The sequence below is a fragment of the Eumetopias jubatus genome, unplaced genomic scaffold (genome assembly GCF_037043125.1).
Source record: "Eumetopias jubatus isolate StellerSeaLion01/CBP00866 unplaced genomic scaffold, mEumJub1_p1.0 scaffold_12, whole genome shotgun sequence".
In the NCBI taxonomy this organism is placed as follows: Eukaryota; Metazoa; Chordata; class Mammalia; order Carnivora; family Otariidae; genus Eumetopias; species Eumetopias jubatus.
The window spans coordinates 90,428,248-90,551,553 of record NW_028274818.1 but is presented as its reverse complement, the minus strand read 5'-3'; the positions used below and the strand labels follow the sequence as shown (position 1 = coordinate 90,551,553).

The window sequence follows — 123,306 nt, the reverse complement described above, 5'->3', positions numbered from 1 at the left end:
CTCCTTCTTTTTAAAGACTGTATAATACTCCATTGTATGGATAGACCACATTTTGTTTATCCTAATTCATCCGTGGGTGGGTGTTTGGGTTGTTTCCACCTTATGGTTATTGTGAATAATGCTACTATGAATATGGATATATTAATGCTTTCTTGATTGCTAACCAAAAAAAAAAAAAAAAGAAGAACATTTTTCCTTAAAATTACAGAAGTTGCCTTTTTCCTCTGTATCAGTATTTGGCTTCCCTAACATCTCCCTCTCTCTCTCTCACTTGCTCTTTCACCTGTTCTGCCCCTATAATGGATATCTGGCATTAGCATCTGCTTAAGAGCTAATTCCTCTTTCTTTAGGTGACAGCCTCTTGATTTTCCTGGGAGAAACCACAGGTCTTCCATTGGCTCTCAGTTTACATGATTTTGGCAGAGCTGGTAGCCTCCCTCCACCATTCTGCTCCCCAACCTGTCCTCCCCACCCCTCCAAGGGCTGGACATCCACCTGGGTCCAGCCAAGCAGACACTCCAAGCCCCAGGTCATCCTGACTGGCTCAGGGATGACTTTATGGTCCACATGACCATGAATGTGCAATTCTGGGCATTTTTTTCTGGGGCTTTTTGGGAATGAGACGTGCTCTTTCTCCGGAGTTGCTGGGGGCAGGGATGGGGGCAAGACACCAGGAGCCACCAGCATCCATCTTTGCCACTGTGAGGGATGAACCTGAAGAGAACGGAAAGCACACAGAGGCAGAGAACGAACTGGGAGAACAAGGTGGGTGACATCTTTTTATGCCCACCCACATCCCCACCCAATCCCCGAATCAGCCATGCTGGACTTTCCCTGGCCTTTTCAGGTCTTTTTCCTTCCTCAGCCAGTTGGAGCTGGGTTTCTTTCCCTTACACAAAAGAAAGAAAGAAACAAAGAATCCACTAAACACACTCTCTTTTCTTCCACAGCTTTCATTTCAGAATCCTGAAATCTGAGCAAGCAAAACTGTCCTTGGTGTTTCAGGACCACAGACAATTGCTGGTAGGTGAGGGGCAGCGCAACTCCTTAGTTCTGGGTGGTCACCTTTCCACCCAGAATATAGGTGATTAAGAGATAATCTCTCATGGACTTTACAGCTAAATCAGGGATCTGTGTCAGACACATAAATAACTGTTACATAAGGCAAAATGTGAAAGCAAAAGTCACCTTCAGATGAACTACCATGGCAAATGTTTATGGCTGCCACCATGATGACCGGCCCCCAGACCGTCAGACACCTTGTGCCCTCTGTCACAATGCCAGAAATTCTGACAGTAAGAGCAAACATTTGCGTTCCCAATCATCCTCTCTGGGAGTGCAAATACCTCGGTGAGAGTTAAGTATTCTCAAGGGGAAGGGAAGAGTGGTGGGACCAAGTGGGACCCTAGCTAGCAGCCCAATGGAGAGGGCTCAAAAGACATGGCAACCTCTGGTTGGAGCTACAGGGTCGCGCCCATGGCTGGGCCAGGACTTTCTGGGCTGGGACAGGAATGGAAGTCAAGTGGTGCTGGACCGTAACGGGCACAGGACCCCGGGAGCAGTGGGCTAGGGGTGGACAGGAACAAAGCCAAGGTCAAGGACTCAGCTAAGTGTACTCTGCAGTCAGGCACTGGCTTGTTCAATAAAAAACCAGAAACTGGAGGTGTCAGCGTGAGATGGGGAAGGAGTTTAAGTTAAGACCACAGGTGTGAAGGCCCTTGGATAGCAATGGCTAACCCCAGGCACAGTGGATTCCTGCCTTCTTCTTCAAGTCACACCAACAACAGTGTGAGTCAGGTGTTCTAATTATTAGCCCATTTTACAGAAGAGAGAGCTGAGGCCCATGGAGGGGAAGGGCCGTGCTCGGGCCTGCACACCTGTGAACTCTGGAGCTAGAATTCAGCCAAGACTGCATCCAAATTGGTGCCTTTTTTTTTTTTTATTCTTTAAACTTGGTAAAATGTCATCCTATGATTTTTTCTTTTTTTTTACTCTTTAGGTTTGACTACTCATTGTGCAAATTATTTTATGTCTGTAATGGTGGTCACACATATATGCAGATAAAGTACAAAGGCACAGCACTGGTATAGTTATATTTCTCAGTTCTATTAACTGTCCTTCTGCTCAGGGGAACACAAACAGTCCTGTCAACCCGAATAATAACAATTTTATCTTTGATATACAGATTGTTATCAGGTAAAAAATTTCCAGTTAAAGATAAAGCATACCTTGTTTTTCAAGGAATTCTTCACTTAAGGCCAGGAGTGAATAAATTGCTAGAATCAAAATACTCAGTTCCTTGATACCTTGTGAGTTGTTTATTTTTTTTAATGAGTCCCTTTAGGCTCAATTTATGCATGGAAATTTATATTGGGGTTCAAAATCATGGATTAAAATGTCTAAATAGGGGCATTTATCTATCCTACCCTATCCCAGGGTCCTGGGATCAAGCCCCGCATTGGGCTCCCTGCTCCATGGGGATCCTGCTTCTCCCTCTGCCTCTGCCTGCCACTCCCCCTGCTTGTGCTCTCTCTGTCAAATAAATAAATAAAATCTTAAAAAAAAAAAAGATGTCTGGGGCACTTGGGTGGCTCAATCATTAAGTGTCTGCCTTCGGCTCAGGTCATGATCCCAGGGTCCTGGGATCGAGCCCCACATCGGGCTCCCTGCTCTGTGGGAAGCTTGCTTCTCCCTCTCCCACTCCCCCTGCTTGTGTTCCCTCTCTCGCTGTGTGTCTCTCTGTCAAATAAATAAATAAAATCTTAAAAAAAAAAGATGTCTAAATAGTGTTAGGAAAACTGGCTATCCTTATTCAAAAAATAAATAAATAAAGGTGAATCTCTGCTTCATTTTGAACCTGAAAATAAATTCTAAATAAACTTAAGGTTAAAATGTAAAAGAAAGACCATAAAAAGGCACTAAAATAAAACACAGGCAAATGCTTTCATAATCATAAAAGGGGAGAGTCATGGCATGCATACTAGACACATTTTACTATATAGTAAAATGGTTTATCAACCTAACTAGATAAAATGTAGGACTTCTAAAACAGAAAGGAAAAATGATTACCAGAAACAAGAAAAATGAAAAACTGGGGGGAAAAATATTGCACATAATTATAAAGTGTTCCTCTCCCTACATGTAAAGAGTTCCTACAAATCAATGTGAAAAAAAGCACAGAGAAAAATGGGCAAAAAGCACAAACAGGGAATTTGTAAATAATAAATTCACAATAATATGTGAAAAGACAGTCATAGTAAGTGTAAGAACATCAGTGAGATACCATTTTTTTCCACTTACTGGACTGACAAATTAGAAGTTTGATAATATCCAGTGTTGATGAGTACATGGTAAAACAGGCTTTCTTGTACATAATTGATGAGAATGTAAATATAAATGAGAATATTTTGACACTACGTATCACAGAGTAAAATATCATATGCTCCAACCTATCAATTCTATTTCTAGGAATTTACTCTTTGGGGTAAATAGATAAATATGAAAGGATTTACACACATTGTTGACTGCCACAGTATTTATCATAGCAAATTAATATGGAAGCCATATAAATGTGCATTAACAGAAGACTACTTAAGTGAGTAGTTATTTTAAATGATGATGTGTCCTTGAGGCCAGCAACCTATGGCCTATGGCCCAGCTCTGGCTGGTTGCCTGTTATTTTACTGACTAAAAGCTAAGAAGGTTTTTACATTTTAAATGGTTATTAAGGACCTCCGTAATATCCTCTTGACCCACAAAGTTAAAAATATTAATTATCTGGCCCTTTAAAAAAAATTGTCAGCTTCTAAGCTGGTGCAGCCACTCTGGAAAACAGTATGGAGGTTCCTCAAAAAGATGAAAGTAGAGCTACCATATGATCCAGCAATTGCACTACTGGGTATTTACCCCAAAGATACAAATGTAGGGATCCGAAGGGGTACATGCACCCCAATGTTTATAGCAGCAATGTCCACAATAGCCAAACTGTGGAAACAGCCCAGATGTCTATCCACAGATGAATGGATAAAGAAGATGTGGTGTATATATACAATGGAATATTACTCAGTCATCAAAAAAATGAAATCTTGCCATTTCCAATGACCTGGATGGAACTAGAGGGTATCATGCTAAACAAAATAAGTCAATCAGAGAAAGACAATTATCATATGATCTCACTGATACGAGGAATTTGAGAAACAAGACAAAGGATCATAGGGGAAGGGACGGAAAAATGAAACAAAATGAAACCAAAGAGGAAGACAAACCCTAAGAGACTCAATCTCCGGAAACAAACTGAGGGTTGCTGGAGTGGAGGGGGGTGGGAGGGATGGGGTGGCTGAGTGATGGACACTGGGGAGGGTATGTGCTATGGTGAGCACTGAATTGTGTAAGACTGATGAATCACAGACCTGTACCCCTGAAACAATATATGTTAATTTAAAAAATTGTCAGCTTCTGTATGTAGATCTCTATGTAGTGTTATAGAAATTTTGGAATAAAAATGTAGTTTCTAGAGGCACCTGGGTGGCTCAGTCGGTTGGGTGGTCGATTTTTGAGTCTCATGTCATGAGATTGAGCCCCACTTCCAGCTCTGTGCTCAGTGCAGGGTCTGCTTGGGACTCTCCCTCTGGCCCTCCCCCTGCCCACGCACACACACTCTCTCTCTCAAATAAATAAAATCTTTTCAAAAATGTAGTTTCTGGGGCACCTGGGTGGCTCAGTCGTTAAGCATCTGCCTTCAGCTCAGGTCATGGTCCCAGGGTCCTGGGATCGAGCCCCACATCGGGCTCCCTACTCAGCGGGAAGCCTGCTTCTCCCTCTCCCACTGCCCCCTGCTTGCATTCCCTCTCTCGCTGTGTCTCTCTCTGTCAAATAAATAAATAAAATCTTTTAAAAAATGTAGTTTCTAAAACAGCATGTGTCATATGATTCCATTCAGGTAAAATTAAATACATATACCATGTGTGAGTGCACGCTCAGATTCCTGATATAAGGTCACCTGTGCATTAATTGTCACTATCTTTGGATGGTATAAAAGATCTGTTTTAAATTCTACTGGTGGTCATAAAAGAGGGCCTAATGATATAGGAAGATGTCGTGTTCCATATTGTAATGATATTAGTTCTCTTTGAGTTATGAATTTAATGCCACCCTAAGAAAGACAACAGGAGTTTGGGACAACTCGTACGGTGATAATAAATGTGTTCCAATAACACACAAACCTTTCATTTCGGTGGCTAAACGCATTACATGTGTGGTGGGTTTTGTTGCTGTTGTTTTTTATCACCCCTGAGTGTTCAGCAGGGGGCTGTCTCTGCAGTGATTCACAGACCAGCTGCTTCCATCCTGTGTCCCCACGATTATAAATTTTTGGCTTCCAAGGTGGTCAGAAAAGGAGAACTGGAAAGATAGACAAGGAGACCCACTTCTTACCCACATCAAGGGCAACGTGACCCGTATCATTTCCCTCACATCCCATTGGTGAGAACTAGTCACATGGCCACATCTCAGAGGGAAGGGGGGCTGGGAAGTGTAGTCTGAGGCTGGCCAGCAGCTTCCCCACCCCCATCTTCCTAACACTGTAGGAGGAGGAAATGAATATTTGGGGGATAGCTAACGAAACTTGCCAGTGAATTTCCTAAAGAAAAGTCCTATGAGAATATCCAGGAGAGAAATAGGAGAAGTAGAGGGAACTGACTCTACCAAATAACAATATTTAAATAACAATAATTAAAATAGATTCAACAGTTTCGAAGTAGAGAAGAAACAGAGAAGCCACTGGAACTGAATGAAGAGCCTAGGAATAGCCACAAATATTTTTAGGAATTTCGTTTATGATAAAAGTGAAGTTTCAAAATTGGTGGGAGTACAAGGAGAGTGGGGACAACGTGTAACCTTTGGGGAAATAAAAGAAAACTAGATCATTATCTCTTTCCTACCAAAAAAAAATAATAACTTTCAGAAAGAGCAAAAATTTAGATGTAAAAAATATAAGAGAATGTGGATTAATTAATTTTTACTATTGAGAAGGGGATGACCTTTCTGAGCAGGACACAAAACACATACCATTTACTGAAACTGACTGACAGTTGGACAAAGTTGCACAAGCAATCCAAAGGAAAAAGCTTTTCCAACAAATTATGGTGAAGTAATTGGACATCCACAGGCAAAATAAATAAATAAGTAATAAATAAATACATACATAAATAAATAAATTTTTTTAAAAAAAGAACCTCAACCAAAGTCTTGCATCTCATAAACAAGGAATTCAAAATGGATCACAGAATTACATGTAAATTTTTTTTAAAGATTTTATTTATTTATCTGACAGAGAGAGAGACACAGTGAGAGAGGGAACACAAGCAAAGGGAGTGGGAGAGGGAGAAGCAGGCTTCCCGCGGAGCAGGGAGCCCGATGCGGGGCTCGATCCCAGGACCCTGGGGTCATGACCTGAGCTGACGGCAGACGCTTAATGACTGAGCCACCCAGGCGCCCCACATGTAAATTCTAAAACTATAAAACTTTTAGGAAAAAAAATAGGAGAATATCTTCTGGACCTAGGGCTAGGCAGGACAAAGAGTTCTTAGATTTGATAGCAATAGTATAATCCATAAAACTAAAAATTAATAAACTGGACTTGATCCAAAAAAAATTTTTTTCCTCTTCAAAGGATTCTGTTAAGAGGATGACATGACCAGCTTTAGCCTGAGAGAAAATATTTTCAAACCACAAATCTGACAAAAGACCAATGTCTATACTACATAAAAAAACTCTCAAAACTGAATAGTAAAAAAAAAGAAAACCCCTCCAAACCAAAAGCCAAAACAACAACACAAAATCCAGTTAGAAAATGGGCAAGAGACACGAAAGAAACAATTCACCCAAGAGGATACCCAAATGGCAAATAAGCCCATGAAATGATGTTGAACAGCATTAGGCATGAGGGAAATGCAAATCTAAACCACGACAAGATCTCCCTGCAGAGCTACCAGGATGGGGTAAAGTTTCGGAAAAAAAAAATGTGACAACCCCAAATGCTGACAGGAGTATGGAGAACCTGGATCACTCATACAATTGCTGGTCAGAATGTGCAGCACATTGTCACATGGGGAAACAGCTTGACAGTTTTAAAAACCTACACATGACAAAATGAATTAAGTAGTATTGGATTATAAAGCAAAGCATGGAATAAATATCCATGAATTCATACTGATGTAAATAAATGAATAAATAAATAAATGAGGGAGAAGAAAGAAATCTCTCGAGTGGAAGAATTCCAAGTAATTTCTGTAGAAACTCTATCCTCAAGGAGGTGAAGCATTACTGTGCATGGTGACTTCCTTCCAAAGAGGACAGTATGGGAAGGCAGTAAGAAAGAGTAATTTACAGTGGAAAAATCTTTCTCTGTATTATTTTAATCAAGCTGACAGTGCTATTGAATCCCCTTCAATTTTGTTGGAAGCGAAGAATCCTTCTCATACCTACAAAAGGATTTGCTACATGATCATTGTCATTGTTGACTTTTTCAATGCCCACACCAGTTCTTCTAAGTGTTCCCTCACCCCAGGTTTGACTTCCCAGGGCAGACACCAGGCAGGATTTGGGGTGAGAAGGAAGCTCTTCTGTGAGCTAGGAGGAGAACAATGGGGAAAGGGAGCCAATCACACGAGGTGAGGATCTGGAAATGGAGTCCCTCAAACAGTTTCTCAACCTTTCTTCGTTGTCCCCCCTCTATGGAGATTTTTGATACTTGTTTTCTTTCTAATTACCCCTCCATTAAGGTTTTTTTTTTAAGATTTTATTTATTTATTTGAGAGAGAGAGTGAGCGAGCACAAGCAGGGGGAGGGGAAGAGGGAGAGGGAGAAGCAGGCTCCCCACTGAGCAAGAAGCCCACTGTGGGACTCGATCCCAGGACCCTGGGATCATGACCTGAGCCAAAGGCAGATGCTTAACCGACTGAGGCACCCAGGCATCCCTCCATTAAGTTTTAATACCACTGATACACTACCTTTATTTACGTACTTTAGCTCTTTGGAAATGGATGCCTGGGGTCCCCCTGGGAGTGTTCCATGACTCCGGAGGAAATGTGTGCCCCTTTGAAGCACACTGCTCCTGCCAAGTGGCAATGTTCTCTCTTCAACCATCCAGACTCTCTTATGGCCCGAAAGTCTCTACCCGCTCTCTCTCTCACCACCTCTACCCCATGTCCCACTCACTTTCATCCCCAGCACCTCCAACATCACCTCCTGGACTTGCCATGAGATACCGAAATAGCTAAGTTCCTTGTCAGGGGCCACTGCTGGCTGGTGCTCTGCCCCATCAGAGCCCATGTCCACTGTGTCCATCGTGAAACCTTTAGAGCTAGCACACAGCCTGGCACCGAATCACCATTAATGGAAGAACCGATCAACTGAGACTTGCCTTCTTCCCTACAACACTCATCCCCTCCACACACCTGTATTGGTTAGCTACTGAAGGATAACAAACTGTCCCCAAACATACTGACTTAAAACAATAACCCTTCATTTAGCTCACAATTCTGCAAGCTGGCGGGGCAGTTCTTCTAGTCTGGGCTGACTTGGTGGATCTCATCTGGACTCTCCTGAACATCTGTGATCAGCTGGCGTGTTGGCTGGGGCCTGCATCTAGGGGGGGCCCCATCTGGGCCAGCTCATCTCTGCTCCATGTGGTCTTCCCATCCCACAGGCAAGCTGGCTTATTCACACCTTGGTCACCACAGGGTTCCTCTGCAGCAAGAGAACCCCAGTGCACGAGCATCTTCAGGTTGCTGCTTGCGTCCTGTTTCTTATCCCATGGGCCAAAGCGAATTGCCTGGCCACTCCCGATTCAAGTCGTAGAGATTCAGGAAGGCTTTACGACCCTCCTCTGTAACAGGCCACACCGCACCACCCACACCAAAGCAAGAGCTGCTGCCCTTCGTGACTTTGTCCTAGACTTGGTTTCCTGTGATGCTCCTTCTAGCATGCTTTTGCCAGGATGTTCCAAGAGCCCCATTCCCTGACTCTCAATCCCCAAGGACCAGTCCCACCTCTCACTCCCTCAATGGCTCCCATCTCCTTGCAATCTCTAAATTCTCTCCCCTCTGCACTCTGGAAGCCGTGATCCACCCTTCAGGGTTCAGACCTCCAGCACTCAAACTCATCCACAATTGGGAAACAACGGGTGGGTAAAACCAGAACAATGAGCCTTACCCAGTTCTCAGAGCTCTCCCAGGTCACTTTATTACTAAATCACTAAGTTTATAACAAGTTCTCTGTTTGCAGACAGGGCAAGGCGATCTCTCCCCCATTGAGCTTAGCCAGGTTTTGGATCTTTTTTTTAATAAAGATTTTATTTATTTATTTTGACATAGAGAGAGAGAACACAAGCAGGGAGAGTGGGAGAGGGAGAAGCAGGCTTCCCGCTGAGCAGAAAGCCTGATGCAGGGCTCAATCCCAGGACCCCAGGATCATGACCTGAGCCGACGGCAGATGCCCAACGACTGAGCCACCCAGGTGCCCCCAGGTTTTGGATCTTGTTCTCTTTCTCTCCAGGGGTTCAATGGCCATTTGAGGTCTAGCCTGGAGAGGTGCCTCACTTAAGCCATACTGCATTATTGCAGGAGCTGTTGGTCCTGGAGCCATCTCCTCCCCCAACCCCCCCCCCCCGCCAGCCCACCCACGCATTTGGATCTTTAAGCTGACAAACGTTAAGTAACAGCCTACCAAGTGTCACCATATTCATAACCTACTGGGGTGACCATCATTCAGGATAGTGCCTGAGTTCCCCCCTCAACTGAATTCCAAGCATGTTTACCTAGAGTAGCTATAAATCAAAAGCCTTGATAAGGTAGGATTACATCATCCTTCACACCATGACTATTGAGTCATCAGAGCACTCAATTAGCACGGTAATTATATTGGTTTATTTATCTGTTCATCGGCTTCACTCTCAGTGCCTGATACATAGAAGGTGCTTGATAAATACTTGTGGAATGCCTAAGAGTGATGACAAGCTCAGGGAAGGACCATGAAAGACAAAGAAGGTGCTGAGTTCCAGCAACAGGGGATGTTTACACAGGGTAATGGGGGAGAGCTTTTCTGGGGAGGTGATGTTCCCTCTAAGCTTCAAGGGGGGAGGCTGAGTCAGGAAAGGGAACAGCAGAGGCAGAGTCTGGGCAGGTTAAGGGAAAGAAGGCAAGGCTAGGAGTGTCATAGGCAGGAGGAAGATGGCGTGGGAGACGGGAGGAGGGGTCAGACCACATAGGGTCTTGGGTCTTGTGGGCCAGGGGAAGGAATTGGATTTCATACCAAGGGGAAGAAGGGTCCTTGGGGGCTTTAAGGGGGGGTGTGTGGTCGTGAAATGGTCCATTTTATATTTGAGGCAACTACCTCGGAATGAAGCTCTGCCCCTTGTACAGGCTCTTATACTTTCTTATGAAGACCTTAGCCCCTCCACCTGGCTGGCTCTTCAAAGCATTTGCATCTGGACCACTCGGTCAGTTTGACCTCCAGGTCTTCGCTGAGGGTTCTGACCTCAAACTCACTGCTGCGGAATCTTGTATAAAATGTCCGGCTTTCAAGAACAATGCTTAGGCACATCAGTTCTGCAGGCCTCTCTCACTGTCCCGATTGTCTAACTTCTACTCTTGAATTGATCTAGTGTCCCAGAGATGTAGAATTGGACTGCACTATTTTGGCCCCATGGAACTTCAGTATTAAGGCACAGGCTCATGCCAAAGGGTCCTGGGGCAGCAGCTGCACACCCAGGCCCCCAGCATTCACAGAGATCTCACTGAAGATGCTCTGGAGAAGCTTCTCGGGTCTCCATGGAGGAGGAGTTGTCCCTCTCTTGAGTATGGAGGCTGACTGTGATTTTATTGAAACTGGAGCATGTTTCCATCCCTGTGAGGACTCAGGAAAGTCAGATTTGCAGCCTGCTTCCAGTACGTGTGTGAACAATAAAATACGCACAACTCAGGGCCTTTTGTAATTTGTTGAGCTCATGTTCCACTCTCATATTTATTTTTGCCTTTTGTGGTGATGTAATTCTATTAACCCTCTCAATTCCTTTTGTGGAACAAGGAGGGACATAAAAAAGAAAACAAAAAAATACAAAAATACAAAATTCTTTGCCCATGGCAGGCATTTTATTCATAACCATCTATACCTCCCCCCACCCAAAGAAAGCAAAAAAACTCTAAAGTGAAAATACAGTTTGATTCTGCTTTGAACTTCGTAAATTTTGTGATATTGTGTAAAGATATTCTCTGTGCAGCACAGCAAACACAATCAGAATGACTCCACATTGGGTGTCTGATGACCTAAAAGCTTTCCAATCTCTTTCTCTCTTGCCCATCTTGGATTACAAAAGCTGGAAATCCAGATATTCTGTTTGCCAGCCCCTATTGCAACTAGACCAAGTTCTAGGGTGGCCAGATTTAGCAAATAAAAATAAGGGACACCCAGGTAAACCCGAATTTCAGATAAGCAACACACAATTTTTTTATGTAAGTATGTTCCATGTAATGTTACTTATACTTTAAAAATTCTGTGGTGTTTTCCTGAAATTCAAATTTAACTAGGCACCCTGTATCTTATTTGGCAATCCTACCCAGTTCCTACCATGAGATATAGGGGAAAGAATATTGGAGCACATTTGGAATAATTTTATTCTGGATAAAAAGACAGAGACCACTGAAGAAAAGACCCATCTTTTACTACCAGGAATGCAGCTGTGATGCCTGGCAGTCTAGCAGCTACTTTATGATCATAAGGTAACAAAGAAAAGATTAAAAGTCAACATCTTGATGAAGACAGAGCACAGAGAGCTAACTGAGGTCTTTAATGATATTCTTCAATATTTTATTACTGAAACTGAAAGCATTCTAGATACCCACCGGTGTTTTGGTGGGTTTGGGTTGTTTGTTTTTTGTTTGTTTGTTGCTTGTTGTTAGTAGCCATTTCTGCTACTAAATACTCAAAAGTCTGACTAAGAACTCTAATTTTGGAGAAAAAGGGCTACTCTTCCTCAATGACATCTAGGAACAGATCCAATCTCATAAATGTGGAAATTTATCAGGAATACATGAGTAAATGAGGCTGCAGGGTAACCACACCCTTAACAATAGTGATGGCAGGGGATTTTCCTGTGTTGTTATGGGCAGGGGTAGAGGGGATACATATAATGCAACAGTCAAAAGCACAAGTTCTAGGGGTGCCTGGGTGGCTCAGTTGGTTAAGCGTCTGCCTTCAGCTCAGGTCATGATCCTGGGGTCCTGGGACCAAGCCCCACATGGGGCTCTCCACTCAGTGGGGAGCCTGTTTCTCCCTGTCCCTCTCCTCCTGCTCTTACTCTCTCTCAAATGAATAAATAAAATCTTAAAAAAAAAAAAGAAAAGAAAACAAAGAAACAAAAAACCAAAAGTACAAGCTCTACAGCCAATCTGCCTGGCTTCAAATCTACTTCTATCATTTATTGGCTATATGACTTTGGACAACTTACCAAATCTCCATGTGCCCTTATTTCTCCATCTAAGATGAGGATGAAAACAGAACATGACATAGACACGTTATAAGGACAGGATGAGTTAATACAAGTAAAGCAATTAGAAACACAAATATATAATCTATTAGTAATCCCGGATAGCATGCAGGCATGCTCCCTCACGCGTGGCTGATCATCTAGCCAATGGCGCTGTTCCCTCACCTCTGTGTGACATTTCCTCAGGAAAGCTTTCTTGACCAGCCTACAATGGCTAAGCTGCTTCAGTTACGTGAATCTGTGGCTGTCCCACATGTTTGCCACGCTGGATGGCAAGTCATGTTTAACTGTGTCTTCTCAAGAAGAATGGAAGCTCCTGAAGGGCATGTGTCATGTGTGTCCTGCTGGTCTTTTGTTGAATATAGTAATAAAAGGTTGATGGAAGGAAGAAAGGGACAAGGAAGTCTGCATTGGGTATGGACCGTGAGGGTGTGCTGTGGAAATGAAACCCAGAAAAAGCACAATCCAAAGATAGAGACAAGAGCATTACCTAAGGCCTGGTGACGGTCAGCTGGAGAGTAAGACTATAAATGCAGGATGAGGCTCCATCCCAGCATGCTCGCCTTGCCGGCCTTCGACTGTGGGGGCGAGGTGCTCAGGACCGGGGTGGACCAGCTCAGGGTAGCATACAGGAGCACAGGAGGTTGAGAACAAAGGCCCAGAAGCCCAGGTGTCAGACAGTGGAAGACCAAATCAGGGGGCAGTAGGGCCAGGGAGATGGACATGAGAACTCATACTGCTTGAAAGAGAGCAACAGAATGCGGCTACCCAGTCGATGAACAGAACAAGAAAAAGCAGAGAATCAATGACTCTGAGGATGCTGAGTGGAGTGGGGAGTTTACTGGCAGAGAAGGCAGAGCTTCTAAAGAAGAGCTATGTAGGAGGTGGAAGGGATGTCGCTGCTTTTAGGAATGCTGAGTTTGCGGAGCCAGTGACTCAGTCACTTAAGAGGAGATGTAAGATGCTCACCTGGAAAAGCAGTCCAGGAGGCACAAAGCAGGAGACAAGCTCTGGGAATCAAAAGCTTATGGTGAAAACAACCAGATAGAAGATCAAGATGGAAATCGAGGACTTGAACAAGCACTGTAAACAAATGGGACCTGACAGACATCTACAGAACATTCAACCCAGCAACAGAACACTGCACGTTTTTCTCAGGTGCACATGGAACGTTCTCCAGGATAGACTATATGTTAGGCTACAAACGTTAATCTTCATACATTTTTAAGAGACTGGGATCATAGAAAATATCTTTTCCTGGGCGCCTGGGTGGCTCAGATGGTTAAGCGTCTGCCTTCGGCTCAGGTCATGGTCCCGGGGTCCTGGGATCGAGTCCCACATCGGGCTCCCTGCTCCTTGGGAGCCTGCTTCTCCCTCTGCTTCTCTCTCTCTCTCTCTCTCTCCCCCCCCCCGCTCTGTCTCTCATGAATAAATAAAATCTTTAAAAAAAAAAAAAAAAAGAAAGAAAATATCTTTTCCTATCACAAATGGAATGACACTAGAAGTTACCAGCAGAAGGAAAACTGGTAAATTCACAAATATATGGAAATGTTTAACCAATGCACCACAAAAGAAATCAAAAAGGAAATTAGAAAATACCCTTAAATAAGTGAAAATGAAAACACAGCACCCCAAAATGTATAGAATGTTGCAAAATAAGTGCTAAAAGGGACATATACAACTTTATACAAATACATCAACAAGATGTGGGGCGTCTGGGTGGCTCAGTCAGTTAAGCGTCTAACTCTTCTTTTTTCTTTAAGATTTATTTATTTCAGAGAGGGAGACAGAGAGCACAGGAGGAGGGGCAGAGGGAGAGAATCTCAAGCAGAATCCATGCAGAGCACAGAGTCAGATGTGGGGCTCAACCTCACAACCCTGATATCATGACCTGAGCCGAATCCAAGAGTCAGATGCTTAACTGACTGCGCCACCCAGGCACCCCTAAGTGTCTGACTCTTGATCTCAGCTCAGGTCTTGATCTCAGGGTCATGAGTGCAAGCCCCCAAAAAAGAGAGAGAGAGAAAATATATTTTTAAAAAAAGAAGACCTCAAATCAAAAATGTACATCTTAAATTTACATCTTGAGGAACTAGAAAAAGAACAAACTAAACCCAAAGCTAACAGAAGGAAGGAAATAAGATTACAGCAGAGACAAATGAAATGGAGAACAGAAAAAGAACAAAGAAAATACACAGAACCAAAAACATATTCTTGAAAAAGATCAACCAAACTGACAAACCTTTACTATACTGATAAAAAAAAGAGAGGCTCCAAATGACTAAAATTGGAAATGAGAGTGGGGACATTACTAATGATTTTACTAATTGTTACTAGTGATTTCTGTAATGATTTTACAAAAATAAAAAGGATTATGAGAGTACTATAAACAACCGTATGCCAACAAGTTGAATAACCTAGAAGAAATAGAGAAATTCCTAGAAACCCACTAGTTACCAAGACCAAATTTGAAGAAATAGAAAAGCTGAATAGACATATAAATGGTAAGGATATTGAGTTAGTAATTTAAAACCTCCAAACAAAGAAAAGTCCGACCAGATGGCATCACTGGTGAATTCTACCAAGCATTTAAATAAGAATTAACACCAATCCTCAAATTCTTCCAGAAAATTGAAGAGGAGGGAGCACTTCCTAACTCAGTCTACGAGGCTAACATTACTCTGGTACCAAAGCCAGACAAAGACACCATAAGAAACCTACAGACCAATATCCCTTATGATTATTGATGCAGAAGTCCTCAACGAAATACTAGCAAACCAAATGCAGCAGTGCATTAAAAAAACCTCATGACCAAGTGACGTTATTCCTGGAATGCAAGAATGGTTCAACATATTAAAATCAATAAGTGTAATACACCACAGTAATAAAATGAAGGGGAAAACCACATATTCATCTCAATTGATGCAGGAAAAGTATTGGACAAAAAATCACATCCTTTCATGATAAAAATGCTTAACAAAATAGGAATTTAAAAAACTACCTCAACATAATAAAAGCTGTATATGAAAAAACCCACAGTTAACATCACACTTAATGGGGAAAAACAAAGCTCTTCCTCTAAGATCAGGAAAAGACAAAGATGCCCATTTTTGCCACTTGTATTCCACAGTTTTGGAAGGTCTGGTTGGGGCAATTAAGTGAGGAAAAGAAAGAAAAGGCATCCAGATTGCAAAGGATAAAAGAAAATTGTCTCTATTTCAAATGACATGATCTTATAAATAGGAAATATGCCACCAAAAAACCTATTAGAATAAACAAATTCAGCAAAGATGAAGGATACAAAATCCACACACACAAATCAGTTTCATTTCTATACACTAAAGATAATCCAAAAAGCAATTTAAAAAATTCCATTTGCAATGGAATAGCATCAAAAAGAACAAAATACTTGGGAATAAACTTAACCAGAGACTAAAGACTTGTGCACTGAAAACTATAAAATATGACTGAAAGAAATTAAAGGTGACGACATGAAGCGGGGGGGAAATCAGAGGGGGAGATGAACCATGAGAGACTATGGATTCTGAGAAATAAACTGAGGGTTTTAGAGGGGAGGGGCGTGGGGGGATGGGCTAGCCCTATGATGGGTATTAAGGAGGGCATGTATTGCATGGAGGATTGGGTGTTACACGCAGACAATGAATCATGGAACAGTACATCAAAAATGAATGATGTACTGTATGGTGACTAACATAAAAAAATAAAAAAAAAGAAATTAAAGACGACTTCAATAAGTAAATGGGAAGACATCCCATATTCATGGATAGGAAGGCTTAATGTTGTCAGGTTATTACTACCCAAACAATCCACAGATTCAATGCAGTACCTATCAAAATCCCAACAATGTTTTTTGCAGAAATAGAAAAACCCATCCAAAAATTCATATGGAATCTCAAGGAACCCAGATAGTCAAAACAATCTTGAAAAAGAATAGAGGTGGAATTCTCATGCTTCCTCACTTAAAAACTTGCTACACAGGTACAACAGAACAGTGGCATAAAGACAAATAGACCAAGGGGATAGAGAGCCCAGAAATAAACCCTCCTGTATATGGTCAAATGATTTTTGACAAAGATGCCAAGACCATTCAGTAGGCAAAGAAAGGACAGTCTCTTCCACAGAGTGCTGGGAAAACTGGATAGATACATGCAAAAGAATGAACATGGAGCCTTACCTACCATGTACAAAAATTAACTCAAAATGTATGAAAGACCTCAATATAAGACCTAAAACTATAAATATACAAATGGCTAACAAGTATTTGAAAAGATGCCCAAGGTCACCAACCATTAGGGAACCACAAAACAAAATTACCTTGAGATTCTATTCACACCCATTAGAATGCCTATTTGCAAAACAAACAAACCCAGAAAATAGCAGGTGTTGCAAGGTTGTGGAGAAATTGGAACCTTTACATTAACTGACAAGAATGCAAAATGGAAAACAGTATGGAGGCTCCTCAAAAAATTAAAAACAATTATCATATAATCCAAAATTCCACTTTGGGGATATACACTAAAAAGAATTGAAAGCAGGAACTCAAACAGGTATTTGTACACCAATGTTCACAGCAGCATTATTCATGGTACCCAAGAGTTAGAAACACCTAAATGTCCTTTGATGGATGAATGAATAACCAAAGTGTGGGAGGAGGGAGGCTGAGGGAAGAAGAAGCCTATGATGACCCATGAACACCAAGTCCTGGGCTTCCAGGAAGAGGAGGAAGCACTGGGCACAGAGAGGAGGAAAAAGTCCTGGGATCGAGCCCCACATTGGGCTCCTTGCTCAGCGGGGAGTCTGCTTCTCCCTCTGCCTGCTCTGCCTGCCGCTCCCCCTGCTTGTGTTGACAAATAAATAAATAAAATCTTTAAAAAAAAATAAGTATCGAAAAGCAATACTCACCTTTCATACTAGTTATGTGCTAAAATTTTCTATTCTATAGTTTTCTAAAATAGTGAACATGATCCACTAAATGGATTCACCATCCAACCACTAATGGCTTGTTGGTCCCAAGGTTTCAAAACCACTGGATTAGTGAATGTTACAGGAGTGTTAAAGACATACCAGTACCAGCCTGAGAGCTTCTCCTTGAACTTCTTAAGACTTGAAAGACCCCTGAAAAGGAAGTCACTTTTTCAGGGGGTGATTAGATGTTATTTCACACTGTATCAGCCAATCCCACCAACAGGCATGCTGTCCCACTCTCTAGAACACTGACTGGGGATTCTACCTGGTGGGAAGATGGGGCCGTCCTCTCTCTAGGAGAGTGGAGGGCCAGGGGGCTTCCTCAGTGCCATCCTGCACACACAGGATCAGGTTCACGGCCCATCAATAACCAGAAGGTTCGTCAGGGGTGGACAGGCCTTACATTTCTGAATCACAGGATAAGCGCCCTGGGCCCTACACATCTGTCTAACTCTGTTAGTATTCTGTAGCTGCCATAACAGATCAGCACAGACCTTGTGGCTTAAAACGCTAATATTCTCTTACAGTTCAAGAGGCCAGAAATCTGGAATCCATTTCACTGGGCTCAAGTTGTCAGTAATGCTGGTTCCCTCTGGAGGCTCCAAGAGTCTGTTCTCCTGCTCTTCCCAGCATCTGGTGGCCACCTACATGGTTGGTTTGGCCCTTTCCCCATCTCCAACGTGCACTGCTCCTCTCTGGGCCCACCAGCACACCTCCTTCTCCTCCCACCCTCCTGCCTTTCCTTGTAAGGACCCTGTGATTGCACCGGGCCCCCCCAGATACTCCTGGGTAATCTCCCCATCTCAAGGTCCTTAGCTTAATCACACCTGCAGACCCCCTTCGCCGTATGAGGTAACACATTCAGAGGTTCGAAGGACAGGAGGGGACATTTTAGGGGCCATCATCCAGCCGGTTGCAATAAACCAAGAAGGATTTAAGCAGGCAGGTCCCGGCCAGGGCAGAGCCAGGAGCCGAGAAGAGCTCTGGCCTCGGGTGGAGGTGAAGGCCCAGGTCAAGGTAAACCCCCACGTGGATGCTGGGGCCCAAGATGAGGCTGACTCAGAGGGAGCAAGCCAAGGCTGGAGGAGGATTCGGGATCTTTGGTTTCAGCTGACGTGGAGGTAAATGAGAGCCCACCCAGGGGAGCAAGGAGTGGAGGAGGACCAATGCAAGGGCGAGTGGCAACAACAGGTTTATTTCAAAGAGAAGTCAACGGGCACAGAAGGTGATGTGACAGCCCTAGGAGCTGAGGCTTCTCAGGGTGTGGGATGAGGTTGGTGGGCCAGGTCTGGCCACCACCCAGGAAACGTGGCCCAGCAACTCTGGGAAGGTCAGTGGCTTCAGCTCCTGGCTCGGCACGGGCCTCCAACTGATTAGTAAGTAATTTCCTTCAAACCTGAGGGAAGGAAACACACAGACGCTGTTAAGAGACTCACTGTAGAGCAGAGCAAGCAGACTAAGGTGGGAGAACAAGGCCCTACCGAACTCCAGGCCCACGGCCATCGGCTTGGGGACACAGGCCACACACCTCCTCACGCAGCTCTGCTCTCCTGCGTGGTAAGAGGTGATCATCCACAAGGAAGCAAGGGGTTGGACGAGGCTGTGTTTACGGGGGTTTTGAAGGGATTCAGAAAGCACTGTCACAGCTTATGGGCTCTGCGGTTAACTCCAGAAGTCTACCCGCTCGGCAATGAACCCCGAGCAAATGCAGAGACGGGACAATTTTTACCTCACATATATAGTACTGACGTCACAAAGCAGCCCCTTACAGAAAAATGTTCCGGGTGTTGTTACTTTATGAAAACCAGAACCAGCTTAATAGGATTACAAAAGAGCTACATTTCCAAAAGTGTGGCAAAGTTGAGTCAATCTGGACATAGTGTCATGACAGAAGTTTTATAATGCCATGAAAATTATGCTCACTGAGCATTTCTCACAGTGAGGGGAAATGGCTGTTAGGATACTTAAGTGTAAAAGATCAGGACTCCAAGTACGTAAGCGCAGAAATTCAATTCTGCTAAAAACAAAACATAGCTAGAAAAAGAGTGGAAGGAAAAAGCTACCATAGCTTATCTCTGAGTGATGGGCACGCAGCTGATTTTTCTCTTCTTCACTGGACTTTTTAGAAGCTTCCAAAGTCTCTATTAAGAATCACATTTTTAAAATTGGGGGTTGTGTGTGGACAAGAGTATAAAATCCCACTAATAAATTCTTTTAAATAAAAAGACAAATTTAAAAGGATTTTGTGGGCTGAACTGTTGGGTAAATTTATAAACTACCAGATGGCTAAGCCCCAGGGGGATGATTAACAGCCTCATGTCAGCATGGAATGTTCGAGCGGGAGGCTGCCCTTGCTGTGTCATGTTCTGTGTTTTGTCTGGGCTCCCTGCCTAAGGCTGTATGTCATTGGACGAGTTTGCAGGACGCCGTCCGCGGGACACCTGAAGGGCGGCTACTCCATTTAAGGTCACACTGGGATCTCAGTCTCCACGGGGCTGGAGAGATGCCCAAGGGAGGACCTCAGAGGAAGCAAGACCCACGTGGGGCAGCTGTAAAGGAGGAAGTGGGTCAAGACCGAGGAAGCAAGTAACACTGAACAAGGGCCATGCTCCCGCCATGGCCCTCCTCTGCCAGGCGAGGCGACTTCACCTTAATCACAGAAGGTAAGGGGAGGAATTTGACCCATAGGTGCATGGGTTTGCTGGAGACACACAGAATGATTTGTGTGCCTGACCTCTAGTAAACCTGGTTATAAGGTGATTCAAAAGACAAAGATTGGTTACTTTTATTAAGATTACTGCTCTAAACTCTCAAGGTCTCTTTCCTTCTAACAGAGGAAATGTCAGAGGAGACCTCTAAAGGGCGGTCAGTTTGTTAGTGCTGGTACACATGATTTATCTGAATGATTCACCTGGTTTCTGTGCTATAAAACCAGAGGATATAACAACTCATTTTCTGCCTATGGCTCTTGGACACATGTGTCCAATACTCTAGTTCTTTCCAGGCATGTCTTATGGAGTTTGGAGACAAAAAGATCCCCATTTCTAGGGCAAATCAACAAAAGTAAAATCACGTACCTAGTGCATGTCCTCCTTTGGTTGCCCAACAAAGGCAGTAATGCTGCATGAGCTGTTCGAGAAGTTCCATTTCATCCAGGAATTCAAGTGACTCTATTCTGTGGAGAGAACAAAAGTAGGACAATATCAAGCTCTACAATTAAAAATGAACATGATGACCCAAAGTTTATGAATATGGAAAGATGTTCATATTATACTAAGAAGAAAGAAGAAGAGAGTGCAATATAGTATGTATGGTGGGGTTCCATTTTATCTTTATTATAAAAATAATACCATAAATAAAGTCAAAAGACAAATGACAAACTAGAAAAAAATTTACAACACAAATGACAAAGGGTAGATTCCCTGCTCTGTAAAGAGTTGTTATATTTCATGAGAAAAACTTTTAAAACTCATTTAAAAGACAGGTAAAAGACATATTCACCGAAAAAGAAAAATAAGATGCTCTCAATCTCATTAAAATACAATACTTTTTCAACTATCAGATTGACAAAGATCAAAAAAAGGCTGATATGCATTTTAGCAAGGACATGGGGGAAAGGTGCTCTCCTGCATTACTAGTCAGATTACAAAATGGTACAACCTCTCTGCATGCAACTTGATCTCTTCTATCAATGTTGAAAATGCACATCCTTTTACTCAGCAATTCTGCCTTTAAGATTTTACCCTATGAGGGGTGCCTGGGTGGCTCAGTCGGTTAAGCGTCTGCCTTCAGCTCAGGTCATGATCTCAGGGTCCTGGGATTGAGTCCCATGTCGGGCTCTCTGCTCAGTGGGGAGTCTGCTTCTCCCTCTTCCTTTGCCCCTCCCCTAGCTCGTGGTCTCTTTCTTGCTCTTTTTCTCTCTCAAATAAATATATAAAAATATTTTTTTAAAAAAGATTTTACCCTATGAGTACAAAGAGGTATGTTCCAGAATATTCACTGCAGCATCATAGCATAAAACCTTAAACCAGAAGAGCTGGGTTAAATAAATTAAAGCACATTCATACAATAGGATAATATGCACCCATCTGAAAGAATGGAATAGGTCTATATGCCTTGACACAGAACAGCCTCTTATGCTTACCACAGAGTTCAAAAACTAAGTTGTGTAGTAAATAATGTGCAGGGCATACTATTATCTATGAAAGAAAAAGTGGGGGGTATATGCGTTTGTACATGTATAGCTCTCCTCTGGAAAATACAGAAGAAACTGGTAATGGCGCTTGTCTCTTGAAGAAGTGTAGTAGACTGGTAGTGAGGGAAACAGGATTGAAGAGTTGGTTTTTGTTTTTACTCTACATTACTTTATTCTGTCCATTTTCTTTTATCATGTGCTGGTATGATTTTTTTCAAAAAAGCATTTAAAATGTAAACTTTAAAACATATACACACACAAAGAAATATGCAAAACATATAAAATAGCTTAAAAATTTTTTCTATTAAAATATGGGCACACTGGGGGAAATTTCAGACATTTCCAAAAAGTATTAAGAAGAGAATTTAAAATGATCCATATGCCCACTATTCACAATAGTCATTGCTAACATTCAGGTATTGCCATTAGTCCAGGCTGCGGGTGGAGGGAGGGGCATACATACGTGCATTTGCTACACACGTTTCTGTATTTGTGCTTTTGTTCCTGTCTTGGTAGGCAGGCCTAAGGGTCACATCTGAACTGAGAGTGATTATGCATAAGGTACTTGACTTGTCTCTCCCAACTCATCTTACCAGAAGACACACGAGGCAGATTTGCTTCTACAAAACACCAGCACCATAATGAAGGCTCCAGGATGTTTAGCACCAAGTTCAGCTCTTAGGAGACACTAGTTTGTGAAGCCGTTCCCTAGAACGTGAAGCTCCAAGGCAGGCGTATCTTTTGGACCATTTTGATCTCTGTTGTACGCCTGTGCTTAGGAAAGTACATGGTGCACAGTTGGCACTCGTATTTGTTAAATAAACAGGCTTGCCTTAGACTTCTTTTTTATACATAGTATCCAGCAAAAGCCCCGTGGCAAATGCAGACACAAACTACCAGGCATTCCCACACCTGGGAGGTCTGTTCGCGCAGCCCTGGGCAGACAGACAAAAGCCCATCCCACCTCATTCCCCTCCTCTGTCAGGGATACACAGCGCTGACTACACAAGGCCATGGCAACACAAGACAAATGACGGCCTAAGAAAAAGTTGCTCCCGTGACAGCTGCCACCAGTTACGGGCTCCCCCCTGGGCATCCAGAAGAGCTGCTAGAGCATTTCTACTTTAGATGCCTGACCAGGGCTATTCAAAACAGCACCTTGACATGTAGCAAATGAAAACCAGCCTGTGGGAAAGGAAAATTCTAGAAGATTCCAGAAAACATGGACCTGATCACATGGAGACATCTCTTTCACAAACAGTCAAGGCCTTGATGTAAACATTTGGAAAAAACAGTCATACTTCTAAAAAATTAATAGCAACTTCTGTGGAGAAGAAAGGCCTAAAATTCTTCTGATTATCTTGTAAGAGACCTATACCGGTAGGTCCCCAGAGACAAGAGGAAACACAAACCAGGGAGTATAAAGTAACGATAAAACAAGAACTGAATTAAAGCTGGCACGAACACTGCCCAGAGATAAATGTGATGTTGTTTATAAAAGGGAAATTAAAGTACAACAAAATAAATAATACGGCACAACTAAATGCCCAGCACTATATGCTACTTTTTAATTACTATAAAATTATTATCACTGATTAATCCATCCACATAACAATATAAATACTATACATCATTGAAGAGGACACGGGAACCTTCTATATTTGGGTATATTTTGGTACGTGAAGAGAAATACAATCAATTGTTAAGTTTCTAAAAGAGGATGGTGATTTATAGACCAATGCACGTAATATGAATCTACTGATTCAAAAACCAGAAACCTATATATCAATAAATATTCACCTTTATATACACGCAGAAAAACACACCTCAATTTATTAACAACAGCAATTTCTGAAGGTGCAGCTACAGAGTGCGAAACTACTTTGTATTTCAGGCACATCATACATAGCTTGAAAATTGTTTCCAAACAATCTATTTTATAATGAGGGGAGAAGTCCGTTTAAAGATCTGCGAGCAGACTTTTCCCTGAAGCCCTTGGACAACATCATTCTCCTCTTCCTCCAAAACACAGGGATTGTGCAAAATTTCCACTTGCAGAGGGTGTTCTGGGAGTGTTACAGGTGCGATTGCTTATTTTGACTAAAATAATCTGTGTTGGCATAAACCCTATCTCAGTGGGTGGCTAATGAGTTACTCTCAAGGTGCTATCAATGGTTAGTCTGTATTAGCAGATTAACCTGTTTCAAAATAAGTCTAGTTAGGGTCTGAGGGTTTGTTGTTGTTGTTGTAGTTGTCTTTAACTCATAATTGTTCGCCACGAGGCTAACTATTGGCAATCCCGCACCTGCTCACTTCAGCTTGAGGCAATTTGCTGTACAGTTCCATCATGTCGACTGCTGACGCCGTTTCCCACCCATTCAACAGGAGCCGTTCTTTCTAGAATGTGTGGTGGAGAGAAATGGAGAAGGTACAAGGCACTGGCATAAAAATCCAAAACAGTCTTTAAGCACATGAAAATTTAACTTAGAAATCTTTCGGAAGCCTATCCTGGCCCCTATCTTCCTTCTTTTTATTTTTCAATTTTCTACACCAAACATGGGAGAGAAGTCACTAAAGTATATATTAAAGAGAAATAAAGAAACTTCTCTAGGAGCAACAGTTTTTGAAAGCATTCGAGTGGTAATGTGATGAAGACATGTAAAATCTAACCTATTTAATGGAGGCAGAAAAAAAAGAAGATATTTAGAAAAATCTATTAGATTTCAGTGGGGAGCCTGGGTGGTGCAGTCGGTTAAGCGTCTGACCCTTGGTTTCAGCTCAGGTCGTGATCTCAGGGTTCTGGGATCAAGCCCTGAGTTGGGCTCCATACTCAATGTGGAGTCTGTTTGAGATTCTCTCTCTCCACCTCCCGCCCCCTGCTCCTCCCGCTTATGCTGTCTTTGTCTCTCTCTCAAATAAATAAATAAAGTCTTTAAAACAAGGTCTATAAGATTCTAAGAAACTTCACTTGATCTTAAAACTTAAGGGGCATGTCAAGTACAAAGATTGGACCATGTTTGGATCCTATTTCAAACACACCAACTATAGAATTTTTTTTTTTTCTAAACAACTCGGGAGTCTGAACACACACTGCGTAGTGTGTGCTATGAAGGAGTTCTGATTGATTTGTGAGGTGTGGCCATGGTATTACCATGATCCCAGGGGGAAGAAAGTCCTTACTGGTAGGAAATTCATACTGAAGCATTTATGGGCAGAACAATATACTGTCTGGGATTTGCCTTAAAATACTCCAGTGATAATACCAACAAAAACTGGGGATAAATAAAACAATATGGACAAAATGTGAATTACTGAAATGGGCTGATGGGCACACGCTGTTCCTTTTACTATTCCCTCTGCTTTCATATTGTTTGAAAATCCGCATGATGGAAGTTTTAAATCCTAGGGTATAGGAAATGTCCATGTGTATTTTCCATACCAAGGGCTTGGACTTCCCTAGCCTGATGAATTAGCAGCCCCCGTGGAGCCCCAGCTTCTCAGATGTGTGAAGGGAAGGTGCCCTTCCCTTGGGGGCTCAGGGCACCAGAGTCCTCACTCTCTGACCTGTGACTCTAACGACTTGCAGGTCTCCACTCCCGCCAGGTCACATTGTCGCCTCCGCAGGTTCTCGATCATGATCTGTCCAAACCGGTCATCCATGTTCACCTGGGAAGGGAAAGAGGAGGCTGGGCACAGCCACAAGGGTTTCTCTGTTTCTCGAATATGCAAAATAAGACGATACCACTCTATTTCTAACCAGTCAAGGCTGATACCCAGGGCAGGTCATGGAGTCGGGTGCAGGCACAGTACACAAGGCTGACAAGGGCGTACACTGAGACAGCCCCTAGAAGGGCAGCTGGATGGGCTGTGCTTGGCCTGCTAGCATGCTGTTCTGCGGGTCTACTCCTGTGTGCACACAAGGGTGCAAGAATGTTTACGACAACATTACATATAACAGGAAGGATCTGGGAAGAAGTTAAACACCCATCATCTGGGGTTAAAGAAATTCTGGCATGGTCATTTAATGGAATATTGCACTGCCATGAAAACAGGAAAAGAAGAGGATATACATGTAGATACAGACACAGACACAGATATGGAATGATTTCTTAGGTAATAAACTTTTGAAAGGTGAGGTACAGAGGAATGTGTAGAATATGCTTCTATCTGCCTTTAAGAAAAAAAAACACAACTCTGTCTACATTTATATATGCACAGAATAATTCTGGAATCTGGCCATGTTGCTTCCCATGTTAGAGGGCTAAATTCCAGGGTAGGAGAGAGACATGCCTTTCCCTACCTACCCTTTTATACTATTTGGTTTTTAAAAAACTGTGCATGTGCTGTTACTTTTTGAATAAAGAACCATTTTAAAACCAGTTTAAAAAACCATTAATGTGTATATACACACAGATGACACAGTGTACATTACCATAGCATATATGCTATTATCCTGTCACACAAAAGGTATCAAAACTTCATCGCTTTTATAAAATGATGCCCAGAGTTCCTGTGACGACATCGCCAGACAACACCCAGTATAGTATTACTCTTTTTTGGTGGATGTGTGAGGCTTATGGGGCACTAAGGTCACACTGCCTGCTATTCCTTCAGAATTGAAGGGTGTCTGTGAATACATGCTCTGTTGTTTCATTGCCTGGGTTGATATCCTGGCCTGACACTCTCTAGCTGTGAGGCTGGGTGGCTGTGGGCAAGATGCCTAATCCCTCTGTGCTTCAGTCCCCTTCTCACAAAACCTGGAGGGCTATTGTGATAATCAAATAAGGTAAGACATGTAAAACTTATGGGATGTGCCTGCTAGTCAACAAATTCTACAAAGTTGCTATCCTTCTTACATCAGTATTGACATGTTCATCATTTATATTTATACAGTTTTTGTCATTTTAAACTACTGATCAGGGGCGCCTGGGTGGCTCAGTTGGTTAAGCGAATGCCTTCGGCTCAGGTCATGATCCTGGAGTCCCCGGATCGAGTCCCATATCGGGCTCCCTGCTCAGCAGGGAGACTGCTTCTCCCTCTGACCCTCTTCCCTCTTGTGCTCTCTGTCTCTCATTCTCTCTCTCTCAAATAAATAAATAAAATCTTAAAAAAAATAAAATAAAATAAACTATTGATCAGAAAACCATGGAAGGCATGGGAGTAATTAATACACGTGAGGATGCTGATGATTTTGTCTTTGTTAGAAAATTAAGTTAAATGTTTATCATTCACAAAGTGAGGATGGGAGGTGGGTATTGAGCCAGTTTAGGGACTGCTATGGACAACGGAGTGAAACCTGGCTACTGTTACACCCATTCACCAGGACTGCAGACTGAGTCTGAGGAGTGCCCCCAATTAAAGAGAGGGAAGGAAGAAAACTCAACCAAGAACCACCTATATAAGAATCTGGCCTGGGGCATGGGGTGGCAAAAAGGTCAACCAGGTCTAGCCTTAGATCTGTCTGTAAGTATGTTGCAGTGGGTAAGGTCTTTACTGCTCTTGTCTGTAATAAAATTTAAAAATAAAATGAGATAAAAAAATAAAGTAAAATCAATAAAAGCAAAATGAAAGAAGCAATAAAAATAGCTACCGTACTTGTCACATGCACACTGCTACACATCATCTCACGAGTTCCCATAATAATCCAGAGAAGTTATCCCTTTAAAAACAAGGACCTGGGGCTCAGAGAGATCCAAAGAATAGCTCATGCCTGCCTAACAGCCAGGCAATGCCATAAATGCTCTTGTACAAATTAATTCACTTACTTCTCACTACAACTCTATGAAGTCGGGACTGTTATTATTCTCATTTTTTGGATAAGGAGACCGGCACAGAGAGGTTATGAAACTTGTCCAGGTCACACAGCTAAGCAGTCTACCTCCAGAGCACGGACTCCCAACCACCATGCAATTTTTCCTAAGGTCACACAGCCATGGATAAAAGCCAGGACGAGGATTCAGACCCAAGCTGAATAATTCCAAACCTCTAAAGCGTAACCCTTTCCACTAGATCAGAAGAGAAAAACAGGCAGCCAGTGGTCCAAACTCAGTGATCTTAGAAATCAGGAAATTTTATCTTAAAATCCTGCATTGTAACTTCTCCTGAAAAATTGGGAGTTCTCAACTCTAGGCTCAGACACCCACCAACTGGCTGGCACTGAGCAGGGGCCCCTCCCATGAGATGGGACCTGGATGCTCTGGTTAACCATAGTCCCCACCACTCCCGCCTGCCCCACACTAGCCAACTTCATCCATTTGTATCACTGGCCTGCCTCTGAAGGATTCTGAGTTTGCTACCCCCTACACCTACAGGACAGCCCAAATTCCCTCTACCAAGGTCTATGACTCTACCATAAATACAATGATAAAAGAAGAACTCAAAAAACTTTTACAGAGGCCAAATAGAAGTTCCAAAAGCTCTGGCTGTAAGTTCATAGGAAATCAAGAAATGAAGGATGTTGGGAATTGCTAGAATCAATGAAAAAGGAGGTATGTGAGTGGCCAGAGGCAGAAGGAAAAGAATAAGTGGGAATATGTATTGAGGTTGCTTGGAGAGTGTTAAGCCACCATGGGCATATATGCAGAATGCAAATGTCTTGTGCTCCCATTTACCTGTTCGTAGTTTATGAACATGGCAGTGTCAAAACTGCTGGCTGCCCACTTGAGAAGGTTGGCCGACTGCTCCGGAGTCATGTAAACCAGCACACATTCAGTTACCAGGAGTGTTGGCAATCTTAAGAGAAGAAAAAAAGGCACATACATATGTATTCATCAAACTGGGACTCTCTAGGGATGCCTGGGTGGCTCAGTTGGGTAAGAACCTGGCTTAGGTCATGATCTCGGGGTAGTGAGATCAAGCCCTGCATCAGGCTCCCCATGCAGTAGGGAGTGCGCAGGGATTTCCCCCTCCTTCTCCCTATGCTCCCCCCCCGCACATGCGCGCGCTCTCTCTCTCAAATAAATAAATAAATAATGTCAAGTATACAGAAAAAAAACTTGGAGCTCTCTAATGGCACACATGTGGCAGTACTGGCAGGGCAGGAAAACCCTATTTTTCACAGCCCAGGAAAACAAGATGCGCTGAACAAGCACATCAACAATCAATGTAGTAATAGATGTAGAATACCATGATAACCCAAAGTTTTAGACTGTAAAAAGGTGAGCAATGAGCAAGGATTTGCTGGCTTGTGAAACAGTGTTAAAGGCATGTGGTGGTGTGTAAACACAGCTACAAATTTTCCCCTTCCCCCACCCCCTGCCTCCGCCCCCCCCAACCCCCAGATAGTCCAAGATGACGGAGGAGTAGGAGACCTTAGTTTCATCTGGTCCTAGGAATTCAGCTGGATATCTATCAAATCATTCTGAACACCTGCAAACTCAAACGGAGATCTAAGAAAAGAATAGATGAAACTCTACAAATAGAAAAGCGACCACTTTCTGCAAGGTAGGAGGTGTGCAGAAGTGAATCCAAGGCGGTATATGGGAAGACAAACCATGGGGGGGAGGGAGCCTCATCAGCCGGCACTGGAAAGTGATAGAGTGGTGGAGCACAAAATCAGAACTTCTAGAAGTCTGCCCCTGTGAGTGACACCCCTGCTTGAAAGGTGCTCAGGTGGTGAAGCGGGGCAGAATCCTAGGTGGGACAATGTGGTCTCAGGAGGTGCCTGAGTGTGGCAGAGCTCCCAGGCATCGGAGTGGGGAAGACGGCTGTAATCAGCAAGCCCAGGAGTGGGCTCTCAGCTCAGGGTTGCCATAAACTGTGAACCAAGGCACGGTCAGGTGACTGCTCTAGGACCAGGGGCCCAGCAAGTGGCAGAACCGCCACAAACCGCCTCCCTCGCCTCCCTCCCCTGGGAGGAATGGCGCAGGTGCACACTGCAGGAGCTTGCAAGGTTTGGAGACTTGAAATGGGGTCACGTGCCTGAGATAGAAATGCTTGGTCACAGGCTGGATGAGCACAGAGTGTGGTCAGAGACCAGGGAGACAGGAGTGATTGACTGCTTTTCCCTGATGGCTCACTGAGGAGTGGGGCCCCGAGCTTTGGGCTCCAGGGCCAGAGATTGGGAGGCCGCCATTTTCATTCTCATCCTCTAAAGCTGTGCAGAAAGCCTTCAGGGAACAAAAGCCACAGAGAGCAAATCCAAGCAGATTACTTAGCCTGGCTCCTGGCAAGGATGGTACAATTCTGCCCAGGGCAAAGACACCTGAGAATAATTGCAACAGGTTGCTCCCCTAGAATATCAGCAAGAACATCAGCTAAAACCAAATTTACAGATCATACAGCACTGCAAAACTCCAGCACTAGGGGAAATTAATATATAGAATTCATGGTTTTTTTCCCCACAATTCTTTAGTCTTTGAATTTTAATTTTTATTCTCTTTTCTTTCTCAACCAATTTTATCAACTCTTTTTTAAAATCTTTTTTAATTTCCATTTTTACACTTACATTCTATCCTTTCATTGCATTTAACTTTATTTTTGTGTGTATATATATGTGTGTGTGTGTGTGTGTGTGTGTGTATGTGTGTGTGTGTGTATTTCTATATATTTGTGTGTGTGTGTGTGTGTGTGTGTGTGTGTGTGTGTGTGTTTATCTTTCTTTACAATTTTGGGATGCAGTTTCTTCTAACAAACAGACCAAAATATACCCAGAATCTAGTGTATTGATCTGCTCCCTTCACCTCTCTGATAATATTCTCTCTCCTTTTCTTCTTCTTTCTTTTCTTGTTAAAGTCTTTTTTAATTTTCATCTTTACAGTTACATTCTATCCTTTCAATGTATTTTATTTTATTTATTTATTTTATATATATACATATATACACATTTTTCTTTCTTTACAATTTTGGGATGTAGTTTCTTTTTTTTTTAAGATTTTATTTATTTATTTGACACAGAGAGAGACAGTGAGAGAGGGAACACAAGCAGGGGGAGCAGGAAAGGGAGAAGCAGGCTCCCCATGGGGCAGGGAGCCTGATGCAGGGCTCGATCCCAGGACCCTGAGATCATGACCTGAGCCGAAGGCAGACGCTTAACGTCTGAGCCACCCAGGCGCCCCTGGGATGTAGTTTCTTTAACAAATAGACCAAAGTACACTCAGAATATATGTATTGCTCTGTTCTGTTCACCTGTCTGATTATATTCTTTTTTTATTTTTTTTTATTTATTTTTTTTTTTGGTTTAAGGACTCTCCTAATTTGTATAGTGTATATTTCTCTGGGGTCATTGTTGCCATTTTAATATTTGGTTCTCTTGTTCATCTATTCTTCTCTGGACAGAATGACAAGAGAGAAAAACTCATCTCAAAAAAGAGAACAAGAATACTGACTGCCAGGGACCTAAGCAGTATGGATAGTATGGTAAGATGTCAGAACTAGAGTTCAGAATAATGATTATAAAGATACTATCTGGGCTTGAAAAAAGCACAGAAGACACTAGAAAATCCCTTTCTGGAGAAATAAAAGAACTAAAATCTAATCAGGTCAAAATAAAAAAGGCTATTAATGAGATGCAATAAAAAATGGAGGCTCTAACTGCTAGGATAAATGAAGCAGAAGAGAGAATTAGTGATATAGAAGACAAAATGATGGAAAATAAAGAAGCTGAGAAAAAGAGAGATAAACTACTGGATCACAAGGGCAGAATTTGAGAGATAAGTGATACCATAAAGTAAAACAATATTAGAATAATTGGGATCTCAGAAGAAGAGGAAAGAGAGGGGGCAGAAGGTATATTGGAGCAAATTATAGCAGAGAACTTCCCTAATCTGGGGAAGGAAACAGGCATCCAAGTCCAGAAGGCACAGAGAACCCCCACTCAAAATCAATAAAAATAGGTCAACAGCCTAACATATAATAGTGAAGCTTGCAAATCTCAGAGACAAAGAGAAAATCCTGAAAGCAGCTCAGGACAAGAGGTCCATAACCTACAAGGGTAAAAACATTAGACTGGCAGCAGACCTACCCACAGAGACCTGGCAGGCCAGAAAGGACTGACATGATATATTCAGGGTGCTCAATGAGAAAAATATATAGCCAAGAATACTTTACCCAGCAAGGATGTCATTCAAAATAGAAGGAGAGATAAAAAGCTTCCAGGACAAAAAGAAATTTAAAGAATTTGTGATCACTAAACCAGCCCTGCAAGAAATATTAAAAGGGATCCTTTAAGTGAAGAGAGAGCCCAAAAGTAACATAGACCAGAAAGGAACATTTTACAGAAACAGTGACTTTACAGGTAATACAATGGCACTAAATTCATATGTTTCAATAGTTACTCTGAATGAAAATGGGCTAAATGCCCCAATCAAAAGACACAGGGTATCAGATTGGATAAAAAAGCAAGACCCATCAATATGCTGACTGCAAGAGACTAATTTGAGACCCAGAGACACCTCTGGATTGAAAGTGAGGGGGTGGAAAACCATTTATCATGCTAATGGACATCAAGAGAAAGCTGGGATAGCAATCCCTGTATCAGACCAATTAGATTTCAAACCAAAGACTGTAACAATAGATGAGGAAGGACACTATATCATAATTAAGGGTCTATCCAATAAAAAGATCTAACAATTATAAATATTTATGCCCCTAACATGGGAGCAGCCAATTATATAAACCAATTAATAACAAAATTAAAGAAACACATTGATAACAACACAATAATTGTAGGGGACTTTAACACCCCACTCACTGCAATGGACCCAGATCATCTAAGCAGAAGATCAACAAGGAAACAAGGGCTTTGAATGACACACTGGACCAGATAGACCACATAGATACATTCAGAGCAACAGAATACACATTCTCCTCGAGTGCATATGGAACATTCTCCAGAAGAGATCACATTCTGGGTCACAAATCAGGTCTCAACTGGTACCAAAAGACTGGGATCATTCCCTGCATATTTTCAGACCACAATGCTTTGAAACTGGAACTCGAGGAAATCTGGAAAGAACTCAAATACATGGAGGCTAAAGAGCATCCTACTAAAGAATGAATGGGTCAACCAGAAAATTAAAGAATTAAAATAATTCTTGGAAGGAAATGAAAATTAAAACACAACTGTTCAGAATCTTTGGGATGCAGCAAAGAGAGGGAAGTATATAGCAATACAAGCCTTTCTCAAGAAATAAGAAAGGTCTCAAGTACACAATCTAACCTTACACCTAAAGGAGCTGGAGAAAGAACAGCAAATAAAGCCCATAAGGAAGATTAGAGCAGAAATCAACGAAATAGAAACCAAAAGAACAGTAGAACAGATCAACAAAATTAGGAATTGGTTCTTTGAAAGAATTAGTAAGATTGATAACCCCCTGGCCAGACTTAACAAAAAGAAAAGAGAAAGGGTCCAAATAAGTAAAATCATGAATGAAAGAGGACAGATCACAACCAATACCAAAGAAATACAAACAATTACAAGAACATATTATGAGCAACTATATGCCAACAAATTAGGCAATCTGGAAGAAATGGATGCATTCCTAGAGATGTATACACTACCAAAACTGAAACAGGAAGAAATAGAAAACCTGAACAGACCCATTACCAGCAAGGAAATTGAAGCAGTAATCAAAAATCTCCCAACAAACAAGAACCCAGGGCCAGATGGCTTCCCAGGGGAATTCTACCAAACATTTAAAGAATTAATACCTATTCTTCTGAAACTGTTTAAAAAACTAGAAATGGAAGGAAAACTTCCAAACTCTTTCTATGAGGCCAGCATTACCTTGATCCCAAAACTAGACAAAGACCCCACCAAAAAGAATTACAGACCAATATCCCTATGAACGTGGATGGAAAAATTCTCACCAAAATACTAGCCAATAAGATCCAACAATACATTAAAAGGATTATTCACAACCAAGTGGAATTTATTCCTGGGCTGCAAGGTTGGTTCAACATCCACAAATCAGTCGATGTGTTCCTACATAAATGAAGGAAAGTCAAGAACCATATGATCCTCTCAACAGATGCAGAAAAAGCATTTGATAAAATACAGCATCTTTCTTAATTAAAACTCTTCACAGTGCAGGAATAGAGGGAACATACCTCAATATCATAAAAACCATATAGGAAAAGCCCACAGTTAGTATCATTCTCAATGGGGAAAAATAGAGCTTTTCCCCTAAGGTCAGGAACACAGCAGGGATGTCCACTCTCACCACTGCTGTTCAACATAGTACTAGAAGTCCTAACCACAGCAATCAGACAACCAAAAGAAATAAAAGGTAGGGGTGCCTGGGTGGCTCAGTCGGTTAAACATCTGTCTTCAGCTCAGGAGATGATCCCAGCGTCCTGGGATCAAGTCCCACATGAGACTCTCTGCTCAGTGGGCAGCCTGCTTCTCCCTCTGCCTGCCACTCTGCCTACTTGTGATCTCTCTGTCAAATAAATAAATAAAATCTTTAAAAATAAATAAATAAATAAAAGGCATCCAAATCGGCAAAGAAGAAGTCACACTCTCACTCTTTGCAGATGACAAATTGTGGAAAGCCCAAAAGACTCCACCCCAAAATTGCTAGAACTCATACAGGAATTCAGCAAAGTGGCAGGATATAAAGTCAATGCACAGAAATCAGTTGCATTTCTATACACTAACCATGAGACAGAAAAAAGAGAAATGAAGGAGTCAATCCCATTTACAATTGCACCCAAAACTATGGTTTTGGGGATAAGATACCTAGGAATAAACCTAACCAAAGAGATAAAGGATCTACTCCAAAAACTACAGAACACTTATGAAAGTTGAGGAAGACACAAAGAAATGGAAAAACGTTCCATGCTAATGTATTGGATGAGCAAATATTGTGAAAATGTCTATGCTACCTAGAGCAATCTACACATTTGGTGCAACCCCTATCAAAATACCATCAACTTTTTTCATAGAGCTGGAACAAATATTCCTAAAATTTGTATGGAACCAGAAAAGACTGCAAATAGCCAGAGGAATGTTGAAAAAGAAAACCAAAGCTGGTGGCATCGCAATGCCAGACTTCAAGCTCTATTACAAAGCTGTAGTCATCAAGACAGTATGGTACTGGGTGCCTGGGTGGCTCAGTCGTTAAGCGTCTGCCTTCAGCTCAGGTCATGATACCAGGGTCCTGGGACCGAGCCCCGCATCAGGCTCCCTGCCCAGCGGGAAGCCTGCTTCTCCCTCTCCCACTCCCCCTGCTTGTGCTCTCTCTCTCTCTCTCTCTCTCGCTGTGTCTCTCTCTGTCAAATAAAAAAAAAAAAATCTAAAAAAAAAAAAAAAGACAGTATGGTACTGGCACAAAACAGACACACAGATCAATGGAACAGAAGAGAGAACCCAAAAAGGGACCCTCAACTCGATAGTCAACTAATCTTCGACAAAGCAGGAAAGAATATCCAATGGAAAAAAGACAGTCTCTTCAACAAATGGTGTTGGGAAAATTGGACAGCCACATGCAGAAGAATGAAACTGGACCATTTCCTTACACCATACACAAAAAATACACTCAAAATGGACAAAAGACCTAAATGTGAGACAGGAATCCATCGAAATCCTAGAGGAGAACACAGGCAGCAAGCTCTGTGACCTCAGCCACAGCAACTTCTTGCTTAGACATGTCTCCAAAGCCAAGGGAAATAAAGACAAAACTGAACTATTGGGACTTCAAGATAAAAGCTTTTGCACAGCAAAGGAAACAGTCCACAAAACCAAAAGACAACTGACAGAATGGGAGAAGATATTTGCAAATGTCTTATCAGATAAAGGGCTAGTATCCAAAATCTGTACAGAACTTATCAAACTCAACACCCAAAGAATAATCCAATTAAGATATGGACAGAAGACATGAACAGACATTTCTCCAAAGAAGACATACAAACGGCCAACAGATACGTGAAAAACTGCTCCACATCACTCGGCATCAGGGAATTACAAATCAAAACCACACGGGTCTGAATGGCTAAAATTAACCACTCAGGAAATGAGAGATGTTGGCAAGGATGTGGAGAAAGGGGAACCCTCCTACACTGTTGGTGGGAATGCAAGCTGGTGCAGCCACTCTGGAAAACAGTATGGAGGTTCCTCAAAAAGATGAAAGTAGAGCTACCCTACAACCCAGCAACTGCACTACTAGGGATTTACCCCAAAGATACAAATATAATGATCCAACAAAGGGGCACCTGCACCCCAATGTTTATAGCAGCAATGTCCACAATGGCCAAACTGGAAAGAGCCCAGATGCGCATCGACAGATGAATGGATAAAGAAGGTTTGGTACACACACACACACACACACACACACACACACACACACACACACACACACACATACTGAGTTTGGAGAGATTTTGTTACACATCAAAAACTGACAGATACAATGCAGAAATAGTGATACTCATTTAACCAAATCTAATTCTTATATAAATCTTTATCATCAAGAATTGACAACAACAAGAACAATTTTCAGGAAATTACATTTGTTAGTAAGCACTCTGATTGATAAGACCCGAAGTAATGAACAAATTATGAAATAAGAAAAGCAATAAACTCCTAGAGAAATCTCCAAAAGCCTTAATTCTTCAAAGGGAACACAGACAGCCCCAAATTATATGAGCTCTGCTGGTTTATTCCTGGTTCTTTTACTGCTCCTTCTCTGACTCCTTCACTGTATCCTCTTTCTTTCTCTGCCCCTAAATATCGCTGTTCCTCATGGCTGGTTGCTATTTTTCTCACAAAGCAAGTGGGTTACTTTAAAAAAAAAAATTTTTTTTAAGATTTACTTATTTTAGAGAAAGCATGTGTGCACGTGGGATGGGGGAGGGGCAGAGGGAGAGAGAGCATCTCAAGTAGGCTCCCCGCTGAGTGCAGAGCCCACCACGGGACTCAATCCCATGTCCCTGAGATCATGACCTGAGCTGAAATCAAAAGTCAGATGCTCAACTGACTGAGCCACGCAGGGGCACTGCAAGTAGGTTGTTTCTGTCCATGTTTATTGGCGAGGGATCTCAAAACAAACAAATTGTCTGAACTCGAATACCCAGGAAAGTAGTTGAAAAGAACATGGTATATGTTACCATCAGAATGGAAGCTGTACAGCTGGGCTCAGAGTGTGAATTCACAATCACTAGACAGAAAGGCTCCCCACCAGTAAGTGCCAGCTCTGACCCGATCGTAGTACCAACTATCCACCATTACTGTTCATCTGGATTTCCTTTTTTTTTGGACAATGAAATGGTATATAACTCAAGTTATTTAAGAAGAGATATCCAAATGCTCTCTGGACCCAACTGGAACATGGTATAAAGAAACTGAGGGCACTAAATCCAGAGGAAAGACAATGAAGTCTGAGTTGCAAACAAAGTTGAAAATCAGAAAGAATAATTGTTTAAAAAATAATTGTTTTAAAATTAGCAATAACCTAAGTTTTAAAACCCCAGATTATATCAACATAAATTATTAGAAAAAGTAAATGAGTGGGGAAAAAGTTCCAAAACCTCAATTAATAGGTTGATAATTAGAGAACTACAGCTCCCAAAACCTTTTCAATGCAAAAGGTACCCAATTTTACTTAAGACAGTGGGGAAGCCCCGTGAAGAAGGCTATGTGGGAATTTTTTGTACAATTTTTGCAACTTTGTTGTAGATTCGAATTATTTGAAAATGTAAAGTTAAACATTTTTCAGTGTAGTTTTAAGAGGTAGCCATTGGGAATATTAAAAATCGGATTAATACTTTTCAAAATATAAGTGAAAGCAAAGCAAAGCAAAGATAGTAGTAAAGGAAAATGCAGAGCACAAATGAAGCCCCATAGAATTATATGTGGAATTCTAATACTTGTTCTAGCCATTGCTCTTCATCCATTTTGTAGATGTCCAAAGCAAGGCAAACTTCCCTATCAAGATTTATAACTGATTATTTCCCTGATCTTTCAGCAGATTTGCTCCAACAGCAGGTTACTATGCTGGCAATAGGTGGCAGCTGGTTACCATGGTGACCATAGTAATCTAAAGGAGACTGTAGTCTATGTGCCAATTTCTGTTCAACTGCTTTCACAGCATACTTAACTTAATCTTCAGGACCATTTTGTGAAGTAGTTTTTACCCCAGTTCATAAATGAAGAAATTGAGGCTCAAAGAGGCTTCTGGGGGGGGGGGGGTTGTTTGTTTAAGAAAAAAACTGCCCCTATTAAATAACTTGGAAGCAGGAGAGGTCACTTGGAATCCAGGATAAGATTCCAACACTCGGGCTCTCCTCACTCTGAGAGGGCTCCAGGCTTACCAGCGTCACCTTGAAGCAATCTACTGACCACTCACTAACATGCCCCCAAGAAAACCAGTGGTGTCCTTGAACGTCGAGACTTCCCTTCTGCTGAAAGAAGAACACCCTACATGCTACGATCTGGGAACCATCTAAAGCATTCCCCAAAGGAAGAAAGAGGCATATTCCATACAGTGCATTGACCTTGCTCTCTGAACACTCAGTGAGACACACAAAGAATCAGACAGTAAGTACTGGGTCAGTAAGCACCATCCCTGACATCTGCAAAGGTGGACATACAAATCCCAACGATGATAACCTGGTTTATGATTCTAGGCTAAACACGTAAACAAGAACTTCAAAGTGCAGAGATGACAGCCATCACCACTTTAACAAAAGATGTATCCGGAAGGTCAAGCTTCAACTCCCTACACTTCCTCCCCTGCATCGCCCAAAGCTCACCTGTATTTGCACCTGTCCTCACCCTCTTCCTCTCCTCTCAGAAGAACAACAGCTTTCCCTTCCCTCCAAGGCTCTTAGCCTCTGTGGGCTCTAAGGCCTCTTCTCTACCAGTGATTTCCCTACTAGCTACTCTCTTTAATCACTGGCCACTGATTCTTTGCCTTCAATTTATTTTTAAAGTAACTTTCTGTTTTCCCTACCTTCCCCTCAAGCCTCTCTCTTGAGTTACTCACCCAAAATATTGTTGAAAGTGTCATCTTCACTGACAGTAAGCTGTGTAGACATGTCTTTATCCCCCTCTACTGTTAAATTCCAATCTAATTTTGACCAGAATCAGTGTGCTAAAACCACACATCTCACTCCCTTCCACTGCTCCCAAAGGTACCTGCTCCCAAGAATTTGGTGTGAACCCTTCTGGTCCATTTTTAAAATGCTTCTGTGATACATAGATATGAACATGGAAGTACTGTATTTTGAGGGTTTGATTTTACACATTTGGTATCACACTATGTGTATTATTCTGCAACTTGATTTTTTTTTTTATGCAACATTACGTTTTTGAGCTCTCTCCATGCTGATCTAGGTCATGCATTTTACATGTTGCTCACTCATTCTTCTCCTGATGGACATTTAGAACGTTTCCAATTTTCTGCTACTAAAAACAGTGCCTATAATGAACACCCTCCTTGTACAGGCACACAGACTTTCTCGGAGTACACACATCCAAAAGTGGAACGAACTACTAAATCACATGGTACACATGCTTGCAATTTTAGTAGATACTTACAGATTGTTCCTCATAATTCACTTGCACCAATGGCGCACGACCATTCTCATTCTCACATAACCTTGCCGACACTTGATAATGTCAGACTTTTACATTTTTGCCAACTTGGTTCGATTAAAATAGAGTTCCATCTCATCACCAATGAGGTTCAATACCTTTTTCATATGATATTCAATTTCTTTGAGCTACTTTGTCATCTCCCTTTTGCCTGTTTTCATATGGGACTTACTTTTTTTTTTAATAGTAGCTTATCTTTATCTATTCTGCATACTAATCCTTTATATATCGCAATTATACGTTTCTATGCATATAATTATCTTTTCTCAAACTTTATGATGTTAGGCATCAGTATGTCACAAAAGCAATACATGTGATTCTGATGTGAAAACAAGCTTGAGAAACTTCGCTTCTAAAAATACTTCAGAACACCACTCTCAGTAGCAATGAAATGATAAACAGTTCAGAATAAAAAATGGGACACAGGTATACTGCTGCAATTTTAACTGGCCTTATTTCATATTAGCAAGAAGTCACAAATGCAGAAGAGGTTAAAAAAAAAATCTCACTGTGGATTCATGTTACATTTCTTTAGTTTCTCTTCCAGTTCAGGTAAATCTCGGAGATCTGCTCCAATAATGGCATATCTCTTTGAATCTAACAGGTGTCCATCTGCAAATCCAAGAAGAGATTATCATTTTAACAGAAATTAACCAAGAGATTATAATTTCAATGGGTATAGTTCTTTCAAAATTAAAGTAAACTTATTGTTTTTCTCCATTATAAAAATACATCCTCTGTTGTGGGGGAAAAAAATATCAGGAATGAAGAGGGGAGAAATGAACTAAAATCATACCTTCCAGAGATAACTATTAGTATTTGAGTGTAGAACATCCTGGGCCTTTTTTCTATGTGCTTAAACTCATATATACAACATAAACACATTCTCACACAAACATACACACACACCTCACACAGAAAAAAGCAAACAGGGCCAATTCTTTCAGAAACTGCTTTTCCTATTTAACAGTAATATCAATGACATCCTTCGCTGTAATGATTTCCTAGAATTCCATGAGTGGATAAAACAACTTACTCAACCAATCTCTCACTATCGGGCATGTGGTATTGCCAAGTTTTCTCCATCTGAGGCACTGTAATGAACATCTTTATATAGACATCATGAAGCACCTGTCAAATAGGTCTCTATGAGTGGAATTAGGAGGTCAAAGGGTAAGCCTATGTAAATAATGGTACCGATTGGCTGGCTGCTCTCTAAATGTTGTGCCAATCTGTGAGATACTGTGTTTAAAGGAAAATTGTCTCTATACTTAAGTATTTACAAATAAAATGATAACATTTGCTTTAAAATACTCCAGCAGAGATTGGATGGAATGGTTTTTATACTGGTTCTCAAGCTTTGGCAGCCATCAGAATCACCTGAAGGATTTGTTAAAACACAGACTGATGGGCTCCACTCCCTGAGTTTCTGATTCAGCAGATCTTTCAAAAGTAGAAATTTTTTCAAATTCTTTTAAAAGTTAGAAACCTGTATTTCTAACAAGTGCTTAGGCCGTGTTGATGCCCCTGGTTTAGGACTAACTTTTAGAACCACTGGTACAGATGAAGTTGGTCATAGTTAAAGTTAGATGTTGGGCACATGGAGGTTCACTGATTTATTTTTATGTATGCCTAAAAATGTTGTCAATTAAAAGTTTAAAAAATGGATTGTAATTTTCTTTTTAAAGATTTTATTTATTTATTTGACAGAGAGAGACACAGCGAGAGAGGGAACACAAGCAGGGGGAGTAGGAGAGGGAGAAGCAAGCTTCCCTGTGGAGCAGAGAGCCCAATATGGGGCTCGATCCCAGGACCCTGGGATCATGACCTGAGCTGAAGGCAGACACTTAACGACTGAGCCCCAAAAATGGATTGTAATTTTTTTAAAAAAAGGAAACTGCTTGGTTGTTTACCCGAAGCATTTCTTGCTCAGCTTCCTCAAAGGTACAAACCATGGAAGGAACTGGAACATCCAACAGCCATTCTATATTGTTGCTAATAGCTCAGGTTCTCTCAGCTCTGAGAGGTCACAGTAGAAAAAGGGAAAGAGGCTAAACCATAGTGTCTGAAAACTCTCATGATGCTGATAACCCCATTCAGCTGACTCAAATACACTGGGCCACACACCATAAGCTAAAAGATGTACCTCCTAGGAACCTGCTAGATATCAGACATGCAGGGAAACCCGAAGTTGGAGCCCCAGGTGCCACAATGCCCAAGTCAGAAAAGGAATATAAAGACTACGAAGGCACTTGTCTGCCCTATTATGAGATCAAATAATGATTCCCAAATACCTGTGCACCTTCTTGCAAATAGCGTACATGCTACTAAAAAGTGTGCTTGGAGTGAGTTATTCTATCCCTGATCAAAAAAAAAAAGAGTTGAGATGTACTACAAAAACACCAACACATTCGTTCATTTGACCATTCAGGTGCATATATATTTAACCAACAATCTTGGCATGCCAGGCATTGTTCTAGGTGTTGGGGACACAGTGATGAACAAGAGACAGGTTGCTGCCTCTCATAAGGCTTACCCCCGCAGAGGAGGGAGAGAGCCAATGAATTATTAAAGAAAGGAAGAATTAAGAGAATATCAGAGTATTAAGTGCTAAGAAGCAAATAAAAGGTGATTAAAAAAAAAGAGTGGGAGGGATAGTGTTCAGTCTTTCACCTGCTGGTCATGGAGGGCTTCTCAGAGGAGGCAGTAGCTAAGCTGAGACAGAGGTGATCAGAAGGAGCCTGGCAGGCAAAATTAGGGGAAAAGAGTTCCATGGTAGAAGGAAGTGGAAGATCCGAAGATGACAGTCAGGCAACAGCAGGACAGTGTTCTGCTCAGGACAGCCAGATCAGAGTTACTGTAGTCAAAAGTAAAATCAGGAGGCAGACGGAGGAATGCTTAACCGTGTGGATCCCAAACAGTGGGAAGATTTAAACAGGGGAGTAAGAGAAGCTGATTTACTCCTTCTAACTTACTTTTCACCGGGTGCCCATCTATATACTTTGAGTTTTCCTCCCCATGCATAGTTCAGCTTAAAAAAAAGTGTCAATTCAAAAATGCGTATTTTTTTTCACTTTAACATTCATGAAATCAGGATACATCAAATAGTCAAGAAACACCAGTTTAACTTGCCAGCACTTTGTGTTTCCTAATGATAAAGAAGCAGTAGTGAATCTTACAATCACAGCCTCATAGGTTTGATGAAGGAAGGTAATGTTTCAATGAAATTTGTGCCACTTTTATGATCACCTATCACTTTTGTCAAGCCTTCACTCACATTTGTATTTCCCTTATTTTTATTCAAATTCTCCTTTCTCGGTATGCTGGCAAGATCAAAAACTAAAAGCAAAGGACCAGAAAATGTGCCTACATGAGAAACAAACACAGAGTTCAAAAGCAAGCAAACAACTAACAAAAAAATCTGCCCAAAAAACACTGATGAGGGACTTTTATCAAAGAATGTATCTTTATGTTCTAAAGGATTCCTAGCAATTGAAAAGAAAATGAAACAATGCCACTGACACATTCCCAATGGACTTTACAAAGGAATCCTGCAGGCCAATAAAAGGAAGGAAGGATACTCCAACTCCGTAGCACATTCAAAGTTATTCTAAAGATTTTAAATAGGTTTGCAAGATAGGCAGAAATTTTTGTTTTAATGGTAACAGCCACTGTCAGTGAAGGTGTAGGGAAAGAATCCTCGTCTACTCTCATGAAAATACAATTTACTAAAGAGGGTCTTGAAGAACAGTTTGGCAGTAGCTATTAGAATTCATAAGGGACAATTCCTTGAACCAGCAATTCCTGCAAATATGGACGTGTACCTGTGCTTTCTACAACACTGTTTACTAGAAAACCATAAAAAAATGCAGCTATCTAAAGGACCGTCGGTACTGAATACATTAAGTGAAATGGAATTTCCATGCCAGGGAGAACATAATGAGGCAGACCTATATATGCCAATAGGAAGACAGTCATGAGCCACTAGGATGCAAAAAGAGCGAGTTACAAAACAGGACATGTAAATTATTCACCTTATTAAAATTATACACAAATCTATTTTAAGAAATACAGATTCACTAATTCAACAGATATATATTGAACTCTACAACCTATGTATTTATTCAATGTGTACATACCTTCTTTCAACAAAAATTTATCGAAACTTCTAAGTGCCAGGCACTGGATCTTATTTATGTGTGTGTTTTCTCATGTATGATATTGATCCGTCTCTAGGTGCACTGTTCCTTCACAAGAGAAAACACTCCGAACATTGGTTATCTTGGTGGGGGGAGAGATTGTGGAGGGTCCCTACTTTCTACTTCATACATTTGTGTACTGATGGATCAAAGGTGATGCCAAGTGTTAGCTCTTCCATTATAGGTAATCATTCTGACACAAGTACTCACCAAATACACAGAAAACCAGGAGAGCTACAGTGTGGAGAAAACAGCTAGGCCAGCACATGGCAAAGCCTGCACAGGTTCTACTTATAATTTGTAGGAGGAAACAGAGGATGGGGGAGATGTTCTACATGGAGGCGTTTCTTCACGAGGAGCATGACTATGGCACTGTGGTTGCATAGAGGCCTCTCTGGCTGTCCAGTGTTTCCTGTGTGATCTGTGTCCACCATCCAAGAAGGCCATCCTTCTGGGCAAGTATTCTTCTTCTTTTTTTTTTTAAATTTATTGTTATGTTAATCACCATATATTACATCATTTGTTTTTGATGTAGTATTCCATGATTCATTGTTTGTTCATAACACCCAGTGCTCCATGCAGAATGTGCCCTCTTTAATACCCATCACCAGGCTAAACCATCCCCCTACCCTCCTCCCCTCTGGAACCCTCAGTTTATTTTTCAGAGTCCATCGTCTCTCGTGGTTCGTCTCCCCCTCTGACTTACTCCCCTTTATTCTTCCTCTCCTGCTGTCTTCTTCTTTTTCTTTTTTCTTAAACCATGTTGTGTTATTTCTTTCAGAAGTACAGATCTGTGATTCAACAGTCTTGCACAACTCACAGCGCTCACCATAGCACATACCCTCCCCAATGTCTATCACCCAGCCACCCCATCCCTCCCACCCCCAACCACGCCAGTAACACTCAGTTTGTTCCTGAGATTAAGAATTCCTCATATCAGTGAGGTAATATGATACATGTCTTTCTCTGATTGACTAATTTCACTCAGCATAACACCCTGCAGTTCCATCCACGTCGTTGCAAATGGCAAGATCTCATTCCGTTGGATGGCTGCCTAATAGTCCCTTGTGTATATATACCACCTCTTCTTTATCCATTCATCTGTCGATGGACATCTTGGCTCATTCCACAGTTTGGCTATTGTGGACATTGCTGCTATAAACATTGGGGTGCAAGTACCCCTTCGGGTCCCTACATTTGTATCTTTGGGGTAAATACCCAGTAGTGCAATTGCTGGATCGAATGGTAGCTCTAATTTCAACTGTTTGAGGAACCTCCATACTGTTTTCCAGAGGGGTTGCACCAGCTTGCATTCCCACCAACAGTGTAGGAGGGTTCCCCTTTCTCCACATCCCCGCCAACATCTGTCGTTCCCTGACTTGTTAATTTTAGCCATTCTGACTGGTGTGAGGTGGTATCTCATTGAGGTTTTGATTTGGATTTCCCTGATGCCGAGCAATGTGGAGCACTTTTTCATGTGCCTGTTGGCCATTTGGATGTCTTCTTTGGAAAAATGTGTTCATGTCTTCTGCCCATTTCTTGATTGGATTATTTGTTCTTTGGGTGTTGAGTTTGTTAAGTTCTTTATAGATTTTGGATACTAGCCCTTTATCTGATATGTCATTTGCAAATACTTTCTCCCATTCTGTCGGTTGTCTTCTGGTTTTGTGGACTGTTTCTTTTGCTGTGCAAAAGATTTTTATCTTGATGAAATCCCAATAGTTCATTTTTGCCCTGGCTTCCCGTGCCTTTAGCAAAGTTTCTAGGAAGAAGATATTGCGGCTGAGGTCGAAGAGGTTGCTGCCTGTGTTCTCCTTTAGGATTTTGATGGACTCCTGTCTCACGTTTAGGTCTTTCAACCATTTGGAGTCTATTTCTGTGTGTGGTGTAAGGAAATGGTCCAGTTTCATTCTTCTGCATGTGGCTGTCCAATTTTCCCAACACCATTTGTTGAAGAGACTGTCTTTTTTCCATTGGACATTCTTTCCTACTTTGTCAAAGATTAGTTGACCATAGAGTTGAGGGTCCATTTCTGGGCTCTCGATTCTGTTCCATTGATCTATGTGTCTGTTTTTGTGCCAGTACCATACTCTCTTGATGATGACAGCTTTGGAATAGAGCTGGAAGTCCGGAATTGTGATGTCGCCAGCTTTGCTTTTCTTTTTCAATATTCCTCTGGCTATTCAGGGTCTCTTCTGGTTCCATACAAATTTTAGGATTATTTGTTCCATTTCTTTGAAAACAGTGGATGGTATTTTGACGGGGATTGCATTGAATGTGTAGATTGCTCTAGGTAGCATTGACATCTTCACAATGTTGGTTCTTCCAATCCATGAGCATGGAACGTTTTTCCATTTCTTTGTGTCTTTGTGTCTTCTTCAATTTCTTTCCTGAGTGTTTTATACTTTTCTGAGTACAGATCCTTTGCCTCTTTGGTTAAATTTATTCCTAGGTATCTTATGGTTTTGGGTGCAATTGTGAATGGGATTGACTCCTTGATTTGTCTCTCTTCTGTCTTGTTGGTGTATAGGAATGCCACTGATTTCTGTGCATTGATTTTATAGCCTGCTACTTGACTGAATTCCTGTATGAGTTCTAGCAGTTTTGGGGTGGAGTCTTTTGGGTTTTCCACATACAGCTCTCAGTTTTTCCCCATCAAGAATATTCGCTGTAGGTTTTTCATAGATGGCTTTTATGATATTAACGTATGTACCCTCTATCCCTATACTCTGAAGAGTTTTGATCAAGAAAGGATGCTGTACTTTGTCAAATGCTTTTTTTGCATCTATTGAGAGGATCATATGATTCTTGTTCTTTCTTTTGTTAATGTATTGTATCACATTGATTGATTTGCGGATGTTGAACCAGCCTTGCAGCCCAGGGATAAATCCCACTTGGTCATGGTGAATAATCCTTTTAATGTACTGTTGGATCCTATTGGCTAGTATTTTGGTGAGAATTTTTGCATCCATGTTCATCAAGGATATTGGTCTGTAATTCTCCTTTTTGATGGGGTCTTTGTCTGGTTTTGGGATCAAGGTAATGGTGGCCTCAAAAAATGAATTTGGAAGTTTTCCTTCCATTTCTATTTTTTGGAACAGTTTCAGGAGAACAGGTATTAATTCTTCTTTAAATGCCTGATAGAATTCCCCTGGGAAGCCATCTGGCCCTGGGCTTTTGTTTCTTGGGAGATTTTTGATGACTGCTTCAATTTCCTTAGTGGTTCTAGGTCTGTTCAGTTTCTCTATTTCTTCCTGGTTCAATTTTGGTAGTTGATACATCTCTAGGAATGCCCCCATTTCTTCCAGGTTATCTAATTTGCTGGCATAGAGTTGCTCATACTATGTTCTTATAATTGTTTGTATTTCTTTGGTGTTGGTTGTGATCTCTCCTCTTTCATTCATGATTTTGTTGATTTGGGTCACTTCTCTTTTCTTTTTCATAAGTCGGGCCAGGGGTTTATCTTGTTAATTCTTTGAAAGAACTAGCTCCTAGTTTCCTTGATCTGTTCTACTGTGATTTTGGTTTCTAGTTCATTGATTTCTGCTCTGTAATTTATTATTTCTCTTCTCCTGCTGGGTTTAGGCTTTATTTGCTGTTCTTTCTCCAGCTCCTTTAGGTGTAGGGTTAGGTTGTGTATTTGAGACCTTTCTTGTTTCTTGAGAAAGGCTTGTATTGCTATATACTTTCCTCTCAGGACTGCCTTTGCTGTATCCCAAAGATTTTGGACAGTTGTGTTTTCATTTTCATTGGTTTCCATGAATTTTTTTAATTCTTCTTTAATTTCCTGGTTGACCCATTCATTCTTTAGTAGGATGCTCCTTAGCCTCCATGTATTTGAGTTCTTTCCGATTTTCCTCTTGTGATTGAGTTCTAGTTTCAAAGCATTGTGGTCTGAAAATATGCAGGGAATGATCCCAAACTTTTGGTACCGGTTGAGACCTGATTTGTGACCTAGGATGTGATCAATTCTGGAGAATGTTCCATGGGCACTAGAGAAGAATGTGTATTCCGTTGCTTTGCGATAGGATGTTCTGAATATGTCTGTGAAGTCCATTTGGTCCAGTGTGTCATTGAAAGTCTTTATTTCCTTGTTGATCTTTTGCTTAGATGATCTGTCCATTTCAGTCAGGGGGGTGTTCAAGTCCCCCATTATTATTGTATTGTTGTCAATGTGTTTCTTTGCTTTTGTTATTAATTGCCTTATATAACTGGCTGCTCCCATGTTAGGGGCATAGATATTTACAATTGTTAGATCTTCTTGTTGGATAGACCTTTTAAGTAGGATATAGTGTCCTTCCTCATCTCTTATTACAGTCTTTGTTTTAAAATCTAGTTTGTCTGATATAAGGATTGCCACCCCAGCTTTCTTTTGGTGTCCATTAGCATGGTAAATGGTTTTCCACCCCCTCACTTTCAATCTGGGGGTGTCTTTGGGTCTAAAATGAGTCTCCTGCAAACAGCATATGGATGGGTCTTGTTTTTTAATCCAATCTGATAGCCTGTGTCTTTTGATTGAGGCATTGAGCCCATTTACATTCAGGGTAACTATTGAAAGGTATGAATTTAGTGCTACTGTATTGCCTGTAAGGTGACTGTTACTGTATGTTGTCTATGTTCCTTTCTGATCTTTGCTGCTTTTAGGCTCTCTCTTTGCTTAGAGGACCCCTTTCAATATTTCTTGGAGGGCTGGTTTCGTGTTTGCAAATTCCTTTAGTTTTTGTTTGTTCTGGAAGCTTTTTATCTCTCCTTCTATTTTCAGTGATAGCCTAGCTGGATATAGTATTCTTGGCTGCATATTTTTCTCGTTTAGTGCTCTGAAGATATCTTGCCAGTCCTTTCTGGCCTGCCAGGTCTCTGTGGATAGGTCTGTTGCCAATCTAATATTTTTACCATTGTAGGTTACATATGTCTTCCCCCGAGCTGCTTTCAGGATTTTCTCTTTGTCGCTGAGACTCGTAAGTTTTACTATTAGAGTCGGGGTGTTGACCTATTATTATTGATTTTGAGAGGGGTTCTCTGTGCCTCCTGGATTTTGATGCCTGTTTCCTTCCTCACATTAGGGAAGTTCTCTGCTATTATTTGCTCCAATATACGTTCTGCTCCTCTCTCTGTTTCTTCTTCTGGGATCCCAATTATTCTAATGTTGTTTCGTCTTATCGTATCACTTATCTCTCGAATTCTGCCCTCGTGATCCTGTAGTTGTTTCTCTCTCTTTTTCTCAGCCTCTTTATTTTCCATCATTTGGTCTTCTATATCACTGATTCTCTCTTCTGCCTCATTTATCCTAGCAGTTAGTGCCCCCATTTTTGATTGCACCTCATCAATAGCCTTTTTGATTTCGACTTGGTTAGATTTTAGTTCTTTTATTTCTCCAGAAAGGGTTTCTCTAATAACTTCCACGCTTTCTTCAAGCCCAGCTAGTATCTTTAAAGTCATGATTCTGAACTCTAGGTCCGACATCGTACTAATGTCCGTATTGAGTAGGTCCCTGGCAGACGGTACTACCTGTTGTTCTTTTTGCTGAGATGATTTTTTTCGTCTTGTCATTTTGTCCAGAGGAGAACAGATGAATGAGAGAACAAAATGCTAACAGGTTTACAACGTCCCCAGCAAATATACTGTATACAAATCAGAAAAGACCTGACACCAGGGGAAAAGAAAGGGAAAGAAAGAAAAAAGAAAGAGAAAAAAAAAAGAAAAAAAAGATAAAAACAAAAACAGAACAATACAAAAAAAGCAGAATATGATCAAATATGATCAGGCTAGTGCATAGATCAGTGCCACACACTAGATTTTGGGCGTATTTTGGTCCCTTAGAAAAAAGTGCCTCCTAAAATTTTAAAGGAAGAAAGACATATATGTACAAAATAAGGGTTGATACAATGAAGGGATGGAAGATGACTGTAAAGATGAAAATTATAAAAGATTTTATAAAAGGACTTGATAAGAAGTTGTTTGAAAAAAGAAAGAAGATTTAAGAAAAAAAAAAAAGAAAAAACGGAGAGAATGTGATCAGGCAGGAGACTAGAACAGAGCCATACACTAGTGATTTAGGGTATATTTTGATCTGTTAGAAGAAACTGTATGTCAAAATTTTAAAGAGAGAACAACATATATATATATGCCAAAAATAAGGGTAACTACTATGAAGGGATAAAATATGACTCTAAAAATGAAAAATAAAAAAATTTTTTTTAAAAAAGAGATTGATGTTGGTTGAGAAAGGGAAAAAGAAAAATAAAAAAAAAAACAGTTAACAAAAATTAACTTTGATGAACTAATGAATCATGGTAAAAAAATGCCATGAATTCTATGTGCAGTATTCCCCTAGCGCTGGAGTTCTCCCGTTCTCCTTGATCGGTAAACTTGGTCTTGGCTTGCTGGCTGTTCGTGCTGATCTTCTGGGGGAGGGGCCTGTTGCTGTGGTTTCCAAATGTCTTTGCCGGAGGCTGAATTGCCCTGCCCTTGTCGGTACAGGCTAAGCAAGCTGCTCGGGTTTGGTCTCAGGGGCTTTTGTTCCCTGCAAGCTCTCGGTACAGCGTTGGAGGACCAGGGCAAAAATGGTGGCCTCCCAATCTCCACCCGGAGGAGCTGAGAACTCAGGGCCCCATTCCTCAGTGCGCCCCCAGAGAAAAGCAGTCACTCCCGTGTCCCCGATCTCCGGCCACACTCCGTGCTCACCTGGCCTGTGACCGAGCGTTGCTATCTCTGGCACCCAACCCCGTGTGGAGTCTCCAAACCCAGCAGATCCCTGTGGTGCGCTCCCGCGCCGCTCCTCCCCGGGAAGGAAGGGGAGTCTCCCCGGATCTGCCGCTTGTTGGGTCCCTGCTGGAGGAGCAGTGGCCCGACTGGGCCGCGGATCACAGTTTATGGCAACCCTGAGCTGAGAGCCCGCGCCTCGGCTCCGTCTCTGCAGCCGGCTTCCCCGCTCTGATACCTGGGAACTCTGGCGCACTCAGGCACCCCCGGTCTTTCTGTGACCCCAAGGGTCCTGAGACCACACTGTCCCGGGAGGATTCCACCCCCTGCTTAGCCACTGGAGCGATGTCCCTCAGCGGAGCCAACTTCTAAAAGGTCCGATTTTGTGCTCCGCGGCTCTATCACTTGCCAGAAGCGGCCGACGGAGGCCCCCTCCCCCGCTGTCTATCCTCCCGACTATCACCTCGGATTCACTTCTCCGCACGTCCTACCTTCCAGTAAGTGGTCGCCTCTCTGTTCAGAGAGTTGTTGCTACTCTCCTCTTCGATCTCCTGTTGAGTTCGTAGGTGTTCAGAATGGTTTGATCCCTATTCAGCTGAATTCCTGAGACCAGACGAAATCTAGGTCTCCTACTCCTCCGCCATCTTCCTCCGCCTCCTGGGCAAGTCTTCTGACCTGAATTATTAATAAGTCCCTTGAACTACTCTGCCAGACACAGACTGGAAACGATGGAACATTCTGGAAGAGGTTTCCCTTGGTTTGAAAGGCATAGAAGTGAGCAGAAAGTTGATGGAAACACTCATAATAAAAACGTGAGGCGAAAACCGGAGCACAGGGGCCAAGGAGGTGACCTAATAGGTGGAGCAGGTCAGGTACAGACAGCAGGGAACAGTGGGGGCGGGACTGGATGGTGACTGCCCCCCTCCATGAGGCAGCCATGTAGGAGGGAGGGTCTGATGTTGCCGGACTGGATGTTCCCAAAGAAAGCTGGAAAGGGAGAAATTCCGGAAAAAATCTATTTTTGCACACCATTTGCAAATCACTGAAACACACTTGTAAAGATTTAACAATGGGGACCTATGGACATCTGCTCTAAATTGCTTCACGGTAAATGTGATGCAGTGTAAATGTATCAGCAGAAGTACATGCTGTGTGACATCATGGGCGCACACACATTCTGACGCACAAACACACACACACACACACACACACACACACACACAGACACCCCATATTTCAAAGGAAAAGGGGAAAAAAAGCAAAGAGAGTTCTATAGTCCGTACTGTACCACGTAGGTTAAGGGTACTTGCCGTTTTGAAGTGGGTCCTCTGAATGTAATTCTATAATGGGTTGTAATAAGAAAGGTTTGACTCTGTGGGAAGATGGGAAAGAGAGAGAAATGAGTCCAGGAGCTGTTTCAGCAAAACTGCAAACACCCACTCCAGAAACGGCAAATACATCCTGCAAGGGCCATCACTGCACAGGGCCTTCTGCTTCATGACATCTGGCCCCCAGCACACACACTCATACTTCAGTGGATCGGGGTTCAGGCGAGGTCACTAAGCAGGACACTCCGAATCAGATGTCCAGTCACAGTCTGATCATAAATACTGAAGACTCAAAATCGCTCAGGATAGTGAGCAAGAATTTTCCCGATGTTTCAGTGTTTTCCAAGCCATATCTAGTTTCCTGCCTCTTCTCCAACAAAATTTTTAACACAGTGCTTATTGCTCACAGTTAACTGAAAAACGGACTCTATTCAGACCAGAAGTCAGTAACATTTATGTGATGAGTCTCCTCCTTCACAATATGCAAAAATCAGACCTCAGAGAGCCAAATCCTCTATCAAACAACCACACACAAAGGCCAAAGCATTTTTCAGCCCAGAGGCCACCTCTGGGCTTAAGTGAGAGCCCACTTACTCTTATTTCACTCGGGGTTCCCCAACAAGCTAGGATGTCCTCTGCAGATGCACAGCCTCAGATGCCAGACGGCAACTAAAAAGCATATTTACCGTAACAGAATCTTGTATTTGGAAAGGGTGAAAACCTTGTTTTTATAGGATAAAGTAGAATAAGCTCATACTTGAAAAATATGTCCAGATGTTGAGAATTAGACATCTCTGAAGGACAAGCTGAAACTTCCATGTGCACTAAAAATTTTTTTAAATATAAGACCTGGCATTTTATTGAAATCACTCATTTAAAAACAGGGAAGGGAGTACAGGTCAAAACCACTAAGAAACCTTGACTTTGGCTTGAGGCCAGGGTTTAAATCTCAGCTCCACCCTTTCGTCCACAGGTGCCCTGACGGATATTCGCTTCACTGCTTTGAGCCTCAGCTTCCCCACTGGAATTCACGAGTCTGCTCTGAGCACTGAATGATGATCCAAGTGAAGCATTTCACATGGTGCTACAAAAAGTCCCAGCAGAGATTCACAAACTTGTCCTCTACAACTCTGCAAACTTTTTAAAATCTGGCCTCAGAGTGGCCCCTGGAATATCTCACGTATAGTAAATGACTGAGTTCGGCCTTCTCGTCATTTGCACAAACAATATTTACTTGACATCTGCTCTGGGCCTGGCACCTCTCTATGCCCTGGAGAGATCCAAGTACACAAAAGACACAGAACAATTCCGATGATTAAACTATTGTAGGTCATTTCTTCTCAAGGTTCAGAGAAATGACGTTAATGGACAGAACAGTCCCAAGGGAGGGTGTCTACTGCATTTGGAAGGACTGCTCGAGAGGTTGGAATGAGGATCCCAGGGCCAGCAAGAAAGCGGTGTGGGGGTGCAAGGAGAGCCCCGTAAAATGAGGTCTCCGGCATGCAGACCAGCCCCCTACTGACCGCTGCCTCTGAATCCAGAGGCTCTGTCCTCTGGTCCAAGCCACACTTACTTGAGGCTGTGCAGCTTTCTCGTGACTATCATTGGAAAGTCGACCTCAAAATATTTACTTGGGAGAAGATCTTCATCCTGAGGAAAAATACACAGTGAGTTTTCTAATTCTGTATTCCCTCATACACTGACTGACCATCTTCACGTACTGAACACTAGGCCCCAAATAGCAAAGGCGTACTTAGCGCCTTAAATTAGGAACGATATGGTCAGAAATGTATTGTTTAGGTGACTTTGGTCTCCGCATGAAGAACGGATGGAGGACAAAAGTTAGAAGGATCTCACAGTTGTCCAGGAAGAAGGTCCAGGGAAGAAGTCATGGGGAGCCTGAACTGGGGGGGGGGGGGGGGCGCCACTGGGATGGATGTGGGGAGGCACTGAGAGGTGCTGGGGAAGTAGGACCTAACAGACTTTTCCAAAACGCAGACTGAGACAGATTAGGGATAGGGAGGGTCAGGAACCCAATGTGTGTGTGGGGGGGTTGGGACCAGCATTTAGGGGATCAAATAGGATACAACAGCTAATATCACAAAGCATCCCCCCCAGTGAGAGCAGGCAAGGTTTGCTCATTTGACCTAGACTCCAAAGAGCAAACAAGCATTTTTTTTTAAAGAAACGCAGATTAAAAAAAAAAAACAAAAAACCTTTGGACCAATATAATTATCAAACAAACCAAAATTCCTCCATAAAATCTTTTAGACCCTATGCTATTAGCCTTCCTCACTCCTGACAGATAACCTTTCTCTTGGAAGGGGTACCTAGGTCTCGGTGTACCTTGACCAAAAATAAAAATGCCAGACTTATTCATTATTAACCGACCTACATGACGGGGGAGAAACCAAACCTCGGGACCAAGGGAAAAGGGAGTTGGGCTGAAAGGAGGCTTTTCTTCAGCGGCTTCTGCTCATACTGCACACGTTCTGCCCCTGCATTCTGTTCCAGCTCCTTCCACCACACCATGGTCACTGAGGTACAGACACCAACGTGGACAGAAGACTGCAAAGACCCCCCTGAACGAGAACAGGGCTCTGTGTAGAGAACAGGGAAGGAACCTGGACTTGGAGGAGCTGCAGTCCATTGTCTGTTCCACGCTCCAGCCCCACTGGCTGTCCAATTTGGGGGAGACACAGGCTCTCATGCCCCCCTTTCCCTATCTGTGTAACCCACCCCTCCAGAGCTCCCAAGTTAATTCATGAGGTCATGGAAGTGCAAGCACCTCATAAATGTGAGCTCTCCTAACCTGAATGAAAAAGGCAGAGGCAAATGATTGATATCAGGCCAGGCTGAGGCTGCTGAGTTTTCACCTGAGTAATAGAAAGGTCGGGAACACTGATGGCCAAAGACCTTCTTATCAGGAGAGCTCATTAGGGACAAAACACATATGCAGGTTGCGTTAGGCCCACACGCTCTAATTTATCTTGGTAAATGTCTGCAAGAACTCTGGGGAAACTCCCGAACCCATCACTGCCACATGACTGACCTAATAGAAAAAACAGAAAAATCCGTACAAATGTACAGGAAAGAAAATGCAATGGGTGAGGGTGTCGTCGGGAACAGGTTGCACACTTCAATTCCAGCCCAGAATCCAAGACCAGTGCTTTGGTCCTGGTTCTGCACTAACCGGACCCATCTTCTTTCCTGTAAGTGAGCATAGTTACACCTGTTCTTGCCCCCTAACAGAGCAGGTGAGGGATCAAATCAGGGAAGAGCTACAAAAGGCCTTTGTGTCATATCACCATCACCCAGCCTTGCACATCCCCAAACTGTACCAAGGACACTGTCATGATGACAATAAAGTCTTCGTTATCGTCAATATGGCAGATGCAGGGGCTCTGGGTCTCACAATTCCACTGGCAGGGTTCTTCCACACGTGCAGAGGACATGTCTACAAGGATTTTTACCATAACCCCTGTTTGTAACAACAAAGGATGGGAAGCCAGGCGCCCATCCTTCACCAGGCTCTGGTGACATCATTTATGTGGCTGATGGTAGCAGCAGGTGCAAGCAGCTGGGGACAGGGGTGCAAGACAGGCAGTTACTGCATTCCTTCTGAATATATTTTTAACATTTTTGAACCAGGCGGGCACCTTCACAAATGAAACAATTCAGGAAAGAAGGGGAATTTTCATTTACCTTTAATCTCCAGAAGGTGGTATCCATCCCAGCCCCAAGATTTAGAATTTGACAATGACATTCTGTCTTCCGTAGAAATGCCTTTATCAGCTGACTGACGCCATGGACTCGAGCAAAATATCCTGAGAGAGAGACAGAGACAAGCTATCGTTCAGTGAGGTCGGAAATCATCCTTGCAGAGCCCACCCCAGGAGAAGAGAAAATGAGGACTCTCCTGCTCTTCTTCGGGGTCAGTGGTTTATCTCTGGACTTCATGGGAGAGAGAGTGACTTTCACATTCTCTTCCTTTTTTTTTTATTTAAAGCTTGCTAGAACCAAAGTAAGTACAATCTATTTAACGGTAGAATTAACTATCTTAAAAATAAAATGGTCCGTAAATTTACTTATGAAAGACAAGTCGGATCTAAATATTCCTTCAGGAAATGTGCTTTTTTGTGGCTAGGTGAAAGCTACTCAGGACTCTGCAAAAAGTCAAAATGACGAGATCATGATGAAAATAATATTTTGGGGTCATTATATGGGACAGATAAATGTCACAGCAAAAAAAGAAAAGAAAAAAAAGGCTATATTTCTTACCGTGTTCCCTTCATCTCCATCCATGCGGGTAAGAGCCTCTGTTTATAAAATGGCCTCATGGGGCACCTGGGTGGCTCAAGCGGTTAACTGCCTTCAGCTCAGGTCAAGATCTCAGGGTCCTGGGATCCAGCCCCATGTTGGGCTACCTGCTCAATGGGGAGCCTGCTTCTCCCTCTGCCTGCTGCTCCCCCTCCTTTGCGCTCTCTCTTTCTCTCTCTCAAATAAATAATATCTTTTAAAAAATAAATAAAATGGCCTCACAGACCATCTGCACTGTCAATAAATGGACTTGCTCAGCTCCAGGAGAATGGGAAGGTGGAGCAAAGGAAATGAAAAATAAAAACAGAGGGAAAGGAAGATAATATCTGTTCTAAAGCCCTGCTGCTTGAGTATAACTACTTTAAGAACAAAATTTGAGTAGCATTTAGAAACTTACTGCAATGTGACAAGGAATTCTATGTCTATTCATTCTCCTAATAAATAACTTGAGCTTCTACTTTATGTGTTTCTTGCATTTTATTTTTCTCGGGAATCATTTTTAATGTATGTTATAGAATATCGTCCACAACAGATTGGTTATTGGAAAAAACTTTAAAGATGCTCACAACACGCTGTTAGGGAAGCATTCTCCTAGTGGGCCCCAGTCTGGAGATGCAGCCCAGGCAGAGAAAGGAAGGAAGGAAGGCCGGCTGACACGCTCCCTGGAGCGCCCATCTCCCGGGCCCCCAAGGTGGGTCCCTCTCTCTGCAGCACTGGTTAGGAAAGCTGCCTCAGGAGCCAGGGAGGGAACCTGAACCCAGGCCTGGCCCCATCTCCCCGATGCCTGGGTTCACCCTCAGCTCCAAGTAAGGTCCATGTCCTTATTCTCAGGGACCACCAATTTATACTTTCTTTGCATTTCTTATAGAATCTACCCATGGGCTCCATCTTTAGGGCCAGGATTCCCTGCATGCCCAAGGACTGTGGTCATTTGGTCAATTTCTCAATCTGGCTGAGACTGAGACACCCTCCCGTCTCAAATCCTTTCACTGCCTTGATAAAAAGGACTTGCAGAGCCTAATAGTGTCACTATTATTTTACTAAGGCCATGAAAGTAATTCCTTACTTGAACAGTTTACAGTAAAAAATAATATGAGTGTCTCTTAAGCATATAAAAATCATCTTCAACTTCACCCCCACATAAGAGGAATATAAAATAAAATTACTGTAAGATACCATCCTTCCCGTATCAGATTAACCATGATGAAAAGGTTCCTAATACACTGTGTCAGTGAGGATGTTGGAAAATAAGCACTTTCATACGCCACTGGAGAGAATGAACACTGGAACTCTCACTTTTGTAGAATGAATCCCTAAAAGCTCAGGTCTCTGGGCTGATGAGGGGACGCTGGGAGGGAGGGGGTCACTTGCCTCTGTTGATTTCGGGGGCCTTCCTCTCCTTAGACAGTCTTACAAAATGCTGGATGTAAGGGTCATGCCAGTAGCCAAGGCTTACTGCAAACCTGGAGGAGGAAAGGAGGCAGGTGAGTTGAGGTCAGTAGGATCTGACCCAGTTCTCAGGAACCAGGTCAGGAAGGAAAATCATCTACCTCAAAAGGCCAACAGAGGCACATTCGGTGCTCCATTACAAATGTCAGCAGACTCAGCCATATGTCTTGGTGCTCCCAAACATGGCCCCTCACCCTCCCCACGGCACCCATTTCTACCCTCTCTTTACTCATGTGGCTAACTCCTTCTCCAGGACCCTAGAGGACAGAACCTCACCTCATCCCTCACCAAGAAGACCTGCCACCACTTATTCCCTCAGCAAACTTACTGGCGAGAGCCACTCAGACAACTCTGCTTGACCAGAAGTTCTGTGTCTGTAAGAAAGGAAATCCAGGATTGTTTTGTAAAACTCACGAATGACTACCTAAGCATTTCCCTCGGCTCTGTATTAGGTACCAGTCATTGCTCTCAGCACGTCATAGTGGGGAAAACCAGGAACAAAGAAACACAACAGCTACAATCTAGAAAATGCCATACTAGCCTGCACTCTCTGGTCTACACAACCTGCAAAATGCTATGGTAGCCTAAACTCTCTCCTGTCTACACTACAAGGAATCAAAGTCTTAGTGTTCTAACCCAGGGAGCTGAAGCCCAGATTACCACTGAAGGTCTTCTGGCAACTGTGAGGAAATCAGCCTTACGACGACGAGAAGTAGGGAAAGGAGCCTGGATCCCTAAGGCCATGTGAAGCCATTTTGGCCCTTGCCTCTCAATGGATATCTTGTGAATTAATAAATGTCTTTAACATTTCAACCAAATGGAGGGGCACCTGGGTGGCACAGTTGAACGGCCAACTCTTGGTTTAGGCTCAGGTCATTTTCTCGGGGTCCTGGCATCAAGCCCAATGATGGACTCCATCCTTAGCCAGGAGTCTGTTTCGGGATTCTCTCTCCCTCTCTCCTTCCCTCCCTCTCTCTCGGTCCTTCTCCCGCCCCGCACTCTCTCTCTCTCTAAAATAAATAAATCTTAAAAAAATAAATAAATAAATAAATAAAAATAAGTAATAAATAAATCAAATGCAGTTGGTCTTCTGTTACTTATAGGCTGAAACATCCTAAATGATATCCTGAGCCCATTACCTCATTTCCAGTCGTTTGATGAGTAAGGTGAAAGAGGTAGGGTGTGTGTGGGGGGAGCGGGGTGTGTGTGTGTGTGGTATCAACCAGCTGGGTTCTGAGTTTCCAGAAGCAGACAGATATCATATCTTCTCTTTGTATCCATTGACAAGGCTTACTGCTGCCTTGACTACAGTCTGTGCTAATCCTGTACATGCACCCCCTCCATTCTCTCCCATGAGGGCCATGTGGCCACAACCACAGATACCCATAAGGAAGCACATGCCTTCGGCTACTCAAGGCGGCTACTCAAGGCAGCAGCTCAACACAGAAACACACAAAGTACGCACTAAGGGACACAATTTGCTACAAGCCTAGATTGTCAAGGAAAACTGACCCACAGAGTTTTACAAGGGTGAACAGGCTCCATTGTCTAAAACAGTGCTTTTCAAACAGTGAATTGTGACCCATCCATGTCATAAAATCAACGTAGTAGTCTGCAAATCCCCGTCTTAGAAAATGCAGTCAACTAGAGTAAACTAGAAAATAGGAGTAGGCATTACACACTGTAAGAGTTAAAGATTGTTTTGTGAAGCTTTTGCTGAAGTGTGTGCTCGGGGTTTAAGTGCCATGAAAACTCTTTTCTCTAAACAAACAAAACAAAATAGACTCTTTTTTTTTAAAGATTTTATTTATTTATTTGAGAGACAGACAATGAGAGATAGAGAGCACAAGAGGGAAGAGGGTCAGAGGGAGAAGCAGACTCCCCGCTGAGCAGGGAGTCCCACGTGGGACTTGATCCCAGGACTCCAGGATCATGACCTGAGCCGAAGGCAAACAAAATAGACTCTTAAACACAGAAAGGAAACCGGTGATTGCCAGAGGGAAAGGCGGGGGTGGGTGAAATTGGTGATGGGGATTAAGAGGTACAAACTTCAACAAATATAAATAACTCACAAAGACAAAATGTACCTCAGGAATATCGTCAATAATATTGGCTCAGTCGGTTAAGTGGCTGCCTTCGGCTCAGGTCATGATCCTGGGGTCCTGGGAACGAGCCCCACGTCCGGCTCCCTGCTCAGCAGAGAGCCTGCTTCTCCCTCTCCCTCTGCCTGCCACTCTGCCTACTTGTGCTCTCTCTCTACCGCTCTGTCAAATAAATAAATAAAATCTTTAAAAATAATAATAATATAATAACACTGTACCGAGACCGATGGTGAATATACTTAATGATGGTGAGTGCTGAGTACTGCACAGGCTTGTTGAATCACTATGTTGCACACCTGAAACATGACATTGTATAGATCAATTATATTTCAATAACTAAAAGAGAAAATTGTGTTCTCACCATTGGTGGTTTGATGAGCACTGTCCTCGAAGCCGTCATCTAGTGCCACCTAGTGGTAAAGGCCCTATCTGCAGTTGAGAAACAACCACAGACCAGTGACAAGAGTCCGCAAACACGGATGTCTGGTCAGAAGGGGCCTTCCAAATGACCTGGTCAACCCTGACATCCAGGGCAAGCACCCTTCAACAACACCGAGCCACTGCCTGAGCACACCCCACAAAGAAAGCACTCGCTCCCACGGTGAGCAGCTCTACCTGCTGATAAGCTGACCAAGCTGCCTTCCTCTAGGAGCTCCTCTCCGTACTTCCTACTGCCCTCTCCTGGATGACAAGGAGCAGCTTCTGTACCGCCCTCAGTTTAAACACTCTGGATCCAGACAAGCGATACTTGTTGAGTGTCCACTAAGTGCCAGGCACTGGGGATACAGTGGGGAACCCGGGAAGACACAGAGACAGAGACAAAGAGAAGGAAGAGCTTATGCCAGATGAAGGACAACAGCATGGGGGCAGGAAGCGCCTCGGAATGTTCCGGTAGCAGAAGGTAGGCAGGGAGGCTGAAGAACAGCAAGAAACAGGAGAAACCTCAGAGATTTCTAGAGTGTGTGTGTTCTAATTTCTCTGTTTCAAAATTTTTCTACACTAATCATGTGCTGTATTTCATTCTAAGACACCATCAATTGTAAGACTGAAAAAAGAAAGAAAAAATACTGCCAGTTAGTTTTTTATTGTTTAGAATTCTGATTTTGTGTTTATGGAAAAGCCCTTTTAGACTTTTTGAACAGAACGAAAGGGAAAGGATGAGTGACATGAGTTGGTTAAGTCTTCCCTTTCAGAAGATCTGTGAGTTTCCACACAACATTGACCTTCGAGCCGCCAAGGGCACTGGCAAGGCAGCATTTCTGAAGAGATCTCCATCATTGGATCTGAGATTTCTTTCCAAGCTCCCGACCCTCCAGGTGTAGGCTGTGTTCCTGAGTCTTTCTTGATCTCGTCAGAAGGTACCAATGGATGGTTCTGGAAGAGCAATCAGGATTTGTGCTCCTTCTTCAAATGGCCCTTAAATGGTATGTGGCCTGAAGCAGCCAGGGGCTGTGGGTGCAGTGGTCCAGCCACGCCACGAGGAAGACCGAGCACGTCCACGTGCACAGATAATGACAACTCTTAACATGACACACAGTGACTGCAGGACACATCAAGAATGAATCACGGGTGCCTGGGTGGCACAGTCTGTTGGGCAACCGACTCCTGGCTGAGGCTCAGGTTGTGATCTCAGAGTCTTGAGATGGAGCCCCACGTCTGGCTCCGCACTGGGCGAGGAGCCTGCTTAGGATCTTTCTCTCTCCCCTCCCCTCCCTACCACTGCTCACACGTGTTCTCACTCTCAAAAAGTTAAATAAATAATCAAATAAAACCCAAAGAATGAAAGATCCCGTATTTAGAAAGACCTTTTCTCAGTGTTCATTCAATCCAGTATTGCCCTGAAATTTTCATGATGTTCACATACCACCTGCTGCATTTAATATTCCTTTATATATTTTTAAAGATTTTATGTATTTATTTGAGAGAGAGAGAGAAAGAAAGTGAGGGAGAGAGCCCAAGCAGGGGGAGTGGCAGAGGGAGACGGAAAGGGAGAAGCAGGCTCCCCGCTGAGCAGGGACCCCCCCCCCGCCCCCCAGGATCATGACCCGAGCCGAAGGCAGACGCTCAACCGATGGAGCCACCCAGACGCCTCTTAATATTCCCTTAAATCAACTCACTTCTTTTTAGTACCCAGGTCTAACGTGCTACCTAATATTTTCTTCTAACACACCCTGTAATAAATATCTATTAAAATGTAAAATTTCTATCTGGGTGCCACCTCAAGTCATCTCACATTCCCCCTGTGGGAAACACTGATCTGCTCCAATCACCTGTTCATTCAAGAAGCACTGACTGACTTGGCCCCTTCGGCAGGAGCGTCACCTGCAACGGTGGGAACTTGCCAGGAAAGGGGTGACATGCCCTCCACCGGGTATTTCTCCATCGGAGGGAATGGGAAGGGGCCCTCCCCGCTCTCCCAGCCAGTGAGGGTCAAGGCCGGGGGTGCTTCATTTCACTTCTAATCAACACTCATGAGTGCTGGCTACAATGCAAGGCATTATTCCACACGCTGGACAAATAGGAACACGTACCGCCCTCGGAAGCACCCTCCGTGGAAGGCACCGCTTTACAGACAGAGGCCAAGGTTGTTTCCTCAAGCTGTGCAACCTCGGAGGAAACTTAATTCCATTGCTTTTCAAACCTACTTTCCCACTTGGACTTCCATCCCTTCCCCCAACACTTCAGTTGCTCAAATGGTGTCTGTGTGTATGTGTGTGTGTGTATGTGTGTATTTATATGCACCATATGTACATATATACGTACCTACAATGTTTATATCTGCAACTGTAAAGGTCAATCTGATACCCTTAGCATCAGTTTTCAAGTTTGGAATTTTAGCTGTGTGCTGCATACTGGCCTTTAAGATATGTTCTACCTCTCATTTTTAATTTTATCCTTGTTCTTTTGCGTGGATCAGTCTCAGTTTTTGGTTTCTATTTCTTGTTGGTTTTATTCTTGGTTATAAATGGAAGGCAGGAAGCAAAGTCTTAAGGGCAACAGACTTTGTACCTACACAGACTTGGAGTTTCTTTCCCTTCTTGTGAGTGCTGTTGCTTTCCTCAGATCCACAAGGCCTTAAGTGTTTAATTGCCTAGGGAAACAAAAAAACAAAACAAAACAAAACAAACCCCACGAACAACAGCCTGGGTGGCTCAGGTCATGATCTGAGTCGTGAGAGTCCTGCGTTCAGGCTCCAACACTCAGCGAGGAGACCGCTTCTCCTTCTCCCTCTGCCCTCCCCGCCCCCACCACTCTCACTCTCTCTTAAATAAATGAATAGAATAGAATAGAATATTTTACAAAACCAGAAAACAACACTAGGCCTCAATTAAATAAGACCCGTAAGCTATCATTTCCTCCCAAAGGAAGTTACCGGTATTGCCTTCTGGCTTCATCTAACAACCAGTGACTTCACAAGGATTAAGAGGATCTCAAATCTACTGTCTCTATTGCAAGGAGTCCCTGAACACTGGGCAAGATATTAAAAGAAAAGGAACCAACATTCACCAGAAGGTGAATAAGGAGAAGTCAATCAGAAAGTTCCCGTGGTACAATGTCTCATATCGGACTTACACAAGCAAACAATAAAAATAAAACAGTCAGCATAGAATAGAATAATAGGATACCAAGGATCTGAATAATGTTAAAGTACTTTTGGAAAAAATAAAACATTAATGAACATGTATTCTGAAAATTTTCTCCCAGTCTTGCCTATTCATTTTCTTAGTGCATTTATTTTTCCTTTGTAATTACTGCTTTTGGTGTTCTGTATAAAAAATATTTGCCTACCCCAACCAAGGTTGTCAAGATATTCTCCCATGTTTTCAGACAAAAGCCTTATGGTTCTAGCTTTTTTTTTTTAATATTTATTTATTTGAGAGGGGCAAAGAGAGCACACAGGGGGAGGGGTAGAGGGAACGAATCTCAAGCAGACACCCCGCTGAGCATGGAACCTGAGCATGACACGGGGCTTGATCTCATGACCCTGAGACCATGAGCTGAGCCAAAACCAAGAGTTGGACTCTTAAGAGACTGAGTTACCCAGGTGTCCCTGGTTCTAGCTTTTATATTTAGGTTTATGATTCATCCCAAATTAATGTGTATGTACAGAAATCAGATAGGGGTCAAGGACCATTCTGTTTCCACTTGAATAGCCACTTCATGGAGAATTATTCATTAAAAAGACCTCCCTTTCCCCCACTGACCTTATTTAACACTCTGGGCAAAAATCAATCAACGGTACTTGTAGTGATTGGTCTATTTTTGGATTCTCCATTCCGTTTCATTGATCTATCTTTATGCCAAAGACTTTGAATACTGTGGCTCTGCTATAAGTCTTAAAATTAAGCAAGAATAAGCAGTGTAACATCTTCAATTATATTCTTTTTTTGGAAGACTTCTTTGGCTATTCCAGACCCTTTGCCTTTCCATATACATACAGAATCAACTTGTTCATTTCTTCGAAAAAAAAAAGAAAAGATGGCTAGGATTTTGACTGGGATTGCATTGTTTGCATGAATTAAGTCGTGGAGAACAGAAATCTCGATGACATTGAATCTTCCGCTGCATGAACAAAGCATATCTCCCATTTATTTCAGTCTTCTTGAATTCCTCTCAACAATGTTTTATAGTTTTCTGTGTAAGGGTGTTTCATGTGTATTATCAGACTTATTCCTAGCCAGTTTGCTTTTTCGTTGTTGTTTTTGTTTTATAAGAAGGCTCCACACCCAGTATGGAGCTGAGTATGGAGCCCAATGCAGGGCTTGAACTCACAACCCTGAGTTCAAGACCTGAGCTGAGATCAGAACACAGATGATTCCTCAACTGAGACACCCAGTCACCCCAACCAGTTTATGTTTTTGATGCTACTGTAAATATTTTAAATTTTCATAATCCCATCCATGTATACTTACAATGCATCTAACTGGCAAAGAATTCCTAAGCAGAATACATAATAAACTCCAATAAGTCAAAATGAAAAACAACATTAACAACAAAAATGGGCAAAACACTTGAACAGAGGGTCCACAAGATATGTGGGAATGCCCAATAAACACATGAAAAGGCGCGAAGATCATTCCTCACCAGGGAAATGCAATGTGAAACCATAATGAGATGCTATTTCACCCTCACTGACAACACAGAATGTTAACAAGGATGCTGAGCAACTGGAGTGTTACTATATTGCTGGTGGGAAGTGTAAACTGATAAACCACTTTGGAAATTACTCTAGCAGTTCAATATATCCCCTCGCTGTGACTAAGCAATTCCAAGAGAAATTTAAGACTTCTATAAGAATGTTTATTGTAGCCTATTCACAATGACCAAAATCTTGGATAGAACGAAATGTCTAATCATCAGATGAACAGATGAACAAATCATGGTTTATGCATACTACATACAAAGCAGGAAACTACACTGATAAAGACTCTCTCCTTGACCAAACTCTAGCCAGTGTCCTCTGAGCCATCGTCTCGACTAGGCATCAACCTTGCCTTATCATACACAGACTCCAATAAACACTAACATAGCTTCTTACAGCTCAAGCCCCCACCCTAGGAAGACACCAGGCCCCCTTAGTGCCAGCCTGAGGAAACTCAAGGCATCTACTGTTTGTTCAGCCAACAATGAAAAGTTGGGCCCTTGTCTCCCAGTGAGCAAATCCAGGTGGTTTCACATGGACCAACAGCTTTCCCATTTTTTTTTAAACCGTTTTTTTTTTAAAGATTTTATTTATTTATTCATGAGAGACAGAGGGGGAGAGAGAGAGAGAGAGAGAGAGAGAGAGAGAAAAGCAGAGGGAGAAGCAGGCTCCCAAGGAGCAGGGAGCCCGATGCGGGACTCGATCCCAGGACCCTGGGATCATGACCTGAGCCGAAGGCAGACCTTTAACCATCTGAGCCACCCAGGCGCCCCCATTTTTTGTACTCTGTTAGTTCTCTGATGTTATTCCCTCCTGGCCTTACTGCCTCATTCTCTCTTTAAAATGTCCTCTGTACAAATTGAGCTTGAGTTTCATTCATGCTGGACTCTTTTCTTGATTGCAATAGTTATTACTGATTAAACTCTGTCCTCGAAACTTTAACTAGGATCTGGCTTTGTTTATCTTTGATAAGTGCACACAACCTGGATAAATCTAAAAGAACACAATGAGTGAAAGAAGGCAAAAGGATACATCATGCTTGATTCTGATTATACGACATTCAATAACAGGCAAATCTAATCTACTATAGATTCTGAAATCAGAATATAAACAGTGGGGATAAGAAGACTAACTAGAAAGAGATACAAGGGAAACTTCTAGAGTTTCATATATAGTTTATATCCTGTTCTTGGTATTGCCTTCTGGCTTCATCTAACAGATATACAGTTGATCTTGGTGGTACACAGATATACAGTTGATCCTTGAACAACATAGGGGTTAGGGGTATGGACTCCGGTACACTCAAATATTGGCATATAAATTTGACTCCCCAAAAATTTCACTACTAATTGCCTACTGTTGACCAGAAGCCTTACTGAGAGTATAAACAGTTAACACATATTTTATATGGTAGATGTATTATATATTGTATTCCTTCAATAAAGTACAAAAAAGAACATATTCACAAAATCATAAACAAAATACATTTACAGTACTGTATGATATTTATTGAAAAATCCACATATAAGTGGACCCATACAATTCAAACCCATGTTGTTCAAGAGTCAATTGTATATATTTTTAACATTCATCAAACTGAACACTGAAGACCGGAGCATTTTATTTCATAAATTATCTCCCTGTCTCCCCTGCCCTTCCACCTCCATTCTCTTCCTTCCCTTCTACCTCTGTCTCTTAAGAATACCTGGTGAGAGATGGCAAAGGAGTAGGAGACCTGGATTTTGTCTGGTCCCAGGAATCCAGCTGGATACAGACCAAACCATTCTGAACACCTATGAACTGAACAGGACATCAAACAAAAGAATAGCAACAACTCTCTGAACAGAAAAGCGACCACTTTCTGGAAGGTAGGACGTGCTGAGAAGTGAATCTGAGGCGATATTCGGGAGGATAGACGGCAGAGCACGGGGCCTCTGTCGGCCACTTCTGGTGAGTGATAGAGCTGCGGAGCACAAAATCGGAACATTTAGAAGTCGGCTCCGCTGAGGGACGTCGCTCCAGTGGCTAAGCGGGGGGTGGAACACTCGCGGGACAGTGTAGTCTCAGGACCGTCGGGGTCACAGAAAGACCAGAGGTGCCTGAGTGCGGCAGAGCTCCCAGGTATCAGAGCGGGGAAGCCAGCCGCAGAGACGGAGCCGAGGCGCGGGCTCTCAGCTCGGGTTTGCCATAAACTGTGATCCGCGGCCCAGTCGGGCCACTGCTCCTCCAGCAGGGACCCAACAAGCAGCTGATCTGGGGAGACTCCCTTTCCTCCCCCAGGAGGAGCAGCACAGGAGTGCACCGCAGGGATCTGCTGGGTTTGGAGACTACACACTAAGTCGGGTGCCAGAGATAGAAACGCTCAATCACAGGCCAGGTGAGCATGGAGTGTGGCCGGAGACCAGGGAGCCGGGAGTGATTGACTGCTTTTCTCTGGGGGTGCACTGAGGAGCAAGGCCTCGACGTCTTGGCCCCTCTGGGGCGGAGATTGGGAGGCCGCCATTTTCACTCTTGTCCTCCAAAGCTGTACCGAAAGCTTGCAGGGAACAAAAGCTCCTGAGAGCAAACCCGAGCAGATGACTTCGGCTGGACCCGGCAAGGGCAGGGCAATTCCACCTCCAGCAAGGACATTTGGGAACCACGGCAACAGGCCCCTCCCCCAGAAGATCAGCAAGAACAGCCAGCCAAGACCAAGTTTACCGATCAATGACAACGGCAGTACTCTAGCAATAGGGGAATACTGCATATAGAATTCATGGCTTTTTTTCCCACGATTCCTTAGAGTAATAAAGTTAATTTTTTTTAATTTTTTTTTTAATTTTTCTTTTTCCCTTTTCAACCAACATCTTACCAATGTCTTTTTTAAAAACTTATTTTTTATTTTTCATTTCTAGAGTCATAGCTATTCCTTTATAGTAGTTACCCTTATTTTTTGGTATATGTATATATATATGTTGATCTCTCTTTAAAATTTTGAGATACAGTTTCTTCTAACAGATCAAAATATACCCTAAATCTCTAGTGTATGGCTTTATTCTAGTCTCCTGCCTGATCACATTCTCTACCCCCCTTTTGTTTTTAAACCCTCTTCTTTCTTTTTTCAACCAACTTCTTATCTTATCAATTCCTTTTATAAAATTTTTTAATTTTCATCTTTACAGTCATATTCCAACCCTTCATACTATTAACCCTTATTTGTGTACATATATAAGTTTTTCTTTCTTTAAAATTTTGGGAGGCACTTTTTTCTAACAGACCAAAATACGCCCAAAATCTAGTGTGTGGCACTAATCTATGCACCAGCCTGATCATATTTGATCATATTCTGGTTTTTTTGTTTTGTTTTATTTTTGTCTTTTTCTTTCATTTTTCTTTTCTCTTTCTTTTCCTTTCCTTTTACCCTGGTTTCAGGTCTTTTCTGATATGTTTAGTGTATATTTTCTGGGGACATTGTTACCTTGTTAGCATTTTGTTCTCTCTTTCATTTATTCTCCTCTGGACAAAATGACAAGACAGAAAAAATCACCTCAACAAAAAGAACAAGAGGCTGACCGGCTGCCAGGGACTTAATCAATACAGACATTAGTAAGATGTCAGAACTAGACTTCAGAATGATGATTTTTTAAAGATACTAGCTGGGCTTCAAAAAAGCATGTAAGTTAATAGAGAAACACTTTCTGAAAAATAAAAGAACTAAAATCTAACCGAGTCGAAATCAAAAAGGCTATTCATGAGGTGCAATCAAAAATGGAGACTCTAACGGCTAGAATCAATTAGGCAGAAAAGAGAATTAGTGATATAGAAGACCAAATGATGGAAAATACAGAAGCTGAGAAAAAGAGAGAGAAACAACTACAGGATCAGGAGGGCAGAATTCGAGAGATTAGTGATAGCATAAGACGAAACGACATTAGAATAATTGGGATCCCAGAAGAAGAAAGAGACAGAGGGGCTGAAGATATACTGGAACAAATTATAGCAGAGAACTTCCCTAATTTGGGGAAGGAAACAGGCATCAAAATCCAGGAGACACAGTGAACCCCTCTCAAGATCAATAAAAATAGGTCAACACCCAAACACCTAATAGTAAAACTTACGCGTCTCAGAAACAAAGAGAAAATCCTGAAACCAGCTCGGGAGAAGAGACCTATAACCAACAATGGTCAAAACGTTAGACTGGCAACAAACCTATCCACAGAGACCTGGCAGGCCAGAAAGGACTAGCATGATATATTCAGAGCACTAAATGAGAAAAATATGAAGCCAAGAATCCTATATCCAGCTAGGCTGTCATTGAAAATAGAAGGAGAGATAAAAAGCTTCCAGGACAAAAACTAAAGGAATTTGCAAACACAAAACCAGCCCTACGAGAAATATTGAAAGGGGTCCTCTAAGGAAAGAGAGAGCCTAAAAGCAGCACAGACCAGAAAGGAACAGAGACAATATACAGTTACAGTCACCTTACAGGCAATACAATGGCACTGAATTCAAATCTTTCAATAGTTACCCGAACGTAAATGAGCTGAATGCCCCAATCAAAAGACACAGGCTATCAGACTGGATAAAAAAACAAAACCCAGGTCAAGAGGCAAGATGGCGGATGAATAGGAGACCTGGATTTCGACTGGTCTCAGGAATTCAGCTGAATAGGGATCAAACCATTCTGAACACCTACGAACTCAACAGGAGACCGAAGAAGAGAGTAGCAACAACTCTCTGAACAGAGAAGCGACCACTTATTGGAAGGTAGGACATGCGGAGAAGTGAATCCGAGGCGATATTCGGGAGGATAGACGGTGGGGGAGGGGGCCTCCGTCGGCCGCTTCTGGCAAGTGATAGAGCCCCGGAGCATAAAATCGCAACTTTTAGAAGTCGGCTCTGCTGAGGGACGTAGCTCCAGTGGCTAAGCGAGGGGTGGAACCCTCGCGGGACAGTGTGGTCTCAGGACCCTCAGGGTCACAGAAAGACTGGAGGTGCCTGAGTGTGGCAGAGCTCCCAGGTATCGGAGCGGGGAAGCCAGCCACAGAGACGGAGCCGAGGCGCGGGCTCTCAGCTCGGGGTTGTCATAAACTGTAATCTGCTGCCCAGTCGGGCCACTGCTCCTCCAGCAGGGACACAAGCGGCAGAGCCGGGGAGACTCCCCTCCCTCGCCCAGGAGGAGTGGCGCGGATGAGCACCGCAGGGATCTGCTGGGTTTGGAGACTCCACATGGGGTCGGGTGCCAGAAATAGAAACTATCGGTCACAGGCCAGGTGAGCACGCAGTGCGGCCGGAGACCAGAGAGACGGGAGTGACTGCTTTTCTCTGGGGGCGCACTGAGGAGCGGGGCCCAAAGTTCTCAGGCCTCCGAGTGGAGATTGGGAGGCCACCATTTTCACCCTGGTCCTCCAACGCTGTACCAGAGCTTGCAGGGAACAAAAGCTTCTGAGATCAAACCGGAGCACCTTGCTTAGCCCGGACCGACAAGGGTGGGGCAATTCCGCCTCAGGCAAATACATTTGGGAACCACGGCAACAGGCCCCTCCCCCAGAAGATCAGCACAAACAGCCAGCAAGCCAAGACCAAGATTACAGATCAAGGAGAACTGGAGAACTCCAGCGCTAGAGGAATACTGCATATAGAATTCATGGCTTTTTTTTTCCGTGATTGATTAGTTTTTCAAAGTTAATTTTTTAACTGTTTAATTTTTCTTTTTCCCTTTTTCAACCACATCTTATCAATACCTTTTTTAAAAAACACATTTTTTATTTTTCATTTTTAGAGTCATATTTTATCCCTTCATAGTAGTTACCCTTATTTTTGGCATATATGTATATAAGTTGTTCTAGCTTTAGAATTTTGAGATACAGTTTCTTCTAAGAGATCAAAATATACCCTAAATCACTAGTGTATGGCTTTGTTCTAGTCGCCTGCCTGATCACATTCTCTCTTTCCTTTTTTCATTGTTTTTAATCTTCTTTCTTTTTTCAAACAACTTTTAATCTTATCAATTCCTTTTATAAAATCTTTTATAATTTTCATCTTTACAGTCATCTTCCATTCCTTCTTGTATCAACCCTTATTTTGTACATATATAAGTCTTTCTTCCTTTAAAATCTTAGGAGGCACTTTTTTCTAAGAGACCAAAATACGCCCAAAATCTAGTGTGTGGCACTGATCTATGCACTAGCCTTAACATATTTGATCATATTCTGCTTTTTTTTGTATTGTTCTGTTTTTGTTTTTATATTTTTCTTTTTCTTTTCTTTCTTTTCTCTTTCTTTATTCTTTCTTTCCCTTTCTTTTCCCCTGGATTCAGGACTTTTCTGATTTGTATAGAGTATATTTGCTGGGGACGTTGCTAACCCGTTAGCATTTTGTTATCTCATTCATCTATTCTCCTCTGGACAAAATGAGAAGACAAAAAAAATCACCTCAGCAAAAAGAACAAGAGATAGTACCTTCTGCCAGGGACCTACTCAATACTGACATTAGTACGAAGTCAGACCTAGAGTTCAGAATCATGACTTTAAAGATACTAGCTGGGCTTGAAAAAAGCGTGGAAGTTATTAGAGAAACCCTTTCTGGAGAAATAAAAGAACTAAAATCTAACCAAGTCGAAATCAACAAGGCTATTGATGAGGAACAATCAAAAATGGGGGCACTAACTGCTAGGATAAATGAGGCAGAAGAGAGAATCAGCGATATAGAAGACTAAATGATGGAAAATAAAGGGGCTGAGAAAAAGAGAGAGAAACAACTACAGGATCGCCAGGGCAGAAAACGAGAGATAAGCGATAAGACGAAACAACATTAGAATAATTGGGATCCCAGAAGAAGAAGAAAGAGGGGCAGAAGGTATATTGGAGCAAATAATAGCAGAGAACTTCCTTAATGTGAGGAAGGAAACAGGCATCAAAATCCAGAGGCACAGAGAACCCCTCTCAAAATCAATAAAAATAGGTCAACACCCCAACTCTAATAGTAAAACTTACGAGTCTCAGCGACAAAGAGAAAATCCTGAAAGCAGCTCGGGAGAAGAGATAGGTAACCTACAATGGTAGAAACATTAGATTGGCAACAGACCTATCCACAGAGACCTGGCAGGCCAGAAAGGACTGGCATGAGATCTTCAGAGCATTAAATGAGAAAAATATGCAGCCAAAGATACTATATCCAGCGAGGCTGTCATTAAAAACTGAAGGAGAGATCAAAAGATTCCAGGACAAACAAAAACTAAAGGAATTTGCAAACACGAAACCAGCCCTCCAAGAAATATTGAAAGGGGTCCTCTAAGCAAAGAGAGAGCCTAAAAGCAGCAAAGATCAGAAAGGAACACTGACAATATACAGTAACAGTCACCTTACAGGCAATACAATGGCACTAAATTCATACCTTTCAATAGTTACCCTGAATGTAAATGGGCTAAATGCCCCAATCAAAAGACACAGGCTATCGGATTGGATTAAAAAACAAGACCCATCGATATGCTGTCTGCAAGAGACTCATTTTAGACCCAAAGACACCCCCAGATTGAAAGTGAGGGGGTGGAAAACCATTTACCATGCTAATGGACACCAAAAGAAAGCTGGGGTGGCAATCCTTATATCACACAAATTAGATTTTAAAACAAAGACTGTAATAAGACATGCAGAAGGACACAATATCCTACTTAAAGGGTCTATCCAACAAGATCTAACAATTGTAAATATCTATGGCCCTAAAATGGGAGCAGCCAATTATATAAGGCAATTAATAACAAAAGCAAAGAAACACATCGACAACAATACAATAATAGTGGGGGACTTTAACATCCCCCTGACTGAAATGGACAGATCATCTAAGCAAAAGACCAACAAGGAAATAAAGACTTTCAATGACACACTGGACCAAATGGACTTCACAGACATATTCAGAACATTCCATACCAAAGCAACGGAATACACATTCATCTCTAGTGCCCACGGAACATTCTCCGGAACTGATCACATCCTAGGTCACAAATCAGGTCTCAACCGGTACCAAAAGATTGGGATTATTCCCTGCATATTTACAGACCACAATGCCTTGAAACTAGAACTCAATCACAAGAGGAAAGTCGGAAAGAACTCAAATACATGGAGGCTAAGGAGCATCCTACTAAAGAATGAATGGGTCAGCCAGGAAATTAAAGAAGAATTAAAAAAATTCATGGAAACCAATGAAAATGAAAACACAACTGTCCAAAATCTTTGGGATACAGCAAAGGCAGTCCTGAGAAGAAAGTATATAGCAATACAAGCCTTTCTCAAGAAACAAGGTCTCAAATACACAACCTAACCCTACACCTAAAGGAGCTGGAGAAAGAACAGCAAATAAAGCCTAAACCCAGCAGGAGAAGACAAATAATAAAGATCAGAGCAGAAATCAATGAACTAGAAACCAAAAGAACAGTAGAACAGATCAACGAAACTAGGAGCTGGTTCTTTGAAAGAATTAACAAGATTGATAAACCCCCGGCCAGACTTATCCAAAAGAAAAGAGAAATGACCCAAATCAACAAAATCATGAATGAAAGAGGAGAGATCACAACCAATACCAAAGAAATACAAACAGTTATAAGAACATATTATGAGCAACTCTATGCCAGCAAATTAGGTAACCTGGAAGAAATGGGTGCATTCCTAGAGATGTATCAACTACCAAAACTGAACCAGGAAGAAATAGAAAACCTGAACAGACCTATAACCACTAAGGATATTGAAGCAGTCATGAAAACTCTCCCAACAAACAAAAGCCCAGGGCCAGATGGCTTCCCAGGGGAATTCTATCAGACATTTAAAGAAGAATTAATACCTATTCTCCTGAAACTGTTCCAAAAAATAGAAATGGAAGGAAAACTTCCAAATTCATTTTATGAGGCCACCATTACCTTGATCCCAAAACCGGACAAAGGCCCCATCAAAAAGGAGAATTACAGACCAATATCCTTGATGAACATGGATGCAAAAATTCTGACCAAAATACTAGCCAATAGGACCCAACAGTACATTCAAAGAATTATTCACCACGACCAAGTGGGATTTATCCCTGGGCTGCAAGGCTGGTTCAACATCCGCAAATCAATCAACGTGATACAATACATTAACAAAAGAAAGAACAAGAATCATATGATCCTCTCAATAGATGCAGAAAAAGCGTCTGACAAAGTACAGCATCCTTTCTTGATCAATCAAAATTCTTCAGAGTATAGGGATAGAGGGTACATACCTGAATATCATAAAAGCCATCTATGAAAAACCTACAGCGAATATCATTCTCAATGGGGAAAAGCTGAGAGCTATTCCCCTAAGGTCAGGAACGCGGCAGGGATGTCCACTCTCACCATTGCTAGTCAACATAGTATTAGAAGTCCTAGCCACAGCAATCAGACAACAAAAAGAAATCATAGGCATCCAAATCGGCAAAGAGGAAGTCAAACTCTCACTCTTTGCAGATGATAGGATACTGTATGTGGAAAACCCAAAAGACTCCACCCCAAAACTGCTAGAACTCATACAGGAATTCAGTCAAGTAGCAGGCTATAAAATCAATGCACAGAAATCAGTGGCATTCCTATACACCAACAATTTTGTCTCTCTTCTGAGAGACAGAGAGAGACAAATCAAGGAGTTAATCCCATTTACAATTGCACCCAAAACCATAAGATACCTAGGACTAAATTTAACCAAAGAGGCAAGGGATCTGTACTCAGAAAACTATAAACCACTCAGAAAAGAAATTGAAGAAGACACAAAGAAATGGAAAAACGTTCCATACTCATGGATTGGAAGAACAAACATTGTGAAGATGTCAATGCCACCTAGAGCAATTTACACATTCAATGCAATCCCCATCAAAGTACCATCCACTTTGTTCAAGGAAATGGAACAAATAATGCTAAAATTTGTATGGAACCAGAAGAGACCCCAAATAGTCAGAGGAATCTTGAAAAAGAAAAGCAAAGCTGGCGGCATCACAATTCCGGACTTCCAGCTCTATTCCAAAGCTGTCATCATCAAGACAGTATAGTACTGGCACAAAAACAGACACATAGATCAGTGGAACAGAATAGAGAGCCCAGAAATGGACCCTCAACTCTATGGTCAACCAAACTTCGACAAAGCAGGAAAGAATGTCCAGTGGAAAAAAGACAGTCTCTTCAACAAATGGTGTTGGGAAAATTGGACAGCCACATGCAGAAGAATGAAACTGGACCATTTCCTTACACCACACACAGAAATAGACTCCAATGGTTGAAAGACCTAAACGTGAGACAGGAGTCCATCAAAATCCTAAAGGAGAACACAGGTAGCAACCTCTTCGACCTCAGCCGCAGCAACTTCTTCCTAGAAACATCGCCAAAGGCAAGGGATTCAAGGGCAAAAATGAACTATTGGAATTTCAACAAGATAAAAAGGTTTGCACAGCGTAAGAAACAGTCCACAAAACCAAAATACCACCAACAGAATGGGAGAAAATATTTGCAAATGACATATCAGATAAATGGCTAGTATCCAAAATCTATAAAGAACTTTTCAAACTCAACAGCCAAAGAACAAATAATCCAATCAAGAAATGGGCAAAAGACATGAACAGACATTTTTCCAAAGACATCCAAATGGCCAACAGACACATGAAAAAGTGCTCAATATCGCTTGGCTTCAGAGAAATCCATAATCAAAACCTCAATGATACATCACCTCACACCAGTCAGAATGGCTAAAATTAACAAGTCAGGAAACGACAGATGTTGGCGGGGATGTGGAGAAAGGGGAACCCTCCTACACTGTTGGTGGGAATGCAAGCTGGTGCAACCACTCTGGAAAACAGTATGGAGGTTTCTCAAAAAGTTGAAAATAGAGCTACCATACGATCCAGCAATTGCATTACTGGTATTTATCCCAAAGATAGAAATGTAGGCATCTGAAGGGGTATGTGTACCCCGATGTTTATAGCATCAATGTCCACAATAGCCAAATTGTGGGAAGAGCTAAGATGTCCATCGACAGATGAATGGATAAAGAAGATGTGGTATATATATATATATATATATATATATACACAATGGAATATTATGCAGCCATGAAAAGGAATGAAATCTTGCCATTTGCAATGACATGGATGGAACTGGAGGGTATTATGCTGAGCGAAATAAGTCAGTCAGAGAAAGACATGTATCATATGACCTCACTGATATGTGGTACTCGGGGGTGGGAGGGATGGGGTGGCTGGGTGATAGACATTGGGGAGTGTATGTGCTATGGTGAGTGCTGTAAATTGTGTAAGACTGATGGATCAGAGACCTGTACCTCTGAAACAAATAATACATTATATGTTAAAAAAAGAAGAAGAAGAAGAAGATAGCAGGAGGGGAAGAATAAAGGCAGGGGAAATCAGAGGGGGAGATGAACCATGAGAGATGATGAACTCTGAGAGACAAACTGAGGGTTCTAGAGGGGGGGTGGTGGTGGGATGGGTTAGCCTGGTGATGGGTATTAAAGAGGGCACGTTCTGCATGGAGCACTGGGTGTTATACGCAAAGAATGAATCATGGAACACTACATCAAAAACTAATGATGTAATGTATGGTGATTAACATAACATAAAAAAAAAAAAAGGAATACCTGGGAAAATTCTTCTCTTTTTCTTTTTCTTTTTTTTTAAGGAGGTTCCACACCCAGCATGGAGCCCAGTGTGGGACTTGGACTCACAACCCTGAGTTTGAGACCTGAGTTGAGATTAAGAGACGCTCAACCCTACTGAGCCACCCAGGCACCCCTACCTGGGAAAATTCTAAAAGAAAAAAACAAAAAAGATGAGAGATGTAGCTGACCCTCTAAGTTCCCCTTTCAATACCCCCTTACCCTTTCTTCCTTACTAAGCGGACCCCAATTTTCTTCAAGGTAATAATCTGCCTTGTGAGAAATTCTCCCCTCCCACATGTTCCTGCAGCTAGGGGTAGGGCCATGTGCCTAGTTCTGGCCAATGACACGTATGTTGAAGTCTACACAGTAGGGCTTCCTGCAAAGCTATTGCTTTCACAGACTGAGACACATACCTTTTGTCAGTGTCCCTTTCTTTTCTTCCTTCCTGAAGTAGAGCTGCTTAAAATGAACTAAGAAAACGGTGCTATTCCCTGGTAAAACCTATTCTTACTCTAGAAGCAACCTATGAGAGCTCTCAATCAATTCACAGATAAGTTATATCACAAGTCAAAATGTTTAAGGATCAAAATGAAAAAAGCAAGTCAAACTGGAAATGAAGAATGATACAGGTATGGCTGTATTAAAGTATATATAAGAATTTAGTATCTAAGTGATGTTTCAAATCCTTGGGGGATATAGACCATCACTACATGGTGTAGGGACAAAAACTGCTACTTTATAACATACAAAATAATAAGGATAGACGAATGGTCTGAGCAATAGAAGCCAAAACAATAAAAGTACTAAAAGAAAATGTAGTGATTGAAAATGGTTTTTAAAGCAAAATCCAAAAGCCACCAGCCATAAAGTTAGACTGCCAGATTCAGAATGAAAGGTATCATGAAATGTATGGTACAAGCTAAACTGAAAGATAAACAACAGTTTTACAGAAAATACTGCAACATTACAGGGGCAAGGGACTACTATCCTCCATATAAAAAGTTCCCCAAAATCAATAATAAAACTATAAATAACCAAACAAAAAGACAACCCAGTAGAAAAATGATAAGGAGAGAGGATTCATGTAAAAAACTATCAGTGATAGTGAACAACTAAAAATACTCAGTCTTACTAGTGATTATGAAAATATAAATTTAAGGGGCACCTAGGTGGTTCAATCACTTAAGCATCTGACTTTTGACTTTGGCTCAGGGTTGTGGGATACAGCCCGAGTCAGGTTCTGTACTCAGCTGGGGTCTGCTTGAAATTCTCTCTCTCCCTTTCTCTCTGCCCCTCCCTCCATGCTCTCTCTCATATAAATACATCATTGAAATATATATATTTAAAAGAGGCATTATTTTCTACCTGCCAGTTGACAAACAATTTAAGAGACTGAGAATACTCTGTGATTATTATCTCATTTACTATGGGTGAGAACAGAAAGTGACTAAACCTCTTCTGACGACCATTTTGCAGAAGCTTCTCCTCTGAAATCCATCTCACTGGAAAACTCAAACACACACGCAAAGATGTTCATCAGAACCCTACCTCTTTTTTTTTTTTTTTAAGATTTTATTTAGTTATTTGACAGAGAGAGACACAGCGAGAGAGGGAACACAAGCAGGGGGAGTGGGAGAGGGAGAAGCAGGCTTCCCGCGAAGCAGGGAGCCTGATGCGGGGCTCGATTCCAGGACCCTGGGATCATGACCTGAGCCAAAGTCAGACGCTTAACGACTATGCCACCCAGGCGCCCCTCAGAACCCTATCTTAATAACAAAATCATAGCCATCCAAATCATGAACACAAGGATGGTCACATAATGTACAACCACTCTGTGTAATACCATTCAACCATTAAAAAAAAACAATGCAAAAAATTATATGCACAGTCTATTCAAATAAGATTACTAAGTGGGGAAAATGACTTCATATTTGTCATTTAAAAAATTAATCCTTGGGGTGCCTGGGTGGCTCAGTGGGTTAAACGTCTGCCTTCGGCTCAGGTCATGATCCCAGGGTTCTGATACCCAGCCCCACATTGGGCTCCCTGCTCAGCGGGGAGCCTCCTTCTCCCTCTGCCTGCCGCTCCCCCTGCTTGTGCTCTCTCTCTATTTCTCTGTCAAATAAATAAATAAAATCTAAATAAATAAATAAATATAGTGACATGTCTTCTCTGGGGAGGGAAAGCAGAGGTCCTCACCTTCAGAATATCTGAGATCACAATCTCAGCCCTGCACTCTGGGCAGAGCTGTGTAGATGCCATCAGTGAGCTGGAAAGGCCTAGGCCCCTCTGTAAAATGCTGACTCTCCCAAGAGGAGATCCTCTGACCCACTTGCATGTCAAGGGGGATGTTTTTCGATGCGGTTGACAGCAGAAAAACTTCTGGAATTCTCACAACAGAATTTCAGTCTTACAGCCCATGGCCTGGTTTCCAAAACACACAGACCACTCAAAACCAGTGAGACAGAACATGGGAATTTGGAGACCTCATCAGGAAATAGAACCTTGAGCATCTACATTCAGTTCCTCATCACTCTGCCGGCTCAGAAATACTTACTAGGGGTCTACGAGGCACATGGCACTGAGACACACATGGTCCCTCTCGGCACCGTTATTCCCACGGGGGAGACAAACATTAAACGAGATGTCTGCATTGCAACAGGACTGACTGCCACAAAGGAGATGCACAGAGAACAGATAATGAGCTAGACCTTGTCTGCAGGTGTCGCGGGGAGGGAGCCGCATTTGACATGAGCCAGAAGGCTGGGCACCTTCTTTGACTCATTGGCCTCACACGCATCCCATCTGTCAGTATATCCCATCAGCTGTCCCTTCAACATGTACCCAGAATCTGGTCGATCCTCAGCACTTCCACTCCTACCATCCTGATCCAAGCCAGCAGTATCTCTGACTTGGAATATTCCAGTAGCCTACTAACTGATCTCCCTGCTTCCACCCTCACTGTTCTCAACAGAGAAGCTGAAGTGATCCCATTAAAACCCAAGTCAGCTCACCTCATTCTTCACTTCAAAATCCCCCAGTGGCCACCACACCAGGTCCCTAACACCCCATCTGCTACTCTCCCCCTTCTCCCTTACTCTGGCCTTGTCATTCCTGGAACAAGTCAGGCCAGCTCTCTCCACGGAGGCCTTCCTACTCCTCCTTCTCTCTGCCTGGGACACTGTTCCCACAGACAGGCACAGGGCCCACTCCCTCACCTCCTGCAGGGCTTTCCCCACCCTTGTCCTCAGGGGGCCTTCCCTGGCCATCCCAGCTCAGATGACAACCCCTTCCAACCCTCCTACAGGATCCAGCACCCCTGACACGCTGGATTCCTTGGCTCTGTGTTTACTGGCTGCTTCTCTCACTGGAAGAAAGGCTTGCTAACAGCTCCACCGTGGTCTGTTTGGGTCACATCTGGAAGCGCACAAGAACCGAGCCTCCGGCAACTGAGTAGACATCCAATGAAGAATGTGGGGTGACTGCAGTCATCTGAGGGAAGATGAGAGCTCATGAGGCAAGGGGGGTGGGGGAAAAAGCATCTCAGGCAGAGAGAGCAGCCGAGCCGCCCCAAGGCCGGCGGACACAGGGCACATTGGAAGGACTGACCAGACTGTGTAGGGCAGGGAAGGCGAGCGGGAAGCAAGACTGGAGAAGGAGGATGGAGCAGCCATGAACACACAGAAGGAACGTTTGGGTCTATCTCGAATGGCAACAAGAAGCCAGGAAACTAGGCAGTGACATCAATGAATGGGCCTTCCACAAACCTCTGGCTTCAGGGGGAGACAGAGATTTGGGGGAGGTAGAAGCACCTGGAAGCTCAGCGAGCAGACTAGCACCATGGCTCAGACCACAAATGACCTTAACTAAGACTGAGAGGGCAGAAGCAGAGGTGGAGAAAAGGAGGTAGATTCCAGAAATATTTAGCAGATAAAATCACAGGTCTGGGTGAATGATCACATAAGGGGGTAAGGAAGTAAAAGCAGAATTCCAAGATGACTCCTCCCTTTTGCATGTGGGACCTGAAGGACACAGTGGCCCCATTCACGGAGTTGGGGGGGTGGGAGTGGCAAGGAGAAAAACATAGGAAGGGGATCTCGAGCAGTTTTGGAAAGAATGGATGGGCGATAATTCTGAGACATTGAAATATAGTTTTCCAGGTGGCAGCGGGAGACCCAGGGAACTGTGAGAGGATCACAAAAAGTAAAGTGAGTCACGCCACGCAGTACAGATTCTCACCTTGTGGCTGATGGGGAATCAAACGGTTTTGAGGAATTCAGTGACAGGAGAAGATGTGGAATTCCAAAAAAATTATCCTGGCCAGAGCAGGAGCACGTGGATGGGAGAGGGAGCTGGATGAGAAGCAGGCAGAACGAGAAGGACATTGCAACAGAGCAGGTAGAAGGGACCTGAGCCAGGGGTGTGGCCACAGGGAAGGAAAGGGTAACAGACCTGCCCTTTGTCACCACGTCATTTCACACGGCCTCTGGGGATCGTCTGAAAACCTGGAGCACGTCAGCTCCCCCACTTGAAACCCCTTGGTCCTCCCACGTATCATTCTCTGACAGCCTCTCCAGAATTCTCTCTTGCTCCCCGCTCCCCAGCCCAATGTCAGGTGCCGCTGACACAGCCCTGGGCTTCCATGGCCAGGCTAGTTTCTTCTGCCTGACAAACACCTATTTGTCTTTTGAAGGCCTCCCCACTCCGCTGGGAAAAAAGGAAGAGCAGTGCAGACATCGAGGAGGCGGACTGGCACCATGAGCCGGGCTGCACGGCTGGTCACAGTGGGCCTGGCACTCAAGGAGACACCACACGGTTCTCCTGTTGGGACACAAACGACCTCGCAGAACAGTAGCATGAGGTGTTGTGGCCCCGGTGATGAAGGGACACAAAATAGGACCACTTTCTCTTTTGTCCAAACAGACAAAAGCAAACTTGTTGTGCCCACCCCAAAATGCCAATCTTCCTCTCTCCCAGCTGATACGAGTGAGTGCCTTCCTTCTGAATGACATCGTTCGTCATGCTCCTCACACCTCCTTCTAGAAAACACTGATGGAGCTACCCGATCCCAGAACTGTCTCGCCTCGCCTCGCCTCGCCTCAGTACCCAGTCCAGGCAACACCCCTGCTTCCTTGAACACTCCCAAAAACATCCGCCCAAAGCCCAAATCCTATAAGTTCTTTCTAACACCCTCTTTCTTACGGATCAGCCCCACAGTCGCCATGATGTGGGTTCTCCCTTAGGATGAGTAACAAAACCACTGTGTTTGACAAGAGGTGTGCTCCCAGTGGCCTTTATGGAGGATGCTGACCACTGTCACGGGAGGAAAGGCTGGTTCCCTTTCTTGGAGGGAATCCTAGGTGTCCTGGGAGGCTAACTGGCCTTCTTAATGTGATTTTAGGGGTTTTAGGGCTATAACCTAGGGCGGCAGGAACCAGCCTAACCCACAGTCAGTAACTTCAACTAAATAAAATTCAGATGGAGGGAAATCAAGGGGCGCATGGGTGTTCCAGTCAACTGAACGTCTAACTCTTCATTTTGACACAGATCATGATCTGAAGGTTGTGAGTTTGAGCCCCACATGGGCTCCAAAATCAGTGTGGATTCTGCTTGAAATTCTTTCCCCCCCCCCTTCCTCTGCCTCTCCTCCGCCACACTCATGCAGTCACTCTCTAAAATAAAGAAATACAATCTGTAAAAAAAAAAAAAAAAGAATGGAGGAAAATCAAAAGTAGTAATAATACTTTATTGAAGGCTACACTCTGTGCCAAATCCTGTGCCAACTCCCTTCGATCTATTTCTCTTTTAATCCTTACATCCCAAAGGTGGGTTTCCAATCTTATCCTGATTCCAAAGAGAGGACTGAGGCATAAAGTGATATGGCCATGATTCATGCAAGGAATCCCAATGTTATTAATAACATGATTTTCTGACAAGGTTTAAGGGTTTAACACATTGCAGTGAAGATGCAGATCAAGATATCACAGAACATGAAGGACAGAGGCCTGCAAAATGTCTTCACACATTAACTTATGGATTCTTCCAATCTTGCTGCATGTTGTTCAGACGAAGGAAAGCCCAGTACAAAAAAAGCTTTCATGTAATGATTCCAGATGGGAAACATACCTGGTTTTTAGAGCCAGGACCTAACCCAGAAGATTCTGATTCAATGAGTCTAGACAAGGACGTGAGAATCTGTGTTTTCTTTAAAAAGCCCCACAGGCTCTGATGAAGTGCACTTTGGGCTGGGTACCACTGCCTTAGAGTCTCTGCCATTCCAAACCCAAACTTCCCCTACAATGTTTAGATGTCTGCAGACAGAGGGGGGCATTGGAAACTGAGGCAGACAAGAACAGGGAAATTATAAAAACTATCCAACAGAGAGTCAAGAAAAGGCAAGCTATAGTTAAACTACTTCCCTGTTCTTTCACTGTGTCTGAGTTACTCTACAGTTAATTCACTCTTTTTTTTAAATAAGCAAATTTGCACAAACCGTCACCAACAAATATAAATATAACAAATCATCAACAAATTTTAAATATACCTAACTGTGATATGCCCCTGAAAGTATTTTATTTCCCTCTGATCATCTTGATGGCACTTCAGATTCTCTTAGCAAATAACAGTTGGTATGAGAAAAATTATTTCTAATTCAACAGTTCTACACATGTGGTCAACAGCACCTGAAACCTGGAGAAGAAATGAAGTTGGGTGGAAGCCATTTAAGTTCACAAATTTCACCACAGACTGCCTTCCAGTCTTCAATACTTATGTAAGTATTTATCTATTTATGGAATCAAACACCACTAACACCCACTACATGTCAGCCATGGCTCTAAGTGTTTCATTAATGTTAAATATCATTTAATCTTTACAATGATCTATGAAGTGGGATTATCATCATCCCCATTTCTCACATCAGGAAACTGAGACCCAGAATGGTTTAGGAACACAGCTCATAAGGGGCAGAGCTACAGTCAGCTTGGCCCTGGACTCCATGTTTTAAATCACTATGCTTAGTCTCCAGGAACCTACAAAAAGTGCAAGTCTTAACCCCAAACCTTGGCTTTCCCCACCCTCCCGTCCTAGGTGGCCCCAGCTTCAAGGGCATTCTCTCAATTCCTTTACCAGTTCACACTCCTTCCCTGCTCTAAGTGAACACCCCCTACACACAACACATCCCAGTTTTGTTCTTAGCCTTCTGTTCTCAGGTTAACCATTATTGCCTAAATTACAAACTCTAATGCACTCTATTTCTCAGCACTCAACGCAACACTGTAATTATGTATTTCATGGTTAATTATTTGCTTCCTGTCTTTTCCAACCAGGTGGTGAGTACATCAGACACCATGTCAGTCCTATTTACCATGGGTTCCCAATCACTGAATACCCACCACCCACCCAAAGGGGAGGGTCAACCACAAAGTACACTCTCAACAATTTCTGTTAAGTACACTCCAGCCTCAGACTTTCCGATATGGGACACGTATCTGCTCACAACGCTGTCCCCACTACACCCCTAGAATGTAGACTCCCGTGGCATACACACAAGAGCTCTGGAAAGTACTGGCTCTCCACACCAGTTATTACGTGGCCCTGGGCAGATCATTCAGCGCCCCCACCCCACCCACACACACACACCTTCACTGGCGTGATCTCAGGTGCACAATGGGGATCCTGACAATCCCCAATGTAATGAACCTATTCAAGAGGTAGAACCTGAACTTCTCCTCCCCCATCAACACTAGACATACTTGCTTCTTGTCGGTCTTCCACCAAGACTTTAGCCCCAAGAAGGCCAAGACCCCGTCTGCCTGGTTCAGGCCGGATTCCCAGTCACGCTCTCCCCAGGCCTGGCGCACAGCACAAGTGATTTAATTATCGGCTCCATAAATGAACCACTGCCCTGTGTACTTCACAGGTGTCAAGCGAGGGTCGCACGAATTGACGGCTACCTTTTGGCGAACAAGCGTGTTCCGGAGACACAGGCCCGCCTCCCACCAGCCCCCAGCCCCCCGGGGACGCCGGCCCCTGACCACGCGCCCGGTAGACACCTCTTGCACATAGAAGCATCTTCGCAAGTGCCGCGCACTCCCTCGTCGTCTGTGTCTGTCGAGGAGGAAGAACAGGAGGTGAAGGAGGGCGTCCTCAGGCTAGTGGCCATGACCGTGGAGGTTCTGGGGTGCTGCGCCCACCGAGAACATCGAAGCGGGGTCCACAGACGCGGAGGGAACGAGCCAGCCGCCTAGAGGATAGGACAGAGGGGCTGGGTTCCACCGCTCTCAGCGCGGTGGCGCGGCTCAATGACGGAGCTCAGGTCAGGTCCGGGAGAAACCTTCCCGCTCATTGGCGCCTCAATCCACACGCTCATTGGACAATTTTACGCCCCCCTCCACCCGCGTTTGCGATCATTGGATAATTCTTCGTTCACGCCCACACAACCCGGAAGCTCGCTCAGGGGGCGAAGTAAACTGAAATTAACGCAAAGGAGCACGGTAATTCTTTCTGGGAATTGTAGTTTTGGGTGCCCCAGGAGAGAATCGGTTTTCTTCCTGCTGCTCAGAATATTTTAGGTTGTCATTCACAAAGGGGAAAAGGCACAGGGAGTTCAGCCGGAAGAAACAAGGGTTAGTGTTACAGTTAGTCGGGGCTCCGTCTCAAGCACTGAACAAACGTTCCTCGAGCGCCCACTCTGCGCCAGGAGTTGTGCTAAGTAAGGGATTTGCGCACAAAATCGCCTTTCAAATGTGGAGGAAGGAATGTGCGGAAAACTGGTACAATGTAAAACTGCCTAGTAGTGAAAGCGAACTAGAGCTGCCAGTTACAAGCATCAATGGCTGAAGTTAATATTATATGCAGTGAAAGAATAAAACATTCATAAAGTTCAAACCAAGCAAAAGGAATGTTTACAGATACACAAATATATAATAAAATATTGTACAGAAGAGGAAAGGAAGGAGGCAGGGACTCCAGGGAGATGTAAGAATGGCTCCCTGGCTGCCTCCTGAGTCACTGTGGTTCAGGCAATGGGAGTGGTCTTGCCCATCTCCCGAACTGCCACTCCTTCCCTGTTATTGTGTGTCCTCCAGAGCCTTCAGGGTTTTGAGGCGCACTTCCATGGCTGCCCAGGGCCCAGGAGCTGATGAGAAACACAAAAGTGGAGGGAGAGCCGATTGGTGCTCCACTCTCTCCCAGTACAAAACCCCTCCTCCACACACTTGCTTTCTCTTAGTGTTGTTGCTTCCCAGAACGTCCAAGGACTCATCTCGGGATCCAGGGGCTTGAGGCTCCCACTCCCGCCATGGACAAAATGATCTTCCTGGCTGTGGACTCCAACACTGGGGAGATGGACTGGCATGCCCGCAGGAAGAAGACAGTCATCTGTGAGGCCGATCCACCCAGCTCCCTTTCCCCATAAACACCCAGAATATGTGCACCATGTGTGAATAGCTGGAGACAGAAACAAAAACCCATGACTTTATGCGGCTAGAAATGAAACACTCTCCTGAGGGAATCTGTAGAACGGGGGAAAAGGGGCGAGGGGAAGCAGTCCACACTGGGAGGAAATGAACTCAACAGCCGTGCTTGGCGGGTCCAGGACCATGGGCAGCCGGGAGCCGATTGTCGGCCAAGAGCTGGGCGACAAGTCTCGGTATGGCACAGCTCCGGGTTACGGGCCGCCAGGGAGGCAGCGGAGGACCAGAATAGTGGGCCAGCGGAGCGGCCGCCCTCCGTCCCCACCGCCTCAACCCCCAGCCCCCCGCCCGACTGCACCGGGCGCTCCTCAGGCCAGCCCGAATCAGAACAATCCCCTGCCCACGGTCTGGTTGGCCAGCTGCTTTATGTGGTTGAATTGCTTCTTTATGGTGGCGGCGGCGACTTGCGGAACTCGGGCTAGGCAGCTCTGGGGCCCACCAAGGCAGCTACACCGATTCCCCGCCTAGGCCAGCACCCCGCCCTCGCCACTTCCATCCAAAAGCGCCGCCCGCCAAGCCTTGTTTGGCCAGGCTAGGGGCTCAGTAAGCAGCCTGGCCTCCGCCGCGGGAGACCCGAGGCCGCCCTGCGCAGAGCGGGTAGCACCGCTACCCGGCCCCGCCATTGCCGCCCGCAACCCCCTGCCGGGACAAGTCAGCACAGAGGAGGGAGAGAGCTCACCTGCAGGGTGCTCCCCGGAGCCGGTGAACCACCAAACCCCGGTGTGGGACGCACTGTCCCTGCAGACCTGGCCGGGAGGGGAGGGACAGGTCATTCAGGAGTGAGTGAGACTTCCTTCACCAGCCACACCTCCGATCTCACGATCGACTTTGCTTATGTCATCTCATCGCAGACACAAATCCATAGACTCTGGAGCCTCTGGAGGCTGGAAATGCCCAAAGTCTCCTTGAGGGCGGTGCCTCTGTGCAGGTGTAGATATTTGTCAAATGCACCTTGGATCTGCTCTCCTAGGTGAATGGATGTGTGTGACTATGTACATTGCACCTTAATTAAAAAGATACTGTTGTGTTTAAAGTACAAGCTGCAGGAGTTTGTCTACCCTGACACCACTTAGTGCAGAAAATCCAGGTCCAGATGCATTTTCTGTTGGCGGGCACCTGGAGGCAGTCAGGCAGGAGCACTCAGTAGCGGCCCACCCAGGACAGCCAGGAAGCAGGGGGAGAAAAGGAAAGGGCCCAGCCCTGCGAGGGAAGTCGTGGGGATGAGTGGCTGGGACCAGAACCAGTGGCCAGAGTCAGTCTTGAGAAGGCCCAAGGCCTCGGCCTTTCCTAGCAACCTGGCGGGGGCCGCACCCAGGCAGGCATTGCCTAGAAACGCCTATTGTGTTCTGATTCTTAGCCTGGCTCAGGCAGGGGTTCTAGGACATTTGGCGGGGTAGTCCGACTGTGCTGGACGCTTTTCCACAGCGGACCGTGACAGTTATATGACCAGTGAAGATGTGCTCCTGGGTTGGTGGCCTGGGCTCTGGCCTAGGCCATTCCCAGCGGAGAGGGGATGGCAGTGAGACTTCCTTCACCGGCTACAACTCGGATCTCACGATGGACTTTGCTGATGTCATATCATCTCAGACACAAATCAATAGACTCCTCAATGAGATCGAAACACTGGAGGCTGAGCTTTCACTTTGGAAACGTTTGTCCAAGGGACCAAATAACTCAGACTCCAATGCCATCTGGAAACTGAAGAGCACCATCAGGGACCTAGAAGAGCAGCGGATGAGGGAGATTGAGGAACATCATCTCGGAGTTGCAACACTGCACAGTGTCCATCAAGAAAAACTGGCCGATGTCATTGACAGGCACCACAAACAACTCCTCGAGTATGAAAAAATGGGTAGAAGACCTACAAGATCAATACTCTCCTGGCCATGGAAAAGATGATGTACTTCAAGAAAAGGAAACTGAGCTTAGAAGGTTGAAGCAACAACTTGCAGAAATGGAGCGGCTGAATGACAATTTAAACAACGTTGCTTCTGATCTCAGAGCAGAAAACCAAAAGTTGGTTTTGGTGCTCCAGGATGTAAGACATCAGCTGGAAGAATCTATTCTCTGGAACAACGAGGATTCTCTGGAAAACAACACTGCTGTGAGGACTTTAAAAATAGAAAAAGGACGGTTAATAGCAAAATTGTCTCGGGCGGAAAAGAAGCTGTTGGAGGAAACGAACAAGTATGAGCAAACTATCAAAGAATGGTCCCCTTTAGAGCATGCGCCTTTCATTCAACATAGTCAAGAGAAAGACCTGGAAATAGTACACCTCAAAAAGAGGATGGAGCAGATGGACGCCGACCATAAAGCAATGAAGGAAATGCTGTCCTCTGCTTTGGAGGAGCAGAAGCGATTGACACAACTCATTAAAGAGAAAGAGATGTATATTGAAGAACGTACAGGAAGTCCAGAGCTTCAGGAGGAATTCGGTCACTCTATCCAAATCTTCAGAGGCAATGACATTTTCCAGCCATCCGTGGAGGACAAAGAGAGGTGTCTCCCATCCATGAGAGACAAAAGTCATCATCTGAGAGAATAACTGGAGAGCCCAAGACAACAGAGTCATTCTGTACCTGTGGTCGACCCTAAAATCCTAGACGAGATCATAGAACTAGAGTGTGAGGTGTTTCAACTCCAGGAGTTAAAAGACGATCTCGAGGAGGAAATCAGAGAGCAACAGAAGATCATTCACAACCAACAGCAGGGGAAGATAGGACCGCTTCATTCTTTACAAGAGCAGAAGCAGAAAGTGGACCATCTCCAATACCGGCAGGAGCAGATGACTATTGAACACACTCAGCTCCTTTCAGCAAAAGACGAGGGGATTCAGAATTTGCAGGACACGATAGAACAGATGAAAGCCTGGCTGCCTGACAAAAGCCAGCACATTCCAACAGAAGACTGTGATGATGTGGAAGTCACAACAAGTCAGCCTCTTCCTAGAGAAAACGGACGTGAAAAGCTTGATTCATCTGAAGCCGAAACTCAAGATTAGTCCTAGGAATCAAAGAACACGAACTGGAGATGAAGTTTCTAACTGAAGAGAACATCCAACTGATGGAACAGATCGATTGGCTCTCCAAAGAGATTGGTAAACTAACTCAGATCATCCAGCAGAAAGATTTGGAGATTCAGGGTCTTTCCAGCAGGATCTCTGTGGCTTCTCACAGCCAGAACAGGGACGTGAAGAGACTTCAGCGGCAATTGCAAGAGTATACTTGGAAAAGTGAACAGGTCTTGGCTGCCTTAAATGAGAAAATGAGGGAGAACAGCAATCTGAAGACAGAATATGACAAAATGGCAGATAGAATTGCTGCCACAGAAGCAGACCTCCAGAGGATGCAAGAGGAAAATAAAAAACTGTCCACTAGAATTGAGAGTAGTGGTCAGGAGATGTTTAGAGAAATGATTCAGAATTTATCACACATTGTTTGAGAAAAAGACCTCAAAGTGGATGCGTTAAGTCAGAAATGTCAGACTTTATTGACACTCCTGCAACCATCCAGCACTGTTAATGAGGTTCGAGGAGTTAATATGGATCAGTTGAAGCAGCTTCTACAGGAACGGGACACATTAAAACAGCGAGTGAAGATCATGGAAGAGTGGAAACAGCAGGTGATGACTACAGTCCAAAATATGAAGCGTGAGTCACCCCAGCTTCAGAGAGATCTGGCACAACTCCAGGTGCGGGCTTTCACCAGCAGCGAGAAGGATTCTGAACTAAAGATGACCTCTAGTGACCTGATGCAAAGGTACAAAGGCAATGAAGTACAATTACAACATTTAGAGAAGGAACTGGCACAAATTCAGCTCAGCATCAGGGAGCTTTGCAATGCCAAGGATCTCTTTCTAGGGAAACTGGACGTGATTTTCCTCCAGCCCTCCACCGACTCCTTGGAGTCATCGGACTCTCTGGAGGCCATGAAATCTGACAGAGTGAGTGAGGCTTCTCAGTTGCTCCAAGAGGAGGTAGAAGAGCTAAAAAATCAATGCAAGAAAAAGATACAATGATTCGAACCCTCCAGGAAGATAATCAGAGATGGATTGATTCAGTGGCTGGCACGTGGGAAGGAGAAGGCCAACGGCAGGAACACAGGGATTCCGACATTGAGCAGCTGAAGGAGAAACAGACCGTTCTACAAAACTTCCTTCAGGATCAGGAGCTCCGAATCCAAGTGAAAAGTGAGGAATTGCTTTCTTTACAGGAGAACTTCAGTAGCCAAGTGAGTGAAAAAGAACTTTTGAGGCAGACGGTCACCAATCTGAAGGAGAGAAGAGCAGAGTTTGAAATGGATGTTTGTCAACTGAGGGAGGAAAATGCAAAAGTCGTGGAAGCCTCTAGAGGAAAGGAAGTGGGAAATCAGGCATTGCAAGAGACACATAGGCTGCTTTCAGTGATGCGGAGAGAGGAGGAATCCCAGGGTGCTGTGATGAAAGAGAAGGCACTTGCTTTGGAGCAACTATTGCAAGAGAGAAAAGAGCAGGAGACCGGGGAAGTCAGGCATTGCAAGAGACACATAGGCTGCTTTCAGTGATGCGGAGAGAGGAGGAATCCCAGGGTGCTGTGATGAAAGAGAAGGCACTTGCTTTGGAGCAACTATTGCAAGAGAGAGAAGAGCAGGAGACCGGGGAAGTGAACTGGCTTGTCAGTGCAGTTACATCAATGCAGGAAAAGACAGTTCTGTGCCAACAGGAGAGAGATGAAGTCCTGTTGGCCCTGAAACAGAAACAAATGGAAACCTATGCCCTCCAAAGGAGGTTCACCATTTATGTGAGAGCGAATTACGCCTAACCCAGGAGCTGGAGAGACGGCGACACCTGGCTCTAGACGCCGAAGACGCTCATCGCCGGGAAGCTCTGACCTCAGAAGACAAAGTGGCTCAACTCAGGAAGGAAGTGACGGTCTTGCAGGGAAAACTAGTTGTGTCTTCCACTGCCATGGAAAATGCCAGCGGTGGAGCCAGTCTGCAGGTAGAGTCGCTGCAGGAGCAGCTGCATGTGGTGACCCAGCAGAAAGAGGACACCGCACTGCAGCTTGCTGCCTCCCAGGAAGAAGGAAAGCAGTATGGTCACATCCTAGCTGACCTCAAGTTGGAACTTGCCGAATGGATGGAAAAGGCAGACAGCCTGGAAGGAAAACTGAAGTCATTACAGGGACGATTCCATAAAACAAATGCTGACTTGGAGCTGAAGGAAGACCAACTCCAAGAATTCAAGAAACAGAATGAGGTCCAGCAGGAAATCCTGGAGGACACACCGAAGAAACTGATGAACTTAGTCAGTAAGTCCGAAGGAATGGTGGACAAAACCCTACTAAGGAGACTCTTCCTGGGATCTTTCCAAGCACCTGATGCCGAATGGCAGGAAGCGTTAAGGTTGATGGGAAGCATGCTGGGGATCGGAGAAGACCAGATGTGGCAGCTGTTCAGTGAAGGGCCAGGTGGTGTTACCAGCTGGATGACTCGGGTGCCTGGACCCAAAAGTGCCCCCAACACAAGTGTGAAGCCAGATCACGGACCTATGGCCAAGAATTCTTTTTCAGGACTTTCGTCCAGTTTCTAGAAGCAGAATCTCATTCAGCTTTGCCACCACCAAAACCCTCTGCTCATGACGTGAAGCCCCCAGATTCCGGAGGAAGGGGAAAACTGGCTATGAAACAAGGCCCACCACGTCCGAACACTACCCTAGGATCCACACCCCGGAAAAAAGATGTGAAGCCCCGCACCACAGCTGTGTCTCTTATTACCCCACTTAGACTGGAAACGGATCGATCGGAGCACCTTCTTCTAAATGCCATCACTGATGCTTTGCCCACATACATGCCCCAAATACTGTCACCTGCCAAGAAGGTTGGAATGGCGGCCAAATGCCTCTCCAAGAAATAGAGGATTCTCAAGCCCGAGATGAGACAGTGCTCGGAAGACACCAAATCACTCCGTGTGTTTACCTTATCCCAAAATGTCCTTTTGCAAAACGTACTATTTGAAGTTTTGCTTTCAGCCGAATAAAAATATTCTTTTATGAGTTAACAAAAAAAGGGTCTTTTAGTGACTGCAGAGGTATTCACCAAACTGAAAATGGTGCTTATTTCTTATGAGAGTAGACATTGGTGGGGTTGGAGGCTGTGGTCAATGGTACTTCCAGTATTGCCTGTAATACTTTGATGTTTTCATAAGGAGCACGTATCTACATATACCTTCGGTAAGGAAAACATAAACTTTTCTTAATGTTCCAAACTTATCGAATACACGAGCACCCACATCTTGTTTGAGAAACTAGGTTTATAGCATGGAAGTTTAAGATAAATACATTTTTTCAAAAAGTGCAAGTTTGATTTTCCCATCTATGTCCCATTTCTCTTTCTCTTTTATTTTTTATTTTTAATTATTTTATGTTGCCTGGGAATCCACTTCATGGGTAACCTGATTTCTCTCAGGCCTTTAGAAATATATGTTTATTTGTCTAGCTAGGCATATAGTATTCTCTGACTTGCTTTTTTCAAAAAAAATCACTCTGCCTTCGAGATCTTTACAAATGTGAATGAATTCCAGTTTATTCTTTAAAAGGAAATGCAGGCATTAATGGATATACCCTAAATTACTTAACTAGCTCCTATTGATCAGTATTTGATGGGTTTTTACTTCAAATGTCCATGGTCAACTCTCTTGTTCATTTCCTCAAAAGCCACTCCAAATCTTCATTTGCAGTTCCAGGCTAATTACTCCCCTGTACTGTGGAAACGATCCATTCAGACTTCTTTTCTTCTTTTTTTTTTTCTAATTTTATTTATTTATTTGACAGAGAGCAGGAGAGCACGGGTCGGGGGTTGTTGGTAGAGGGCGAGGGAGAAGCAGGCCCCCCTGGTGAGCAGGGAGCCTGATGTGGTGCTTAAATCCTGGGTCACTGAGAGCATGACCTGAGCCGAAGGCAGATGCTAACCGACTGAGCCAACCAGGTGCCCCCCCATTCAGACTTCTTTAAAGACCTCTTTCCATTCCATTAATTTTCCATTCTGCTGCATCTTCAACCTGCCAAATATCTTAAGTCCGTCCCTCCCTTTCTGATGCCAGTGTTCTGGTTCACCCATTCCTGTCTCTTGCACAGACTAGTGCAGTAGACTGCCTACCGATCTTGCTGATTCCACTCTCAGCCTCCCTTGCATCCATTCTCCACGCTGCTGTCAGGACGAAGTGAGATGAAAATCTGATGTTACTTCCCTGCTGTAATTATTTGAGGGTTCCCCATTGCCTGGAATTCGACCTTTAAGAGACCACTCAAGCCCTTGCTTTTGCAGCCTTCCCTCCTGCTCATCATTCACATACAGGCCACCCTTTAGCCCCAGTGAATTCTTACAAGCCCCAAATAGTTTATTATCCAAATAACTTCAAGTCCATGAGCCTCATCATTGTGCTTTGACAAAGGTACAGAGCAGAAGGATTTCATTTTTCTCCTCTTCACCCATTGGTGGGGGAGTGATTCCCACCCTAATGTAATGGGATGCCCGGATGCTGAACAGATGAGCTCGACAGTAATTTATAACCCACGTGTACTTATGGTCCATACCGTGCAGGGCCACAGGGGGGTGCACCTGGGAGCAGAGGGCGAAGGGAACTTAGAGTAAGGCCATTGGAGGCCCTCTGATGTTCCCCGATGCCAAGACAACACTTCCTATGGAATCTTAATCTCACGCTCTCCATCCCAGTGGACTCTGGTATGTCCACATCATTTTCAGCCTGGGGCTGAGACTTTTAAGGACTAGGACAAGTGCTTCTCTAGGAAGTGTGGCTGGCACCTGACCAGGAAGGAGAGATGGCATCAAAACCAAAATGTGTCAACTGCCATTGATGGTCACTCAGTTGATCCCAAGGGAATCCTGAAGTAGCCAAGGGACAGAAGGTAAGGCTGACGTCCCGCACGCCACGGAATCTGACAAGGACTGTGGACCCAAGCAGCCGCCCCCACCTGCAGGTTGGATATGCAGACTGGTTCAGTCTGTAGCAAGAAGGTCTTGGTAACTACATTAAGCTGGTGGGGTACCATGACCCGCGGAGTAACAGACAGCAGGTTATGAAGGCTCAGAGTCTGTGAGAGACTCTGTTTCCAGGAGAGCCCAGTGCATGGCCAACAATTGCTCCTTTCATGGTCTATAACCCAGGGCCAAGGAGGGCTGTTTCTTGCATCGGGAGCCCATGGACAATTCCAGGGATTCCAGGAAACTGGAGAGGTGCTTGCTAAAGCCTTTTCACTTAGGGAAATAATGGGTGATATTTTTTAAAAAGATTTTATTTTTGTACTTGAGAGAGAGCTGGAGCTGGAGGAGGGGGTCAAAGGCAGAGGGAGAAGCAGTCTCTCCACTGAGCAGGGAGACCCACGCTGCGCTTCATCTCAGGACCCTGAGATCATGACCTGAGCCAAAGGGAGACGCTTCACCAATTGAACCACCCATTTGCCCCCAAAAGGCGATTTTAACTTGGACAGATCCTAGAGCCTTTTGTAGAGGGGAGCCCCACCCAACCTGGGCTCATGGACCAGTAACAGCCTAAACGGGCTTATGTAAAATTTATAAACAAGGAATATGTCACCTCCAGAACCGAAAAAATACTGAAAGACTTTGGACGTGTATGTCCTTTTTTCTTTTAAAAGATTTTATTTAGTTAATTGAGAGAGAGCGCGAGAGTGAGAGCACAAGGGGCTGGTAGGGGCAGAGGGAGAGAGAGAAGCAGGCTTCCCACTGAGCAGGGATCTGAGGTAGGACTGGATCCCAGGACCCTGGGATCACACCCTGAGCCAAGGCAGGCACGTAACGGACAGAGCCACCCAGTCGCCCCCTGTAGTTGTATGTCCTTAACAAATGTGTCAACCAAATGTCCTCACAGTAGGATGTCATAAATGTGATGTCATACCTTTGTTCTTGCAGAAGGTTGGGTGCAATAAGATCCTATCTGCAAAGATTGCGTGTCATAGAGCGGTTTGTGTGCCCTGTGCATAACAAGGTAAAATGTGTCCCCTTCAAGGTCAAGGCACACGTGACTGAGAGGATGTTGAAATAGGCACTAAACAGAACATATTGGAAAATCTATAATTGCAAAATATTCACCATGTTTAAATTAGTTGGGATTCCGGCTGGGCTTTTTTTATTTAAGGTTTTATTTATTTATTTATTTATTTATTGTAATGAGAGAAAAAGAGCACAAGCGCGGGCAGGGGGAAGGAAGGGGCAGAGGGAAAGAGAATCTCAAGCCAACAGCACCCCACACAAGGAGCCCAACGGGAGGCTTGACCCTTGATCCTGAGATCATGATCTGAGCCAAAAGCTTAAACGACTGAGCCACCCAGGCACCCCTAGGGGTCTCAGATGTTTGAAGGGGACCAGGAAGATATAGCAATAACTGTCACAATGGAAGTTTTGTAGACTCACAATGGAAGAAGTTTTGTAGACTCTCAGGAAGGAGGTCCTGAGAGCCATGGAGGGCCACCCAAGGAAGCACCCGGGTTGGTCAGGAGAAAGAGGGAGTGAAGGGAAAATGTGGGCAAGACCCTTTCTTGTGGTTTCCATGGGAAGGGACAGGTGAGGCAGGGTAAGCAGGCTTAAGACTGGCTAGTTTGAATAATTTCAGTGGGCTCCAGGCCATAGTGGTATCTGGAGTAGTCTGTCCCTGTCCCTCAGGTGATCAGGGCAGGGGATAGTGGCCTGAGTGTAAGAACTTCTTAGAGGAGGTGCTTGGGGGTAAAGGCTCTGTATTGGTTGGTTTACATGTGAAAGGTGTGCTCCCAGGCAAGCTGTTGACCATCTCTAGGAATTAACTAAGCCTGACAGGGACAGTCCCTCCAAAGTCAGGAAGGCCTGAGATGTTAAAGCATTAAATACAGGAGCTAGAAAATATGGTTATTTTACTAGGGATAACCATAATTTGAGCCCTCGTATTAAGTTTCTGAAGGTTAGCCACCTGGTGCATCTTAGCAGACATTAAAGTTAATTCAGAACCTATGTTGTAGAGGCAAAAAAGCCAATCAGCCTCCTTTTATCTTTTGTCATAATTATGTACTAATGTACATTAGTACATGTACTAATTATTTTACTAACTCTTGGTTTTCCAGTTGGGTCAAATTGTGAACCTATGGTCAATTAATTTGGGGGGGCTGAGGTTTCCTCCTCTTGTATCCAGTTTCCTTTCTTCCATTCCTCCTTTATTTTCGATTTGTTTGTTCCTGGATATACTTGTGGGGTGGAGGAAGGTCTTTTTACCCTGCTCGTCTTTCTCTGTTTTTTTGGTTTTTTTTTTCTGCCAGGAAGATCATTTTGTCCATGGCCGGAGTGGGAGCCTCAAGTGTGTGCATCCCGAGATGAGTCCCTGGACGTGCCGGAAGCAACAACACTAAGAGAAAGCAAGTATGTAGAGGAGGGGTTTTGTACTGGGAGAGAAGTGGAGCAGCAAACGGCCCTCCCTCCACTTCTGTGTTTCTCTTCAGCTCCTGAGCCCTGGTCTGCCATGGATGTGTGCCTCAAAACCCCGAGGGCTCCGGAGGACGCACGGTAACAGGGAGAGGAGCGGCAGCTCGGGAGTCGGGCTAGGCCACTCCTATTGCCTGAACCACAGTGACTCAGTAGGCAGCCAGGGAGCCATTTTTACATCTCCCTGGGGTCATGGCCTCGTTCCTTTCCACCCACAACACAGAGGGTCATTCCCAGGACGGTGTGTGGGGTGCGCTCTCCCCACCAGGATCTGTCTGTCTGCCCCAAGCACTGACCCACACCCAGTCAGTGGAACGCAAGCACAGCAGTCAGCAGGTTGTGTGGCTGTGGAACTCAGGGGGGAGCCTTGGAGACCAATCCAGGCCAGATGGGAGGTCACACTGATGGCATCTCCCTCCTAGATGCAGTCAATTCACATCCATTCGCACCTTGTTGGCAAGAATGGGACATTAGTCTGGAAACGGATGGCGACCTGCATTTGAACTAACAGAATATGAGCTAACAAACAAGCTGGCCAGGGTTTGTCAGTTCCCTCCCAGATTGTGATTGTCACTTCTGAATCAAAGCTCAGCAAAGAACAGAGGTGTCCTTCGCTTAGAAAATGACAGGGGCGGATCAGTATATCTGCCTCCACCTTCCTCCAGTTACCCTCAGCCTCACAATCCACACCTAGGGGATTGATACCTTATACTACTAGCCCTTGACACTTACTACTGACTAACACCCATGGGATGTGTCCACTGTCAAGCTGGGAGACTGTACTAATTCAGTGGTTTGCATTACCCTCTTGGCAGAGGACCACTCAAGGAAAGCGCTGTATTTGATCTCACTGCTCCCCCGGGCAAGCCTCCCTCACCTCAACCTTCCCCACTGTCATTTCTACTTTGGCTGTCAATGAGCTCTTGTCCCTCCATACAATACTAAGTAAGCTTTTGATATCTGATCTTGCTCTAAGATACGTACACTGGCTTTTTATTGTTATTGTGCTTGTGTGTGTGTGTGTGTGTGTGTGTGTGTGTGTGTGTGTGTGATCCAAGCTTTTTAACGTTTGAGTAGATCCATTCAGTGCTCCAGGCAGAGAAATGGAACATACAAATACACGTTTTTATTTTTCTAGAAAATGTTTTCTAAGAAGTGCAGTACAAAATATATATATATAAGAAGTATCTTAAATATGCATAATAATGAAACACATGTGAACCACCGCAACTTGAGAAATACTTCAGGTGCCTCTGCAATCCTTACCCTCCCCATTCCCTGAAGGTCACTGTGGTGCTTGTTTCCCCCCTCCATTCCTTTCTTCTACTGTACAGTATTTTATCATATATGTGCCTTTCTCTAAATATTCGTTTTGCTTGGTTTGAACTTTATAAAAATGTTCTATTCCCTTCTTTCACTATGTTTCTTAACTTCAGCCATTGATGCTTGTAACTGGCAGCTCTAGTTGGCTTTCACTACTACACAGTTTTGCATTGTACCAGTTTTCTGCACATTCCTTCCTCCACATTTGAAAGGCGATTATGTGCGCAAAGCCCTTTCTTAGCACAGCTCCTGGCCCAGTCAGCGCTCCATGAACATTTGCTCAGTGGTTGAGACTGAGCCCCGAGTAACTGTTAACACTAACAGTTGTTTCCTCCAGCTGGATTCTCTGCGCTTCGCCCTAATGCTGAAGATCTTGTAGCTCTTCCTCCCCTTGAATGACAGTTGGAAGATATTCTCACCACAAGAAGAAACCCGGTGCACTCCCCGCCCACCGATGACTACAATTCCCGGAATGCATTGCGGCGGGCCTTTGCGTCCATTTCAGTTTACTTCAGCCACCCCCCCCGCCGCCGCCTTCCGGGTATAGTGGGCGGGGCTACATTTTTTATCCAGGGACCCCGCCGCGGTGCCAGGGGACTGCGAAATTTTCCAGTGAGGGCCTGGGCAGAGGCGCCAATGAGAAGGGAAGGTTGTTAGGGCAGCTGACGTGGGTGACGTCTCTGAGCGGCGCCAGCTGAGCGCGGTGGAACCAAGCCGTCCTTCCTTCTCGGAGGCTGGCTTGTTCCCCCGGCGTCTGTGGACCCCGTTTAGCTGTTCCTGGTGAGCGCAGTACACCGGTACCTCCACTGCCTTGGCCAGTAGCCTGAGGACGCCCTCTTTCAGCTCCTGATTTTCCTCCTCGACAGACACAGAGGACGAGGAAGTGCCCGGCACTTGCGATAATGCTTCCCTATGCAGAGGTGACTGCCGGGCGCGGGGTCAGGGACCGGCGTCCCCAGGGGGCTGGGGTCTGGTGGGAGGCGGGCCTGTGTCTCCGGAACACGCTTGTTCGCCAAAAGGTAGTCGTTACCTCGTGCGACCCTCCTTTGGCACCTGTGAAGTGCCCAGGGCGGGGCTTCATTGATGGAGCCGATAATTATCTCACTTGTGCTGTACACCAGGCCTGGGGACAGCGTGACTGGGAATCCGGCCTGAACCAGGCAGACGGGGTCTTGGCCTCCTTGAGGCTAAAGTCTTTATGGAAGACCGAGGAGAAGCAAGTAAGTCTAGTGTGGATAGGGGAGGAGGAGTTCAGGTTCTCCCTCTTGAATAGGTTACATTCCACTGGGGATGTCAGGGTCCCCATTGTGCACCGGAGATCAGGTCAGTCAAGGTGTGTTTTGGGGGGTAGTTGGTCAGCCCAGGGCCACGTAATACCGGTGTGCAGAGCCAGTACTTTCCAGAGCTCTTGTGTGTATGCCACAGGAGTCTACATTCTAGGGCTGTAGTGGGGACAGCTTTGTGAGCACAGATAGGTGTCCCGAATCGGAAAGCCCTAGGCTGGAGTGTACTTCAGTCATTCGTTCATTCAACAGAAATTGTTGAGAGTGTACTTTGTGGTAGGCCCTTTCATTTGGGTGGGTGGTGGGTATTCAGCGATTGGGAACACACGATAAATAGGACAGATACGGTGTCTGACATATCACCACCTGGTTGGAAAAGACTGGAAGCAGATAATTACCCATGAAATACATAATTACAGTTTTGCTTTGAGTACTGAGAAATGCAGGGAGCACTGGAGTTTGTAATTTAGGCAGTAGGGTTAACCTGAGAACAGAAGGCTAAGAACAAAAGGGGGATGTGGGAGGGTGTTCACTTAGAGCAGGGAAGGAGTGTGAACTGGTAAAGGAATTGAGAGAATGCCCCTGGAAGCTAGGGCCACCTAGGGACGGGAGGGTGGGGAAAGCCAAGGTTTGGGGTTAAGACTTGCACTTTTTACAGGTTCCTGGAGACTAAGCATAGTGATTTAAAGCATGGAGTCCAGAGCCAAGCTGATCGTAGCTCTGCCCCTTATGAGCTGTGTTCCTAAACCATTCTGCATCTCAGTTTCCTGATTGAGAATTGGGGATGATAATAATCCCACTTCATAGATCATTGTAAAGATTAAATGATACTTAACATTAATAAAACAAGTAGAACCATGTCTGACATGTAGTGGGTGTTAGTGGTGGTTGATTCAAGAAATAGATAAATACGTACATAAGTATTGAAGACTTGGAGGCAGTGTGTGGTGAAATGTCTGAACTTAAATGGCTTCCACCCAACTTCATTTCTTCTCCAGTTTTCAGGTGCTGCTGACCACATGTGTAACACTCTTATTAGAAATAATTTTTCTCATTATTGACTGCCATTTGCCAAGAGAATCTGAAGTGCCATTTAAATGATCAGATGGAAATAAATACGTTTCAGTACCATATCACAATTAGGTGTATTTAAAATTTGTTGATGATTTGATTTATTTAATATTTGTTGGTAACAGTTTGTGCAAACTTGCTTACTTAAAAGTAAATTGACTATAGAGTAATTCATACACAGAATAAGGACAGAGAAGTAGTAGAACTAGAGCTTGCGGTTTCTTGAGTCTCTCTTGGATAATTTTTATAATTTCTCTGTTCTTCTCTGTCTCAGTTTCCAATGGCCCCATGTGTCTGCAGACATGTAAACAACATAGGGGAAGTTTGGGTTTGGAATTGCAGAGACTAAGGCAGTAGGAGCCAGCCAAAGTGGAAATTGGGAAAGCTTGAGGAGCTTTTTTAAAAAAGATATTTGTTTGTTTCTTTGTTTTTAATTTTGTATTGTTATGTTAATCACCATATATTACATCATTTGTTTTTGATGTAGTGTTCCATGATTCATTGTTTGTTCATAACACCCACTGCTCCATGCAGAATGTGCCCTCTTTAATACCCATCACCAGGCTAACCCATCCCCCTACCCTCCTCCCCTCTAGAACCCTCAGTTTGTTTTTCAGAGTCCATCATATCTCATGATTTGTCTCCCCCTCTGACTTACTCCCCTTCATTCTTCCTCTCCTGCTATCTTCTTCTTTTTCTTTTTCTCTTAAGATATGTTGCATTATTTGTTTCGGAGGTATAGATCGGTGATTCAACACAATGGTCTTACACAATTGACAGCGCTCGCCATAGCACATACGCTCCCCAATGCCTATCACCCAGCCACCCCATCCCTCCCACCCCCCACCACTCCAGCAACACTCAGTTTGCTTCCCGAGTTGAAGAATTCCTCATATCAGTGAGGTCATATGATATATGTCTTTCTCCAATTGACTTATGTCACTCAGCATAACGCCCTGCAGTTCCATCCACGTCGTTGCAAATGGCGAGATCTCATTCCTTTTGATGGCTGCCTAATATTCCCTTGTGTATATATACACCACCTCTTCTTTATCCATTCATCTGCTGATGGACATCTTGGCTCTTTCCACAGTTTGGCTATTGTGGACATTGCTGCTCTAAACATTGGGGTGCACGTACCCCTTCGGATCCCTACATTTGTATCTTTGGGGTAAATACCCAGTAGTGCAATGGCTGGCTCGTATGGTAGCTCTATTTTCAACCGTTTGAGGAACCTCCATACTGTTCTCCAGAGTGGTTGCACCAGCTTGCATTCCCACCAACAGTGTAGGAGGGTTCCGCGTTCTCCGCATCCCCGCCAACATCTGTCGTTTTCTGACTTGTTAATTTTACCCACTCTGACTGGGGTGCGAGGTGGTATCTCCTTGAGGTTTTGATTTGGATTTCCCTGATGCCGAGCGATGTTGAGCACTTTTTCATGTGTCTCTTGGCCATTTGGATGTCTTCTTTGGAAAAATGTCTGTTCGTGTCGTCTGCCCATTTCTTGACTGGATTATGTGTTCTTTGGGTGTTGAGTTTGATAAGTTCTTTATAGATTTTGGATACTAGCCCTTTATCTGATATATCCTTTGCAAATATTTTCGCCCATTCTGTCGGTTGTCTTTTGGTTTTGTGGACTGTCGGTTGTCTTTTGGTTTTGTGGACTGTTTCTTTTGCTGTGCAAAAGCTTTTTATCTTGATGAAATCCCAAGAGTTCATTTTTGCCCTGGCTTCCCGTGCCTTTGGCGATGTTTCTAGGAAGAGGTTGCTGCGGCTGAGGTCAAAGAGGTTGCTACCTGTGTTCTCCTTTAGGATTTTGATGGACTCCTGTCTCATGTTTAGGTCTTTCAACCATTTGGAGTCTATTTTTGTGTGTGGTGTAAGGAAATGGTCCAGTTTCATTCTTCTGCATGGGGCTGTCCAGTTTTCCCAACACCATTTGTTGAAGAGACTGTCATTTTTCCACTGGACATTCTTTCCTGCTTTGTCAAAGATAAGTTGACCATAGAGTTGAGGGTCCATTTCTGGGCTCTCGATTCTGTTCCATTGATCTATGTGTCTGTTTTTGTGCCAGTACCATACTGTCTTGATGATGACAGCTTTGTAATAGAGCTGGAAGTCCGGAATTGTGATGCCGCCAGCTTTGCTTTTCTTTTTCAGTATTCCTCTGGCTATTCAGGGTCTCTTCTGGTTCCATACAAATTTTAGGATTATTTGTTCCATTTCTTTGAAAAAAGTGGATGGTATTTTGATGGGGATTGCATTGAATGTGTAGATTGCTCTAGGTAGCATTGACATCTTCACAATGTTGGTTCTCCCAATCCATGAGCATGGAACGTTCTTCCATTTCTTTGTGTCTTCTTCAATTTCTTTCCTGAGTGGTTTATAGTTTTCTGAGTACAGATCCTTTGCCTCTTTGGTTAAATTTATTCCTAGGTATCTTATGGTTTTGGGTGCAATTGTGAATGGGATCGACTCCTTGATTTGTCTCTCTTCTGTCTTGTTGTGGGTGTATAGGAATGCCACTGATTTCTGTGCATTGATTTTATATCCTGCCATTTTATTGAATTCCTGTATGAGTTCTAGCACTTTTGGGGTGGAGTCTTTTGGGTTTTCCACATACAGTATCATATCATCTGCAAAGAGTGAGAGTTTGACTTCCTCTTTGCCGATTTGGATGCCTTTGATTTCTTTTTGTTGTCTGATTGCTGTGGCTAGGACTTCTAATACTATGTTGAATAGCAGTGGTGAGAGTGGACATCCCTGCCGTGTTCCTGACCTTAGGGGAAAAGCTCTCAGCTTTTCCCCATTGAGAATGATACTCGCTGTAGGTTTTTCATAGATGGCTTTTATGATATTGAGGTATGTACCCTCTATCCCTATACTCTGAAGAGTTTTGATCAAGAAAGGATGCTGTACTTTGTCAGACGCTTTTTCTGCATCTATTGAGAGGATCATATGATTCTTGTTCTTTCTTTTGTTAATGTATTGTATCACGTTGATTGATTTGCGGATGTTGAACCAGCCTTGCAGCCCAGGGATAAATCCCACTTGGTCGTGGTGAATAATCCTTTTAATGTACTGTTGGATCCTATTGGCTAGTATTTTGGTCAGAATTTTTGCATCCATGTTCATCAAGGATATTGGTCTGTAATTCTCCTTTTTGATGGGATCTTTGTCTGGTTTTGGGATCAAGGTAATGGTGGCCTCATAAAATGAATTTGGAAGTTTTCCTTCCATTTCTATTTTTTTGGAACAGTTTCAGGAGAATAGGTATTAATTCTTCTTTAAATGTCTGATAGAATTCCCCTGAGAAGCCATCTGGCCCTGGGCTTTTGTTTCTTGGGAGATTTTTGATGACTGCTTCAATTTCCTTAGTGGTTATAGGTCTGTTCAGGTTTTCTATTTTTTCCTGGTTCAGTTTTGGTAGTTGATACATCTCTAGGAATGCACCCATTTCTTCCAGATTATCTAATTTGCTGGCATAGAGTTGCTCATAATATGTTCTTATAGTTGTTTGTATTTCTTTGGTGTTGGTTGTGATCTCTCCTCTTTCATTCATGAGTTTGTTGATTTGGGTCATTTCTCTTTTCTTTTTGATCAGTCTGGCCGGGGGTTTATCAATCTTGTTAATTCTTTCAAAGAACCAGCTCCTAGTTTCATTGATCTGTTCTACTGTTCTTTTGGTTTCTATTTCATTGATTTCTGCTCTGATCTTTATGATTTCTCTTCTCCTGCTGGGTTTAGGCTTTCTTTGCTGTTCTTTTTCCAGCTCCTTTAGGTGTAGGGTTAGATTGTATATTTGAGACCTTTCTTGTTTCTTGAGAAAGGCTTGTATTGCTATATACTTTCTTCTCAGGACTGCCTTTGCTGTATCCCAAAGATTTTGGACAGTTGTGTTTTCATTTTCATTGGTTTCCATGAATTTTTTTAATTCTTCTTTAATTTCCTGGTTGACCCATTCATTCTTTAGTAGGATGCTCTTTAGCCTCCATGTATTTGAGTTCTTTCCGACTTTCCTCTTGTGATTGAGTTCTAGTTTCAAGGCATTGTGGTCTGAAAATATGCAGGGAATGATCCCAATCTTTTGGTACCGGTTGAGACCTGATTTGTGACCTAGGATGTGATCAATTCTGGAGAATGTTCCATGGGCACTAGAGAAGAATGTGTATTCCGTTGCTTTGGGATGGAATGTTCTGAATATGTCTGTGAAGTCCATTTGGTCCAGTGTGTCATTGAAAGTCTTTATTTCCTTGTTGATCTTTTGCTTAGATGATCTGTCCATTTCAGGCAGGGGGGTGTTAAAGTCCCCCACTATTATTGTATTGTTGTCAATGTGTTTCTTTGCTTTTGTTATTAATTGCCTTATATAATTGGCTGCTCCCATGTTTGGGGCATAGATATTTACAATTGTTAGATCTTCTTGTTGGATAGAACCTTTAAGTAGGATATAGTGTCCTTCCTCATCTCTTATTACAGTCTTTGTTTTAAAATCTAATGTGTCTGATATAAGGATTGCCACCCCAGCTTTCTTTTGGTGTCCATTAGCATGGTAAATGGTTTTCCACCCCCTCACTTTCAATCTGGGGGTGTCTTTGGGTCTAAAATGAGTCTCCTGCAAACAGTATATGGATGGGTCTTGTTTTTTAATCCAATCTGATAGCCTGTGTCTTTTGATTGAGGCATTGAGCCCATTTACATTCAGGGTAACTATTGAAAGGTATGAATTTAGTGCCATTGTATTTCCTGTAAGGTGACTGTTACTGTATGTTGTCTATGTTCCTTTCTGATCTTTGCTGCTTTTAGGCTCTCTCTTTGCTTAGAGGACCCCTTTCAATATTTCTTGGAGGGCTGGTTTCGTGTTTGCAAATTCCTTTAGTTTTTGTTTGTTCTGGAAGCTTTTGATCTCTCCTTCTATTTTCAATGACAGCCTAGCTGGATATAGTATTCCTGGCTGCATATTTTTCTCGTTTAGTGCTCTGAAGATATCTTGCCAGTCCTTTCTGGCCTGCCAGGTCTCTGTGGATAGGTCTGTTGCCAATCTAATATTTTTACCATTATAGGTTACATACCTCTTCTCCCGAGCTGCTTTCAGGATTTTCTCTTTGTCTCTGAGACTCGTAAGTTTTATTATTAGATGTCGGGGTGTTGACCTATTTTTATTGATTTTGAGAGGGGTTCTCTGTGCCTCCTGGATTTGGATGCCTGTTTCCTTCCTCACATTAGGGAAGTTCTCTGCTATTATTTGCTCCAATATACCTTCTGCCCCTCTCTCTCTTTCTTCTTCTTCTGGGATCCCAATTATTCTAATGTTGTTTCGTCTTATCGAATCACTTATCTCTCGAATTCTGCCCTCGTGATCATGTAGTTGTTTCTCCCTCTTTTTCTCAGCCTCTTTACTTTCCATCATTTGGTCTTCTATATCACTAATTCTCTCTTCTGCCTCCTTTATCCTAGCAGTTAGTGCCCCCATTTTTGATTGCACCTCATCAATAGCCTTTTTGATTTCGACTTGGTTAGATTTTAGTTCTTTTATTTCTCCAGAAAGGGTTTCTCTAATAACTTCCACGCTTTTTTCAAGCCCAGCTAGTATCTTTAAAGTCATGATTCTGAACTCTAGGTCCGTCATCTTACTAATGTCCGTATTGAGTAGGTCCCTGGCTGACTGTACTACCTCTTGTTTTTGCTGAGGTGATTTTTTTCGTCTTGTCATTTTGTCCAGAGAATAGATGAATGAGAGAACAAAATGCTACAACGTCCCCAGCATATATACTGTATACAAATCAGAAAAGACCTGAAACCAGGGGAAAAGAAAGGGAAAGAAAGAAAATAGAAAGAGAAAAAAAAAAGAAAAAAAAAGATAAAAACAAAAACAGAACAATAAAAAAAAGCAGAATGTGATCAAATATGATCAGGCTAGTGCGTAGATTAGTGCCACACACTAGATTTTCGGCGTATTTTGGTCTGTTAGAAAAAAGTGCCTCCTAAAATTTTAAAAGAAGAAAGACATATATGTACAAAATAAAAGTTGGTACAATGAAGGGATAGAAGATGAGTGTAAAGATGAAAATTATATAAGATTTTATAAAAGGACTTGATAATATAAGAAGTTGTTTGAAAAAAGAAAGAAGATTTAAAAAAAAAAAAGAAAAAAAGGGAGAGAATGTGACCAGGCAGGAGACTAGAACAGAACCATACACTAGTGATTTAGGGTATATTTTTATCTGTTAGAAGAAACTGTATCTCAAAATTTTAAAGAGAGAACAACTTATATATATATGCCAAAAATAAGGGTAACTACTATGAAGGGATAAAATATGACTCTAAAAATGAAAAATAAAAAAAAAATTTTTTTTTTTAAAAAAGAGATTGATAAGATGTTGGTTGAAAAAGGGAAAAAGAAAAAGAAAGAAAAACAGTTAACAAAAATTAACTTTGATGAACTAATGAATCATGGTAAAAAAAAGCCATGAATTCTATGTGCAGTCTTCCCCTAGCGCTGGAGTTCTCCCGTTCTCCTTGATCGGTAAACTTGGTCTTGGCTTGCTGGCTGTTCGTGCTGATCTTCTGGGGGAGGGTCCTGTTGCTGTGGTTTCCAAATGTCTTTGCCGGAGGCTGAATTGCCCCGCCCTTGTCGGTCCGGGCTAAGCAAGCTGCTCGGGTTTGATCTCAGGAGCTTTTGTTCCCTGCAAGATCTCCGTACAGCCTTGGAGGTCCAGGGCAAAAATGGTGGCCTCCCAATCTCCACCCGGAGGAGCTGAGAAATTGGGGCCCCGCTCCTCAGTCTCCTGTTGAGTTCGTAGGTGTTCAGAATGGTTTGATCCCTATTCAGCTGAATTCCTGAGACCAGACGAAATCTATGTCTCCTACTCCTCTGCCATCTTGCTCCACCCCCGTTAAGATTCCATATTAAGGGCTGTCTTCACACCAGGGACAATCAAGGAGGGACTAAAATAGCCTAAGGCAAGTTCTCCTCTCCCGCCTCCCTCACAGGTAAGGTCTCCTAACCAAAAACCCTTCTCATCACATGGACCAGATGTAGTGCCTGTTGATTTTTGGGAGCAGTGTTCCGTTCCCTAGAAAACCACTGAATTCTTCAAGCGAGCCACTCATACCCTCCCATGGGATCCAGGACTTGCCACATCTTCTTGTTAGGACAAAGTCTTGCCTTCCAAAACCCTGCTTGTTCCCTCTGTTCCCAAGTGCAATTCCTGTGCAGCCCTGCACAGTGTGTGGTATCCTCCTCCCCTGAACTGTGAGAATATGTGACTAGTCAACTGCTGTCAGTCACAATTGTCGGGTGTCAAGGGATCCCTACAAACCTAGAGCAGGAATCTCTGTCTTGCCAGGGAACTAAGGAGAAGCTGAATAAAAACAAGTGACATCACAAACAGGGTGGCCCCACGTTACCTGAGGACACGGGGTCAGCTTGACGTGCTCCTTCACTAACTAACTGGCTTCAGTGGTGACAATCACGATCTGGGAGGGAACCGGCAATTGCGGGCCAGCTTGTGTGTTAGCTTGTGTTCTGTTAGCTCAAATGGAGGTCGCCACCCATTTCCAAACTAATGTCCCATCCTTGCCAACAAGGTGAGTACGGATGTGAATTGACTGCATCTAGGAGGGAGGTGCCATCAGTGTGACCTCCATCTGGCCTGGATCCGTCTCCAAGTCTCCCTGCTGAGGTCGGCAACCACATGACCTGCTGACTGGTGTGCTTGAGTTCCACTGACTGGGTGTTGGGCCAGTGCTTGGGGCACACAGACAGATCCTGGTGGGGAGAGTGCGCCCCACGCACCGTCTTGGGGATGACCCTCTGTGTTGTGGGTGGAAAAGAAGGAGGCCACGACCCCAGCGAAATGTAAGAATAGCTCCCTGGCTGCCTCCTGCATCACTGTGGTTCAGGCAACAGGAGTGGCCTTGCCCGACTCCCGAGCTACCGCTCCTCTCCCTGTTACTGTGTGTCCTCCAGAGCCCTCAGGGTTCTGAGGCGCACGTCCATGGCAGCCCAGGGCCCAGGAGCTGATGAGAAACACGAAAGTGGAGGGAGGGCCGTCTGGTGCTCCACTTCTCTCCCAGTGCAAAACCCCTCCTCCACACACTTGCTTTCTCTTAGTGTTGTTGCTTCCCGGCGCATCCAGGGACTCATCTCGGGATCCAGGGGCTTGAGGCTCCCACTCCGGCCATGGACAAAATGATCTTCCTGCCTGTGGACTCCAACACTCAGGATATGGACCGGCATGCCCACAGGAAGAGGACAGTCATCTGTGGGGCCGACACACCCAGCTCCCTTTCCCCATAAACACCCAGAACATGTGCACCATGTGTGAATAGCTGGAGACAGAAACAAAAACCCATGACTTTATGGGGCTAGAAAGGAAACAGTCTCCTGAGGGAATCTGTAGAGCGGGAAAAGGGGGGAGGGGAAGCAGTCCACACTGAGAGAAGGTGGGGCTGTAGCAGAAGATGGTTTGGCTTTATCAACATCTGCACTGCGGGTCCTGTGCTCGTTCACTTACCATTCCACTGCCTAAACCTGTTTGGCACAAGATCGCCGTCCTCAGGGTGATGGGGGAAACATATGAGGAATTCTTATGTGAGGTCACATACAACTCGAATGCCCACACAGTTAGAAACATCCGTAGCACCCCTGTGGTGAAAAAAGCCTCATTTCCGGGACTGCCCTCCTCTTCCATCACGCCCTGGTCCCAGGCACCATCAGCCCTCATCTTGTGCAATGTGCAGTGACCTGCCTGGGTATTTGACCGTATCTCAGACTTGCTTCTGAGTTTTCCCACCTTTCCCATACCACTGGCCTTAGAGGTCTTCTTAATCTTGGGTCTATCACCTTCTATGTCCTCTTAGAGTGCTGTGCAGCCCCCAACATGCAGTAGGCAGACTGCTATCAGATGGCGTGAGATGTCAGTGACCCTAGTGGTTATGGATGTGGAGTATGGTGTGGTCCTCTTCATAGGCAATTCCATGATATCTCATTTTGTTTTACACTTTGTTGCATTGTACAGCCCCTGATCTTGTTCTGAATGTCCTTCTGAATACAGAAAAAGGAGTGTGTCCTAAACACAGAACAAGGGGCATCTCTAATGAGTTGGGGACATATGAGGACTGGGATGTGATCCCCCTACCTTGCAGAGCAGAATGTCAGAATGACAGGTTCTGTGGCCACCCTCTCTCCACGTGTATATGAATGTGTATATGTATGTTAGTGACACCGCCACACTGGTATGTGTGCTTGGTATATAGATATATGACCCAGTGTATGAATGAGTAAGCAAGTGTGCATAGGAGTGGAGTGTGTGCATATTTGAGTGTGTGTGAATGTGTATTTAGAGGCATAGGTATCGTGTGCATGCATTGATAAGTAAGTGTGTGTTTCTATTTGAGCTTGCAGGTTTATGTGTGTGTGGGCACACAAGCTGCTGTGCCCGAGTATGAAAACCATACTGCTAGTTGTCCCCCACATCCATTATTCTATTCTTGTATGGTGTTAGACTTTTTGCTAGTTATGTGGTTTCTCAGAATCAAGATTTGCTTTGTAGTCTCCCTTGCAGCGGAGGTCAGCCATGAGACTAAGTTCTGATCAATAGGGTGTGAGCAGAAATGCTGTGAACAACCTCTAGGTCATGCCTCTAAGGGCAGGATGCACTCTCCCCATTCCTCCTTGTTCCTTACCCTATGGGCTGGAATGTAGGCACAGGGGTGAGCCATCATGGACCACACCATCGAGGGCAACATCCCGTGTGTGGAAGGACAGCAACATGATGGGAGGCTTCTGGGCCACATTCACTCTGGAGCCTCTTTACTGGCCCTACCTGCTTGTTCCAGATTGTTTCATGAGACAACAAGGAGTTCTTATTTAAGTCGCTCTCCTGAGTCACAGTTATAGAAGCTGTACGAAGGTCTATCTTAGCTCAGTACAATGCATGTATATCTGTGCATAATTCTGGTAAAGGTGATTTCTTCCCTGTAGAGTTGGAGTGTCTCCAATTTGATATCTGCCTCTTATCCAGCTAGAAAGACTCTGCCTGGCATGTTGCAAATTGTTTGGTTTATTTGGATAGGGAAAGATGTGAGGTTGCAGTGTTGAGGACCCAGCTCTAGGGCCATTTGAGATGTCCAGGAGAGGAAAAAAGCGGTGCCTTCTAGTTAGAGACCTGACCACCACTGTATGACCTTGAGCAAGTCCTGCCTGCCCACTTCCCATCTAGGCTGTATTACTTCCCCCTTGAATGAAGGAGTTGGACTGTTATCCCCACAGATCCTTCCCAGCTCAGAGGTTTTGTGATGGTGGCTTTGGCATTATTAGTTCTCTTGACTTCTGGCCCCTGGAAATTCTCAGTATATCCTCAAGAAGACGTCTATCCATCTGGGGAGCCTATGGGTCCTGGTGCTTCGGGGTGGAGGCTATGGGAGCAAAGACCAGCAGCCAGCCATAGGCATAAAATCCCATGGACCTTCACCTTCAAATGCCCTGAATGTTTGAAGACTTGTGGATGCATGGCTGCCTTAGCCCAAGGTTATGTGTGACCCAGGCATAAATTTGCTCCACAGTGTTAGGGTGCAGAAGACTTCCCATTTCCTCGTTTTCCTAAAAGTCAAATGAAATCTGGCTCTGAGCCCCCACTCCCATGACTGGTGGGTCGTTGGGCTGCCTCCCCCACCCAATGAGACTGTCTCAAATCCTAGAGCTTCTGTTAGTGCCAGCAGGGGTGTGGTCCTCAGCTGTCACTTTTGGGAAGGGCTCCCCACAGTGGCTCAGTCAAGCTGTGGCTCAGATAAGGCCTTCCCCATAGCCTTCAAAGTCACGTTCTTGGTCATCACCCCTAGGATCCAAGCATCACCCCATCTGAGGGTTGCCTCCTTTGGTGCACTGCTAGGGAGAAGAGCATAGGTCTCCAACACTTCGAGTCTGGCTTGCTGTGCCCTCTTGGTCCTGGGAACTCCCGTTCGCGGCCAGGGTGACATTCTTCTGTCCTCCATTCACCCACCAGCCCTTCTCCCCTCACTCCTCTGCAGCGACTCCCACTTCATTCTATGTTCAGTCCGACCTGCCCACTAAGGACAAGAGGGACTCCTGGAATTCAGAAAAGCTCTGGCCATTCTGCTCCCTCCACCCCAAGACTGGCTTAAACCTTCGACTGACCCTGTCCTGGAGAAATATAATTTGAGCCACATGTGCAATTTAAAATTTTCCAGGACCACTGGAAAACAGTATAAGAAAATGGATGAAATTTATTATATTAATATGATTTCTTTAACTCAGTATATTCACTGAATTACCGTTTAAACATGTAATCAATACAAAAGCATTAATGAGATATTTTGCATCGGTTTGTCGTACTTAAGCCACTAAATTCCAGTGTGTATTTTACATGGACGGTGTATCTCAGCTTGGATGAACCACATGTGGGGCACTCAGCAGCCCCGTGTGCCAGTGGCTACCACACTGGACCGGGCAATCTTTTTTTTTTAATTTTTTTATTGTTATGTTAATCACCATACATCATTAGTTTTTGATCTAGTGTTCCATGATTCATTGTTTCTGCATAACACCCAGTGCTCCACGCAGAATGTGCCCTCTTTAATACCCATCACCAGGCTAACCCATCCCCCCAACCCCTCCCCTCTAGAAACCTCAGTTTGTTTTTCAGAGTCCATCATCTCTCATGGTTCGTCTCCCCCTCCAACTTACTCCCCTTCATTCTTCCCCTCCTGCTATCTTCTTCTTTTTTTTTTCTTAACATATATTGCATTATTTGTTTCAGAAGTACTGATCTGTGATTCAACAGTCTTGAACAATTCACAGTGCTCACCATAGCACATACCCTCCCCAATGTCTGTCACCCAGCCACCCCATCCCTCCCACCCCCCACCACTCCAGCAACCCTCAGTTTGTTTCCCGAGGTTAAAAATTCCTCATATCAGTGAGGTCATATGATACATGTCTTTCTCTGATTGACTTATTTCACTCAGCATAACACCCTCCAGTTCCATCCACGTCGTTGCAAATGGCAAGATCTCATTCCTTTTGATGGCTGCATAATATTCCATTGTGTATATATACCACCTCTTCTTTATCCATTCATCTGTTGATGGACATCTTGGCTCTTTCCACAGTTTGGCTGTTGTGGACATTGCTCCTCTAAACATTGGGGTGCACGTACCCCTTCGGATCCATACATTTGTATCTGTGGGTTAAATTACCCAGTAGTGCAATTGCTGGATCGTATGGTAGCTCTATTTTAAACTGTTTGAGGAACCTCCATACTGTTTTCCAGAGTAGTTGCACCAGCTTGCATTCCCACCAACAGTGTAGGAGGGTTCCCCTTTCTCCACATCCCCACCAACATCTGTCATTTCCTGACTTGTTAATTCTAGCCATTCTGACTGGTGTGAGGTGGTATCTCATTGAGGTTTTGATTTGGATTTCCCTGATGCCGAGTGATGTTGAGCACTTTTTCATGTGTCTGTTGGCCATTTGGATGTCTTCTTTGGAAAAACGTCTGTTCATGTCTTCTGCCCATTTCTTGATTGGATTATTTGTTCTTTGGGTGTTGAGTTTGATAAGTTCTTTATAGATTTTGGATACTAGCCCTTTATCTGATATGTCATTTGCAAATATTTTCTCCCATTCTGTCGTGGACCGGGCAATCTTAATACAATACAGAACCAACAAAAATGTGGCTGGGAGGATGTGTGGAAGAGCTGAAGGGAATTAAGAGGACACTTAAGGTGAGGAGCACTGAGTGATGGACAGAACTGTTGAAACACTGTGTTGTACACCTGAAACTAACATAAGGCTTCATGTTCACTATACTGGAATGAAAAGTAATTAATTAAAAAATACAGTGAAGGGGCGCCTGGGTAGCTCAGTCATTAAGCATCTGCCTTCAGCTCAGGTCATGATCCCAGGGTCCTGGGATCGAGCCCCACATCAGGCTCCTTGCTCAGCGGAAAGCCTGCTTCTCCCTCTCCCACTTCCCCTGCTTGTATTACCTCTCTCGCTGTCTCTCTCTGTCAAATAATAAATAAATAAAAATTTAAAAATAAATAAAAAATTTAGGGCGGAGCAAGATGGCGGAGGAGTAGGAGACCTAGATTTCGTCTGGTCTCAGGAATTCAGCTGAATAGGGATCAAACCATTCTGAACACCTACGAACTCAACAGGAGATCAAAGAGGAGAGTAGCAACAACTATCTGAACAGAGAAGCGACCACTTTCTGGAAGGTAGGACGTGCGGAGAAGTGAATCAGAGGCGATATTCGGGAGGATAGACGGCGGGGGAGGGGGCCTCCGCCAGCCGCTTCTGACAAGTGCTAGAGCCACGGAGCACAAAATCGGAACTTTTAGAAGTCGGCTCCGCTGAGGGACGTCGCTCCAGTGGCTAAGCGGGGGTGGAACCCTCGCGGGACAGTGGGGTCTCAGGACCCTCGGGGTCACAGAAAGACCGGGGGAGCCTGAGTGCGCCAGAGCTCCCAGGTATCAGAGCGGGGAAGCTGGCTGCAGAGATGGAGCTGAGGCACGGGCTCTCAGCTCGGGGTTGCCATAAACTGTGATCTGCAGCCCAGTCGGGCCACTGCTCCTGCAGCAGGGACCCAACAGGCGGCAGATCCGGGGAGACTCCCCTTCCTTCCCGGGGAGGAGCGGCGCGGGAACGCACTGCAGGGATCTGGTGGGTTTGGAGACTCCACACGGGGTCGGGTGCCACAGATACAAACGCTTGGTCACAGGCCAGGTGAGCACGGAGTGCGGCCGGAGACCAGGGACAAGGGAGTGACTGCTTTTCTCTGGGGGCGCACTGAGGAGCGGGGCCCCGAGTTCTCAGCTCCTCCGGGTGGAGATTGGGAGACCACCATTTTTGCCCTGGTCCTCCAGGGCTGTGCGGAGAGCTTGCAGGGAACAAAAGCTCCTGAGATCAAACCCGAGCAGCTTGCTTAGCCCGGACCGACAAGGGCGGGGCAATTCAGCCTCCGGCAAAGACATTTGGAAACCACAGCAACAGGACCCTCCCCCAGAAGATCAGCACGAACAGCCAGCAAGCCAAGACCAAGTTTACCGATCAAGGAGAACGGGAGAACTCCAGCGCTAGGGGAAGACTGCACATAGAATTCATGGCTTTTTTTTACCATGATTCATTAGTTCGTCAAAGTTAATTTTTGTTAACTGTTTTTTTTTTCTTTTTCTTTTTCCCTTTTTCAACCAACATCTTATCAATCTCTTTTAAAAAAAAACATTTTTTATTTTTCATTTTTAGAGTCATATTTTATCCCTTCATAGTAGTTACCCTTATTTTTGGCATATATATATAAGTTGTTCTCTCTTTAAAATTTTGAGATACAGTTTCTTCTAACAGATAAAAATATACCCTAAATCACTAGTGTATGGCTCTGTTCTGGTCTCCTGCCTGATCACATTCTCTCCCTTTTTTCTTTCTTTTTTTTTTTTTTAAATCTTCTTTCTTTTTTCAAACAACTCCTTATCTTATCAAGTCCTTTTATAAAATCTATTATAATTTTCATCTTTACAGTCATCTTCTATCCCTTCATTGTATCAACCCTTATTTTGTACATATATGTCTTTCTTCTTTTAAAATTTTAGGAGGCACTTTTTTCTAACAGACCAAAATACGCCCAAAATCTAGTATGTGGCACTGATCTACGCACTAGCCTGATCATATTTGATCACATTCTGCTTTTTTTGTATTGTTCTGTTTTTGTTTTTATCTTTTTTTTCTTTTTTTTTTTCTCTTTCTTTTTTCTTTCTTTCCCTTTCTTTTCCCCTGGTTTCAGGTCTTTTCGGATTTGTATACAGTATATTTGCTGGGGACGTTGTAAACCTGTTAGCATGTTGTTCTCTCATTCATCTATTCTCCTCTGGACAAAATGACAAGACGAAAAAAATCACCTCAGCAAAAAGAACAAGAGGTAGTACCGTCAGCCAGGGACCTACTCAATACGGACATTAGTACGATGTCAGACCTAGAGTTCAGAATCATGACTTTAAAGATACTAGCTGGGCTTGAATAAAGCGTGGAAGTTACTACAGAAACCCTTTCTGGAGAAATAAAAGAACTAAAATCTAACCAAGTCGAAATCAAAAAGGCTATTGATGAGGTGCAATCAAAAATGGGGGCACTAACTGCAAGGATAAAGGAGGCAGAAGAGAGAATTAGTGATATAGAAGACCAAATGATGGAAAGTAAAGAGGCTGAGAAAAAGAGGGAGAAACAACTACAGGATCACGAGGGCAGAATTCGAGAGATAAGTGATTCAATAAGATGAAACAACATTAGAATAATTGGGATCCCAGAAGAAGAAGAAAGAGAGAGAGGGGCAGAAGGTATATTGGAGCAAATAATAGCAGAGAACTTCCCTAATGTGAGGAAGGAAACAGGCATCCAAATCCAGGAGGCACAGAGAACCCCTCTCAAAATCAATAAAAATAGGTCAACACCCCGACATCTAATAGTAAAACTTACGAGTCTCAGAGACAAAGAGAAAATCCTGAAAGCAGCTCGGGAGAAGAGATATGTAACCTACAATGGTAAAAATATTAGATTGGCAACAGACCTTTCCACAGAGACCTGGCAGGCCAGAAAGGACTGGCAAGATATCTTCAGAGCACTAAACGAGAAAAATATGCAGCCAGGAATATTATATCCAGCTAGGCTGTCATTGAAAATAGAAGGAGAGATCAAAAGCTTCCAGAACAAACAAAAACTAAAGGAATTTGCAAACACGAAACCAGCCCTCCAAGAAATATTGAAAGGGGTCCTCTAAGCAAAGAGAGAGCCTAAAAGCAGCAAAGATCAGAAAGGAACATAGACAACATACAGTAACAGTCACCTTACAGGAAATACAATGGCACTAAATTCATACCTTTCAATAGTTACCCTGAATGTAAATGGGCTCAATGCCCCAATCAAAAGACACAGGCTATCAGATTGGATTAAAAAACAAGACCCATCCATATACTGTCTGCAAGAGACTCATTTTAGACCCAAAGACACCCCCAGATTGAAAATGAGGGGATGGAAAACCATTTACCATGCTAATGGACACCAAAAGAAAGCTGGGGTGGCAATCCTTATATCAGACAAACTAGATTTTAAAACAAAGACTGTAATAAGAGATGAGGAAGGACACTATATCCTACTTAAAGGGTCTATCCAACAAGAAGATCTAACAATTGTAAATATCTATGCCCCGAACATGGGAGCAGCCAGTTATATAAGGCAATTAATAACAAAAGCAAAGAAACACATTGACAACAATACAATAATAGTGGGGGACTTTAACACCCGCCTGACTAAAACTGACAAATCATCTAAGCAAAAGATCAACAAGGAAATAAAGACTTTAAATGACACACTGGACCAAATGGACTTCACAGACATATTCAGAACATTCCATCCCAAAGCAATGGAATACACATTCTTCTCTAGTGCCCATGGAACATTCTCCAGAATTGATCACATCCTAGGTCACAGATCAGGTCTCAACCGGTACCAAAAGATTGGGATCATTCCCTGCATATTTTCAGACCACAATGCCTTGAAACTAGAACTCAATCACAAGAGGAAAGTCGGAAGGAACTCAAATACATGGAGGCTAAAGAGCATCCTACTAAAGAATGAATGGGTCAACCAGGAAATTAAAGAAGAATTAAAAAAATTCATGGAAACCAATGAAAATGAAAACACAACTGTTCAAAATCTTTGCGATACAGCAAAGGCAGTCCTGAGAGGAAAGTATATAGCAATACAAGCCTTTCTCAAGAAACAAGAAAGGTCTCAAATACACAATCTAACCCTACACCTAAAGGAGCTGAAGAAAGAACAGCAAATAAAGCCTAAACCCAGCAGGAGAAGAGAAATAATAAAGATCAGAGCAGAAATCAATGAAATAGAACCAAAAGAACAGTAGAACAGATCAACGAAACTAGGAGCTGGTTCTTTGAAAGAATTAACAAGATTGATAAACCCCTGGCCAGACTGATCAAAAAGAAAAAAGAAATGACCCAAATCAACAAAATCATGAATGAAAGAGGAGAGATCACAACCAACACCCAAGAAATACAAACAATTATAAGAACATATTATGAGCAACTCTATGCCAGCAAATTAGATAACCTGGAAGAAATGGGTGCATTCCTAGAGATGTATCAACTACCAAAACTGAACCAGGAAGAACTAGAAAACCTGAACAGACCTATAATCACTAATGAAATTGAAGCAGTCATCAAAAATCTCCCAACAAACAAAAGCCCAGGGCCAGATGGCTTCCCAGGGGAATTCTATCAGACATTTAAAGAAGAATTAATACCTATTCTCCTGAAACTGTTCCAAAAAATAGAAATGGAAGGAAAACTTCCAAACTCATTTTATGAGGCCACCATTACCTTGATTCCAAAACCAGACAAGGATCCCATCAAAAAGGAGAATTATAGACCAATATCCTTGATGAACATGGATGCAAAAATTCTGACCAAAATACTAGCCAATAGGATCCAACAGTACATTAAAAGGATTATTCACCACGACCAAGTGGGATTTATCCCTGGGCTGCAAGGCTGGTTCAACATCCGCAAATCAATCAACGTGATACAATACATTAACAAAAGAAAGAACAAGAATCATATGATCCTCTCAATAGATGCAGAAAAAGCATTTGACAAAGTACAGCATCCTTTCTTGATCAAAACTCTTCAGAGTATAGGGATAGAGGGTACATACCTCAATATCATAAAAGCCATCTATGAAAAACCTACAGCGAATATCATTCTCAATGGGGAAAACCTGAGAGCTTTTCCCCTAAGGTCAGGAACGCGGCAGGGATGTCCACTCTCACCACTGCTATTCAACATAGTATTAGAAGTGCTAGCCACGGCAATCAGACAACAAAAAGAAATCAAAGGCATCCAAATCGGCAAAGAGGAAGTCAAACTCTCACTCTTTGCAGATGATATGATACTTTATGTGGAAAACCCAAAAGACTCCACCCCAAAAGTGCTAGAACTCATACAGGAATTCAGTAAAATGGCAGGATATAAAATCAATGCACAGAAATCAGTAGCATTCCTATACACCAACAACAAGACAGAAGAGAGAGAAATTAAGGAGTCAATTCCATTTACAATTGCACCCAAAACCATTAAGATACCTAGGAATAAATTTAACCAAAGAGGCAAAGGATCTGTACTCAGGAAACTATAAAATACTCAGGAAAGAAATTGAAGAAGACACAAAGAAATGGAAAAACGTTCCATGCTCATGGATTGGAAGAACCAACATTGTGAAGATGTCAATGCTACCTAGAGCAATCTACACATTCAATGCAATCCCCATCAAAATACCATCCCTTTTTTCAAAGAAATGGAACAAATAATCCTAAAATTTGTATGGAACCAGAAGAGACCCCGAATAGCCAGAGGAATCTTGAAAAAGAAAAGCAAAGCTGGCGGCATCACAATTCCGGACTTCCAGCTCTATTACAAAGCTGTCATCATCAAGACAGTATGGTACTGGCACAAAAACAGACACATAGATCAATGGAACAGAATCGAGAGCCCAGAAATGGACCCTCAACTCTATGGTCAACTTATCTTTGACAAAGCAGGAAAGAATGTCCAGTGGAAAAATGACAGTCTCTTCAACAAATGGTGTTGGGAAAATTGGACAGCCACATGCAGAATAATGAAACTGCACCATTTCCTTACACCACACACAAAAATAGACTCCAAATGGTTGAAAGACCTAAACGGGTGACAGGAGTCCATCCAAATCCTAAAGGAGAACACAGGTAGCAACCTCTTCGACCTCAGCCACAGCAACTTCTTCCTAGAAACATCAACAAAGGCACAGGAAGCCAGGGCAAAAATGAACTCTTGGGATTTCATCAAGATAAAAAGCTTTTGCACAGCAAAAGAAACAGTCCACAAAACCAAAAGACAACCGACAGAATGGGAGAAAATATTTGCAAATGACATATCAGATAAAGGGCTAGTATCCAAAATCTATAAAGAACTTAACAAACTCAACACCCAAAGAACAAATAATCCAATCAAGAAATGGGCAGAAGACATGAACAGACATTTTTCCAAAGAAGACGTCCAAATGTCCAACAGGCACATGAAAAAGTGCTCAACATCGCTCGGCATCAGGGAAGTCCAAATCAAAACCTCAATGAGATACCACCTCACACCCGTCCGAATGGCTAAAATTAACAAGTCAGGGAACGACAGATGTTGGCGGGGATGTGGAGACAGGGGAACCCTCCTACACTGTTGGTGGGAATGCAAGCTGGTGCAACCCCTCTGGAAAACAGTATGGAGTTTCCTCAAACAGTTGAAGTTAGAGCTACCATTCGATCCAGCAATTGCACTACTGGGTATTTACCCCAAAGATACAAATGTAGGGACCCAAAGTGGTACGTGCACCCCAATGTTTATAGCAGCAATGTCCACAATAGCCAAACTGTGGAAAGAGCCAAGATGTCCATCAACAGATGAATGGATAAAGAAGAGGTGGTATATATACACAATGGAATATTATGCAGCCATCAAAAGGAATGAGATCTTGCCATTTGCAACGACGTGGATTGAACTGGAGGGTGTTATGCTGAGTGAAATAAGTCAATCAGAGAAAGACATGTAACATATGACCTCACTGATATGAGGAATTCTTAATCTCAGGAACAAACTGAGGGTTGCTGGAGTGGTCGGGGGTGGGAGGGATGGGGTGGCTGGGTGATGGACACTGGGGAACATATGTGCTACGGTGAGCACTGTGAATTGTGTAAGACTGTTGAATCACAGATCTGTACTTCTGAAACAAATAACGCAACATATTTTAAGAAAAAAGAAAAAGAAGAAGATAGCAGGAGAGGAAGAATGAAGGGGAGTAAGTCAGAGGGGGAGACGAACCAGGAGAGATGATGGACTCTGAAAAACAAACTGAAGTTTCTGGAGGGGAGGAGGGTGGGGGGATGGGTTAGCCTGGTGATGGGTATTAAAGAGGGCACATTCTGCATGGGGCACTGGGTGTTATGAACAAACAATGAATCATGGAACAGTACACCGAAACAAATTATGTAATATATGGTGATTAACATAACAATAAAAATTTAAAAAAATAAATAAAATAAAAAATAAAAAAAAGAAAAAGAAAAATAAATAAAAAATTTAAAAATACAGTGAATAATTCAGTGGCATTTAGTACATTCACAGCATTGTGCAACCATCACGTCTGACTAGCTCCAAAACATTTTCGACAAGAAACCCTGTACCCGTTAAGCAGTTTCTCCCCATGCCCCTTCCCCCAATCCCTGCCAACCTGTCATCTACTTTTGTGGATTACCTATTTTGAATATTTCAAATAACTGAAATCATTTCATGTGTGACCTTTTTGTGACTGGTTTCTTTCGCTTAGCATCCTGTTTTCCAGATTCATCCATGTTGTGACACCTGTCAGTACTTTGTTACTCGAGTAGGATTGCATTGTATGGATACTACATTTGTTTGTCCATTTCTCCTTTGATAGATACCCACAGTCTCTTAGTAAGTTTGAAGTTTGAGGGGCGCCTGGGTGGCTCAGTGGGTTATCTGACTCTTTCTTTTGGCTCAGGTTATGATCTCAGGGTCATGGGATAGAGCTCCATTTCGGCCCCTTGCTCAGTGGGGAGTCTGCTTGGGATTCCCTCTCTCATGCTCTCTCTCTGTAAAGAAATAGTTAATAAATTTTTTTAAAAAAGAAAAAACAAGAAGTTTGGGCACAAACAAAATGGTGGCTTGAATACACCCATGTTCATAGTAACATTATTCTCAAGAGCTGAAAGCTGGAAACACCCCGAGTGTCCATCAGGGGATGAATAGATAAACAAAGGTAGCATACAACTGCAATGGAAGATTATTTAATCTTAAAAAGGAAGGAAATGCTGACACATGGAACCACATGGATGAACCTTGTGGACAGTGTACAAAGTGAAATAAGCCAGCTCCAAAAGAGCAAATACTGTCTGATTGCATTTATGAAATGCCTAGAGTAATCTAGATAATAGAGACAGAAAGTAGCACGGTACTTACCAGGGGCCAGAAGGAGGAGAGAGCGAAGCATTGTTTCCTGAAGACAGAGTTTCAGTTTGGGAAGATGAGAAAATTCTGGAGACGTGGGTGGTGATGGTTGCACAACGATAATGTCCTTAGTGCCATTTAACTGTATGCTGAAAAATATGTTTTGTTATGTGTATTTAAAAACTGTTGTCTTGACTCTGAGGTTGATTTTGAAGAACTGGCTGTTGGATAAGGGAATTAGGAAAAAGCAGGTCTATTTTCTCCACTCTCACAAAGGAGCTATTCCTGGATCACATTTGAGGTCATGAAATCTTCTTTGTTCACTGTTAAATTATTTCTTTTTTTTTTTTTTTTGGCCCGATGCTAAGGCTTATTTATAAACAAACATGTGATAACCTAATATTTTACACCCTCAGTTTAACTAAAACACAGCCGTGCTCAGAATGGGCACTCCTTGAGGGGAGAACTTATGACAGGTTATAAAAGAAAATAAAAGTTATAAATCTGTGCAATCTGTTTCTGCCCCAGGTCCACCTTGCTTACTACTCTCTTTTCTTACACAGTAGGATGGGTGATGGTAGACAAGGAAAACTGGAAGAAGCCAGAGAGCTAACACTGAATAGGGAGAAGAGAAAAAGCAGAAAGACTGCCAAGGTTTGATTTATGAGTGAGTATTAGGGAGCATGGAATGAAGAAAACGGAGACAGCTTGAGGAGGGGAGTTTTGAGTTTTGCTGTGCACTATGGCAGTCTGTGACCCTTGGCATTTTTAACAAACACTGTGGCAGAGATGTAAATTGCCTTTTGATTACTATTTATTTGAGTGTGATAGGGACATGAGGTAAGGCACAAAGTGACAAGGTCAAATTTGGTTCCCCTTTGCATCTCCAGGACCTAGGAAACTGTCCTAGAGTTGTGACTGAGTCAGCTCTATTTGACAGAGGAGTTGATCCTATGCATGGTCCTTAGGATCTCATCCTTCTCACTTCCTTTTTTCTCTTGCATTAGCCCCAACATCTTGTGAAGGGCCCTTCTGAGGTGATCAACTGAAAGAAGCAAGAGTGGTTCCCTGTGCAGGGGGAATACTGCAGCAGTTCTCACTTAATGTCATCCTGACACTCTGGGAACAAGCTGAAGCGAGAGAAGAGAATTGTGGTGACAGAAAGTATGTCGAGAATAGCTGTACATCACTTCATGTAGTGCAGGGGGAAGTCAACATGTTCATAAAAGTCCATTCAGCCTGGAAGCCAATAGCTTAAGTCATTCAAACTCAGTCTTGATGGACCGTAAACCTGCTGGCAACTTTTCGTATAAAGGACTCTGTAGAAAGATGAATTATATATATTGAATTGAACTTCAAGTAATAACTCTGCCACCTACTCTTTTTCATCCGTGGCCTTCCCAGTCCTATGAATTTTGATGAATTACAAAAAGCTCTATGGCAGCATAATCACTTAAACAAAAAGTTATCTGGGTAATAACACAAGCATCTTTAAACCGGAGAAAAACTCATTTGCCTTTGAGGTTCGATCATTCTTGATTTTCTCACTGCTCTGCTTGCCTTTCTCTGGAATACTGTTCAGAGTAATACCATTTGTTCAAGGCTTCAGGTGTTCCTTGGAATCTACCACTCTATTCTATAAAGGACTCACTCTTGGATGCTTTTGGTCAGATTTCTTCCACCTCCAAGTTCGGATCTTGGCTTTTCTTGGTCAAGCCTGATGCTGCACTGGTCCAAACGAGGGCCTCTTCCATAGAGAAAAGATGCAGGGAGCTTGGCTACGGAGCATCCCAAGATCATGTCAAACCATAAAACAACACATTCTTGGAATCCCACCTAACTGCTTAAATCTTTCTTTTGTAATTTTGATTTGTCTGCACTGCCTTTTCTGAAGACTCAGCTCAAGTATCCTTTCCTTTAGGGAGCTCTCTCTGATTCATTTCCAGGCTAGGTTATGTTATGTGTCTTTCCTATAGACTTTTTTTTAAAAAGATTTTATTTATTTACTTGACAGAGAGAGACACAGTGAGAGAGGGAACACAAGCAGGGGAACTGGGAGAGGGAGAAGCAGGCTTCCCAAAGAGCAGGGAGCCTGATGTGGGGGCTCGATTCCAGGACCCTGGGATCACGACCTGGGCCGAAGGCAGACGTTTAATGACTGAGCCACCCAGGCGCCCCTCCTATAGAATTTTTGATAGTGAGAATCTGATGAAAGTTTGGATTCTCAGGATCTTTGATTTCCCTGGGTTTGGAGAATTCATTCATTCATTCACTCATTTGTTCAACAACAATATTTATTGAGAGCCTACTGTGTTCCAGGCGCTGTTCTTGGCATTGGGGACACGGCAGTGAATAAAGCAGACACACATCCTGCCTTCTGGAGCTCACATTTGGCTAAGGAGAGATAGACAAGCATATAAGTAAATACACATATAGTGTACGAGATGGTGGGAAGAGCCAT

General features: G+C 43.4%; 1 protein-coding gene, 1 long non-coding RNA gene and 1 pseudogene across 3 annotated transcripts; 2 read left to right on the top strand and 1 right to left on the bottom strand.

Annotated features, from left to right (window-relative positions):
- Positions 1 to 18,697: 18,697 nt before the first annotated feature.
- Positions 18,698 to 84,443, bottom strand: LCMT1 (leucine carboxyl methyltransferase 1). Of its 2 annotated transcripts, XM_028110200.2 has the most exons (11): positions 84,201 to 84,443; positions 57,179 to 57,270; positions 55,193 to 55,314; positions 53,061 to 53,137; positions 51,470 to 51,531; positions 39,768 to 39,870; positions 28,337 to 28,457; positions 25,290 to 25,391; positions 24,031 to 24,122; positions 20,608 to 20,705; positions 18,698 to 18,926 (listed from the first exon to the last, which is right to left on the bottom strand). In XM_028110200.2, exons 1-11 carry the CDS (start codon positions 84,308 to 84,310, stop codon positions 18,904 to 18,906), a joined length of 1,002 nt encoding a protein of 333 aa, XP_027966001.1. In that variant the 5' UTR covers positions 84,311 to 84,443; the 3' UTR covers positions 18,698 to 18,903. The 2 variants fall into 2 exon arrangements, with proteins under 2 accessions (XP_027966001.1, XP_087885181.1); XM_088029055.1 differs by lacking the exons at positions 18,698 to 18,926; positions 24,031 to 24,122.
- Positions 84,444 to 87,077: 2,634 nt separating this feature from the next.
- Positions 87,078 to 91,513, top strand: LOC148162856 (thyroid receptor-interacting protein 11 pseudogene; annotated as a pseudogene).
- Positions 91,514 to 97,957: 6,444 nt separating this feature from the next.
- LOC114214441 (uncharacterized) lies at positions 97,958 to 99,826 on the top strand. The gene is made up of 3 exons (XR_003610420.2): positions 97,958 to 98,324; positions 98,526 to 98,624; positions 99,346 to 99,826. It is a non-coding gene; the product is annotated as an uncharacterized LOC114214441 (long non-coding RNA).
- The last annotated feature ends 23,480 nt before the right edge of the window (positions 99,827 to 123,306 follow it).

Excerpts from the sequence above, each read along its gene's own strand:
- LCMT1 (XM_028110200.2), bottom strand. The coding sequence starts at position 84,310 with ATGGCCACTAGCCTGAGGACGCCCTCCTTCACCTCCTGTTCTTCCTCC. Across the intron at positions 51,532-53,060 it reads AGAAAGCTGCACAGCCTCAA|AGTCAAACCTTTCTTATTAC; the intron begins GTAAGTGTGGCT and ends ATCTTCCCACAG. Across the intron at positions 25,392-28,336 it reads TGTTCATAAACTACGAACAG|GTGAACATGGATGACCGGTT; the intron begins GTAAATGGGAGC and ends TTCCCTTCCCAG.